Genomic DNA, 130,128 nt, shown 5'->3' with positions numbered 1-130,128 from the left:
TCAGTACCTGAACCAATACTCCACTTGTACCCTTCGCTAACAACTCTTTTGCCCCCCCCCCCCCCCCCCAAATGCTGAGCCAAACGTAGCTTGGACTGTGACCAATCTTTGAGTCCAAGAAATCACATTTGTTAAAATATTTTGCTTTGAACGATCTGGTGACAATGTCGTGGTTCCGTCATGAACTTCCAAGCTTACTTTCCAAGCATACCCTCATTAAAAGCGCGAAGATTTTTAAAACCAAGAGCCCCTTCCTTTTTGTGAATGCTAAGCCATTTCAATGACATCCAGTTGATTCCTTTGGTGTTCCTTTTGTTTTGACCCCACCAGAATGAATTAAGCATTTTTTTCTATATCAACAATAATGAATTTAGGGATAGCAAAGATACTCATGATGTACGAAGGTATTGACTGCAAGACCGATTTGATTAGCGTTTTTCGTCCAGCTTGTGACAAGCATTTGCTGCTCCAAGAGTTAATCTTCTTCCACACTCTTTCCTTCACAAATTTGAAAGTCGAGGTGCAACTTCTTCCGACCATAGAAGGGACACCAAGGTATTTACCTGTTCCCATAACCTGTTGAACTCCTAAGATTTGAGAGATAGAAGCTTTGACTGCATCATCTACATTCCTGCTATAAAAAACTTCGGACTTCTGAAAATTTATAGACTGGCTAGAAGCACTTTCATACCCCGAGCTTGACCACTTTTAGCTTTAAAGAAAAGAAAGAAGTCGTCCGCGAACAGAAGATGGGATATGATCGATGCATTCTTACAAATCTTTGCTCCACTTATGGTACCGCTTCCTTCCGCTTGACGAATAAGTGATGAAAGCCCTTCAGCACAAATGATGAACAGGTACGGTGACAACGGGTCTCCTTGCCTGAGGCCACGACCTGGAATAATTGGACCAATTTTCTCACCGTTTAATATAACAGAGTAGTCGACCGACTCTACGCACATCATAATCCACTCTGACCATTTCGAACAGAAACCCATCTTCCCCATTATGCTCCTCAGATAATCCCAATCGATTCTATCATAAGCCTTGTTGATGTCTAATTTCAAAGCCACATCCCCTTCATTACCTTTAGTCTTGCATTGCGTATAGTGAACTATCTCAATAGCAGCTAAAGCATTATCCAAAATCGACCTTCCGGACACAAAGGCAGACTAATTCTCAGATATACATTTTGAGAGCACTACCTTTAACCTGTTAGCAAGAACCTTTGCCACTATATTGTAAAGCACATTACACAAAGCAATCAGTCTCCAATCTTTCATAGATGACTGGTATCTCCTTTCGGAATAAGATTGATGTTGGTAGAGTTTAAGCACGGAGGAAAAGAACCATTATCTAGCCAAAAACATGCAGCCTCAAAAATATTTGTACCACAACTGCTCCAAAAACTTTTAAAGAAACCTGGATTGAAGCCATCCGATCCTGGACACTTATCATTTACCATAGAGAAAGCAGCCTCTCTAAACTCATCAACAGAAAACGGCCGAGTGAGAAGATCATTATCTTGAGTTGAAATAGACTGTGGAACCGCATTAATAACTCTGACCCGATCTCCATCCTTGCGTTGAAATAACTCAAGAAAATAATCCTTAGTTATACCTTTCATACCGTCTATAGAGGTGCACTTAACACCATTTGCATCCTCGAGATGGGTAATTTTGTTAACTGCTCGCCGAGAGGTTGTTGAAGCGTGGAAAATTTTGGTATTAAGATCTCCTTCTCGGTACCAGTGTGTCTCCGCCCGTTGTTTCCAGAAGACATCATCTTTAACAAGCAAAGTGTCAAGTCTTCGTCTCAAAGCATTAAAATAATTGATGTTTGAGGAGCACACCTGAGTTCGAACTCTTTCAAGTTTCTTCCTGCACTTTTCAATTTCTTTCCTTATTGGTAGACAGTTATCCTTGCTCCACTGTTGAGGGTCGACAGTGCAATTCTCCAACTTATGCATGACCGGCGTATGGACATACCCCTCCCATTTCTGAATCACATAAGGACCAAATTCAGGTTGAATTAACCAAGCATTTTCAAAACGGAATTGCCTGTTTCGATTGGTACTAGACGCTTTAGGCATGGTTTCTAGCAGAAGCGGGTAGTGGTCCGAAGCTGTAGTAGTAAGACATTCTGACCTGCCTGTTGAGAAGAAATCAAACCACTTATCGGTAGCAAGAGACCTATCCAGTTTTTCCTCCACTGCCCTTACTGTGCCTGTAATACCCCGTTTTTCCAACATATAAATAATATAAAATAAATCAGAGTTCATCGCAAACAGGATGTCACATTTCGTTCTACATATATTACTTAACACAAATAGAGTTAAAATCCACTATTTATTCAAATCATCTGCTTCCAATATTTTTCAACAACGTTGCAACGGAAAATATTTATTCTTTCAACAATATTGGCACTAAGGCCTCAACATAAACAACGTCATTAAAATCAACCAAAATTGGTCCAACAATAAATTCATAAGGAAAAATATGTGACAAAGGAAATAAACATCAAAGTCCCCATTCTGTTACGTATCAGAGCGACTCCTAAGACGACACGAGGAATCAAATACATCAGCGGTTACTCCTGGTAATCTGCACGTTACCCACGTAGAGGCAACATTCAAACAGAAGGGTTAGATTTCACATTCAATAATAATAAGCAATAATTCTATAAAAGAATTTAACAACATGAACAACAACAATTTACCATCAACAATGCTAATAAATAATGAGTCAAGTAAGAGAATTTAACAACAGTAATTCACCATCAACAATACTAATAAATAATGAGTCAATTAAAACAATACTAATAAATAATGAGTCAAGTAAGAGAATTTAACAACATAAAACAACAGTAATTCATCATCAACAATACTTCACATAATTCTAACTACAAATCATCAATTAATTTTGCTCAACAATGTAACAACAACGACCCAACAATGCACAACGACAAACTCAAGGATCCAACGACAACAACAACTCAACGATGCAACAACAACGACAACTCAACAACTACAATATGCATGTGGTACCATCAGAGCATCAAGCTCTCTTCGTTAATGTCGTAATTCGACTTGACAGGCTACACCCCCCCTTCGCTTAAAATGAACAGAGCATCAAGCCATCTTCACTTAGAATTAACAGAGCATCAAGCCTCTTCGTTTAAAATGATTATGCATTGACACTACCATCATATTCATCAACATATACATTCATATAATAATTCATCAATCATGAACAACATCTTATAACATCATATTCATCAACATATACATTCATATAATAACTCATCAATCATGAACAACATCATATTCAACACCTAGCAATCATTCAAATATCTCCATATAATCATATCAAATTATCCACAAAAGATTTTCATGTCAAACCAAGGCTACTGGAAAGATAACACAATTATCAATAACTTTCATATTTACACTAAAGGTCAACTCAAAACAGAAACGTGCGAAACACACGCAAGAACACGAAACAGGGCAGACTGCCACTGAACAACTCGCGAGGCGAGCCAATCTACTTGTTATGGCGAGTTCAACATATGGACTACTCGCCATGGCGACCAAGGTACTCGCCGTGGGGAGCTAAAACTGATAGCTCTCGGGAACTTGACATTTTTCACCCAAAAATCTCATTTTTAACTTCCCTATGCCCAAATTTGATTCCAAAACTTGTCTAAACATTTCTAAACATGAAAAGCACTCAAAACCATACAAACATGACCCAAAACATTATTTTAGAAAATCATCATTTTTACTACTGATCAGTCGCAAGGCGAGTAGAACACTCGTCGTTGCGAGTTGACATCGAAGTCACTCGTGAGGTGAACAAGATCACTCGCCGTAGCGAGCAATGACAGACAGTTCTACGGGAAGAAACTTGTTTTCAGCCAAAAACCCAATTTTCAATCACCCAAATCCTAAATTCAAAAGGAAACTCAACCTATGTTTATTCTACAATTCTGAACCTCACTCCTTACGTTAATTCAATGGATTACCTACTCTTTCAACAGTTAATTTTGCAATTTAACCCTAATTCCTATATCATCAAAACTAACAAAATAACATGTTAAACCCCTTTTTAGAATCATACAACCCATTATTAGAGAAAGCTAGTCTCACCTTTACCTTAGATTGATTGAATTCGGATTCTACAAGTTTGCTCCTCTTCTCTTCTCTGACTTCTCACTTTCTCACTTTCTCCACCAAAAGCAGTTTCTACGTATTATGTATCTCTATTTTGTTGTAACCCTAATTCTCTAATGGTCTCATCTATTTATAATCACTAACTGAGTTTGTTTCTCACTTAATCTCTCCTAAGACATTCTCCCTTATTTTAATTCTGCCCTTATGCCTCATTAATTTATTTTAATTATATTTCCTCACTAAAATGTTCAATAATAACTACTAATAACTGCCAACACATAATATATCACAATTATTCAAATAAATTATATTAAAAGGCACTAAACTCGATAAAATAAATAATAAAATAGGGCGTTACAGTGCCCAAACTTTTGAACCACGTGAACTCATAGCCTTCCATATGGATATCAATCAAATCTGCATCAGAAACAGCTTCACGAAAACCATTGATTAACCAAGTAGGTCTATTTGTTCTTCCTTTCTTTTCTGAAATATGGAGGATGTCGTTAAAATCTCCTATAACACACCACGGCAGCGATGATAAACTTGCTAAATTTCTTAGGAAATTCCAAGAAGCTCTGCGCCTACCTCCCTCCGGAAAGCCGTAGAAACCAGTTAATCTCCACATTCATTTTTGATTATCTTTAAATGTGATTTATTGCTTGAAACTTTTAATGCATCATGACTACTTTCTCTTTGGAAGTCTTGTGCTTTGAAAGTGATTGTATTTTTGGATTCTTTAAAAAAATTGTTATTTATTGACTATCTTTTACTTACTATTAATAGTTTTTGACTACTTTTTACTTACTATTAACATTGTTTTGGGTAAAATGAATAAGAGCCTAATGAAAGCATATGGGTTGACACGTCTTACAGATTTTAACTTCCTATTACATATTGATGTTACTATTATATATTTCAAATGTTTCATGGTAAAACGACAAACATTAAATTTGAAAATACATATTCGAACTCTACTAGAGTCTTTATAGAGATTTAAATGTAAATATATTAATAAGAACTTTTTAAATCTAAAAATGTTTTCTACCTTAAACTGAACATTAAATTCGAAAAATAAATATTCGAACTCTATTGGAGTCTTTACGGAGATTTAAATGCAAATATATTTATAAGAACTCTTTAAATCTGAAAATGTTTTCTGCCTTAAACTGAAACATTATCTATTCAACTTAAATTTATTCTATCAAAAAATAATAACATTCTATTCGATATATATGTAAAATTACTTTACCAATAATACATAAAAGTTGATCATCATACAAACAAGTCTTCCATTCATTATTTTTGTTTTATTTTAAGGAAGTCTTCCATTCATGGGAAGCCTACCAAATAGGATGGCAAAAAAATCTGCATCCGTGGATATTCGCGGATAAAATCTGCCACGGACACGGAGCGGATATCTTAATGGATATCCATGGATAAAATAAATGAATATTTTAACTACCCGCTAATTAATGGATACAAATGTTGATTTAATGGTATCCGCACCCACGGATATTCATACCCGCTATTAAACCAATAAATTACATAAATAACCTTAATACATTTCAAATTCCTAAGCAAAAAACCTCAGTAGTACTGTGAGTTGTTATTAATTATTACACGACCGTTCAAGTTTGTATTACATTCCTTTAAAAGATAGTGAAAGTGGTCGGGATTGTTGAAGCAATAAGCTTTGTTTTTGTTGAATATGATGAGCTTTATTTATACTTTTGTCAAATCAAAGAACTTTATTTGTATTAAATATAAAGTACTTTATTTATGTTTTTGTTGAGTCAATGATCTTTGTTGTTATTGTAATATATGGATATTATGGTTTGCTAAAAAGAAAATAAAATGCACGTGATAAACTTTGGTTTTTAAATTTCAGCTAAAAAAATTAACAATTTTTTTTAATTTTTTTATAAGTGTTATCCATGGATATCTGTATAAATTCACGGATACCTCAAAATTCGTAGATTACCCGCTAAATGGATATTTGCGCGGATATGAATAGGCACAAATTTCATATTTGCCCAACGGAGTGAACACGGATGTGACACTATTCGCATCCATGGATATCCATTTATATCTCTACTACCAAACACAGATTGATATTAGCCAAACGAATAAACCACATAAGAAAATTAGGAAAGTGTGCATCACCATCTAACTCAAAGTCAGTTTCATTCTTCCTCAATTTCTTTTTAAGTGTCTCTTTTGAAGAATTTTTTTGTTTCTATTTAACTGTCACTTTCAATGTTCAATGCAACATTAAATGATGTTTTATCAGTATTACCCTTAATTATTTATTTCGGAGAGAGAAATATATGAAATAAGATATTAAATGAATAAAGTCATTATAGTAAAAATATAACTTATTGCATCAAAAGTAGTAACAATTATTGATTGTTTTGATTTGTGTAAAATGTCAAAATGTGACAATTAAAAAAGAAGAGAGGTGGAGTTAGTATTTTTATGGATGAATATTACCTGCAGTCAAGAGAATAATCCAGTCAAAATGATCTTGCCGTTAAATGCATCTAAGGGTATAAATCTTCTCTCTTTCTACTACCCCCTTTCAATTTTCATTTTAAGCTTTAACTACAATCTTTAACTTCAACTATTTACCGAACCAATTCATTTACCTGTCTCAGTTGCACCAAAACGACATTCTCATCCTCCGTTTCCGTCGCGGCGGCGGCGACATACTCCGGTACCAAAACGACGACGACTCTTTCGTGCTCGAAATGGTTGTAGACGAAGAGCTCTTCCTCGAGATCGGCGTGGTGGTGATGAATGATGTAAGAGAAGAAGCTTATGAGAGAGAGAAAGGGAAATTAAAGGGAGAAGTTCCGGACCCTTAGATGCATCCAACGGACGAGATCTTTCTGACTATGTGGCTACGTCATTCTCTTGACTACAGACAGAATCTGCATCCATTTATTGAATTCTGGTATGATTTTTCGTCTATTTCTTTATTCTGGTAAGATTTTGCGTTTACACTGTCACCAAACATCAGCATTGTACTCTATGAAAACGGCAAGAAAATTGTGGTTTAGCAAATGTACATTTTCCTAGTTAAATTTTTTGAGTGATAACTAGGATAAAATATTAATTAAACTGTGTATCACAATTTCACAAAATAAACATTTTGTAAAATCATTTTTATACTATGAAGCGCACACAAGGACACCGGACACGACACGGACATTGACACTCGACACGGCTAATAATTTAAGAAAATCACATAATTCATTGGAACGATATGTGTCGGTTTCGTGTTCTGTCTTGTCCAATGTCAGGACACGCCTAATCCAAATCCAAAGAGTGTCAGTGTTTCATAGTTTTTATATTGTTCATTGTTTGACTTCATATAAAACCATTCTTGAGTAATACCTAAGATAAGCTATAAATTTAATTCTGTTGACGCCACTAGGGAGATAAAGACAAACATTAAATACATAGTTGCGTAATCACAATTTCACAAGTTTAACATTTTGCAAAATCATATTTACATCTTTCATGGTTTGACTTGATATAATATAATATTGTTATGAGAAGTATAAAAGAATGATATTTTCATTCTTGAAGATAGAAAAAAAAGAAAAAAAAACCATTTTTTCCTTTGAATCTATCTGAGAAAGGGGAATACATAAAATGGCAGGAGGGTCTTTAACAACAGGTGTTGTAGACCAGGAAAGGGCAGAGCTTTATAAAGGGAAAGTTACTTGGTATGTTATCATTGCTTGCATTGTTGCAGCTACAGGGGGATCACTTTTTGGCTATGATGTTGGAATTTCAGGTTCTTCCTTAATTCAATATTTGAATCATAAGTTTTTGTTTTTCTGTTTTCAATGTTTTTCAGGCTATTTCATTTCATTATATATTTTTCTTATAAATCTTGCATGAGTTGAATATTCCACAAGAGATTCTGGTTAATGAATTTTTAAACACAATTGGTTGATAAGGCTCCTTTTCCTGATTCTAGAAGCTATCATTCTTAATTATTTTCTCAAACTGTAAAATTTTAAACTATTTTGGCTTTGTCTTCCAAACATCTAAAAATCTTTGCTGCAATGGTAAACAACAAGTTTGTACCTCTTCTTTCAATTTTTTGGTGTAAACCGGCTATTATCACCACACAACACAGAGATTGAGCCGGATAGAATCAAAATGGACAGCAAATCTCTCCCTCTAGAGTTTTAACGCCATTTTATTATCAATTTGCTACCGATGGAAATGCAATCACATCCTCTAAGTCAATCATTCATCATGATAGACTGTCTTATTGAATGCCATGTTTCCAATTGTCATCCCCCAAAGTTTAATTCACAACATTTTTAATCTCAATTCGGGACATGAGGGTCAAGTATTGGGTAATAACGAGGGGAGGGACTCCATTGTCAATTATTGGCAACATGGGATGTGATTATATTTCCATCAGCAGCAAATCGATAATGAAACAGCATTTACTCTTGAGGGAAATATTTACTGTCCATTTTGGTTCACTCGAGGGATTAGTCTATGTAGTAGCATGTAGATGATAGCCGGTTTACTCCAAAAACTGAGGTAAAAATTTGCTGTTCCCTAGTTGACCTTCAAAACCCGAATGTTGCCTATGATGATGGATACCTTTACACTTACTGATAGAGCTTATTTTCTTTATCCATTACATCTTTTTGCAGTTTCTATTATCAAATGTCTGGTGATCTAATTACTCAGTTTTTCTAAGTAAAATTTCAAATTTGGGCTTTGCGAAAAGGGAAGAGCTTATTCCCCTTAGTCAATCATCCATCATGATAGGCAGGGATTCCTTCAAATCATATATATTAACCACTTTATTATCTATGTTGAACCATCACCTTAGCATTCTGAATCACAAATATTTACGAAAACGTAGTATCACATAAATGTGCACTCTATCAGCAGGAAAAGGCATGTAAATATAGGAATGCTGCATCGTCCTACGCAACATTCATCCCAAATTCTTAGTAGTAAACAAGCTTGGTAACTCATATTGTGATGAACTGAGGAAGGAGAAAACTGTTTCCTTGTAGATTTAGTAATAGAAATATTAAAGATATATTTAGGTTACCTTAGAATATCTTTCTTGATTTGTTTCTTTATTTCAATAACTTTTAGTCTTAACATAGTTGGTTGAGATGTTGACCTTGCATCCATTTCATTATTTGTTAGTCTTTTTTTGTGTTCATATTTTTTCTGATGCATGTTACATGGTTAACAGGCGGGGTGACTTCCATGGATGACTTCCTTGAAGAATTCTTCCCTGCTGTATACAGACAAAAACAGCATGCACATGAAAACAATTACTGCAAGTATGACAACCAGGGCCTTGCGGCATTTACCTCTTCTCTATACATTGCCGGTTTAGTTGCATCCCTGATTGCATCTCCCATTACAAGGAAGTATGGACGTCGGGCAAGTATCATCATTGGTGGTAGTACCTTTCTGATTGGATCAGCTCTGAATGCTTCAGCTGTTAACCTCACAATGCTGATCTTCGGCCGTGTTATGCTCGGCATTGGTATTGGATTTGGAAATCAGGTAATAGCATATTTCTCTAATCTATCTATGATAAATCCTTGAAAGTGTTGTTGGGCTATTGTGTCAAGTATCACCTACCTATGATGAATTCATGATCAATACTTAGCAGATAAAAACATATTTTTTTACTTTACTGGTTAAGAACAATGGTAAAAAAATTCTATGAAAGGAGGAAACTAACGTTGTTTACTTCTTAAAACCCGTCTCTAGATTATCCAAACAAGTATCAAACAGTTTCAAGGGTGTTAAGTGTTAATTGTTAATAATAATAGCATAAATGTTAATGTTAGTTCATAAAAATTACGGGGAAGAAAAGATAGTAATGTGATGGAAACAATCTATGTTTCAGTTGGAAGATAAATCGAGTTATACCTCAAAAGTTGACAAATTATTTGAGCTATTTCCCTCATGCTTCTTTTGAAGGCGATTCCACTTTATTTGTCAGAGATGGCACCAACCCACATGCGAGGAGGATTGAACATGATGTTTCAAGTGGCAACAACTTTTGGGATTTTCATTGCCAATATGGTGAATTTTGGAACACAGAAGATTAAACCATGGGGATGGAGGCTGTCCCTAGGCTTGGCTGCAGTACCGGCTCTTTTGATGACAATAGGAGGAATATTTCTTCCTGAGACTCCGAACAGCTTAATAGAACGAGGATTAGAAGAAAGAGGAAGGAAGCTCCTAGAGAAAATTAGAGGAACTGGCGATGTTGATGCAGAGTTTGAAGATATGGTTGATGCAAGCAAGTTGGCAAACTCAATAAAGCACCCGTTTCGTAACATACTTCAAAGAAGGTATAGGCCAGAGTTGGTGATGGCAATTGTCATGCCAACTTCACAGATCTTGACTGGCATTAATTCCATTCTCTTCTATGCTCCGGTGCTGTTTCAAAGCATGGGATTTGGTGGAGATGCTTCACTCTACTCCTCGGCTTTAACTGGTGGCGTTCTTGCTTGCTCAACATTCATTTCCATCGCAACAGTTGATAAGCTGGGAAGGAGAGTTCTTCTTATCAGTGGTGGAATACAAATGATCATATGTCAGGTATGAAAAAATCTGTCTCAAACAAATTCTAATCATGTTTAAAGATCCGTACCGTTAAGTTGGGAAATAATTCTAATCAACAGCTTAGAATACATACATTAAAATAATAGCAAAAAAGCAATAAGGTTTTCTTATAGTTATTTCATTATTCTTACCCTTTATTTAGTTGTAATAAAGAACTGTGTTCATACATGAATTAGTCTAATGCAGTAATGCTAGAAGCTGAACAAAAATTGCAGGGCAACTTATTTTGTTTCATTTTTCACATGAGCAGGTTATAGTTGCAATAATTCTTGGGGTGAAGTTTGGGGATAACCAAGAACTGTCGAAAGGCTATTCAATATTGGTTGTAGTTGTGGTTTGCCTATTTGTTGTAGCATTTGGATGGTCGTGGGGCCCACTTGGTTGGACAGTTCCAAGTGAGATATTTCCATTAGAAATCCGTTCAGCAGGGCAGAGTATCACAGTATCTGTAAACCTTTTTTTCACTTTCGTAATTGCTCAGGCATTCCTTGCTCTTCTCTGCTCATTCAAGTTTGGAATCTTTCTCTTTTTCGCCGGCTGGATTACCCTCATGACCATATTTGTTGTTCTGTTCTTGCCTGAAACCAAAGGTATTCCCATTGAAGAGATGTCATTTATGTGGAGGAAGCATTGGTTCTGGAAATCGATATTGCCTGTAAACACATCACAGTAATAATGCAATTCCTTCAATCTCAGTTAGATTGCAGTAATAAATTACATAAATAAAAAATACTACTGTGTTTGTACCCAAAAAAAGGCAAATGCTACAGTATCAAATCAATTTGCTTAAGCCCTTTCCAAAAAAAAAAAAAATTGCTTAAGCAGCATTCAGGCTCTGAAATTATGCATCCGAGATGGTGAACACCAGTGGCTTTAGACTTTAAATTGGCACCTCTCAATTTATTTGTAAAGAGAGCGTTGAAGACGAAAATGTAAAGTAGTTTGTATGTGTTAAAAATGAGAATGGCGAGTGTGTTGCAGAAAACATGTTTGAGTTACAGAAATGGATGAGGCCACCCTCGAATGTCACTCTTTGTTGTGGGTTTGTTCTAGGTTTTGTGGTGTTTATGTAGAAAATGTTGAAACAAGGACCATAATTTTGACAAGGAAAAGGATGATTATTATTTTTTAATTATGTTGCTAAGTGTTAGAGACATTAATTCAAAGATCAAAAGGACAATTATTTTTAATTATGATGATAAGTGTTTGATAAATTAATTTAAAGGCAAGTTATTTTTTTCCGCCCTAATTTTGGTCGCTATTACAACTTGGTTCTAGTATTATATGGTACATATGCAGTTGTTTAAATTTTGGATTGTTGTTGGTCTTTAATGGGATGTATGATTAATTTTTGTTTTAACGGTGCGATGTATCATGTTTCTGCATCTAATGTGATTTACATTGTTTCACTAGTATATGTGACTATGACAGTGCTCAATGTGAATTGTGATTTGTGAACAGTAAACACAAATCTCAATTGAATTACTCGAACTATAAGATTTCTTGTTAGAAACTTAGGCGAATATACAGAAGCAAAAAGAGAGTCAATGTTACTTGAGAGCAATGTTTTAAAAACTGAACCTGGACATCGAATCAGTGTAATTTTTGGGTCATGGTTTAACCATCTAAACTGCTCAAACCTAGACAAACTGTCAAAATAAATGAACTGTAGTAAAGACCGGTTCGGTTTTTAAAACACTTTTGAGGAGGCTCTTTGGGAAAAAAAAGGATACTGGCCTGATCTCGTGGCCAAGGATATATGTAGGTTGAGTTTAGTTAAATTCAATAGTCTTGTAGTAAGTCGTTTACTTAGAACAGCTACATATTTTAAACTGTCCTTTATAAAGTAGCAAGTCAGACATAATTTTGTTTTTAATTGTTATATAGACCAAGTATATACTATATATACAACATAACTATAATTTGTATTCTTTAACCTTAAAAAATAGAGGTAATATTCTTCTTGTTTTAAGGCAACGAAAGTTTAGATGTATGTCTAAAAAGTAACATGCATATATCCAGAAGAAGGTACATCATGCATGGACAGACACATCAGATGTATATACTATATAGTCTGCAATCACAACAAAAATAAACTAGAGCTTTCAATTTCAATGGGAACACAAATTGACATCTGAGTTAATGCTCTCCCAAATATATTAAAATACAACATAAAAACTGAGGAATAGATCATACTCAATAAGAACTGATATAACCTGTACCAAGGTCTTTCTTTACATTGCATATATGTTCCCCCAATCTAATAATACACTGTCCAACTCAAATATATTTCATAACTAATCATTTGGACAAACTAGAATGGTGAAGATCTACTGATTCCTATATAACCTTCATTTTACTTTGAAACACCATCTTCACAATGTAATATAATTCTTGATACAAGTCTACTATTTAAAGTCATAACTTGTAATACATCAGTTCCTCAGTATCCATGACAGGTTCACATACTTGAAATCTTGATGGCTTGATTCTGTCGATTTTACTTGATCTCGCGAAGCATTTCTACTACATTCTTCATTTTTGGTCGTTTGGCTGGTGTGCTGTCGGTGCAAAGCAAGGCAACCTTTAGAGCAGCAAGCATTTCTTTCCTCCAACCAAAGGAAACTGTACTAAGCCTTGCATCAAGTATCTGCTCTGGAGTTTCCCCTCTTACAGGAGCACTATGAACCCACTTAACCAAATCTACGCCCTCACCAAAATCTTCCTCAACAGGAAGTCGAGTTGTAAGGATTTCCAACAGAACAACACCGTAGCTGTAAACATTTCCTGGTGCTGTCACTTGCATGGTGTATGCATATTCTGTATTACATGAAAAAAAGTATCATAAAGCATGCAAAACACAGTAATATGAAAATTAAATGGAAGAACTGCATGTCGAAAAATAGTATACCTGGTGGTATGTAACCAAAGGAGCCGGCAACTGCGCTTATACTTCCGGTACCTCTGGTTGGATCGAGAAGTTTTGAAATCTCAATCTCTCCAACCAATGGCTTGAAGTTTGCATCCAAAAGAACATTGCCAGAAGAAATGTCAAGATGGATAATTGCGACATGATGAAGGAAAGCCAAGCCTTCTGCCACACCGATGGCAATGGATAGCCTAGCAGGCCAATCAGGCTGATATTCAGGTTGCCTTGTTGATTCATGAAGAAGCTGATACAATGTTCCATTGGGAAAATAATTATGCAACAGAAGAGCAACATCTTCATAAATGACATAGCCAATAGGTCGTACGAGATTTTCATGACAAACTTTGCTTAGCCTTTCGAGTTCTCTTATCATCTTGTTCTGGTGGTGGATTATTGTCTTGTCCACAGATTTCAGTCTCCTAACCGATAAGACCACACCAGAAGGCATGGTTGCCTTGTAAACTGAGCTGAAAGTTCCACTGCTGAGCTTATTTGAGTCTTTCAATGTCGCGTTAACAACAGCATCAAGGTCTACCGCTTGTTGTAGATTATCGACAAAAACAGTCCCTGCAATTATAGTTGGTTTGTCATTGGTTGGATCATCAACAATACCGGCAGCCTCTATGGCTGCTTTTTCTTGCCTCTCTCTGATCATAAACAACATGACAACTACAATTACCGAAATAAAAACTGTCAAACCGGAACCAATCACAGCCAGTATGATTCTGTAAGAAACCTTGTGATGATAACTACTGCGATCATCATAAATGTCTCCACATGAAAAGTTCAAGGGCTCTCCACAAAGCCCTTTATTGCCTAGAAAACTTGAACTAGGACTCTTCTGGAACGGTACAAATGTTGGTACAGGGCCTCCAAATAGATTATTTGAGAAATTCACCTCTATCAAGCTTAACATTCCCTTAAGTTCAGTTGGGATATTACCTGATAGCCGATTGTTCGAAACATCGAGAGAAACAAGTTTGTCTAGTTTTCCCAATTCTGGTGGCAATGGTCCGTGAAGATGATTGAAGCTCAAATTTAAAGCTATCTGTAAGTTCCTGATGTGACTGATCTCGGGAGGAATAGCTCCAGTTAAATAGTTACTCCCCAACTGTAATTCAAGAAGTTTGGCGCAATTTCCAATTTCATGAGGGATCTCTCCTCTTATGGAATTCAGATTCAATAGCAAGTACTGCAATCGAGAAATATTGCAGATTTCATTTGGTATCGTCCCATTGATTCTGTTGTTGCTAATATCTAGCTTGTTGAGACTTTTGCAACTGAGAATTGGTTTTGGAATATCACCAAATAGGCTATTTCCAGACAAAATTAATTCCTGAAGGTTCATAAGTTGTCCAAACTCTTGTGGAATCGTCCCGGAAAATCCATTTGAAGCTAAATTCAAGAGGGTGAGATTAGAACACTGAGCAAATTCCGAAACTAGTTCACCAGAAAGATGATTATTATCAGCTTCAAAGTATGTTAGGCTACTAAGATTTCCAATGGTATTAGGAATATTACCTACTAGATGGTTGTTTCCAATTCTAATGCTTGAAAGGGCATGACAGTTGCCAATTTCCCCAGGAAGATCACCACTAAAATTATTCTGAGTGAGAACCAGAACTTCTAGTTTTCCTGAAGTGAAAATGCTTGATGGTATTGAACCTTCAAGCTGGTTAGAATGCAGGTTAAGTATTTGAAGCTCGGGAACCAAGCCTAGATTATCAGGAACCCTACCATCTAAACGATTCTCATAAGCCGAAAAAACTCTCAAATTGGTCAAATTCCCCACCCAAGAAGGTATAACACCACTCAATTGATTACTAGAAAGTTGCAACTCCTGCAATTTCTTTAGGCCATGAAGTTCAATTGGTAACTCACCAACAAGCAAATTATTGGAAAGGTTTAATGATTTTAAGCTTCTGAGACCACCAAACTGTGATGGAATTGAACCTTCAAACTTATTAGAAGACAAATCTAGAACTTCAAGCTCAGACAAACTCCCAAAATCAGGCGGAATCAATCCACCAAAGTTATTATTTGAAAGGTCAAGTAACTTCAAACTTTTGAGTTCAGACATTAAAGTCACATTACCTCTAAGATTCTTGTGAGCAAGATTAAGCTTCTCAACCATTGAATGATTTCCACAACTCACCCCTTGCCAAGTGCAGTAATCTGAAATGTTTGCATCACCCCATTCAGGAACCTTAAGCTCTTGATTTATGGCATGTATTATAGCTTGGTCCTGTAACTCAGCACCTACAAACTCAACATTTGAAAGATACCAACCTAACACAATATGCAACAAACACAGAATTTCCATCACTATACAATGTTCCTCTCCCAAAACTCTACTAAACTATGTACCACAACACCAACAATCTTGTTTCTTGTACTTTTCACTCTAAAATTCAAACTTTCCTTCACCCCTTTTCTCTATTTTACAAATGTAAGAATTTGAAACAATTTTGCTGCTTCCATCACTTGCTTCAAAGGGAAAATGTTTAGAATCTTTCAGCCCTGAAATGCAACAACCCATTATCAAAATCAACACTTTGAACAATACCCATTTGAGATTTATATAAAATTATAATAAAAATAACATTTTTATACTCAAAAGTTTACACTTTCAGAAAAAGCAAAAACAAAAGGTATATAAAAAACAAAACGGGTGTGTTAAAAGAGTGAGTTACATACTCTGCAACAGAAGAGGAGATAGAACTCCAGAAGAAGCAACGGAGAAAGTGATTATGCTAATGAAAACGTGTTCCTTCTTCAGTGATGAAATGAGAGAGAAGAGTACAATGATTTTGAGTAGGTTCACGGATCAGGTGTTTTCTTGAGAGAGAGAGAGAGAGAGAGAGAGAGAGAGAGAGTTGTATTGGGAAGGAAAGGAAATAGTGGGCAGGCACTCTCATCCCCTTCACGAGAGAGAAATGGGCAGTGAATGAAAGCTGCATAAAACTCCTGTCTTTCTGACTCATGTGGGGTACACTCCAACACACAAGTGTTTGTATTTGTGTTTATGTTTTGGAGCATAATAATGCTCTATTGGGCGCCATCAATTTTCACTATTTAAAAAGAAAAATTAAGTGCTTAATTTCAAAAGTTGGATCATTTTTTCCTTTGTGGGGTGTTCATGGGTGTGGGTCGATCCACGAATTTGACGATCAAAGTTGAACACGATCGAATATGATATAACCCGCATAAGTTTGGTTCGAACATTAGGTATGGGTTTTTGAACTTATGAATACTTTGACCATTTGAACATGTTTTCCGTGAAGCTGATTAAGCGGCACATTTTTGCCAACGACGATTTTCTTTTGATGTCCTCGTCAAATTTTGACCGTTTCTTTCACCATGTTGGCCGATAAAAACTCTATTGTCTTTCCTAAGGACTTTAAGTTTTTTGTTGATGATGTTGGGGCTTAGACCATGTTTTCTCATGAAAGAAAAAAAGTTTTTACTACCGATCATATAATACAGCCATGTAAATTGTCTGATTAAATGTCTTTTTCATCTCACTGTAATGAGTGAATTTGATAAATGAGTGAATTTGAGTTTAGTCTCTCCAAAATTTGTCATATGTATTTTAAAAATATAATTATTGTTGAGAGTCATATGTAAAATGAGATGTCACGAAAACGTTTTAAGTGATATATATATCACGTTACAAGTTGATTTTGTATAAATCGAACTAGGTTAACTCTAATTTTAATATAATATCGAAGCTTATTCAAGAATCGAGATTTGTTGGGCCAGGCCCCATCGGGATACTCGAGTCATGCATCCGATGTTGGTACTGGGTTGGTGACATGATCTCTCCAATTGATACTCAAATGCTGGAGCAAACCTAAACTCAACTATAATGTGGTGTTATTGTGACTCCAAAAAATTCAGAAGGGTGAAAATTAAAGAATTGAAATTGTTTTATTGGATGAAATTTTTATTTTTTTTTTAAAATAAATAAATAAATAATTATTGGATGAAAATTGAAGTTCATTCATTTCAAACATTTAGAACACTAATTTTATATTTTGAATGGATGTAAGTCATGGAAAAAATTTAAATGAATCACAGCAACAATTTACTTATTTTAAAGGGAAAATTACACTCATCCTCTGAGGTTTACTTAAAAAACACTAACACCCCTCCAGTTTTCAATTAAACACCAACCTCCCTTAAATTTTATCTAAAGTGACAAACACGTCCCTTTTGATTAACACCGTTACTTATCTGTTACAGTTGTTCTACTTTCATTCACATTTACACTGTAATTGTCTCTTATTAAATCCCCTTCATTCTCTTTTGCTTTTGCAATTTGGGAAATATTTGATTTCGTTCTCTTGCATTCCCTTGTTCCTTACCAAATTTTAAGGGGAGATTGTTCATCAACAACTTCAAACTATGAACCTTTATCATCAATTTCAATCTCATCTTTCAAATCCAACATTTTTTAAAGCTCCTCTTCAAGCTAGTTCAAAAGATTTGGATCATCTATTTGATCACACACAAAAAAGTGGACATGATATAATCATTTAAAAATTAATGATATTTAATTATTATTTTTTCTACCTTTTTTTTTATGTGTGTGTGACCAAATAGAAAGTTCAAATCCTTGTGTCCACCCAAGAATTTCCCTCTCATCTCAATATGCAACATTTATATGGTGTCAGTATTTAAAGTAAATCAGCAAAATGGATAGGAGGAGTGATAGTGGATGTCAGTACCTAGTAAATGTTTTGTTGGTCATGGAAGTGGGGAATGACAAAGGCCCTCATAGATGGGGAATCAATTTGCATTGCTCTCTTCTGAAAATTATCATTGATTTGGGAAGGCAATAAAGTTGTCGTGCAAAAGCTTACTCAACTAATCCTAGGATTCCCTCAATAAATATATGGTTTAGTTTTTATAATACTCCCGTCTATAACTCATTTGCGTTAACCTGATGATTTTGGTCTGAAATCTTAAGGTGTATTCCTTTTAAGATATTTGATTTTATTTCTCTCAATATTAATTTTAGTGACTTAGACAATACTGATTGGTGGGTTATTTGGTCGGATACTAGGTTTAAAAAAATATAATTCATTACTATATAATAGTAAGGATTCCAAATATAATTCACTACTATATAATAGTGGATCTTATTAACGAGTGTTCTCGGGATACTCTTTAAAAATTTTAAAAGAAGAAAGCATTTTATAAAAAAAATCAAATATTTTGATTTCCGATACATTGATTACATATTTTTATGATAAGTTACATTTTAAAGGACTTAACTGGTGTCCGATTTCACTAATAGTAATATGCTAATTGGTTATGAGACTTGGTTTCAATTTACTACACAAAAACAAATTTATGCACAAGACAAGAGTTCTAGATTTCTGGGAGATGTCTTTTTTAAAACTCTCCTCACCCAAAAAAAAGCCGTCACATGACCCACATGTTCATATAAATTTTTGTACTTAACTGCAAAATCATACTTATACCTCTTTAAACTGACCAGCTTTTCTAGTATTCATGAATCTAGCTTCTCCAATTAGAAAAGTGAAATATAAAAAGGATTTTAAATGGGAGAATGGTAATTTGTAAAATTCTCTATTGAAATAACATTTTGCGTACACCATATGCCCTTTTCTTTGACTCAGCGTACACCATATACCTTGAATGGAAATATATTGATTCCATCACCAAGTTACAATGTCAATTGTAAGGTACTTTGATGTATTTAAATTGTGAAACTTTCTTCATCCAAAATGTTCAAAAAAAAGAATGTCAATTACAAGGTACTTAAATGAATTTGATACCCACACTCCACCTAAACTTTTATTTGTTGAGAGATCAAGTGCATGATTGAGTTTTGTCCGAGAAAAAAGTACATGATTGAGCTATCAAACTCTTCCCACCCTTCCCTTCGTGCTAAGAGCATATATATACTTATTTTTTTACTTTTATAAAATGTTAATTGGCGTATTGAACTTAATGCAATATTGCCTTAGGGAATGCCAAATTTCTTGAATAGGGTGAATAAAAGGCCGTGCAAAGCAATGCGACCGAATCATCCGCATTCCAACATGTTAAATTATTTTGTTTTGGACCTTACATATTTTATGCATTGTTTTATACCAACTGAGTTAAGCTCATAAGGACCAAATGACATTACTTAATCAAGCTATATAAGTACGTACCTTCTTTGTGAGTCATGCTAACTTATATTGAAAATTTAAATTATTAAACTTTTACAACATTGAATCCACAAGTTAATGAACTATAAAAAGAAATAAGAAATAAATCTTGTATTGAAAATTTAAATTATTAAACTTTTACAACATTGAATCCACAAGTTTCAATAAAACACTTATATCTTTAGCTTTTAAACTTGTGCCTTAAAGACACAAGTTAACATTTTCTTTTTTAAATAAGTTTTTTCACCAACTAACATGGAAGGTTTGAGTTTCAATTGAGAGGTACATATATTTAGTATTTGACATGTTTCGAATAGAATTATCTCTAGTGAAGTAAATCTATGAAGGAAAAAAATATAACGGATTTTTAATCACATATTTTATAATATATTTATGGTACAATTACAAAAATTTGACAAATAATAATATAAATCAGCTTTTTTTTAAAAATAAATAAATAACCGGTGTCAAAAAGCATATTTTGTCCTTTAATTGTTTTCTTTATACCATCATTGCCACCATTAATTATTGCACAAGTTACCGCTAGATACCTTTTGTTGGTTTATTGTATATTGTATCATAGACATAGATATGCGGTGTAAAAGTTTTGTACAAAGTCAATATCAATTAACATGGTTGTGGACCATTTGTGTGCAAAGATAGTGGAAAAGGTGAAATGCTATGTTTTCGTTGCAAAGCATGATGATTGATGGTGAGTGGGGATGAAAAGATAAATATCACACTGAGGATATATTAATCTAAAAAAAAAACGGGGGCATAAACCTCAGTTGCACTGTTTAATAGTTTTATGCATCTATTTATTATTGCAAATTTTGACAATCTACCTCGTATCATTTTGGTTATTTAATTCTCAGAAGCAAAACAAAATATCAAAATCAGAAAAAAGGTGCCAAAATCGATTTATTTCATATGGTGAGTGGGGTCTAGGGAATGGGCAAAGAAGAGAGGCATCTTGTGAGCATGTAGGTCCAAATCTTGTCTGCATAACATTAGGTTGGCCACCACTATATTTATATACATTATCATCGTTAAGAAAATTTAAGACTTATGTTGCAAAATTCACATTCTTCCTTGACAAAGTTTTCCCCATATATTAACTCTGGTTAAGAAAATGCAAAGACATCATTATCTTTGTAAATACTCGTAAACAATTTACTATCATGACACTTTTACAAATGCGTAAAAACAAAAAGGTTAAATTACATTTTTTGTTCTCTAACTATTTAATTGGTATCGGATTTGATCCTCTAACTAAAAATTGATTTATTTCCGTCCCTTAAATTTCTCACTGTTACTACATTTAGTCATTTTTGTTAAATTTAATTAAAAAAACGTTAAGTTTTATACAATCATCATCTTCATTCAACTTCTTCATCATCTTCCTCATTCACCTTCATCAAAAAACAGCAAAACAAAAATCTGAAAAATAAAATAAAATTCTTCATACAACTTGAAATCACTACTCTATAAACACTTAATTTTTCTGCATCTTTTCCCCTTCTTCAACATCATCTTTATCACATCATTATCATCTTCATCAAATCACAGCAACCAAATCAACCAAAATCTCAAACCCCCAAACTCATAATCAAATTCAAGAAGAAACCCCATATCAATTTTGAATTTAATTTGTCTTTCAAGAAGGAATCATAATCGAAAAAAGGTTAGCAATTGAGTATAAAATTTGTTTTATGTAATTCAAGCAAAGCATATTTATGAGATTCAATTTTATCCCTTTTTGTTTTCCCCCTTTCAGAACCCTAATTTTATGTTGGTAGTGCTCGATTTTGATGTTGTAGTTAATGGATTGTTGTGATTGTTTGTTGTAGGGTTTTGTTGTTGTTGTTTGTTCATGTTGCTGAGTTTTGTTCTTGCTGTTGTTGATGGTGTTCTTCCTATTTTTTAGAAATTGATGAACCCTGACGTTTTTTAATTAAATTTAACGGAAAAGACCAAATGTAGTAACGGTGAGAAACTTAAGGGACCGAAATAAATCAATTTTTAGTTAAAGGACCAATCTGATACCAATTAAATAGTTAGAGGACTAAAAATGTAATTTAGCCAAACAAAAATTATATGTGCGAATCCTGTACATATCAATCCAATTGAACAAGCTAGTTTTTGACAATCTACAGCTAAATATATATGAACTCGACAATCACATCTTTTTTTTTCCTAGCTTCATCTTGCGCACCAAGATTTTGGTACTGGCTCCTTAGTCACTCATATTGACACGCTAAGGATGCTGAGTTGGCAACATGAGAACAAGGATACCACGATTCTCAATGTTAATGGAAGACAGGGGGCGGAGCCAACACACGGTGACTCCAGACATTTACCTGGGCTCAATCGATACTTTCTTCATATTTGGCCCAATCCAATAGCCCATTAACCCACTTAATTTTTTTTTAGCCAAACTCAATATTTTAACACGCGCACACAAGAATTCCCAACTCTATAATTTTTGCACAGGCTCTATAAAATTTCTGGTTGCGCCATTGATGGAAGTGCTTTGACCAATCTATAAGCACAATGAAATTTTTCTTCCCGATTTCTTTGCCGTGGAGATATCAAATATTCTAATGTTGATATTCAAGCTTTATTTACTGGTGTAAAGTTACTTTAGGAGGCAGGTAAATAAAACTTATGTATTACTCCGACTCTCTTCATGTGGCATAGTTGGCAATGAAGGGATATCAACTATGAAGCCCCAATACCTGACACGATACTGATACGATACGATACTGATACGATGATACGAAATTTTTTTCAAAATTTCCAATACGATACAGCTGGGATACGTTTAAAATATTAAATTTAAAATTAATTATATATATGCACAATATATAAACATTACCGAAATTGATGATAAATTAACATTCAAATTACTCAAAATGAGTAAACAAGTGACAATTACATATCTTAAGTTAAGTACTATCATGAAAGGACATCATTAGTACTGAGGAGAATACTATCGTTGATGGTGAGAAACTGGGTTCCGTTCCATCTGTTTTTGCGATTGAGAGATAGTGTTTCCACTTCCAATCCAGCTTTATATATTTATATTATATGTATTTCATGAAGTGGGTTAACTAAAAGCTATAAAAAATAAAATAAAAAAATCTTGCCTACGTATCGAATGAAGTATTGGTTTATTTAGCCGTATCGGGGTATAAGTTATCCGTATCCGACATGTATCGATAATTTATTTAATTTTTTAAAAAAGTTAATTACCCGATACTTCTCTTATACGCGTATCGGGACGTATCAGTATCAGATACATGTCAGACACGATTCTTCGTCATTTTTGGAGTATCGGGACTTAAGAGGATATCAAGTATACTACATGTTTATTCAAAGCTTTATTGACTAGTGTAAAGTTATGTTGGGAGGAAAGTTATATAAAATTTACGTGTTTCTACAAATCTCTTCATGTGGTACTGTCGGTGATGAGCTCTTTCTATTCATCATTTGGGAGATGAATTCTTGTGTTGATAACCTTGTTAAGTTGGGAGTTAATTGTTCATATCATCTTATTATGTTTAATGAATTCGGCCTTGTCGTGTTCATCATTTGCTTTATTAGGCGAGGCGATGCTTTAAGGGTGTTTTTTTTAATGACTTAATTTTTTTCTCTATTTGTTTTCTTTTTTCATGTAACAAAAATGAAAACATAATACAAATTATAAAATAATTTGACTATATGGAAACAAATTATTAATATGAAATTATTATGTATGTACTACCAAAGAAAAACTTAAGTGTTAGATTGTGTAGTGTGGTTTTTTACAAGAAAAACTTTGAAGTGTTATACATTTATTTGATTGGAGATCATGAATAATCATGAAATTAGTATGTGGAGTTGGTAGTGATTGTTTAAAAGGATTGCTTTTAAGAAGATAGTCATGAAACATAATTAAATTATGGAAAGCAAATTAATGGCATGATTATGAATAAAACGGGTGCCATTAGTAATAATTAGACCCTTAATACAAATCCCAAACAATATGAATACCCTACATGTCAGGCACCGCCATTGACATCAAGCCATGAAAATGTTATGATGCATAAAGTACAACTTAAAATTGTAATGTAAATCCGACCATAGCCCAAAATCCATATCCTTTTACACTTTTCCAAAGACAAGACTCCACCTTCTACCAATTGCATGTGCATGGATGATGGGTGTGAGAGAAAGTGATTTGAGTGATTGTCACCCATATGACCCCAAACATATAAAAGCAATGAAAAAAGCATATAAGATTTCACTGTGGAATCTCTACTGATTGAGATTGGGCACTCTCTTTAGTAGACATGCATCATGAGCCTTGTATCATTTCTTGTCTCACCTCTTTGATGCATAAAACCTCTTTCTCTGTCTCTCTTATTTGGAATTTTCTTAGATTGCCCCCACCAGTCATTAGTAGTTTTGGTTAATTTTATTTTATCATTTTACTAATGTATGACTTTTTGACACCTTTTATAATTAATAAAATATTTATGACAATTGAAAATCACAAGCAAACGAGTAATATTTATGACATTTTTTTCTTTTTTCATCTTTTAGGACAAAATAATATATAGAAAGAGTAAGAGAGAATAAGAATATAATATGAATATAAATGAGAAAAATTGTCCAAAAAATTATTTGAAAATAGTTGTATAAATATCATTTTTCACTGACAAATATAAGAAGACTTTCTTTGCCCAAAAATCACAAGCAGGGTTGGCGGGTCAATATTTTAAAAGAATGAAATAAGCTCTATATATAATGCACATAAAAAGGGAATGTTATATCTAGAAGTCCTAGCTCAACTGGCAAAATGCCGAAATTGTTAAATATGTTTCCTTTGACTGCAGTTATAGTCTAGGAACGTTTTATGACTATAAATAGTCTTGCATCCATCAACATTTTCATTCAATTTTTATTACTTCTAAAGTTTTCTTTCTTAAATATAGTTTTGGGTGTGGGTTATGATGTCATAATTATGTGGGAATACTATGGGTACGACAGACATTCATATCAATTACACACCATTTCTAGGTTTCTGGAGGTTTCAAATGTCCGAAAATCCTTATATAGGAGTTCATATTATATATTCCGAGTAAAGAGTACTTTAAAAAAAATAGAGCGCGCAAGAAACGCGTAAAAAAATAATAGTCATAAAATAAATATATTGAAAGAAAAAGGCTAAGGCTCAAAAGATCAAAATTCAGAATATTACAAATGGGCCAGAAGGGAGGAGTGAAATTCTTTTCCCACACCCCATAATTCTCACCCGCCCCAAATTTATTTATTTTTGCAATTATCCCTTTCAGATTTTAAAATCTTGATAGTAAAAATATAAATTTTACACATCCGAATTTTAGAATTCGAATGCTCTTTCCTTATACATGGTTTGAACTTTAACCCCCTCTAATTGCAATTCACGTTTTCAAAAAATTTAACACAACGGATTTCAAAAATTGAATCTATAATATGCACTTTTCAATGCATGAACTTTTTATCCATTCATATATGTAACATGTAACATGCAATCTGAGATACATGCTTAGTCTTTATAATATGACACTCACAAGAGAAAGTATATAAGTAAAGGAGAATGCTAACCATTACTCTTGGGGCATTGGATAATAGGATAAAAATATAAATATAGCATTGGAAAATGGTGAAAAGTGATAAATTTAACTTTTTAAAAATCAAAATGTTGAAATTAATGCAAACATGCTACTTTTGCCTTTCTTAACCATTGCCCGGGCAATGGTTAACAAGACCCATAAGTAAACCTAATGGACAATTTCTTTTCCTACCTATGCTCATCTCGCGCGTCCTGCGTTTTTTCTTTTAAAAATACCCTTTGCTCGGATTATATAATCCAAACGTCTATTTCTAATAATTATATAATCTGAAATGTGACTTTTTTCATTTTGGAACCCTTATTGGGACTGACACTTGAAAAAAATTTCAATTCGGATTAATATAATCTAAAACTTTTCGAGAAACTTTTAGATAATATAATCTGAAACCTCTATATATATAATTTTGCCCATAACTTGACATAAGTTCAACACTTTTTTCCCCTAACACTCTACAAACTTCCAAGAACACCCCATTTTTGGCGAGAACATGATTTAAAGTAGCTATGTATCCTATGCCCCAAATAATTCAATAGATAACTTCCGGAGAACGTTTCTTAATCTTAACACATTCGAAAGATAGCTTTATGGGGGGACATTTTTCAGTACAAAGAGATATTGAGAGGACCTAAAAAGAAATCCTCAAATTTTTTTAATCGTCTAAATATAAATATTCACTTGAAATTTCAATATAAACAATAGAAATCACAAGTTTGGTAGCCCAAAATATAAGCAAAATTCAATTAATGATACCCTTCAAAATGTTAAAAAAAAAATGATACCCTTCAATGAATTTAGATTCTATTTTTCAATAGGGATATTTTGGAGAAAACAATTGTTTTTTAGATTACTGGTAAATCTGAAAGAGAATACCTATCTAATAAGCGTAAATTTTATTCACTTTGATCCTATTTATAAAAAACATTTGACTTGACCAGAGCTCCAAATTGAAGAACTCCAAAATCAGATGCCAAAGCAATATAGTATATAATAGAAGGCCGTTAACCTATCCAGTTCACCACATATAATTGGTCTCATGGTCTGCCTCACCAATAGCAGATGCAAAATAGTACATTGGAGCATGAGGTAATTTTCAAGCCACCAAAATGTTTACCTCTAATGAACACCTAATATTAATAATCCAATTCTTAGAAAATGTAAAACTTCTAAAAATAAGTATAAAGGAGCAAAAACATAATCAACTAGAAGAAGCAACATGTGAAACAAAACTCCATATATAAGTTCAAGCATCAAACTGCATCTCGTTGTCCTGCAAAGGCAATATACAGTCGAATTGCGTAAGCTACAAATGAAGAAGAAAAAAAAGTAAAAGATATAAACCAAACATGCATATACATATGAATATAATTGAGGAAAAAATTCCCAGAAACATAAATATACTTAATGGAGTAAATGGTAAGAATTGTTTACAATAACTCAAGTTTTAAAAATAAAAACATAAATATTCGACTGTATATGCATGTTTTCTTTTAGAAATAAAAAGCTAACTTACAATCTTCGTCAGAAAACAATGTTGGTTCTTCAAAAGAAACTTAATCCCTAATTGAACGTGAACTGATTTTCAATTTTTGTTATAAGTTTATTTGGTTCCTCAATTAGTCGTTCCTCCAACCCGAATTGATTAGCAATTTCCTTTATAAGTTTGTTTCGTTCCTCGACTAGTGACTTCTGAACAAACAACGATATTATCTGTAATTGAAACCGTATAAGATGTTTTATTTAAAAATAAAAATAAAAACATAAAGGAAGCTTAAATATTTAAAGAACCTCCTCTATGACGCCATCTTCCATTAACATGTTGACTTTAGATATATAATTTCCGTATTTTAAAGAAAATTGCGACACAAGTGTTAAGAGTCTCACATCGGACAAGACATGGCCTGACAATGTGTTTATAAGTGGGGGCAATCCTCACCTCACAAGTCGATTTTGTGGGGTTGTGTTAGTCCCAACCACGATTTCTAAGATGTTATCAGAGCCTCTCCAAGATCCATTGGGCCACCTACTATCAGGTTTCCGCTATCGGACCACCCACCATTTATGTCCACGAACCAAGCCCAATAGTGCTGGTCGTGAGGGGGTGTGTTAAGAGTCTCACATCAGACATGGCATAGTCTGACAATGTGTTTATAAGTGGGGACAATTCTCACCTCACAAGCAGGTTTTATGGGATTGTGTTAGGCCTAACCACGATTTCTAAGATTTCTAAGAACAAGAAGCTTCAATTCTGGAACTTGACTACACCTTGATCCAATATAAAAGCTATATATTCTTTCACTTCTGGGAGAACTTTCCTGAAAAACATTGAGACCAAACAAGTGTAAAGATAATTGAACATAATTTTGAGTTATCAAGGTAAAGATATTTAAATAAAAATTGACTTTCTCCAAAATGAATTTTTCTACCCACAAGGTCGAATATTTCTTGGAGCATCGTGTGCACACCTAGCACCAGTAAACTACCCCATTTTTTCCACACAACAACACTTGGATGGATCTAAGAGAGCAATTCTTAACCCTAGGCGACAGCCACATAACTACCATTCGTGCAGAGTACTAAAATGCCAAACAGGCCCTAGTTCTACGGAGGCAGTACATTCAAACTTTTCGGGTGCCCCCCCTACCTCCTCACAGGAAGCCTATTGGCTGCGAATAGGTGTTATTAGTGTTTGAATCCAAGTGTTTAATCTTATGATTAATAAGATGCTTTGTAATTTTATGATTGGAAACTTTTCAGCTAAGTGTATGATTTAGCTTCCAAATTCAAAATTGGTCAGTTCTTTTCTAATTACAGACAATAAATTAATATTTTTCTCTTATTGATTTTGTGTTTTTCTTTTTCTACGAGGACATGCCAAAATAGTATTTCTTTCTTATTAATTTTGAATTTTGTATGTATTATTTGTAAAGTCAATAGTAAGATGCATTAGAATCAGTTTATGAAGGTCACTGCTTGAGTTTGCAAAATCTTATACACGATCATTAATCAAGAGTCCGAATGTGTTCACTGTTCAGAATACAAGTATTCGTCTTTTCTAAGGCTTCTTAGGCATTTTTTATTCAGCATGAAGGAGGGGATAATAGTTAAGTTACTGTTCCACTTCCAGGACACAAGTCACACAGTCCTTGGAAATCAGGATCAAAGGGTAATTTATAAACAATGCTGACACTTTTCAGTCCAATGAGACATATTTATAAAGGACAAAACGATGAAGTACTTACGCCCTACTCATTCATCTCATTTTCTTTGGTGTAAGTGGAAACCTGTTAAAATTTGTGACAATAGAGATAACGAGGTTTGAATCTTCGATCTAGTGGATATTATATTGAGCTCCTCACCATTACACCAACCTAATGACTTGGATCATTTCGTACTCCTATGGATCATCTTAATATGAGTAAAAAAAAAGGACCATCTTATCATTTATGAATAAACAGAATAATATTGAAAACTTACTGACTACCAATATCAATTATCAAGAATTCATGATGAAATTAACATCCAAGTAATTTTTAAATGAAATATTTTCATAAAAACATGTAATTTTAAAATTGGTTTTTTATTTGTTTTGGCAAAATGTAATTTTAAAATTGTTAAACAATATAGAAATGTTAGACTGGAGATACTCTAATTGCTCAATCCGCTTGCCGAATCAATGCCTTATTGTCGAACCCCATGCGACACCAAATGAGAAAATGCCTAAGAGAAGCCTTTTTCATTCAATTCAATAGTTGTGGTTTACTAAAAAAATAGTGTTGAGAAGAAAACCAAATCACCAAGAGGTGACACGTGTTCCATGAGATAAAATTTTTATGGGTCATGCTAACTTGTGCCCCAAGAATATATAAAATGATAGATAGGTAAGATAGATTTCTTCTTCATAACTAAAACAATATACTTCAAACTCCTCTTCATCTACTAGATTTGTTCTTTCTCTATCCTGCTACAATTTGAGAAGATCCAAACTCAATTTGGAGTGACGACTTTTATAAATCTTACTATTGACTCTACAAACAATAGGCACTAATGAGAGGAGGACCAGCAACATAAGACATGCATCGGTTTGGCACTGTCCTGTTACCATCACAAAGATCACTGGAAATCTGAAAACGATATATAATAATTGCATGGATGCTCATTACCTCAAAGAAAAAGAAAATCCACCAAATTACCAAGAGCAGCAAATGTTAATTTATTGTTTGTATTTTGTAACTAATAGAAAGCAACTGAACAATTTTAAAAGTGGAAACTAAATCACATATTTAGCCGAAAAGTTTATAATCAAAACACAAAAAAAAAAAAATCAAGTTTGAGAAACAGCCATTAAATATGGTACAAGGGCCTAAGAAGTGCTTATTATGCTAATCCTTGAGTCTTGTTCTGCACGCCTTTAATTTAATTGTCCCCTGGTTTCCTTCCTTGGTCCAGTGGTACACTATAAAACATAAAGAATAGTAAATAAAATAAAAAATGTCCTCAAGAACTGTCAACATTTATCTGTTATTATAAATCTTACCTTACACCTTCCTTGAACTAATACTCCAGTTCTTCCTCCACTTCATTTGGCTCGTCAATGTTATTGTGTGTGCGCGAAGACTCTCCGACTTCCTGCTGAGATTTTCTAAATATTTCTATTATTCGCAAGACTTAGATATCTTAAGTGTTTCAGCTTGCCAATGGACTGAGGCAAGGTCTCATATGTAGAATCACTTAAATCCAAAAACCTCAAGTGTGTGCACTTTGATATGCATGCATTCAAGAAAACATCACTGTTGGCTCCAATTCCACCATTTGGAAACAATATGCTTCTCACATTTTTTGATCTCTTAATGGGAAATTTGTCGAGTTCTTTGTTTTCAGGGAAAGTTAAATGTCGAACAAAGACTGGAAACCTATCTTCAGAGGAGTATGGTGCACGTTTGCATTCTTCCCATGCAACTATCTCAGCACAAGTATGAACAGAATCATGTATTTTAAAAGTGAAGCCAATGCCATAGTCGATAAAATCTTGAAGAAAAGATATCGACAATAGTTCAAGTAGTAATTGGATAGCACTATATTTCAATGTTTGATTTCTGATAGGTGGTGGAAGGAGACCAAGTGCTCTCCAGAGGTATGTTACCTCAAAACTATCAAATACACGATCATTTGGATAAAGGGAGAACAAGGCAAAACAGTCCTTCAAATAGTATGGCATTTGAGTACAACTTAACTCAAGTGCAGGTAAAATGAAACCTCTGTCTTGTGTATTCCAAATTTCATTGTCTCTTATGTACTTCCACTCATATGTCTCATATTTTGAAAATAGTAAACTGCCTAATGTTCTCAATACCAAAGGAATTCCTCTTCATTTTTTCACTATTTCTCTCCCAATATCCACCAAATGTGGATACTTTTTCTCTTCTCCTTCTTTAAATGCCCATTTGATAAAACAAAGACAGGGAATTCTCCATAGAAATGCATTCTAAAATGTGTGATGAAATGGTGCCCATCATGGAAGCAACCGAGTGACTAGAAGTAGTCACTAAAATTTTACTTCCTGCAGCACCTACTCTTACTAAATCTCTCACCTTAGCCCATTGATCATAGTGTTCATTCCACATGCCGTCCAAGACGAGTAGGAACTTTTTACCTTTAAGTTTATCTTTTACACGATTTTTTAGTTCCTCAATATCTAAATCTCTATAATTTTGTCTATAAGCGGCAGTAGCAGCATGAGTTGAATCGTTAACAGAACTGATGATTTTAATTACGAGTTGCCTAACGTCAAAGCTTTCTGAAACACACCCACATCTTGGATAAAAAATACTCATTTATTCTCTCATCATTGAACACAAGCTTTGCAAGTGTAGTCTTTCCCACGCTCCGAAACCCCACAATAGGGACAACAGAGAGATTTTGATAATTATCATGTTGAATCAAATGCTTTATGATCTTTTCTTTATCATGTTCCCTTCCTATCACATCTGAATTAATCACACGTGAGTAATTCATCTCTCTCCTATTCACAACACGTTTATCAACATCAATTATCTTAAGACCAAAGTTATTACTACCAGCTGCAATTTTGTCTAATCTCTTGTTGATTTGTTTAATTTTTCCAGTCATCCTACAACTTGAGAAGAAGTGGTTTACCTTGGTTATGATCATATTGCTGCAGCTGCGACACACTTTGATTACTTTCTTTTGTAAGTTTTCCAGCTCAACTTCATCCAGAAGGTTTTCAGCATCAGAAAAGACATGTCTGATCCGCCATAGCCAATTATACAACTTATGGTCAGAATATCCATGCATCTGCTTTAGTTCAGCATCTAATAATATTCCTTTGATGTATGAAACTGACTTTGTTAAATGTTGAAGATCGTTGTATACACCGAGCATCTTACAAGCTTCTACATATACTGGAGAAGCAAGCTGTGATACGAGTGACTCCGCCATGCTAAAGAGGAATGATGCAACCATAGCCACCGTTAAACAAAACAATTGGTAGCAAAGAGCCCAAGATTTATTGGTTTGGTTATTATGCATACAATTGATATTGTAAATCATTGGTCTACTTTTTCTATTATTCTATATTATTACTACTTTTAGGACCCAAGGAGGCTGATACGAAGAAAACTTGCAGTAGAAGTAAAGAATAAAAACGAATAAATAAATCAATTAGAGGGAAGGTTCGTTTGTAGTTGTTTGATTGAATTTTTCCAGTCACTCCGCGTAGTGTCAATTGTTTCAAAATTTGTCTACAACTTGACTCAATCTCTTTCATGGAAAAAAACTTAGATTAGAAGCGAAGAGCTTATACAACAAGGTCAGAGAAAATCATTCAAAATTTACAATTAACATAAAGAAAAAATAACTTGTCAAAAATTCACTAAAATAAACTATGATGTATAAATTAAATAAGCATATCTTAATGTATAAAAAAAATTAAGTTGTTATAAACACAACATTGATCATCGAAAAATTAAACCGCTCCTTCCATTCTAAATTATATGTTATTTTACAATAATTAATACTTATTTTTTTTAAGGAATAATACTATTTCCCTATTACGTCTTTTACTATAACTTAATCTTTTTTCAATTCTTTTAATTTATATTTTTCATACAATGAATTATATTCTTGTAAAATAACTCATATACAATGAAAAAGAATTAAGATGAGAAATATGATTATTTAATTCGTAGAAGGGGGGCTAAAACAAGAACACTGGCGTCTGGTGCTATTACCACTTTTTCACTTCGTAGTTGAAGTGATCTTTCTTGTAACATCAACAATGGCGTACTTGAGCATGGGTGAAGCTCACAGAAGAATCACCGAATACCTCAACCGTTTCTCCGACGCTGTTTCATACCAAAACGGCATCTCTCTCAAATCTCTCTTCTCTCTCTCTTCCAACTCCCACTTCCTTCTCTCTCTCTCCGACGCTCTCATCCTCGTCAACGATTTCAATCGACTCATCAACCAAAACGATAACTACTCTCACTTCTCAGATATCATCTCTCCTCTTTTTCGATCACTTCAACACTATAAACAGTCCAATTTCGTTGAAGCCTATAACGCTTTCGAAAAAACCGCTAAGTATAATTCATTCTTTCATTCATTGATTTTATTTGTTTTTTAATTGGATTTGATTGAAATTGAAGTGTTGGATTTTAATGTTGTGGAAATTTTCAGTGCGTTTGTTCAGGAGTTTCGTAATTGGGAATCCGCGTGGGCTCTTGAAGCTGTATACGTTGTTGTTTATGAAATTAGGGTTCTTGCTGAAAAGGTATGTTGTGCTGTGCCTGTTTGGTTCAGATTATATAGTGTTATGAATTGATTCTAATTTGAAACTAGGATTTCTAGCTTTTGACTACAAACAAATTTAGTGTATTGTATGTTTCGTTCCACTTCCAGAGGGGTTAAAATTGAGTCTGACAAGTTTAGTTGCTTTGCTTTTGTCTCTAGAATGGATTCTACTTGACACTTAAGGTTCAACTCACTTTTGCGGATATGTACCCAAATATAAATCGTGTTACATAGTGCATGTTTGGTTTTTCGACGACAAAAATTGATTTTTAATATTGATTTTTAATGAATTGATTTTGCTTAAAAGTAAGTTGAATGTTAAGTGGTTTACGTTTGAATACATTTATGTAGAACAATAAATTAAAGTGTAAAAATCATCTTTAGACTCAAAGCTACAAATCCCAACTTCAAGTAGAATAAATTCTAGAGGCAAAATCAATTCTACTAGAGAGAAACCAAACATCACAAAATCAATTTCACACCTCTAGAATCAATTAGACTGCTCTAGACGTGAAACCAATCATAGGCTCAACTCACTTTTAATTAAAATCAATTCATTCAAAATCAATATTTAGCACTGTTAGCGGCCAACACTCGGGTGGGATTTTGTCCCACATTGGATAGATAGGATTCTTGACAGGAGTTTATAAAGAGGAGGCACTCCTCACTGTACAAGCCGGTTTTGTAAGGATGAGTTAGGCCTCGATATTTGTTACATGGTATCAAAGCCTATCGGGTCCATCGTTGGGCTTCAAGCATCGTCCACGCTTCAGGCCCATTGGGCCGGGCTGAAGCGTGAGGGTGTGTGTTAGCGGTCAACACTCGGTGGGATTTAGTCCCACATCGGATAGATAGGATTCTTGAGACGAGTTTATAAAGAGGAGACACTCCTCACCGTACAAGCCGGCTTTGTAAGGATGAGTTAGGCCTCGATATTCGTTACAAGCACTCTAGAACTGAACATTTGTATATATGTTTATATTTTGCTTCTGAGTTTGGTTGAATTTTATATTACCTTCTTTTATTTGAGTGTGAATTTCGTTTTCTTTTATCATTTTCGGTTTTAGGCTGACAGACAATTGGCTGCAATTGGAAAATCTCCTGAGAAGTTGAAAGGTGCTGGTTCTTTACTCATGAAAGTTTTTGGCATCCTTGCGGTATGTAAACATTTTCATATACCTATTTTAATTTGAAACCCAAGTGGTTTCGCTCGAAGGAGTTTGAGAAGGAATTCTAAAATTCAAATCCTTGCTACTAACATAACATACTAACAACTAATATTTGCCTTTTAACAAAGTTGATTCCCAATTAGGTCTCTTTTCAAAATTTACCAATTTAGTTTCGTACCATTGTTGATTGGTTTAGGGTCATTAACCATATTGCTTAGCATTGCAAAGTGAATAAGCCTGATGCCATTAGTTTCTAATGCATCCCTCCCCCCACAGACACACACAGAGTCACATAGCACGGTGAAGTACGAAATAAATATATTTGACTTGTTGAGATCCCAGATGGACCTGAGATATGGCAAAAGTAGTTCTAACAATTTATAAAACTTGAAAAATCCACCTGTTGAGCTTGTTGTTAAAGTTGAGCTAGACTTTAACCCAAATTTTCAGTCAATGATTTGGCCAATTTTAGCCTATTCATGCATGTACTACTTGTGGAAAAAAATTGACTTCTGCGTCTGCATAGTCTTCTGCATACTTTTGTTAAGGCAGATATTGTAATCACATCATACTATGAAAAACAATCTCCATAGCTTTGTGTTGTTTTGTGAAACATATACTTCCATGATTCATTAAGTGGATGTGTGAAATTTCACTTTCAGAGGTACTCTTCTAACTATTTTATAGCTTGATTGTATTCCAGGTAAAAGGTGCTAAGCGTGTTGGAGCATTGTATGTAACTTGTCAGTTATTCAAGATTTACTTTAAGGTATTGTTCCGTTTGCTTTCCTATCGGGGGTTTATAGCACTCTTGTTGACATGTGCTGGCACTAATCTGAACTTGTAGCATCTCAGGTTGATCAAATATACATCTTAATTTTTGCTGAAGATAGAATTTTGACTTTTATTCCATCAACAAATGTTTTGCAGCTTGGTACAGTTAACCTTTGCCGCAGTATAATAAGAAGTATTGAAACTGCAACAACCATATTTGATTTTGAGGAATTTCCTAATAGAGACAAGGTTAGAATTTGAATATGCATACATGACATATGAACACATGCATGTATTTGTGTCTGTATGTGCATGTTTTGTTTTCCATATTATTTATCTGTATGATATGTTTCAGGTCACTTACATGTACTATACTGGTCGTCTCGAAGTTTTCAATGAAAATTTTCCTTCTGTAAGTAATCTAAATTTATTTTAAAATAATTTATGACCTGATTGTGTTCTGAGTTCTGACACTTTCTGTATGCTTCCTGCTGGCTTCGTAGTTTTCTATGTATTTTTTCTTTTTTGAGAGGAGTTTTCTATAATGTTACCTTCTGGTTTAAATTATTTGCAGTTGATGCTACTTTCAAACGAAAACTGTATTCATATACAATTGCAATCTCAAATGAATTGAAATTTTGCTTTATTCTTATGATTATTATTGATGCTGCTGTAGTCGTTATAAACCATTTATAGAGTTTACATTTGTGACTTGACAGGCTGACTATAAATTATCCTATGCCTTGAAGCATTGCAACCAACAGCATGAAGCCAATATAAGGTTTAATTCTGGTGTATCAACTGTGTGCATTGCATTTTCATGAAGTGAGCTTTCTCTTAGGTTGCATTAAATTTGCCTGCAAATTAAACGTGCATTTGTGGATGGGGCAAAACATAGCTTTAGAATGTGATTGCTTAGTCCATGTTCTTAGAAATTGTTTCTTAAATCAAACTTCTGCAGATATTGCTTAGTGAATATTCTCTTTGGTGCTAAGCCAAAATGGAAGTATTTATTAGTAGGAATGTTTTTTACTAGTGGGCGCCAACCCCCATATAAACTGCAAAATCCAAATCTTCCTACCCTAGTAAAGAGGAGTGGGAGCATGAATTGTTCATCTCATTGTTCATCTATGAAGGGTTCTACCAATTGTTTATCTCATCAATGAAAGACAGAAAAGAAAGCCATATTTAACTCTGTCCTTCTATATGACGATCTGTAACCAGTTTTTGTTTGACATAGGATGATTCTTAAGTATCTGATTCCAGTGAAGCTTTCAATAGGCATATTGCCCAATCACAGGCTCTTGGAGAAGTACAATCTACTTGAGGTATGTTGGGTGCTTATGGGATACAACCTTCGCCCCTTTTGTTTAAAATCTTACAATGACCACTCTTTGTGATATAATATTTTCTCTACAAAATGTGATCCTCTCGTTACTGATAATGTTCATCATGTTTATGTTACCAATTAACGCTCAATTAACTAGTTACCTTTTAAAGTTTAACAAAACCTTTTTTATTGTGGTGCCTTGGCGCAACGGTAAAGTTGTTGTCATTAGGCTGCGTACAATACACCAAATGGTTGGACCCATTTCCCGAACCCTGTGTATGCGGGAGCTTTAGTGCACCGGACCTCCCTTTTTTTTTAATTTGCTAAGGGAGGGTGTGTTTGGATTGAGGGTTTAGGAGGGGAAGGGAGGGGAGGGCTCATTTTTATTTTTTAAATTACAACCAATGTAAAATGTTTTTTCAAAATATAGTAAGTGTTTTTGAAGTATTATATGATCATTTATCATATTGTTGATTCAATTTTCTAAAAATCATTTTATAATATCCGTAATTTAAAAAAGAAAACTAAGCCCTCCCCTCCCTTCCCCTCCTAAACCCTCCATCCAAACACACCCTAAGAAGTTTGGTTATTCAAAGGGAATTTTTCAAAAATCAAGCACTTGGAGTTGGAGGGAATAGCCGTTTCTGTTTATACTGCTAATAGTTTTCTCAAATATACACATAACAACCTGATTACATTTGGTTGTTGATGTTTACAGTATTTACAAATTACAACCATGTGTGCCTCAGAAATGTCTCTATAAGTAATTATTTTTTCTTTTGGACAGTACGGTAATATTGTACAAGCTCTAAAAAGGGGCGATCCTCGACTTCTTCGGTCTGCACTCCAATATCACGAGGACTGGTAAATTTTCCCATCGTTGTTTCATTATGAGGATTGTTGTTCCAAAAGTTGCTCTAGAGAGCATAATTGAATTCATATTTTTGTAGGTTCTTGAGATCAGGTGTATATCTTGTCCTAGAGAAAGTAGAACTTCAAGTATACCAGAGATTAGTAAAGAAGATGTAAGTATCTAGTATCACCTTGCCCCCCCCCCCCCCTTTCGATGTGTATTAGCTGTTCACTAAAATCACTAATTTGTTATTGCTTGATTGTAACATGACAGTTACATCATTCAAAAGCAGAGAGACCCAAGCAGAGCTCACCAGGTGAAGTTGGAGGTTATTGTTAAAGCACTGAAATGGCTTGAAATTGACATGGATGTGGATGAGGTAATTTCTTTAGTTTCCTCCTCATTCTTTCCTACTTTCAATTTGTTTATATCTTTCAAAAAACAAATAAAGGAAGATGTTTCTGTTTTTGATGAATTAATATTTGATGCATTTGCAGGTAGAGTGTATAATGGCCATACTGATATACAAGAATCTTGTGAAAGGTTACTTTGCCCACAAAAGCAAAGTGGCTGTATTGAGCAAGCAAGACCCTTTCCCCAAGTTAAATGGAAAACCTGTCAATTCATAAGGACTGGAATATCACCCATGATTCTAAATTTCGATGTGCAAGAAAGCCTGGCAATAGCAGGGTAATTTTGTGAAAGGGTTCTTCGGCCATAGGTTTGTTGTATTGAATGTTCAAGAACCCCTGAATGTGTTCTTGTTGTTAAAATATCTTAGTACTGTTTCAGTTTCAAAGCAAGCTACTGTCTAGTTAAGATGACACTTATTCTTGCAATTTAGATTGTGGTTTAGTTTCCACTTGTATGTATGGTTGTATGTTTTATAAGGGATACCAGTGGAAGTGGAAATCACTGATCTAGTTGCATTAACCTGTATTTTTAGCTCGGATATTATTATTGTTGACATAGTTACTACTGAGAACCTAACATGTGGTTAACTTAGTGAGAACCTGTAATTTGTTTTAAGTTATTATTTTTGAGCCATCATAATGTTTAATCAGCTTAGTATTATGAAATTTCTCATGATTGCAAAAGGGGCCTATTGTTGCTGACTGTACGTTTGCTTGTTTAAATTTTTTGAAGGTTTAAAAAAAATCGCCCCTACTTGAAAGATAAAGATGAGTGTGACCAAACTTGAAACACACCGTTTCTTTATTAAATAAATAAATAAATAAAACAAAACAAATAAAAAATAATAATAATATAGACTTAAGAAAACCCAACCCCACATCAGTTTCTCTCACTCTCTCTGGAACTTTCCTTTTATTTCTTCCAACTTCTATTTCCATTTCCAATTCCTTTTCTTTCTTCCCACACCGTAACCCATTATTTTCTCTCTCAATCACCAAATACCTTCCATATGCCATGAACTCTTGAGGTCAATAGCACATCCAAGCAACACAATCTCATAATGCAAGTGCTTTTGAGTAGAATTTTGGAATTGGGGTTAATGCTCTAAAGGAAGAGAGGATTACCCATCTCTTGAAAGTTGCTTATCGATACTCCTTAAGATGTGGTGAAAATTGCTTCGGCGGTCATTTCGGAAGAAATTGCTAGGAATGGAGTTGACTCGTCATAGTTGTGAGTTGATGAGGATCATTATCACTTATTTTCCTTATCGTTATTATTGATATTTTTATGATTTTATATGTTAAAGTATTTACAAAAATGGGGGACACATCTTTCGAATATTTTTCTCGTCTTTGATGCATGTTTAAAGTCATTAATATTATTATGGTCTCTATTTGAATTTTTATCTATGACTCATAAGCAAAGAATTGTAGGTTGGGATTTGATTGTGTGCATTTGACACAAGTTTGATATTTTACAAATCATGGTTTTGAGAAATATGTTTTTGTTTGAAAATTATTTTGATACTATTATACGCTCAATTTGCATATGGGTTTTGGTTTGGCATATGATTTATGGTTTATAGAGTAGTGGATTTAAGAATTGAAATTTGATTTCATGTATCTTGACATTAGTTTTCATACATTGTAAAGCATGATTTGAAATGTGTTTTTGAAAGGATTTGATATGATTATGTACACGATTTGGATTTGGATTTGGATTTACTAATGATGATAAGTAGTAGGTTTCAATTGAGTTTTGATGAACATATGTTGATATAAGTTTTGTAATGTTACGAAATATGGTTTTAGACATGTGTTTTAAAAATGAGGTTTTGAAAATTACAATTATAATGACGACGACCTAGGTTCACCTAGTATGTGATTTCAATTAGGTAGAGTTACCCCGTTAGATAGAGCCGCCCCTATGGAAAGGCCGCCATTAGGAGGAGAGTGCTATCAATGAGAGGTAAACTTTCTAATTGAAAATGTTTTACACTTTGTTTTGAGTCGAGAGAAAAGAGTTATCCATTAGATGGAGCCGCCCCTATGGAAGGTCACCATTAGGAGGAGAGGGCTATCAACGAGATGGAGTTAGTTCTCGATTCACCCATTTGATTATTTTGACTAAACGGAGTTTTCTATATTTTATTCACATTGTTTTGAGTCGAGAGAAAAGAGCTATCCGTTAGATGGAGCCGCTCCTATGGAAAGGTCACCATTAGGAGGAGAGGGCTATCAACGAGATGGAGCTAGTTCTCGATTCACCCATTTTGATATTTTCACGAAAATTGAATCTTTATACTTTCTTTGAAGTTGATTATTTTGATTCCACTTCATTAAATCCGATTTTTATATTCTATTTGGATTTTTATTATTTCAATTCCTTTTTATTATGTTGGCTTGTTCAAAAAAAAAAATTCCTTTTTATTATGTGTGATTTCTATATTTTCTTTATGGTTGTGGATTTGGGTTCACCTCTTTACGACATTGGGATTTCGATATAATCTTATTTGGTTTGATAAATTTATAAAGTTTTCTGAATTTTCATGTATACACTTGATTGTGAATTTTCATGCGTATAAACAATTGTGGATTACTTGAATTTTATACGGATACTAGATTTGTAAATCTATATTAGATTTGAGAAAATAAATAATCGTGCTCTTGTGTGTTTCCCTTCTTGTTGGTGGTGGTTGTTGTCTCTCACTAAGTCCCTGTGACTTACTCTTTTATTTTATTTTTATTTTTTTCAGATTTCCAAGCAGTGAAGTAGAAAGATGCTAGTAGATTCAAAGTTCAGTTGTGTCACTCGTTTTGGTAGGCTTTTTTGGTGGATGTCTCTATTGTTTATGCATATATTGAGTCGAAGTATCTGCAGCTATTTGGTAGTCTACGATGTTTTGTTCTGAGTTGTACAAGTATGAAAAAAAAATGTTATTTGAGATACTGGTTGATGAAACAGGATTCATATCTTGAAAATGTTGAATTAACAGAGGAAACTCTGTCGAAATTTCAATAAATATATTTTTCGAAGTGAAAATCGAATTGATTGTTTTTATTTTATATTTGCCAAGTTAAATCAATAGGCTTGCCGGGCTAAAATGTTCTAGTTCGTGCGCCGGTCACGATTAATGTTTTTGGGTCGTGACAAAACTAGCAAGAAATTCTCAAGTAGGAATTCCCTTTGCAACAATGACTGCCACAGAATAAATTAACCATTTCAAACTGACATTTAATTTCACCGTCTAATCAAACATATCGCTTGAATTTGTCAAAGCCGTACATTCCTTCTTCTTAGTCTTCTCGGTGTTTATAATTTTCTCTCGTGATGATATTTTCTCTTCTCCTCCCAAGATAAATTGTTTTGAAACTTTTTTTCATTCTGCCATTTTTCTTAATGTTATGCTCACAATTATTAATTTTTTTAAAAGTATGCGTAGTTTTCCATTGAAAACAACAACTTTAAAACTTTTTAAAATTGAATTCATAATTTTTAACCACTTCAAACTGACATTTAATTTCACCGTCTAATCAAACACACCGGTTGAATTTGTTAAAGCCGTCAACTAAGAATGCAAATGGTCTACACAACTCTGAGGTTGGGTATTCAACAATTCAACCTAATTTAAAAGAATGAGATTGGATTAATTATGAGGCTTAGCTAAATTCAACTCACGTATATTCCTAGAAAGTACCAAGTCAACAGAGCCACGACGTATACTCTGAAGATTTTCATAGCTAACTTTAATGAGTTGAGTCCAAGACTCTTCAACTCCAAATTCTTCCATCTTCCATATAACAAAATCAGTTTTCTTATAGTCATTAGAAAAGCAAAGACAGTCCATCAATATACATATTGATGGCTCAACAGGTGACATTTCATCAAAACCACACGGAGGCATTGGCTGTGTGTATGTCTCTGTTCCTAGATCAAATGAAACAATCACAAAGTCCTTAACATCAGTGTTCTTCCAATCATAAAGATGAGGACGGAATTCACTCCGAAGTGCCAACCAATTAAAAGTGCCATTCAGATAAACACCATCATTCACACCAGGATGTGTATGCCAAAAAGGAAGAAGAACCGCAGGAAAATTTTGAATAGGTTTCCAAACATCATCACGCAAATTTAAAACCTGCGCACTAGTTATATTTTGAACGTTATCCAAACCTAACATCACAACCTTATAAGTCTCTGATGAATTATCATAACCAAATGCAAACTTAAACTTGTACTTTAAACTTATAAGACCTCCCCGAAAATAGCCTAACTTCGGGGACATTTTATGCATGGCAGGGTTCAACAAACGGAACCACATCTTTCCACCACCTGACTTATAACCAAGCAAACAAAGCAACCCATTGCAAGAACCAACAACATATTCATAGTCGTTATCCTTTAAACTATAACGAGGATCACTAGGAAGGGAGATCGACGGGTTCTCTATTATTAAACAACTAACGGGGAACGGTAAAGCACCAAAATCCCTAGAAAGAATGGATCTTTCAAAATACAGTGTCAAGTGAGGGTTTCTTGCGGATCGCTTAAGGTGGAGTTTCACAAAGATAGGATCGGAAATTATAGATTTGCATACACACCTCATTTGCATAAGGAATTTAACATCAGAAAATGAAAGAACTTCAGTGACAAGTTCATCGGGGAGGAACACCGTGTCATCACCTTTGATCGGTAATCTCGTACTGCGATCAGATTTGTGAGATAATATTCTCTTCTTCACCTTTCTGCGGGGACATTTGCCTCTCATTTTGAGTTTCTGATTTGTTAGGGTTTTGGTTTTTGCGGTCTGGTTCCTCTTACTCTTCTACAGCCACTGATTAAGGCTTTCCTTTCTCTCTTGTTAGATTAGGGTTTTGGTTTTATTTTTTTCAACCTAATTGATTCCAAAAAAAATAAAAAATTCATGACAACTTCCATTATCTTTTTTTTATCTTAATGGAAGTTAGTTTGGCGTGGTCTACAATTTTTTCCGGCTAGATTTGATAGTCCTTCTTCCTGGTGCTGTTCTTTACCTTGTTGTGATGCTATTTGGCTTTGTTTACTGTCATATTTTCTGTTGCAGTTTTGCTGGGTAGGCGTTTTGGTTTAGGAGCCTATCTTGTTTAGTGGATCAATATTGATCGGAAAAAAAGCAAGAGCATTTGTATACATTGTCGTGTTATTTTTTAATTATAAGTGGCAATATAGTTACGAACAGTGATTACAACGAAACATTTTAGAGCTTTTAACTTATTTAAATTGTGTTCCAATACACTAAAATAGAGGTTGAGAGAGTAATTTATAATTAACACACACTCTTCAATCTAAGGAGACAAATTTTACAAAGAATATTATTTGATTTGAGAAAAAGGGAAACAAAGAGAAATATAATATGAAGGCGGAATCAAACAACGACAATGGCAACACCGACAACAACATTAACACCAACGATAACAACATCATCATCAGTTTTATTTGTTCAAGATTAGTTGATAATCGCATCCTAAAGCTAAGTCTTGCCCCATCCACAAATGCAGGCAAATTAAATGAATCCTAAAAGAAACGTAAACTTCATGAAAATGTAATGTATGTCCACAGTTGATGCACTATAACCAAACATTATCTGTACTGTTGTAATGTTTTCCATTTTTTCCATGTTTACTTTTGTTGATTGACCAGGCAAGGAAAATTGGAGAGAAAAAAGCCGAGATAACATCATCAACTATAATACAAAAGGTCTATGCACAGCTCTGAAGTTGAGTAATGTATTCAACATTTCAACCTAATTTAAAAGAATTTGATTGGAATAACTACGAGGTTTTGCCAAATACAACTGGCGTACATTCCTAGAAATGAATCAAAATAAGTTTCACACCAAATCATTTGATGATATTGAGACACAATCTGGCAATTAAAACAAATAAAGACAAACAAAGAAGAAGAAAAACATTCAACCATAGATTACTGGAACTTGAACAACTACTACAATATTCCTGATGTACTCAAATGATCATGAAAATGGTGCACTTAAAATAGTTTCTGAAGATTTGAAGACATACCTGCTTCTAAATAAACAGAAGCAGAGTTGTAAAAAAAAAATTATTAAGTAGCAAGTTGCTTCAAATGTTATCCAAAAACCTAAAAGAAAAGAAAACAGGAGGACCACAGTAACTAAAGCAATTGTAGCTCTAATAAGCTCCTTTCCTCCGACCATCCCACAATGTAACGGTAATTAGGGTTGATGTGTCTGAAGTTGGGGTTGGAGATTTTCAAAATGTCGGAGAAACCAAGCTTTCAACATAAGCCTTGACAAAGAACCATTTTATCTTATCGGTAATTCTAGTTTGCACCGCTATATTATCTCTCAAGTTATATAGAATTGCTTGCCGCTCTTCCTTTTCAACCGACATCGGTAGATCTGGATCATGAAGCATTTTAGCCAATATTAGTGTATCACCATGATCAGAAAGGTGCAATGGCAACCATTTAGAAAGTTCCAAGTCAACAAAGCCACGATGTATACTCCGAAGATTTTGATAGCTAATTTTAATAAGTTGAATCCAAGACTCTTCAACTCCAAATTCTTCCATCTTCCATATAACAAAATCAGTTTTCTTGTAATCATTAGAAAAGCAAAGACAATCCAACAATATACATACCGATGGCTCAATAGGTGACATTTCATCAAAACCGCAAGGAGGCATCAACTTTGTGTATGTCTCTGTTTCCAGATCAAGTGAAACAATCACAAATTTTTTAACATTCATTTTCTTCCAAGCATAAAAATTAATGTAACCAAATTCACTTGGATGGGCCAACCAATTAAGACTACCATTCAAATAAACACCACCATCATTCGCACCAGGTTTAGTATCACAAAAATGAAGAAGAACTGCAGGAAAATTTTGAATAGGTTTCCAGACATTATCACACAAATTTAAAACTCGCGCACGAGTTCTGTTTTCAGCTTCATCCAGAAGTAACATCACAACCTTATAAGTATGCGATGAGTTATCATAACCAAACGCAAACTTAAAACTGAAATATAAACCCAAAACACCGTCCCAGAAATAGCCCAGCTTTTGGGACATTTTACGGATTGCAGGATTCCACAAATGGAACCACATCTTTCCATGAAGGGGAGAATAACCAAGCAAACAGAGCAATCCATTACAAGAACCAACAACATATTTACAGTCATTATCCATTAATCCATAATGAGGATCATTGGGAAGGGAGATGACCGCGTTCTCTCTTAAACGAGTAACGGGGAATGGTACAACATTGAAACCTCGATAAATAATCGATTTATTAAAATACAGTGTCAAGTGAGGGTTTCTTGCAGATCGCTTAAGGTGGAGTTTCACAAATTTAGGATCAGAAATTATAGATTTCCAAGACTTGCATACACATCTCATTTGCATAAGGAACTTCACATCGGAAAATGAAAGAACTTCAGTGACAAGTTCATCGGGGAGGAACACCGTCTCATCACCTTTGATCGGGAATCTCGTACTGCAATCAGTCTTGTGAGATAATATTTTCATTTTGCGTGGACACTTGCCTCTCATGTTTTGAGTTTCTGATTTGACAGGGTTTTGGTTTTAGAAGTCTTCCTCTTACTCTTCTGCAGCCAAAGGCTTTTCTTTCTCTCTTGTTATATTAGGGTTTTGGTTTTCTCTTTATTCTTTGAAATCAGTAGCAATTGAACCCTAATTGATTTTAAGATTATTCAGTGCATGACACGCGTGCAACTTCAAAAAACAAATTCCATAACAACTTCAATTATATTTTTATTTTTATTTAATACATAAATAAATCATTCCTTAAAAGAAACTTAATAAATAATCATATATTCTGTATAAAAATATCATATATTATACCCTTTTACATATGAAAACTTATTTTTTAATAAGTCAAAATGAAATATATTAACTATAATAAGCATTCCTTCTAACACGAGATGTACTAGAGAGAAACATCAAAGTATTACCAATAGTAATCAAGCAAACCATAAAGAGAAAAAATAAAAAGAAAAGAGAGTTGTTAGCCAATGCACAAACAAGAGAAGCGGCTAAGCCACCAACCGTGATAACCAAAAGCTAAATTAATGTATTTTGCCTTTAGCAACCAATAGGATGAAATGTTAACTTTATCCAATAAATGATGAATAGAGTCTTCCTTTTGGCTAAATGGTATTTATTCTGCTATATCCATATTATCTACTACCTTCCCTTAAAGCATATACCAGCTAATAAGATTTTTCTTTTTTTTTCCCATTCACGCCTCCTAAGATTTCTCATGAGATTTGAAAGTGTGAATTTGGATATTATTATACCTGGGTTCATTTTTATGTTGTTTACCAAGATGATTGTTTTTTGCTATTGGTGTTTGCAATTTAGGTAAAAGATTACTCATCTTGAGTGTTTTAAAATTAGAACAGTGCCTTTAAAATATTTAAAACAACCATGCTTGGATCCAGAGGTTTTGGATTCAAGCCCCCACTAGTTAGTAACCTTGGAATAAGGTAAATGTAAATTATATTGGAAATGCTATTTGAATTTTAAGGTCTTTTATATCTTAAACTGAAGCACTGTCTCCTCACCATAAATTTTAATTTCCAAAAAAATAATGATTAACTTAGTCTTTTACCATATGAATTGTACATACAAGATCAAAGATTTTCCTAGTCTCTTACAAAAAATATTGCAGGACCTGATTTAGTTTTTCATAAACAAAAAGCGTATTGAACATTTATCTAAACATAGAGTTTTTTTTTATGTTTTATAACGTCTTAATACAGGACCTGTCATATTTTCTGTTGTAGTGTTGCTGGCTTTCTAGCTCTGGCCGTGGTGTAGGGCATTGCCATGGGTAGGATTTTTGTTTTGGAGCCTATCTTGTTTGGTGGATCATTATGAATAGAGTCTTATTGATAAAGAGGAATAATATAAGGTTCCAAAACAAGGTTTCTAACGCTGCAAGAGTGCTAGATCGCATCATTGTTGAGGTGACACTAATTAGTACATTGCAAGGGACATTTTTTATTTTTAGGGAACCTTGCAAGGGACATATGTCCTCTCATATGGCAGATTTTTTTGTGTTGCTGGAAAAACCAGAAATTCATATAAGATCATCGAAGTTCTTTGACAGCCTTCTGCTACTAGTTGGGTTAAAGTGAATACAGATGACTCTTCCGTCGGCTTGCCAGGCATTGCAGCCATTGGAGGAATATTTAGGGATCATAGAGATGAATTCTTGGGAGCTTTCTCTCAGAACATTGGACGTCAAAATGCTCATTCTGCTGAGTTTCATGTGGTTATGTTTACTATAGAAAAACACATGATATAGGTTGGGGAAAATTATGGATTGAATGTGATACCAAGGTGGTTGTTTGAGCATCGAATAATGTTATATGCCGGTTCCTTAGAGGATTTGGAATAGCTTGCGGAACTGTACCTCTTCTAAGAAGTAAATTTGGTCTCATCATAAAGGATAACGTTTTAGGGAACATTTGTACTCATATCATATCTACCGAGAAGTAAATTTGGCATGGATTCTTTAGCCATGCATGGAATCAATCTAGGTTTTGGATAATGGTGGATAACTTTGTTGGTTCGAGACTAAGTTGGTTTGTCCAATTTTCGGTTTTCTTTGATTTTTCTGTGGGTTTTGGTTTGGTCCCCACACTTGATGGTTTGAGACTTAGTCGATTTTATTTTAATTCAATTGTTTAAGCAAACACACGTCTTGAATTGGCAAAGGCGTGAATTATATTCCTTCTTCTTAGTCTTGTAATTGTTTTCGATTTTCTCTTCACCTCCCAATATAAAGTATTCAGTCATTTCTCTTACTTACACTCACTCTCTCCTTCACACAACACACGTATTATCAATTACAACAAGAAGCAGAATCAATACATAAGTTTCATAGCATTCAAAACTTATTTATTTTCATCTTTATGCATATTGTATAGTGAAGGCTGCATCAAACAACAACAATATTAACATCAACAAGATAGACTACAACAACAACATGAGTTTAGTTTTTTGTTCAAGATTAATTGATGATCACATTCCAAAGCTAAGTCTTGCCCTATGTACACATCTGATACACCAGAACCAAACCTTATATTGGCTTCATGCTGTGGTTTGCAATGCTTTCGATGTTTTCTAAAACTATGATTTCCATGTATTCTTTTATTGATTAACCCGTTAACAAAAATTCAGAGAAATTTATAGAGGAAAAAGCCATAACACGAGATAATAACATCAACTAGAAAATGCAAAATTTCTCCACACAGCTGAGGTTGGGTATTCAACATTTCAACCTAAACTAAAAGAGTTTGATTGGATCAATTATGAGATTTTGTAAAATTCAACTCGAGTATCTATTCCAAGACAAGAGTCAAAATTTGTTTCAAATGCAAGACAAAACAATTTTATATAGCAGTGAGTTGCATCAAATGTTTTCATAGAAGGGTCCATCTAGCATGATCTAGTATATCATTTTGACCATTGGGATCTAGTTAGCTACAACCCATATGATCAAGTAGGTTATTTCATATTATCATGGACTCACGGTTCATCGATACTAGATTCCACATCTTGTCTCTCTCATCCTTCTTCATGTTCATATCAACACAAACGCTGCACACTTCTATAATAAATTTTAATTTCAATCAATACGACAGATGACAAATTTATAGTTTTTCATACTGTTAATTATGACAGAAACATTCGTTATTGCTCTACACATCTTATTAATGGCAGCTAGCAAGAAGTAATACAAGAGCATGTAATGATAAACTTCTAACCATGCATAAACATTCAAACACTAGTAAAATGCAGCAATTTATTATTTTTCAGTGGGGATATAAAATAGATATTGATCCCCTCAAAAAAATAAAATGCAGGTCTAGTATGGATATATAGACCATGATAATATTATTAGAGCCTACTTAATCCAATAGTTGTTGTTAAATGGACCACCATAGTCAAAAACTTTTACTTGACATTCCTAAGAAACCTAAACAAAAGACAACAAGAGGACCATAAATATGTCTGTTGCAAAATAAATATTGTAACTAAAGCAGGTGCAGTTCCAATAAGCTCCTTTCTTCTTTTCCTTCAATCACCCCACAATGCACCAGTAATTAGGGTTGATGTGCCTGAAATTGGGGTTGTAGATTTTCAAAATGTCGGAGAAACCAAGCTTTCAACATAAGCCCTGACAGAGAGCCATTGTATTTTATAATCAACTCCAATATGCACTGCTCTGTTATCTCTCAGGTTATATAGAGTTGCTCGCAGAGATTGATTGTCAACCAACATCAGTGTATTACCATTATCCGAAAGGTGCAATGGCAACCATTTAGAAAGTTTCTTTTCACCAAAGCCACGGTACATACTTTGAAGATTTTGATAGCTAACTTTAATGAGTTGAGTCCAAGACTCTTCAACTCCAAATTTTTCCATTTTCCATATAACTAAACCAGTTCTCTGATAATCATTTGAAAAGCAAAGACAATCCATCAATATAGATATTGATGGCTCAGCAGGTGATATTTCATCAAAACCACGCGGAGGCATCAGCTGCGTGTATGTCTCTGTTCCCAGATCAAGCGCAACAATCACAAAGTCCTTAACATTATTGTTATTCCAATCATAACAACCAGGACGAAATTCACGCCGAAGTGCCAACCAATTAAAACTACCATTCAAATACACACCATCATTCACACCAGGACTAGTATCACAAAAGGAAGAAGAACAGCAGGAAAATTTTGAATAGGTTTCCAAACATTATTACACACACATAAAGTTTGCACGTCAGTTCTATTTTTAACATCATCCAAAATTAACATCACAACCTTATAAGTCTCTGATGAATTATAATAACCAAACGCAAACTTAAAATTGAAATATAAACCCGAATAACTGTCCCTAAATTTGGGACATTTTACGCATGGCAGGGTTCCACAAACGGAACCACATATTTCTATAATATGATTGATAACTAAGCAAACAAAGCAATCCATTGCAAGAACCAACAACATATTAACAGTCATAATCCTTTAATCGATAATATGGATCATTGGGAAGGGAGATCACCGCAGGGTTCTCTATTAAACGACTAACAGGAAATGGTACAGCGCAGTAGTCATCACTGAATTTTTCGTAATTGTATCGTTTCAAATAGTGTCAAGTGAGGGTTTCTTGCTGATCGCTTAATGTGGAGTTTCACAAAGTTAGGATCGGAAATTAGAGATTTCCAAGACTTGCAAAGGCACCTCATTTGCATAAGGAATTTCACATCGGAAAATGAAAGAACTTCCATGAAAAGTTCATCGGGGAGGAACAGCGACGATTCTGCGTCGGGATGGAACACCATGTCATCGCCTTTGATTGGGAAACTCGCACGACGATCAGCTTTTTGAGATAATCTCCTCTCCTTCACCTTTCTACGTGGACACTCGTCTCCCATTTTTTGAGTTTCTGATTTTTAGGGTTTTGGTTTTTGAGGTCTGCTTCCTCTTAATCTTCTGCAGCCGCTGATTAGCTTTTCTTTCTCTCTTTATATTAGGGTTTTGGTTTTTTTTTTTTGCAGATATACGAAATGGCAAAGTCATTATAAACTCACACACACAAGTGGAGGTACCGTGGTTCGAACCCTAGTCATGGCATCGGCCTAACAATTTCGGATTTTGGTTTTATTTTTTTCTCTAGGAAATCAGTAATAATTGAACCCTAGTTGATTTTAAATATTTAAATATTCTCGACTACCTCTTAAGATATTCTCTAGGATTCCACCTCCTCTCATAAAACAAACTGACCGGACTTTTAACCTGATCCATCATCCACCTCCAAGACAACACCTTTACTATGATTTTAATTTATCTATGATTTTACTAAAATTACAGATTTTAATTGGTTGTTAGTTAAATGATTAAAAAAATTCAAAATTGCAAGGAGCATTTGGAAATATCTATGTCTCAAAATCAACAGGAAGAAAGATTGTCTTCTGAAACCCATCATCATAATATGTGAGATGACTTGACTATTTGGAAATATCTAGAAATATTTATGTTGTCCTTATGTGTTATGGTTGTTGCCACCGGTTTCTCTTTTTTTTTTTTTTTTTTGAAGAATTATGTGTTTGACTGCTGCTGTCTTGTATTTGGCTTTGTCATGGGTGTTCCTTTTGGTTTGAGTTATGTTTCTGAACCTGTTTACCTTGTTTTTTTGGATATTTACTTTTTGAGGGCAGTTGTTGTCTCCCTTATCCCTCGTAGTGCACTTGATTGTGTTACTTTTATTGTTGAGTACTGACTAATGAACAATTTAGTCTTGTTAGTTTTTGATATATCGTGTTAGAACATTGAGCACTTATATGAATCTAGTTTATATAATTTTGTTTAAGACAATGAGCATTTGTTTACTCTTGAATTATTTTTTTTGACAAAAATAAACGATACTCATTCATTCAAATTGATAGAGTACATCGATACAATACAAATCCAAATTTGCTAAAAACAAAAAGGAAGAATCTGTGAACAAACTCACAACATCCGTGTTAATAGCATAAAACGACAAAATATCTATGCCTACAAATATGACTAATATGACTATATTCATGTCTCCGAAATTCCCATGTCTCCGGATCTACAACGTTGACGACGCCAAAGTCATTGTCATTGATCGGATCTGCACTTGCTCAAAGCTAATTTTTCAACCTGAATCAAATAAACACCGTCCTAAGATGGGAAATCAAAAACACACCGCACAAAGACGGGAAATTAAAACAAACAGAGTCGTTCAGAGACGACGAAATCACAAAAAGAAAAAGAAAGAAAGCAGAAAATATATTACTCTTGAATTATTATTTTATTTTATTTGATTTAGTATGTATTATTGAATATAAATTTTACATATTGGAATTTATCCCTAATTCATTAAAAATAATTAATTGTGGTAATTCTGTAAAATAAAAAAAATTATAACCACATCCGAAAAGCGTGGAAAATATTTTAAAGCAAATTAAATCCGTCCGAAAATCGTTGGAAAATTTATCTTGAATTCGTCTGAAAGCGGTAGGAAATTTTAACTCAATTATGTCTGAATCCCGTAGGAATTTAAATTCAATTCCGTCTGAAATCCGTAGGAATGTGAATTCAATTCCGTCTGAAAGCCGTAGGAAATTAAATTAAATTCCGTCCGATATCCATTTGAAGTTAATCAAATATCCCACAAACATGTTTGTGTGAAAACTGTACGAAATCTGTCTGAAATATATTTCAGACAGAATTTGGGACGAAAATACAATTTGCGACGCGGTTTTTTCGGACAACGCCCTATCTATCCGAATTCCGTCCGAAAATGGATTTTCGTCCAAAATCCGTGGAAAATTTCCGTAAATTCCGTCCCAAATCCGTCTGAAAATGACCTTTTTTTAGTAGTGTTAGTGCATGACAGGTGCAACTACAATTTTTATCATAGTAAAAAAAAACTTCCATTTTTATCTTTTTTTTTTTAAGGAACTTCCATTTTTATCTTAATAAATCATTCTTTTGTTTTTTAATAAGTCATATATTTTAACAAAAATAAATAAATCATATATTATATCTTTTTGTTCACGTGAAAACATTTTTATTTTAAACTAGCGTCAAAAAGGATATGTTACCAACGTGTCCATCTCTCTGTTTTTATTGGAAACGATGATAAAATGGTAAAATTTAATTAAATGAAGGATAAATTGAAAGAAAGACAATTTCACTAAATCAAACTTTTTTTATACGTCCTTGCAAAAATTATGAACGGTACTGTTTTTTTAATGAAATTTTGATTTTGATTAAAAGTAAAAATACAAATAGTTTTTGATTTTAAATTATAACAAATCAAACTAACCATGATTATCTTTTTAAATAACATCAATAATATAATAAAAAATATAATCTAAATTGTTATTTTTTTTAATAACACAAACAACAATCTTTATTATAGAAAAAATTGTTTAGAGTATAATTATGATAAGAAAAAGTAAGTATAGATATACCCATATAGTTTGCTACACTTTTTTTGGTAGATAGACGAGATGGCAAAACCATCATAAACTCACACACATAAAGTGGAAATACCGGGGTTCGAACCTCGGCCATGACGTCCGGCCTAACAATTTCAGCATTTTTGTCAGTTGAGTTAAGTTTGTTACACTTTCTAAAGGATAAAGAGAAAAATGACATTTATATGTATACTCATATTGTGTTTGTTACACTTTTATTTTAATATTTGAATTTACTCTTATCTATTTGTTATATGTGTTATTTGTATTGAAAGTTGAAGGTAATTTTAGAAAAATAAAAAGTCAGCTCAAAAAAGCTAAAACAAGTCGTTTTCTTTTATATATAGTATAGATATAGATACTAGCATAAAGATGGGCACTCACGCACCCGTTTTTCCACTTTTTTATTGTGTTAACACGTGTAGATTATCAACGATATTTTATAAAAAAATTGCGTGTAAATTATATATTTTTTTTATCAAGAAAATGATAAAAAATAAATTTTAAATATATATATTTTGTAAAAAAAAAGTAGATATTTGTGACTTTCAATTTTAACAAACTCAACAAATATTTATCTTTTTCAATGACAACAAATAATATAACAAATATAACCATTTAAGAATATATGTCCTTATTATTGGATTTTTGTTAGAAATCCAATTATTATAAGTGTGTGTCGGTTGAGAGACTGAGAGTCTGACTGTATAAGTGAAATGGTTTAGAGTTTTAGTTTTTATTTATATAAAATATGTAATAAATTGATTTTCTACATTCGGGACGGGTTTGGGGTGGATGTCTATATCTCCATTACCTCATCTCATACTCGTGTTTTGAAATTGAAAAAAAAAAAACTCAAACTCATACCCAAACATAGTCAATACGGGAAAACACATCAGACTAAGTTTGGTTCGGACGGGTACTTGTGGATAAGAGTTTTGTTACCAATCTACCATGCCTAATGCACGAGCAAACATTTACCTTTTAGATCTTATTTGATTTTCTAGACTTTAAGACTTTGTTTGGATGGTAAAGGAAAATTTAAGGAAAGAAAGTGAAAAGAATGATTGTTATAGGAAAGAAAGTGAAAAGAAAGTGAGTGGAAAGTGTGATGATTTTTTAGTTGTTTGGTATAAATGATAGTGAAAGGAAAGAAAGATTTAAATTTAATAAAATGACTAAAACATCCCTATAAGAATGTGATTATATGTATATATATATAACTAATTTTAAGTTATAATTTTATTAATAATAAAAAACTACATAACCATACGATTTTTTATTTTGGTAGAACACAACCATAAAAATTTGCTTTCCTTACTTATATTTTTATTTTAATTTAATATATTCTATGGTCAAGTTGAAAAGCATTTAAACTTGTGGGTTTTTATGTAATTTTGCTCAAAATAGTACAATCTCCATACTTTCCAATGAAAACATTTTTTATGTGGGACCCAGCCATCATTACCCTTCCTCCCCCTTTTTAAGGTTATTCCAAACAAAGGAAAGAATGTTATTCCTATTACTTTCTATCTTTATTCAATCTTTCCTTCTACTTTCCCCTAAAACAAACAGGCCCTAAAAGCATAAATTGATTTTAGCACCTAAAATAGTAATTTAATTTAGCACTTCAGGAAAAAAAAAATGGTTTGTAGATCCATTAAAAACATTGTAGATAATTTTTTGGAATGATCAATTTATTTAAGTCCTTTAAGTTTTTTTTTAATATTATTTTTGTCTCTTAAATCCAATTAATACTTTTTTCCTATTTTGATGGTATAAATTACTAACGGTTGTAATTTAAGTGATCAAAATGGCACCAAAAATATTATGAGATGTCAAGTATTTATAAATCAAGGACAAAAATGAAAGAAAAATATCAATGGAGATTTGGTCTAAATAAACTAGACTCTCACAACAGGGTTAGGATCCTCTCCATTTATGTGGTAGGATCTTCACCCCTCACAACATAGCAAATTAATGTTTGAATCCCTACAAAAAGAAGTGCTTGCATTTAGTATCCGAGACATTTCGGATAAAAATTTCTCCACTTAAAGTAAACTTTTTTTTCCTTAAAAAAAAAAAATTACCAAAAAAAAAATATATACCAATAAAAAATGGAGATGATTTGGTCTTAAAAAATAAATTAGACCCACAAGGCCACAACATGATAACCTAATTTTATTTTTTTTGATAAAAATAAACTAATGTTTTAATCTCTACAAAAAGAAGTGCTTACATTTAATGTCGGATATTTGTTGGGACTGGTTTGGTCTTGTCTTGTTGCTCTTTTTGTTAGCTATGTATAGTGACTTTGTGAGCTCTTGGTGTTTGTAGTTATGGGCGTGTTTTTTAGCACTGTAGGTGCTGTTGTTGGTTGTTTTGTGGGGAAGTTGATGCGCTTCCTTGTAACTTTGAGTTTCTCCCACTTTCTTTGTGGGCTGGTCTCTGTTATTAAAATAATTTGTTGATTAAAAAAAATTGTCAGAGGCATGTTGAATGCAATTTCTTCCGATTAAGGTTACCCATAAAAAAAAACAAAACAAAAAAGCATAAAATACAAAGAAAAAGAAAACACAGCAAAAAAAATGTTAAAACACTATTTAAAAAACTACCGCACAGCTACTAGGCTACCCGACAAAAAAAAAAAAACTACCGCATATTTGCAAGTTAGCAAATGGAAATACGTTCGCGCGACAACAAATAGTGTTGTGTGTTTTAGCATTTTTCTTTAAACATCTAGTTAATGTTTGTAAAAAAAAAAAAAAGTAATATTAATTAGAAAATTGCTCTTTAGACATCTAGATTTGTTCACAAACATCTTGAATTTTCAAAATTACCTTCAATGATAGTTAATTATCGTTCATGAATCGTACTTACAAGCCGTTCAACCCTAAACATATACCTAAGCACAAAAATACAAACCCATACACTCTTAAACTCAAGTATTACACAAATCATATACACTTACATCTTCTCTCGCTGCTCCAACATATCAAAATTGTTCAAAGTCAAAAATATATTCACTCAAACAACAAATGTTCAAAGTCTCTTAAAATAATATAATGTGATATTTATATGTTAATTTTTTTTTTTTTAATTTCTCATTATATTGGAGGTTGCTTGAAGTTGTTGCTAAATTAGATTGTTGTATTTATTGTGAATGTAGATTAAACTAATTATTAATGCAATGTGGTAGTTTAGTAGTTGAAATAACACAATGGATATTATATCTATATTTTGTGCTTTAGGTGTTTGATGAAATGTTTCAAATAATTTATTAATTGATTTTTTTTGTTGGTTGTTGTGTATATATGGTTGACGATGTTGATAGACCACCATGACCCACCACCAACACAACCCTGACACATCATCTCACATGGTTTTGGAATGTTGCGGATGCTTCCGGTCTTAGCCGGCTTACAATGACATTTTTCAGTCATATTATTTCAAGCATATGTACGACTTTAACTAAGCATTAACATACGAGACTAATAGATTCCACTGTCAGTTGGTGAAATGACCATCAATGTGTCATGTCTTCTTCACTTATCTATTCATGGTAAGTTGCTAAACCACCGTGCGAAAATATCCCAAGAAGAAAGAGTTGTTCTTTTATCTAAATTGCTTGGTTTAGACCCTGATGATGTTGCTAGCGAGTGCACGGAAGTGAGGGGTCATTATTAGACGGTTGAATCAAGTACGGTTGAAAGATGGTCTATCGCCATTTACCAAAGCAGACGATGAGACGGTGTGATCATTTTTAGACCATTCCAAGACATATTTCCTTCGTAGCTGCTATTAATGTTTTTTCAGGTAGACAAGACTTTCCAAGTTTTTTCTGCTACACAATACATCTGAGGTTGAGCGGGGTTTATTGGTGGAGAAACCTTGACAATTCATAACATGTTACATTTCGTGGTTCTATAGTGTATATGTTCGAAGGTAGTGCCCTCAGCGAGGGAGAACCAGCTAGGCCATCATACCATGATGTCTTGATAGAGTAGGAGCATGCAAGTGAGGTGTTTGATACGTTCGAGATAGTCATGAGGGTTAGAGCCATGCCATTGGATAACCTGGCAAATGACACCACATACGAGGGCTTACATGCTACTCTAGAGTGGACGACAAATGAAACAATGTCGACCACTCAATATTAAGTCCTCAAAAGGTAGAGGGTGTTCCGATGATTTTATTTGCAATTTGATGTTATTTTGTTGGCTTAATTACAATTTTGATAATCCTATTTTTACTCATTCATAAATTGACCCCCTATTTTAAAATCACTCAGTTTTGTTCCCTTTCTCCATTTTTTAGACTAAAAAACTGTAATGTAACATTTTTTAATGACGTGTCATAACATTTGATGATGTAGATTAATTAATACTCATGAAATTACTTGAAAGTTCCTTTAAAATTTAAATTTAAATACGACAAATCATCATTTTTAAGTTAAAAAATCTAAAAATGGATCAAAAAATATATAATTTTTTGAAAATAAAATTAAAGACCGCAAAAATAAAATAAAATAATGAAGACGAACCTAAGCCAAATACAGACTGATGTGGTTTAGATTAGACAGAGCATGCTACACGGCACACAGTGAAGAATTGGAAAAACTAGACTAGACTTCGGAACCAAAACCCACGCAATCTCTAGATTGACAAGATAAAAGCATCATCTTTTTCTCATTTCCAATTTCAATTTAACAAACACTTGGCGTGCGCAGTGAGAGAGCGAAGAAGAACAATGGTGGTTGGAAACGAAAACGCGGAGATCGTGAAGGCACGAATCGACAAAAGAGATTACAGAAGAATCGTTCTCCGTAACTCTCTTCAAGCTCTCATCATCACCGATCCTGATACCGATAAGGTTCTATTTCTCTTCGATCTTCGCCCTTTTTTCCATTTCAATTTAGCGATGATATCTATGCTTTCTCTATCTGATTTCGATTTTGTTGTTGTTGTTGAAGTGTGCTGCTTCCATGAACGTTGGCGTTGGTTACTTCTGTGATCCTGATGGTCTTGAAGGACTCGCTCATTTTCTAGGTCTTTATTGTTTTTCACTTTCATTCTAATTTGATTGATGAGAATTTTCACTGTTTATAAGATTGATAATGATTTGTGCTAATCCATACACTAATTAGAAAAGTTGACAATTATTATTGATGTGGACTTGAAAAATAGGAGATTTTTGTTGAGGCACTCACCACTGTTGATGTTCTTGTTAATACTTAGGCTCTGTTTGGTTAACCCAAAAAGTAGCTTTTAGCTTTTAGCTTATAGCTTATAAGCTCGTTTGACAAAAAAAGCTCTGTTTGGTAACACTTTTTCACCATGAGCTTATAGCTTATTTCACGAGCTTATAAGCTATTTTTCAGAAGCTATTCCAAGTAGCGTTTGAGCTTATAGCTTATAGCTTCTCACTTTTTCTTCCAATTTTACCCTTATTATTTCATTTAAATTGTATTTTTATCCATTATAATTTTTATAATAAGCTACGTAATAAAGACTACTATCCCTTTATTTCAATTTTTGTAAATATATCAGCTGACCTTTTTTTTTTTTTTTTGAAAAAATATATACCTTCATTTTTTTTACGAAACAAAATACTATTGTTCTATTAGTGTTCCTTTTTTTTATTTTTTTTGAGGTAAGTGTTATTTTCTTTATTCTCTGTTATTAGTATTACTCTATTAGTGCTACCTTTTTTTTTGTTTTTGAGGTAAATGTTATTTTTTTTATAAAGTGGAAACACTTAAATGATAATAAATATAAGATAAAATTTTAGTGAATAAAATTTAATTTAATTTATAATACATAGGATATATTAAATTAATAAATTTAAAGTATTTTTTTTAAAGAAAAATTAGTTTACAAAATTACAAATACTTAAATTAATGATATAATTTTTATTATGAATTAAGAATACCCTTTATGTCATTTTACATTTATCAGCTAGTTGAACCGCTGTTTTTACCAAACACTTCAGTTAGCTTATCAGCTAAAAGCTATCAGCTAGCTTATCAGCTATAAGCTATCAGCTAGCTTATCAGCTAAAAGCTATCAGCTAGCTTATCAGCTATCCGCTATTTTTACCAAACAGAGCCTTATTAGTTTTGGGACCTAGACCTTTATGTAATGTAGTGTTGAACAGAAAAATAAAAATGAAAGCGAACTTCTAGTATTTGGACATGGTTATTAGAAAGTTTTATTTTGATAGCTTAAGAGTTTATTAGAGTGGGATGTTGCGTTGGATGTGTGGCAAGATGGAGGGTAGTCACATCACTAGAGACAGAGGAAGACCTATAAAAACTATAAGAGAAACTACTCCCTCCTGTCCTATTTATAAGAAAAAATTGACTTTTTAGATTCATTGAGTAATTGATGTATCTTGTCTAGAATATAGACCAAATACATCATTTATGCAATGAATCAAAAAAGTCAAATGTTTCTTATAAACAGGACCGGAGGGAGTATTAAGAAAGATGTACAGATTAACTAGTTAGATAGAATATGGTATATGATAGAACATTATGACGTCGTTTGATCCACGTAGTCGATCCCACATAGTTGGATAAGGCTTGTTTGTTGTAGTTTTGTTCAATTTTGTTTTGTGGTTGAAATCTGTTAGGACCTCAATTGTGGCCTCATACATCCTAGCCCATGGTGTGGAAATTTATGTTAAGAAAATAAAAGATAGAAAATGGGAAATGCTGATGTGGTAGGGAGTAAGGGAAGTGGTGCTATTCGTGTACAAGAATTCGGTTATATAGGGATTGCATAGAGAGAGAGATGGGGTATGTTTTGGGAGTATTGTGTTATGTTGGTTATGCACTGAGAACATTGTTTGCTGTAGGAGCTTAGCTCTGTCGGCACGAAGATATTCATCCTTTTGCAGTTATTACTTACTCATCAATAATATACTTTTGTTTTTTCAGTACTCATCTAATTTCTTTGTTAATTGATTTTGTGAATCGGGTTCGCATGAAAATTTGTGTTTTTTTGTTGACAGAGCACATGCTGTTTTATGCCAGCGAAAAGTACCCTGTGGAAGATAGCTACTCCAAGTATATTACTGAGGTACCGTAAGTTTTATATGTCCGTCACATTGGCATTTTCTTACCACTTTGCATGGAGGTGTGGTTGCCAGATTTTTAGCTTTTTGTTCTTTATAAAATTCAGCTCTTCGATTATTGATACTTTGGGGTAGGATGTTAGTTACTGTTGAAATTTTCCAGTAAAAATTATTTGAAAAAGGAAGATCAGGTTTCTGATTTACCTGAGTAATTCAGAAATATATCAAAATAATTCAGTGTGCACAACATTTTTACGATCTCTAGTTTCAGGAAACTTGGAAAATAATTCAAAATATATGCAAATCATATTTTAACGGTTTTGACAATAGCATATTTATAAGGAGATATTTCCCTCGATAAGAGAATTTTTTAACATTATCCCTCAAGCCAGAGTGGGTATACAATATTCAGTAATATTTATATTTATTACAAATAAAGGGGCTTTGAGGACCATAAAGTGATTTCATGAGGATATTTGCATGCTGATTACTAGATTTAAATGATTCAGATACACAATAATCATTTTCTTTATAAGAACTTTTTTATAGACTAAGTCACAACTAATTTTTGTATATTTGTTCTTTTCATGAAAGACTGAATTCGAGGCGATTTGAAAAGCTGCTTGATTATCAAAATACAACTTTAATATAATCAACATCTCCAAACCTTAACTCACAGAGTAACTGTGCTAGCCATATAAGCTCCCAAGTAGCCTTGCTTTATATTCAGCCTCTAAGTCAGATAAAGCAACCACATTTTCCCCTTTCATGATGTGAACCACTGCAAAAATAGAGTATCCTGAAACTTACTGTCAACAGGCAAACCAGTTCAATCTACATTAGAGTACCCAACTGCCGAAGTTTTTCCTTCTGGCTTCACACAACATGATAACAATCCTTGGCCCGAACATTCTTAATGTATTCCAAAATTTGTACCATGACATTTTTATTGTATGGGTTTAGTTTCCCAACAAACTAGCTGCACTTGTCAGGATTTGAACAAGGTTCCTCTTGATCCATTAATAACTCTTTGTCCATTTGCATGTCAATAGGTTCAAAGATGTTATATCTTTCGTATCATTGAATGGAGCTTAAAAACTGAAATAGTTACCTTGTTTATTTTTGTTTCATTTTTAAGTTATTCTTACATTTGTTTGCGAATCACTTTTGTTTCTTCCCTCACGCAGCATGGAGGAAGTACCAATGCTTTTACATCTTCTGAGAACACCAATTACTTTTTTGATGTAAACACCGATGGTTTTGAAGAGGCTTTGGACAGGTAGATCCCATTTTCTGATATCCATATTTATTTCTTTGTAACAAAATACTATGGTAGCAATTGTGAGTTTAGAGTACGGTTTGTCTTCCAGATTTGCTCAATTCTTCACTAAACCATTGATGTCTGCTGATGCCACCATGAGGGAAATTAAAGCTGTTGACTCTGGTTAGCTAATCTTTTTACTTATTTGTTGCCTTTAATTTTATTTCTCTCGTCATTTATCTGTATATTTTTATCTGCTTTGTTTGTTACAGAAAACCAGAAAAATTTATTATCTGATGGGTGGAGAATGAACCAGGTATTTCTTATTGCATTTACAGTGGGTTTTTGAGTATTGTTTGGTAAATTTGGTTGTTGGCCAAGAGCATTAAAATTTGCTGTTACGAAAAATAATTTCCTATAGTAGTACTGTGGAGCAAATGATTTGTATTTTGTTTAGGATGGATATGGCATATAGTTTTAATATTCAAGATCTTTTCTGTATCCATCAAACTTCTTTTAATATTGCAATCAGATGCAGAACATAATAAGTGCATGGTTTAGAAGGCTGTAGATCATGTTTCAGATATGTAAATAACTCATCTGTTGCAATCAGATGCAGGACATAGTTAGTCAAGGCCAGTGTGTGAATGCACTTATTATGTTCTTTTAACCATGCTGCATTAATTAGACAGTTTTTATCCTATTAAAATGTGATGCAGTCTTTCATTCGATACAAATTTATTTTTCTTATATTGCTTTAAATATCCATTTTCTTGAAATGGACTTGTGCTTGTTTTTGATTGTGGATGGGCTGTATAGCTTTTACTAATGCTGCTTCATCTTTGAATGTGACAAAACTCGTTTAAACTCAAATTTTCAATTTCTGATGCTTGAATTTGAGGCCAGGGTCTCTAAAATTATTTGGACTGAGGATTCCTACAAGGATAAGAAATTAGAAGAATTTTTAGACTTCCAGCTGGGTCACTGGACCAGGCGTTTACCAAACTTGAGGGAAGGTCAATGGATTGCCTGTTTTGTTTCTCAACATAGGATTAACTACTTAATTGGTGAAATGTGTGTTCATTTGAGCGTTTGGCAAACCTTGTTTTGAATGAACTTGATTATAAATAAACCGGTTTAGTTAAAAATGGGTTTGAAGTGAAGTGGTTTATGTTTGGATATTATCCACTTGAATGTAAAAGCTAGATTGAGTCTTGAAAACACAGTTTGGGTACTGCAAAGTGCAAACGCGACCCAAAACACGGTCAAAGTGGATTTTGTGTGTTTTCGGTTGTTCAAGGAAATTGGACTGATTTGTTGCATTTCCAGTTCTCTTAGTTTATCCTCCTCTAGTAGTTTCGTTTTCTTTAATTTGTACTTTGCTATGCATGTTATGTTTTATGGCTTTTCTCGGATAAATACTTATGATCTCTATGCATGTTATGTTTTATGGCCCTTCTTGGAGAAATACTTATGATCTCTTTCTATCCTCTTGTGGAACATTACAATCTGTTCAGCTTCAGAAACACCTCACTGCTGAAGATCACCCGTATCATAAATTTAGCACAGGTCAGTGATTAACTTATTTATATTTATAAATTCTAAAACTGCTGAACTTTGAATATTTGCACAATGCTGGTTGCAATATTAAATTTTGACCATTAATTCTCTCAATGGGTATGTTTGCAGAAAAAAGTGATTGTCTTTTTTTTTTTTGAAAAAAAATGCTTGTTCTCATCAACACAACATTAACTTTCTTAACTTCCCCCCCCCCTCCCTATTTTAGTTGAACAAAGAACTAATACCGAGCTCTGCTTTTTCTTTCTAATCTTTTTTTTTAAAAATATTGTGAAATTATATTAATTCCCAAGGGTGCGTTTGGAAGAGCTTAGTTACAATTTATTTAAGCATATTTATGACATAAACACTTGTTTAATTGTTTGGATTTCAGTTTATTTCAACAAGCTTTCTGAGATAGCCTATGAAAACATCTTAACTTTATAAGAAAACAGTTTATTCTTATTCCCTTTTTAATTATATAAATAGCTTATACATAAGTGCTTATATGATGAGTACTTATATAATAAGTAGTTTACCCAAACACTTCCTAATAAGAATTTATTTTTTGAAAATATTTGGCTGATTGAAAAATATGACAGGGAATGTCTAGTGCTAGATTTTGCACTTTTTCAGACTTGTATTTATTTTAGGTTTTGTAATTTAATATTAGACAAAGTACTTGCATACTGTTACATTTTAATGCTTCTCTTAACCTACGTTATTCCTAGTCCGTGTTCATCAGTTCCTCAATTTAGTCTCTGTTCGTGATGCATTTTTTCACAATGCATTGGTATATTTTTAAAGAAATGGTGCCTACCATTTTGTGCGTCTAAATGAATATTTATTTTCATATGTTTGTGCATGAGTCCTATGTTGTTAATATCATTTTGCATGTATCTACCATTTTACCTTTGTTATAGTTTACTCAATATTTTCTAATTAAGCTGAAATATTTGTCATTACTATCATGGTTCTAATGTCCTTCACATCATAACCACTACTTTTAGTGCTCTAAAATATCTGTTCTATTAGGGAACTGGGACACTTTGGAAGTTAAACCAAAAGCTAAGGGAATAGACACAAGGAACGAGCTTATCAAATTCCATGAAGAAAACTACTCTGCTAATCTAATGCAGTTAGTTGTATATACAAATGGTAACAGATATTTTATTCAGAAAATACATGTTCAACATATTATTTCTAAATTCTCACAATATCATTATTGTGCATGGATATTTTCAGAAAGCCTTGATAAAATTCAAAACCTTGTTGAAGAAAAGTTCCAGGATATTAGAAACACCAATAGAGGTTGCTTTCGCACCTCTGCTCAGCCATGCAAATCAGAGCATTTACAGGTATTAGTTTTGTACTTGTTACTCAATAATAAATTCTAAACAAATCCTTCAATATTGATTCTAATGCATATTCCATTTTGCTTTTCTGCTTTAGATTATTGTCAGGACTGTCCCGATAAAACAAGGTCATAAATTGAGAGTTGTATGGCCGGTGACCCCTGAAATTCTTCATTACATAGAAGGACCATGCAGATATCTTGGTCATCTTATTGGCCATGAAGGGGAAGGGTCTTTATATTACATTCTGAAAAAATTGGGTGGGTACTGTACCTCTGTTGCATATTTCATTATCAATTTTCTCAGAAATGTCGCCTCTTTTGAAATGATCCTAGCTAAACAACATCCAGATTTCAGAATACTACATTCTCTCCAGGCCTCTATTACCTCAGATGTCAAAATGGCTGTGAATATAAATAAAGGAGGACAGACATAATTAGTTTTATGGAAATAATTTTAGTGGGCCTGGGCCATTTTAATTTTGCAGTTATGCAATTTCTTAGCATAAGCATCCTCTTTGTCCTTTCCTAATTTTCTTTTTCAGTAATCCCTTTTTCCTCTCTAATTTAATTTCAGTATTGATTTTGAATTGAGTAGTAACAGTGTTAGCTAAAAAAAACAATTAACTAAAAGAAGTAATAACAGTATTAGTTTCTTTTAATTGTAGAAAAACTATAAGAGAAACTATTAGGAAAAATTTAGAGATTAACGAGTTGGATCCAAATATGCTTTATGATAGAACATTATGGCGTAATTTGATCCATGTAGCCTGGGATAAGGCTTGGTTGTTGTTTTTGCAAATTCGTTTATGAAAAAAGAAAAACAAGTAATGTATCATACTATATTATTATTATTAATTGAAACTTAATTTGTGGTTTATATTTATATAATTGCATGAACTGAATAGTTGAGTTAGTGCTTCCAAAAGAATCTTCTCTCTCTCTCTCTCTCTGTGCATGAAATTAATCAGAGCCATTGAAAGACCCTCAATTATTTACATAATGATAGCAAGTCCTTTATGCTGCGTCTGCCATCATCATGAATATGAATATGTATACTCATTTTACTCAATTAAAATTAAATTTGCAGGATGGGCTACAAGCTTGTCTGCGGGTGAATCAGATCTGAGTTTGGACTATTCCTTTTTTAAAGTTGTAATTGATCTTACTGATGCTGGTCATGGTAGATTTCTCTTCCCCTTCATCCTCTCTCCGTTTTTGTTGTATGTCGCTCTTCGCTTTCAAAAAGTTGAACTATGTTAACCCTTAAGCATGGACCGTGCTCTTCATGCAAAGCATTTCATAACCATTAATGCTCTTTCCCCCCACCCCCGACTAAATTCAAGCCATATTATGTGTTGTTTATTGATTCAATGAAATCATTGGTACTTTTGGCTTGGATTTGTAGAACACATGCAAGATATCGTTGGGTTGTTGTTCAAGTACATTAAGCTTCTACAACAGTCTGGTGTTTGCAAATGGATATTTGAAGAGGTATGGATATAGCTATGTATTATGGTTTAATATCGTAAACAATTGTTCTTTTCTTTCTTGCTTTGCTTTATTTTTTACCAAGAAAGTCTATTACTATTATATTATTATTATTATTATTATTATTATTATTATTATTATTATTATTATTATTATTATACAAAAATAATATAGTGTATAATATAATATTTATTTATTATATATTATTTCTAAAAATATGTTGTATATTATCAATGGTATTTTCGGTGGTTAAATAGCAGCTACAGCGTAGCAAAATTTAAACAAACTGCTATTGTTTCGCCATACACTATTTACTGCAAAATATTGCCAAATAGAGGCTATAAGGGTGCTATGGTACTGCTGCATAGTGGAATATGATGAAACCACTATATTTTGTGATTTGCGATTGACAACACTGAATATTTTAGTAAAGGGAAATACCATTTGCCACGAATGCTGATTTCACAGGAAACACAAATAACACACAGATGACCGTTGTTTTCCACCAAATAACAATTTTTTTTTGTTTTGTTTTTATATATTTAAATAATAATATTTTCTATAACCACCTATGTATCGTTGTTTTTCGTTTTTGTTTTGGTCGTAGGAAATAGCATCGCTGTTTAGTAAATTTTATACGTTTTTATTTGTCTAGTCTATTGTCTTCCAAACAAGCCACAGTACAAAATGTTGCGCTGAGTGTGACTCAAGAATTTGTCTTGTAGACGTTCTCTTTACCATGTACCTCGATTCATATCAAATGCACCCCAATATATAATTATGGTTTATGAGTGATGAAATCGGGCCTAACTCATCCTTACAAAACCGGCTTGTAAGGCGTGGAGGGCTTCCTCAAAACTCTTACCAAGAGTCTTATGTATCCAATGTGGGACTTGGGTTTTTCACAACACAGCCCTTCATGCCCAACACTGTTGGGCTTAGTGCATGTATATAAATGGCGGGTGACCCGATTGATAGGCCCTGATACCATGTTGAAATCGGGCCTTAGCTCATCCTTACAAAACCGGCTTGTAAGGCGTGGAGGGCTTCCTCTTTATAAACTCTTACCAAGAGTCTTATGTATCCAATGTGGGACTTGGGTTTTTCACAACACAACCCTTCATGCCCAACACTGTTGGGCTTGGTGCATGTATATAAATGGTGGGTGTCCCAATTGATAGGCCCTGATACCATGTTGAAATCGGGCCTTAGCTCATCCTTGCAAAACCGGCTTGTAAGGTGAGGAGTGCCTCCTCTTTATAAACTCTTATCAAGAGTCCTATGTATCCAATGTGGGACTTGGGTGTTTCCGAATAATGTGATGTTTTCTTGATGTTTGTTTAAAATCTCGGTACTTGAATATCTCGAGTTTCTTTTCTCTTCAATTTTTAAGATTTCTTTTTCAATTCAAAAAAGCTCAGAAAATAATAACTTCAAAGTAATGATTATAAACATTCATTAAGATTTTTATATGGTTTGAGTGTTGAGTTGACATATAGCTCACTGTACAATCACTGAACTACATTAAATTTGGTATCAATTTCTCTTGTTTACTTTTCTGTTTGGCACCTGGTTTTAACGGATTCTAATGCATTTTCCCCTGTTCACAAAGCTTTCAGCGGTTTGCGAGACTAAGTTTCACTATCAGGACAAAAGTCCTCCTAGTGATTATGTCGTTAATATTGCATCAAATATGCAGGTATGCCATCTTTTTCTTTAGATCAATGACTTCTCAATAGAGATGTATGCTGTTTACATGAAAATTTTGTGATGGAAACCATTTTCTTAATGAACCTTTGTTATTTTACAGTACTATCCTCCAAAAGATTGGTTGGCAGGATCATCCCTTCCTTCTAAGTTTAGCTCTAGTGTTATCCAAATGGTGCTAGATCAGCTTTCTCAAAACAATGTTCGGTAAGTATACTAAAATAAAAGCTGTAAATTTATCTACATGAAAAATGTGAAGCACCCACCGTCCTAAAAGCTCAAGGAGTTATTTCATCCATTGGAAATAAAAAAAAATTGAAGTGTTAGTAGAGGTTCACAATATATTTATATAAAAAGTATATTGCGCAAGACTATTGCTTCATGTGGTTTGCAAGACTGTGATTGTAACCTACCTGTACAGAGTACACATGCTCACAAATTTCATTTGATGGAATCTTGTCTTCGATTACAATAAGGCTAACACATTTTTTTCTCCGAATTCACTCAAATGTTGGAAAGATAAGTAAATAGTATGTTTATTTGGTGAAGAAATAAAAATTTAATAATCAATTGCTGAATGCGTATTGATCTTTTAGGTTCTCTGTCATAGTTTCTTTTTTTTAATAAATAAAAAAAAATTAAGGAAAGGTGTTTAAGGTTGATCCATTTTGCCAATATTGAGTTCCACGGAACATTATTGAACTTGGTTGTGTTAGAAGCTATAATAAATGCTGATGTAATAGACTAATTTATGGAATTGATAAATTGAATATACAATGTTCTTAGTTTTCAATGTAAAAATTGGTATCATTGTGGTAGTATGCTTTTGATGGTTGCAGATTGTGCATATCATATGTGCAACACCTCTCATTTGCAAGCTGCTAAATCCTGGCCGCACTTCTTGAATTCATTGAGAAATTTATCTTGTATGCGTCGTATTAGAAACCTATCCACTAGTACATGGAGTTCAAATTTCAGCTTCATTATCTAGTATTTAAGCTATCTGCAAAATGATAAATTTTTATATATTTGTTTGTTATTCTGAAAAGTGGGGGTTTGAGCCTTTGACTTTGTCTTGATTAAAATTAAGCCAACCCATTCTGTTATGCAGAATCTTTTGGGAATCAAAAAGTTTTGAAGGACATACTGATAAGGTGGAGCCATGGTATGGAACTGCATATTCCATTGAAAAGATTACTGCCTCAACAATTGAGGTCTGTGTTTTCTGGTAAAATTGTTGAATTTTGGACTGGATTATAATTTGAACCGTTTTCTCTTTGCACTTTGGAGTTAGTTATGACCACTTGTATTGTGAAATTTCCTGGAAAGAGGAACTTAATGGTCCTATGTATGTTTGTATTTGCAGGGGTGGGTGCTTTCTGCTCCTGATGAAAATATGCATCTTCCAGCTCCAAACAAATTCATTCCAACTGATTTGTCACTTAAAGTTGTGCCAGAGAAAGTATTGCATATTTTCCACTTTTATGTAGTTATCTATAATTTTCTCTATGGTGTTATCTGGGCTAATTTATTGATACTTTGAAGCAGGTGAAATTTCCAGTTTTGTTAAGCAGGTCATCTTATTCAGCATTATGGTACAAGCCAGATACATTGTTTTCCACACCAAAGGCTTACGTTAAGATTAATTTCAATTGCCCACATGCTGGAAACTCTCCCGAGGCTGAAATTTTGACACATATATTCACTCAGTTATTGATGGATTACTTGAACGATAATGGTAGGTTGTAGTTTTAAGCTTACTTTACTTTATTCAAAGTGATTGCTAAATTCAGGTTGAAGACGTACTTACTGTATTTCATTTTCAGCTTATTACGCTCAAGTTGCTGGTTTGCATTATAACATAAGCCACACAGATGCCGGTTTCCAGGTATTTGGGTTTAGTATAATTTAGTTTAATCTGCATTTTTACAATTGATTTAGACAGCAGACATCATTTAGAACTTCCCTGTAGAGTTATTGATTCATAGATTTCTGGTTTAACTCATCTCTACAAAACCAGCTTCTAAGGAAATGATGACCCAAGCTTTTTAAACTCTAGGCCATATCTCTAGCCAATGTGGGACTTGAGTTCAACTCCAACCAAGACACCCACTCACTCCCAGGGAGATTGCCCAAATATTTTTAACTCAGGCCAATCTCTAGTTAATGTGAGACTAAATAATACTGATAATCATGAATTTAAAAGCAAAATAGCCTCTGGTTAAATCTATTATTTTATCAAGGAGGGATGATGGACTCCTCCACTCATTATAATGAACTTGAGTTTTATTTATGTATCAGCTCTTCTGTATCTGAATAAAACATTCTACCAGCTGTTATTTTTCAGCTGCTATGCATATGATAAATTTTGTGTAGCAATATAAATGAAAATAGAAAACAGACGAAGTCTCCATTCACGTGTCTTTGAATGAGATCGTATTAATTGAGAATTGTCATCTTTTTTCAGGTGAACCTCCTTGGTTATAATCACAAGTTAAGGGTTCTACTTGAAACTATATTTGAAGAGATTGCAACATTCAGAGTGAAAACGGACAGGTTCTCAGTTATCAAGGTACTGCTCAAGGCTCTTCTCACATGAGATTTAGTTAATTCTTCGTTGCCCTTTTAGCCCTTGGCTCATGGAGTTTCAAGTATAAATTATTGCATAATTGTCTCTACTCCTTCACATTTTACTCATGCTTTAGGCCACCTGGCTTGTCTTCCTTTACTATCTTTCAAATAAATTTACACCACTCAACATCAAGTATTCTGACATAAAAATTCAACCCTCTGAAAATCTAAGTTTCTTCAGAAACCTTTCTATTGGTTCCAAATGTAACTGTTTATCAAATAACCCAACCAAGGTGCAGGGTGTGAAAACACTAATTGTGATAAGCCATGCTTATCAGTCAACTTTTTAGTTTAAAAACTGACCTCGTAGTCATTTATCCACATATAATGACACGTGCAATCTGCTGGTTGCCAATTTTTATTCTTTGTCATAAGATAACAATCCCTGCAAATGTAGCTGATTCATTTTTAAACCAATTAATGTATAAAACCATCATATGGTAAAGTTCTACCACATATCTTGAAATGAAGTATCTAATTAGATATATATTTAAAGTAAGCTAACTATTTTTCTATTTTTAAGTGTCTCCGAACCCAATATACCGCGAGATCATTTCTTGTAAAATTTAAGAATATAAACCTGTTTAAACAAGATTACAAATTAATTCAGTCTAATAAATAAAACAACTAATTTCAAAATATGGTGCAGTTCACTATCATACAATTTATTCTAGCCTATATAAATCCATCAAATTGACAAATGCTTATTTTAGTTGTATTTATATGAAAGAATAAGATCAATCCTGTACTTATGTTGGTAACGAAAGAATAAGAGCTCATGATCAATATGTGATTTATGATTTATCCATTTCAGTATATTTTTAAATAAAAAGTTGTCTTGATTTTATATTTAGTTCATTCAAATCTATTTATATGCTTTTTATACCTCTTTATCAGGAGATGGTGACAAAGGAATACCAGAATTTCAAGTACCAACAACCCTATCAGCAGGCTATGTACTATTGCTCTTTGATACTACAAGATCAAACCTGGCCTTGGGTAGAACAGCTAGAAGTACTTCCTGGTCTTCAAGCTGAAGATCTTGCTAAATTTGTGCCAGTAATGCTGTCCAGGACCTTTTTAGAGTGCTATATAGCAGGTTTTTGGGCTTCTCTCTCTCTCTCTCTCTCTCTCTCTCTCTTTATATATATATATATATATATATATATATATATATATATATATATATATCTATCTAGTTGGCTAGTTACTTTTATTTGAGTTGGAGTTAAATTTCCTATACAGGAAACATCGAAAGGCATGAAGCAGAGGCAATAACTGGGCACATAGAAGATGTTCTTTTTAAGTGTTCAAAACCTTTATGCCAACCTTTATTCCCATCTCAGCATTTGACAAATCGGGTTGTTAGGCTTGAAAGTGGCGTAAATTACTTTTACCCTTCACAGTGTCTTAATCCCGATGATGAGAATTCTGCTCTAGTGCACTATATACAGGTAAACTTGCTTGTTTACAGTTCCAAATCAATGCCAACAACTTCTGACTAAATATAGTCAAATCTAGTTTTTGAACAGATGAACTGTTGTTTTTATAAAACTGTGCATTACTTCAGTTGGATTTTTTTATCTAGTCATGGAAATAGAGTCTTGTTAATAATTTTCAAGGGGCAAACCTAACTTCAATATTAAGTTGTTCATTTGAATCAGTGGGAAAAAGTATTGTTCTATATCTTGGACTATATGCTCTTGAATATATTTTGTCCATCTTTATCTGCCTTACTGAATCACAGTTTACATTTTTAGGTTTTTTTGGTACTCTATGTGGATTAGACCATCCATCTTGCTGAATAACTGAAGTTCTGTTGCATGCTTGTTCATTATTTTATAAGCAGTGATCACCAAAATTCTCATTCTTTTCTGTGTGTGTGTGTGTCTATATATATGGATAGATAGATATACAGACTAATTTTTCTTCTAACTTTTGGCCTAATAATTTGTTTGTTCAAATTGTTCATCATTGTATTTTGAAGTTACCGTTGCTTGTAACCCTCACGAGAAATTTGTAGGTTGGTCGAGATGACTTTAAGCTGAATGCCAAACTTCAGCTTTTTGCCCTTGTTGCAAAGCAGCCAACCTTTCACCAGCTTCGATCAGTTGAGCAACTGGGCTACATTACTGTGCTCATGCAGAGGTCTGTCGTTATGTAGCAGCCTTTTTTTCTTCTTCTTTTGAATAACACTAGTTTTTAACTCCGGTTTTTGAATTTGTCTAGGAATGATTGTGGTGTACGTGGACTACAGTTTATCATTCAGTCCACAGCAAAGGTATTTACCTATTTGGAGTATAGATATTTTGTAATTTACATTCTACTGCCTTGTTGCTTAATCTTATTACTCACTTTTTAGGCTCCTGGAAGCATCGAACAGAGAGTTGAGGCTTTTCTCAAGATGTTTGAGACTAAACTTAATGAGATGACAATTGAAGAATTCAAGGTTTGATTGGCAGTTTTAATGATGTTTTAGTTGGTTGTTTTCTAGATCTGTTGCACTTCAATCATGATTGAATACTTTTTCGCCATATTTTTGGTAGATGAGCCAGAGCTGCTCCCCGTGTTTGTGTTTTGAATTAACTTCTCACTTTTACATATTTGGTCCATGTCATAGATTCGACAAAGTTTTATGTTGGCTGTCGAGGCCTAACACAACCATTACCATGAATTTATTTGTGCCTGTTCATGTACTTATAATTTAGGTATTCATACAGATGTGTTCATTAAGTCTTAGAGTTTAGGAATTCAGACACATTATCCTGTATAAGGGACAACAACATTATCACATCATTTAGTTCACTAATGTTTTACACTAATACAAGACTCTAAATTGTAATCAAATATGGAAACTAATATGACAATCATCCTAATCCTTGTCAAATAAGGGGTTCATAATTTTTTTGGACACCAATCCTGACAATAATCGAAGATACTTATAAGATAATTTCAGGACATTATATGATATTCTTCGTATATTTTATTACTCCCCATCAAGTTATAGCTTTACCAAGGTTAAAAGCTTGTTACAAATACACCTTTTAGGAAAAAGAAATGTAATAAAAAATTATAGTTGAAGACTTCAAACCTGCGAGTCCACAATGATTCTTTGGGATGGTGGTGTCAAACAATTCTTTGGGAGGATTCTATCATTCCTAAGATTAAAGATACAAATCTAAGCCAAACAGAAAGTGTACATTGGGGCGACTCAGAGTGTCTTTAAGTCATCAGAAAAAGCTACGAAACTCACTGAATAGGCGCTGTTGTAGGATGATAGCTTGTCATCAAAGACGAAAAACATTGAACAAGTCCAAATCAGTATAAGGGAGGAAGGTAACCACACCAGTGCAAGTTGCAGCATGTAAAGAGGCTTAACGGGCCTTGATGCACGTCTTGAAGCGTGCATGAAAACCGTATGTATGACAGTTGTACAATAGCATGCGAGTGAGCTTGCAATGTCCGGTGAGGGTCAAACTTCACTAGTTAGTAGATTGACAGGTGCTTTGTTTGAAAACTTGTCAGAAAATTTTCTGTTGGTGGTAGCAGTTTGGTTCATAATGTGCTGCAATGACTACACACGACAAGGCAGACCTGAGACTTGCCGTGACGGATGGAATTTTTGAGGTAGCGGAAAAAGTGCATGGCCGGGGAGTTTTAAAGTTAAATATAAAGAGAGAATTTGGGAAAAATAGGACGACCAAAATTTAGACAGAATTATAGATGTCATTGTTTCTAGTATTCCAGAGGTTAGGAGCTCGACAACGGAATAGTGACAATACAAGTCATGGAGGATGCTGAAGTATGAACAAAATACAAGTGTTTATGTTAAATAAGCAAGAAGATAAAAGAATGAACAAAATAGTTAAATAAGCTGGGAAGCATGTCACTTTATTTGTTTAAGTTTATGTAATGAGATAACCAAATATGTTTCTACAAACATTACTTTAGTCTGTGTTGATAATTGTGTTCTAAATATCAGCTATTCATCTGACTTCTGATTTGATTGTATGCAGAGTAACGTAAATGCTTTGATTGATATGAAATTAGAGAAGCACAAGAACTTGAGGGAAGAATCAACCTTTTTCTGGCGAGAGATTAGTGATGGTACTTTGAGATTTGATAGGAGAGACTTTGAGGTATGACTGCAAACTTCTAGTTCTTATTTTCATATATCAATTTGGGCGGGTGATTTGGCTTGAAATGAATACTGAAACTCAGAATATGAGTTAATAATGAGTTTTTAGCTATAGCATATACTTGAGCAGGATTAGTGATTATATTCTGTGGCTTTGGAACAGATTGAAGAATTAAGGAAGCTCACTCTTCAAGAGTTGATAGATTTCTTCAATGAATATGTCAAAGTTGGTGCTCCTCAGAAGAGGACTTTAAGTGTTCGAGTTCATGGAAACCTCCATTCTTCTGAATACAAATCAGAAGCCTCAGAACCACAATTGGCTAGAATTGATGATATTTTCAGTTTTAGAAAATCACAGTCTCTTTATGGTTCATTTAAAGGTCTTACTGGGCAGATGAAATTGTAGCTGGTGGATCCTTTAGGTTTGTAAACTTCTTCAGCTTATATAGAAACATTTGAATGAAAGAGTACCCGTAATATCAGTCAGTTTGAACGAAACATTTCCTTTTAAGTTCTCCGAAATGATAAGTTCGATATATTTGGATTTGAATGATTGGGGCAGTTATTTTTTATGAGCATAAAATGTGAATCTCATTTTAACTACCTTTATGATGAGGGAGGATCAAAGTCTTGGAGCATATTCTCCAATGCGAAAACATGATCTAAAAAAGTAAACAGAAATTACAAAAAGGCATCTAACATGGGAATAATCTCCAAGCAATTGAACTCTCACTCCCAACATTGATCCATCATACCGAATCAATTGCGTGTAATAAATTATAGAATAACTAAATCATAGAACAGAATCAGATACAAATCTTGTGGACCGATTTTGTCCTCAATGTGTTTGGTTCACTACAGAAGTTTAACCTATATTACACATTGAAGCTGAAATTGCAGCTCTTGTAAACTTGAAGTTCTTCCTAAATGGCTATCACTGTTCTCACAGCTTATGTAAATTACCACTCTGATTGTTCAAATCCAAACAAACAGCTGTTATCACTTAGGTGAACTGAAAACATTTGTTCTTTCAAACAAGCCAATGCCACCGGTGTACATTCAATCAAGTATCAAGTGTTTCTTTAAGGAGTGAAAGTTTATAAACTCGAAAGATTCACAGGCTACAATTCCATTAGAACAGAATGTCCTTTAAATGAACCATGGGATTCTAAAGCTTTTGCCCTTTCATTTAATTTTTTTTTATAGGAATAAATTAGTGGTTAGTTTGTTAGGGGGAGATAAAATTTGTTAACGGCAAAGATCAAACCCTCACAGCTTATGTAAATTTGTTAGCAAGGAATTTGTTTTCATGAAAATGGAGCTAGGTTCCCAATTTCATCATTTCACAGAAAGTGTTGTTTTGAAGTGCACCATATTTTATATATTCATTGAAGATTTTAATCAATTCATGAATCGTGAGTGCCTTAAGATTTCATCAGTATACAATCACTAATTCAGCCCAAATGTAGTTTTATAGCTAAAAAAAACCAATTAATCAGTTTATACAATCTGAGTTTCTGAACTAACTTCAAATCAATCTCAACTATATACCATAGCCAAGTTGAAATAAAATAAGGCAAATGCTAACATGTGCCAAACTCAATATAAAAATATTCTGCTTAAAAGTATAAAAATTCTTCTTTTCAATACAAACTGCCATTTTTGTTTCCGTAACATGTGTTCTTAGGGCATAAGTTAGCAAGACCGGTTTTATGGGTTAAGTTTTTTTTTTTTTTTGGATTAAATGTTTTTGTTTTTATCTCAGAACCGAACATTCCATTGTAAATAACTATAATTGTCAAAAGATTTTTTTTTTTTTTTGGAGAAGCTAAAATGGAATTATATAACCAAACCAAAAGGCGATTTCCAAGCACAAGGTGTGCCTAAGAAACCACTACAGAGTCTGTCTAAACAAAAAGCAGGAAACAAAAGTTAGCCAATGCCCAGACGAGCTAAGGGGCATGACCACCACTGCTGGGTACCATACATAAACATGACATTTTTTGCCTTAAGCCACCCTAGAGATAAAAATTTGACCTTATCTAACAGACGGGAAATCGGGGTTACAATATTATTGAACAGACGGTTGTTACGATCGTTCCAGACAACCCAGGTACACAATAACCAAATAAGTTGCATAAACGAGCGTTTAGCTATGCCACCCCCTGTCATATGAATAAACTGTACCAGATGATCGAAAATATTATTAGAATCCACCCCAGCAAAACCAATCCATTCACGCACCTGTTGCCAAAGAGAAGCAAACACAGTACACGTAAGGAAAAGATGCTCTGTTGTCTCCAAGTGACCGCAACCTGAAACACACCCAGAATCTTCCGCTGAAATCATACCATGCATAACCAGATTAGCCTTTGTAGGTAGGCGGTCTCTAATGAGTCTCCAAGCAAATATTGTGACCTTCAACGGAACCTGTTTATGCCACACTAACTCCAGAGACTTGTCCATCTGAGGAGTATCACAGTTACGAAGCAAATCACAAGCACCTTGCACCGAATATCCTCCAGCAGTGTCTGGAAGCCAAACTCATTTATCTGAAACATTTTGAAAAAGAACAACATCAAATAGTAACGCCCTACACTCCTTTAACACATCTTCCTCCCACGCCCACAGTCTACGACGCCAACTCCACCCCACCCCGTCCCTTGCTAGACCCAATGAAAACAAGTTAGCCACCGTAATGTCCTTGTTTTCAGCCAAGTCAAACAAGCGATGAAATCTCACACAAAGAGGAACACCACCAATCCACCTATGCAACCAAAAAAAAGTATCAGCCCCATCGCCCACCCTCCGCATAACACTTTTGCCGAACCACCCACCTCCATACTCACCATCACCATCACGAATCCTACCTAAATCACGCCACCAAGAAGAATCACTCCGGCCCCCCACCTCCAACCTCCCACCTACTTCGCCATACCGCGCGACTAGAACATTGTACCATAAACCTTCTCTATCAACTAACATCCTCCAATACCACTTACCTAGTAAAGCAACATTAAACTCCTTCAATTTCCTAAACCCCAACCCTCCATGCTCCTTTTTAGAACACAGGTATTCCAACCTATCCAAGAAATTTTGCGACAATCCTCACTCCCACCCCAAAAAAAATTATTCATTAAAGATTCAATGGAAGAAATTATACCTGATGGAGCTTTGAAGAAAGAAAGGGCATAGACAGGTAGAGAAGTCAAAACTGCTTTAAGAAGGATCAAGCGGCCACCGAACGAGAGAAACTTGCTATTCCAACCCGACAGTCTAGACTTAATGCGATTCACAATAGGGTCCCAAAACGATAGCCTCCGCGAATTACCACCAATAGGCAGACCTAGGTACATAAAAGGAATTTTTCCCACCTTACAGCTCAACACCGCTGCAGCCTCAGACATCCAGGAATCAGAGATATTAACACCCACTAACAAGCTTTTGTGAAAATTAATCTTCAAATCCGACAAAGATTCAAAAATAATAAGCGCCGCTCGAAGAGCCCACACATTTGTCTTCGAGCGGCGCTTATTATTTTTGAATCTTTGTCGGGTTTGAAGGTTAATTTTCACAAAAGCTTGTTAGTGGGTGTTAATATCTCTGATTCCTAGATGTCTGAGGCTGCAGCGGTGTTGAGCTGTAAGGTGGGAAAAATTCCTTTTATGTACCTAGGTCTGCCTATTTGTCAAAAGAAAATTGTATATAACTAGTGCCTAGTATTATTGCCTTGAATTGGTCGTTCACTTGTTCTTGTCCCCCTATTAATAAAATAAGTTGGTGTAAACTAGGCAATCTTTGTTTAACTTTGATGTATGCAATACAAGTACGAAGCTGAAATTTAGCCACAAATTACTACCACTACCATAAACTCACATCACAACCCCACTTCTTCTTTTTCTTGATTAGCTTTGTTATCATGGCCGAATCATTTGTGTTTGATATTGCTGATTCGCTGCTTGGAAAGCTTAGTTCTTATGTTTGTGAAGAAGCTTCTCGAGCCTATGGTGTGTATGAAGATCTCCAACGGATCAAAGACACTTTGGCAATTGTTAGAGGTCTTCTATTGGATGCTGAGCACAAGAAGGACCAGAGGCATGGGCAGTGTGAATGGCTGAGGCAGATTCAATACATTTGCTCTGATGCTGAATATGTACTGGATGGATTTGAATTTCAAGACAAACGAAAGCAAGTTGTGGAAGCTTCATGCAGCACTAGGATGAAGGTACGCCAATTTTTTTCTTCCTCTAGTCCACTTGCTTTCCGTTTTAAGATGGCATGTCGAATCAAAGAGATTAGGGATAGATTGAATAAGGTGGCAGCTGATGGGACTAGGTTTGGACTTGCAGCAATTAGTGTTGATTTAGGACTTGCTGTGCAGAAGAGAGAAATGACTCATTCCCACGTTGATGCTTCAGATGTGATAGGAAGGGAGAATGAGAGGAATGATATTATCAAGCTTTTGATGCAGCCACATCCTCAAGGTGATGCTGATGGTGATAAAAGTTTGTGTGTTATTCCCATAGTGGGAATTGGTGGCTTGGGGAAGACCACACTTGCAAAATTGGTGTTCAACGATAAGAGGGTTGATGATCTTTTCCAATTGAAGATGTGGGTGTGTATCTCTGATGATTTTGATATTAGGCAAACCCATTTTCATGCCCATATTTATGTGGTAATTTGGAAAATAAGAGGACAAGAAAGACAAAGGAAGACAAAAATAAGAACAAGGTTCATGCATCTATAGATTGATGCTACTTGCAAAGGTTTGACAGTTAGATTATGCTGCCAACTTCCAGCTTGTTTGGCTACCTACCTAAATCACGGTCAGCCTTTGTTTATATTATGGCAGACTAGCTAGTGTCAATACTCCACCAATTCTCAATCTCACGCTCATACCTGAAAATGAAAAACATGTATCTCAAAAAAATATTCTATTGTACTATTTGATTTGAAACACGTAGGCGTCCACATTATCCATACCATTTCTGATTTTTTTTTATATATTTGGAAATGCTTCAATGCATTAATATTTTTTGTACTATTTTGGCGAGGGCTTCAAATTGCAACATCAACTAAAAAATATCTAACGAAGGCCGTCAAATGATGTATGTATCTCTTGAAATAAATTGAATCTCAGGAAAACATACTATTTTGTGTAGATTGATGCTACTTGCAAAGATTTGTCAGTTTGAGTATGCAAGTAGAAAAGGTTATACTACCAACTCCAAACTTGTTTAGCTACTTAAATCGTTACCTACTATTAAGGGAAGGATTGAATATGTTTATAGTCCATTAAATGTTTAAGAGAATATTAATATATTATAATTTACAAGTCTAACCATTCTTGTAAGAGTAATGGCATGTTAAAACAACTTTTTAAAAACCAAAGTATAGTCACTTTTGAGAAAATACAGAGGAGATTCACCATTGCTTCAGTTGGAAAGAACATGTTTGTCTATCACTGATTAGACTAATAAAATCCATATCCCATTAAATCACCTTCAAATTCAACAAATGACAAGATTTCATACAAATATTTTTCAATACTGGAAATATAGGATGGAAGAAAATAACCCTTCTCAATTATTTGGCTACATCGAACTTGCTAATGGAAACATCCGAAGAATCTTGTTGAATAATGGACCGGATCAACCCATGAATATTCTTATACTGCATATGTCCCTTCAAATTTGCTCATCCCTTTTCAATTCCAGCTTCAACGTAACTTCTTGTCCACTAAATAAATCAAACATCACTCTCAGATAAACTAAATCATTTTGTAAATTAATAGTTGATAGTCAATTCCAGTCAAGTGATGTTAAAAATATACAACATAATGATTACATTATATATAAATTTCCATTTTAAGCTCTAACTTTAAATTTTGAAGTTGAAAAAAGTTGTGGAGATGCAATCAACATTTTTAATTTTTGACCAGTACAGTCAACACTTATTTAATACGAAATGATATGTTTACCTTCATTCATCCTCCTATCTACTTGGTTCTCCAATGAAAACACTTTTGATGTGGGCAATCATGGGCCAGTACTCACCAGATTGCGGCTTACATTTTCTGCACAATTCAGGGCAAGTCTTCAAAGGGCAGTGAGGTGATGTACGTTACGTCACTTGGAAGGTTCAATAGTTTTGCGCAACCACCAATGTCGAGCCTTTTAAGATGAGTCATTGTTGTCAGACACTCAGGAAGCGTCTGAAGATTAGGAAGTTCATAAATTAGCAAGATCTCTAAAGTTTCTGCAACACCTTCAATCCATCCAGGCAATGACAAAAGCCCTGGAAAATCTTGAATAAACAAATGTCTCATCCACAATTTTGGAATTGGGCTTTTGTTGTTCAACGACATGTTTAACATCTTGCAGTCTACAATTATTAGAGACTCTAAGTTTGGAAAAATATGAAGAGGAAAGGATTCCAAGCTCCAACACGAATGAAAAGACAACGTTTCAATTGAGGTGAGTTGTTCTTCCCCGCTGAATAAAAAACTTCATATTTTTACAATCACAAAAAGTCAGAACCTGAAGATGGTTCAAGTTAACAAAATCAGTCAATGACAGAACAGACTGTTTGGTGGTTCTAAACAAATGTCGAGGGCTGACCATCTTCTCTAATCCTCTTGGCAATGTTTCAAGATTTGTGCAACCATTGAGTGTTACTTACAAATTATGGAGTTTGAAAAAAGAACGAGGAAGTCTTTTGATTTTGATGTTTTCATTAAGATAGAGAACACCCAGATGCTCCAATTTAACAATTGAATTAGGCAGAGTGTCAAAGGAAGAACCACTTAAATTTAAATATCGCAAGTATTTATATCTTGATACCCACGTATCCAACAATGTCTCGTTGTCAAGATTGGGAAATATAATTGTTCTTACACTTTTGGACTTGGGGAACAAATCATGGCCAAGTGAACCATTTTCAACAATTGATATATGCCTTGCTTGTTCCGGTATGATCTGAGTATGTGAGACTACCATTACAAACTCCTCCTTCGCAACATACAATGCAAGATCGTGTATCAAATCATGCACTTTGAAATCACAATCGTACCCAATGTCATCGAAATCCTGAAGCAAAGATCTTGATCGTAACTCACGTTGATGACAGCCAATCATACACTATTTTTAGAGTCCTTTTAATTAATTTTTTTAGTCAATTTCTATTAATTTATCATTTAATTTAAAGTCAATTTGAATAAATTCTTATCTTTGATTTACTGAGTGAAGTGATACATTATAGTGACATGATTTGAAAGAAATCAAAGAATGCTTGGCCATAGGAAATAAGGTGATGGCCACGTGAGCAACTATTTAAGTTGGTGGGAGTAAAAATAATGAGACACAAGATGATTTGGTGTATTGGTCTATGGATAGTGAGAGAATGAGCTGCTGACCCGAACCAAGCAAATAGAAGCGCCAGAGCCATATAAAAAGAGGGGCGCTACACAACAGCAGGACATTCACGCTTTGGGAACAGAGGAGCACGAGAGAGACAGAAGAGCTACGGCATGCAAACAACAACAATGATTTGAAACAAAATTCAGGAGCAACGTCGGCAACAATGAAATTCTTGGGTTTATTTTCTTTTCTTATGTTTATTTTTATGAACATGAGTAGCTAAATTTCTTTGTGGTTATTCCTGAGGTGAATCTGATGTAACCTATGGGAATCCTAATTTGTTGAACTCTTTGAATATCATATTCAATGAAAGTTTAGTCTTTAATTCATATTACCTTGTGTTTAATGCTTTTTGTATGTTTATCATCGACTACTAGCCCTAGCTTTATGAACATGCATATTGATCATGGAAATTGAATGACCACTAACCCTCGCTTTTAACTCTGAACTAGCTAATAGATTTAACCTAAGTAATCAAGTTAGAGATAGATCATTATTAGGTTATGACATAGAGATTAACGTTCTTAAATACTTCCAACGGTTTCGAATTCACTTAAGAGATTAAGGGGTTGTCACTGGAGAATTCTAGGTCAAGAGATTAGGTAAAATTACTAAGTTAATTTGTAGTGAAACTAAATAATCATTGATTGAACTAGGAGTGCAAATTACCATAGGAGAACTTCGGAGGATTCGAAGGACTTAACCATACTTCTCTCAATCTTCTAAAAACCAATCTTTCTTTGTTTTTAATCAGTTTATGTTAGAAAATCAACTCAACTGCCTAGGGCACCAATATAAATTTTATACATCCTTTTTAATAATGAAATTGCTACGTAGAAATTAAATACAATCCTCGTGGTAACGAATTTTTATTACTTCAATTGAATTTGGTTCATTTGCCAAATATCCATCACACGAATATATTCTATTGCAATATTCTCTAGCTTTTCACTTCCATTCAAGGATTGAACCAATCCAAGAGCTATCCACAGACAAGTAATTTCAACAATAGAAAATGAATAATCTTTGGGATACAAGGAAAAATAAGCAAAACAATGCCTCAAATAGGATGGCATTTCATCATAGCTTAATTTTAATGCAGGTAAAATATCACCTTTCTTTTGTTCTAAGTTCCAAATCTCATGGTCTCTTACGAATATCCACTTATTTAAATCAAATTTTGATAACAGAGAACTTCCTAATGTTTTGACAGCCAGCGGAACTCCAGCACATTTTTTCACAATTTCTTTTCCAATCTCCACTAGATTTGAATATTTTTCTTCTTCTCCGTCTTTAAATGCCCATTTCACAAACAAATACAAACAGCTCTCTTGCGAAAGACCTTCCAAAATATACGAAGGAACAGTACTCATCATGGAAGCAATTGAGTTACTACATGTCGTCACTATGACTTTACTTTCTTCTCCACCAACTTTGATCAAATTTAACAACTCAATCCATTTTGCACGGTCATCATTCCATATATCATCTAGGATGAGGATAAACTTTTGACCAGAAAGTTTATGTCTTAGACGAATTTGTAGTTGCTCAATATCAAAATGGTTAATGTCTTCTTGGTTAGCCATAGCAACACTTGGTGGAGTTGATGCTGAAGCAAAAGCAGAGTTGATAATTTTGATAATAATGCGCCTAATATCAAAATCATTGGAGACACACACCCAAATCTTCAATTGGAAAATATCATCTATCCTCTTATCATTGAACACCAACCTTGCAAGTGTGGTCTTCCCCAAGCCACCAATTCCAACTATGGGAATAACACACAAATTTTTGTCACCATCTCCATCTCCATGAGGATGCGGTTGCATCAAAAGTTTGATAATTTCTTCCCTGTCATTCTCCCTCCCAATAACACTTGAAGCATCAACGTATGAATGAGTGAATTCTCTCCTCTGCACAACAGGATCAGGTGCAACATCGATTCTCACAAGTCCAAACCTTGTCCCGTCAGCTGCCACCTTATTCAATCTATCTCTAATCTCTTTGATTTTATGTGACATCCTAAAACGGAAAGCTAGTGGATTTGAGGAAGAAAACAAGTGGCATACCTTCATTCGAGTGCTGCCAGAAGCTTTCACAATTTTATTTTTTCTTGTCTTGCAACTCAAATCCATCTTCAGCATCATAGCAGATGTTTTGTACCTGCCTCAACCATTCACGCAGAGCATGTTGTTGGTTCTTCTTCTCCTCGGCATCCAATAGTAGACCTCTGACAATTGACAAAGTGTCTTTGATCCCTTGGAGATCATCATACACACGGTAGGCACGAGAAGCTTGCTCAAAAGCATAAGCAAGCTTTCCAAGCAGTGAATCAGCAATATCAAACACAAACAAATGATTCAGCCATGTCAATGTTAATCAGGAAATAGTAGAAATTAATGGAGTTGGGATGTAAATTATGTTTGTAGTTGCCAGAAGGATACAATCATATATAAGTTTGTAGTTGTGGATACTTTTAACAGAAGGATATAAAGTTGTGTCTGTGGTCAACTTTAGACTTGGTAAGTGAAGCAAATAATGGAGAGTCAAGAAAATAGACTTGACTTTTAGAGCAACTTCAATCATGATCTCACAATTCACTCATTATTTACTCCAATGGTGCAAATCTAAAAAGAACTCATATTGAGTCTCACAATTTTACCTCACAAATATTTTATTCATATTTAATTCTTGTGAATATTCAGAATGGTAATTACCCATAAAAAAAAAAAAAAAATCAAAACAGTAACAATTTAATCGTTATTATATTCTCACGTCAATCTCGCAATCTTTACTTCAGAAAAGGACCGAAATTACAAGTTGGCGGACTCCAGTGGTAATTTTTCAGCAAAACACTGTTCTTCCCTTGACAGTCTGGTAAACAATGCATGTATATGTCTATGGTTCATTGAATGTCTAAGAGAATACTAATATTATAGTTTACAAGTCTAACCATTCTTGTAAAAGTAGCGGTATGTTTAAACAATTTTTCAAAAAACGAAAGTAGTTGTCAGTGGGAAAGAATGCGTTTATCTATCACTGATTGAAACAAATAAAATGCATGGTCCATTAAATCACCTTCAAATTCAACAAATGGCAAATGATAGGTTTTCATACAAGTATATCTTTCAATTGGAAAAATAGGATGAAAGAAAATAATAATTTTCAATTATTTGGCTACCACAAATGTGCTGATGGAAACATCTTGAGAATCTTGTTGAATACTGGACCTTCTCAACCCACAAATCTTATACTGCTAATGTCCATTCAAATTTGCTTATCCTTTTTCAACTCCAGCTTCATCATACCTAATCCAGTAAATGGAGCAAACATGACTCAAAAAAACTTGTCTTATTGATATACCAAACATATATATACTCAATTGCTTTTTATGAAACTACATTTTGAAAATTCACATAATGTTACTTTTAGAATTCTGTGATCTCATTCTATTGGTAAAAAAGACACTTTTAAATAGAAGGTGTAGTGTTGCATGAAGCTTTAATGTAACAAACATTACTACCAACGACTCACGGAAATAACTAATGCATCTTACTTAGAAAACCTTGTAGAGCTCATTAAACTAGGTGATGCCAGGCAGGTTGATAGTCAATTCTAGTTATGTGTTGCTAAATTCATACATCATGGTAACATCATTTATATACAAAATTCTAATTTCAGCCTTAAATTTTCAAATGGAAAACAGTTATTTGATACAAAATGATATGTTTACCTTCAAGGTCGATGTCTTCATTCCTCTTCCTGCTCTCTTTATTTTCCAATAAAAACACTTTTGATGTGAGAAATCATGGGCCAGTACTCACCTGATTGTGGCTTAAATTTTCGGCACAACTCAGGACAATCTTCTATGACCAAATCTTCAAGGGCGGTGAGGTGATACATGTCACTTGGAAGACTAATTAGTTGAGGACAACCAACAATATGTAGCCTTTTAAGATGAGTCAATGTTGTCAGACGCTGAGAAAGCGTCTTTAGATTAGGAAGTTCATAAATCAACAAGGTCTCTAAAGTTTCTGCAGCACCTTCAATCCAACCAGGCAATGTCAAAAGCCCTGGAAAATCCCTAATAAACAAATGTTTCAACCTCAATTTTTGGATTGGGCTTTCGTTGTTCAACGACAAATCTAACATCTTGCAGTCTATAATTATTAAAGTTTGTAAATTTGGAAAAATATAAAGAGGTAAGGTTTCTAGGCTCCCACATTTATACAAAGACAATGTTTCCAGTGAAATGAGTTGGTGTGCCCTACTGAATAAAAACTTCATATTTTTACAATGATTAAATGCCAAAACCTGAAGATGCTTCAAGTTAATAAATTCAGTTAATGACAGAACTGATTGTTTGGTGGTTATAAACAAATGTTGAAGGCTGACCATCTTTCCTAATCCTCTTGGCAATGTTTCAAGCTCTGTGCATCCACTGAGTATCAAGACTTGCAAATTATAGAGTTTAAAAATAGAATGAGGAAGTTTTTTGATTTTGCTGTTATTCTTGAGACCGAGAACACGCAGGTGCTCCACCTTTGCAATTGACTTAGGCAGAGTCTCAAACAAAGAATCGTTAAAATCTACATATCGCAAGTATTTATATTTTGATACCCACGTATGCACCAATGTTTCATTGTCAAGGCCCACTCCTTCGACAGGAAATAAAATAGTTCTTACACTTTTGGACTTGGGAAACAAAACTTTGTCAAGAGAATCCTTTTCAACAATTGATAAATGCTTTGCTTGTTCAGATATATTTCGTGTACGAGATACTACCATTACAAACTCCTCTTTTGCAACATACATTGCAAGATCATGTATCAAATCATGCACTCTGAACTCACAAATGTACCCAAAGTCCTTGAAATCCTGAAGCAATGATCGTGAATGTAACTCATGTACATATTCTCTGGCAATATGCTCTAGCTTTTCACTTCCATTTATGGGTTGAACTAATCCAAGGGGTATCCACAAAATAGTCATTTCAACGATATTAAAGGTATAGTCTTTGGGATACAAGGAAAAACAAGCAAAACATTGTCTCAGATATGATGGCATTTGATCATAGCTTAATTTTAAAGCAGGTAAAATATCATCTTTCTTCTGTTCTAAATTCCATATCTCATGGTCTCTTACAAATAACCACTTATCTAAATCAAATTTTGAGAACAGAGAACTTCCTACCGTTCTCACAGCCAGCGGAACTCCAGCACATTTTTTCACAATTTCTTTTCCAATCTCCACTAGATTTGGATATTTTTCTTCTTCTCCATCCTTGAATGCCCATTTCACAAACAGAGACAAACAATCCTCTAACGAAAGACCTTCCAAAACATACGAAGGAACAGTACCCATCATGGAAGCAACTGAGTTGCTACGTGTGGTCACTATAATTTTACTTCCTACTGCACCAACTTTGATCAAATCTTCCAACTCAATCCATTTTGCACGATCATCATTCCATACATCATCTAGCACGAGGATAAACTTTTGGCCAGATAGTTTACGTCTTAGATGAATTTGTAGTTGCTCAATGTCACAGTGGTTACTATCTTCTTGGGGAGCAATAGGAACACTTGGTGCAGCTGAAGCAAAAACGGAGTTGATAATTTTGATAACGATCTGTCTTATATCAAAATCAACAGAGACACATGCCCACATCTTCAATTGAAAAACTTCATCTATCCTCTTATCATTGTACACCAATTTTGCAAGTGTGGTCTTCCCCAATCCTCCAATTCCCACTATGGGAATAACACATAAACTTCTATGACCATTTCCATAACCTTGAGGATCGGAATCCATCAAAAGCTCGATAATTGCTTCCTTGTCATTCTCCCTTCCTATAACACTTGAAACATCAATATGGGAATAGGTGATTTCTCTATTGTGCACAGAAAGTCCGGGCTCAACATGAATTCTCACAAGTCCAAACTTGGTCCCATCAGCTGCCACTTTATCCAATCTATCTCTAATCTCTTTGATTTGACGTGACATCCTAAAACGGAAAGCAAGCGGATTAGAGGAAGAAAAGAAGTGGCATACCTTCAACCGTGTGCTTCCAGAAGCTTCAACAAATTGCTTTCTCCTGTCTTGCAACTCAAATCCATCCAATACATCTTCAGCATCATAGCAGATGTTTTGAATCTGCCTTAACCATTCACACAAGGCATGTTGCCGGTTCTTCTTCTCCTCAGCATCTAGCAGTAGACCTCTGACAATTGATAGAGTATCTTTGATCCGTTGGAGATCTTCATATACACCGTAGGCACGAGAGGCTTCTTCATAAGCATAAGAAGCAAGTTTCCCTAACAGTGAATTAGCAACATCAAACACAAATGATTCGACCATCTCCATGTTAACTAGGAAATAGCAGAAATGAAGTTATGGTCGTAAATTAGCTATTGTGCCTTCAGATCAAGTAACAAGAATAGCCAATATTCAACCAAATTATTCTATTCATGGGGGAAGGGAACAAATACATTATTAAAAGCTGTGTTTATTTGTTTATATTATCATTGTTAAAAGAATCAAATAAGGTGGTTTACACAATATAATATTTTTTTTTCTAAAAAAAAGAGAAGCACAAGCTCACCTATGTAAAATAAGAATTAAGCAGCCCAACATGTCTGAATAATTTAGAATGCCAACCTCAATCAGCATATATATAATAATAGCAACAGGAAGGGCCACCAGCATATATAATATCGTTAAGGTTGGTGTGGCATTTGGCTTTTGTTGCGTCTGCATGCTATCTATCATGTGTTGGACTACATTGTTTTTTCCATTATCATGTGGAAATAGGTTTTTTAGCTAGCCAAAAAAATTTCCTGGACACCCAATTTTCCCTGCACATGCTCTATACTTGGTTAATTCAACTAATAGTTGTTAGTTAATCACATTTTCACAATTTTGAATGCGATGTAATCATCTACTCAACTGAATTACCTATATCTTTAAACGTAGTAAACCAAGTGTCAGAAAATATGAGTGTTTGAATATCATTACAGTTTGCTTGCTGAGTTAGAATTGAAAAGTAAAGTATAGCATGCTGAACAATATTAAGGATTAAATTTGACATATGGTATAGATTTATTTTTAGGCATTATCTTACCTTTTTGAAAGTTTGGTAGGACTTGTCAACTTAAGTCTAAAATATTATATTAATATCAAATCGATATGTAAGGTGATGATTGCTCAAACTTTATAAGCACTATACATTCTTTAAAACAAAAACACTATACATGTGATGACGTGACAATAAAAAATACTAGGGAGGTTTGGGAGAAAAATGTTGGACAAGTGTCTTTACAACAACAACTTCTCTTTGATATTTGCAAAGAAACGACAACCAAAATACAAAGTATTGAGGCAGGAAAAATTATATTAAAAGATAGACTATGTGGTAAAAGAGTACTTCTTGTACTTGATGACGTGAGTACATTGGATCAATTTAATGCTTTGTGTGGAAGTCGTCAATGGTTTGGTGTGGGGAGTAGAATAATCATCACAACTAGAGATAGGCATATACTTAGAGGGAATAGAGTTGACCAAGTATACGCAATGAAAGAAATGGATGAAAGTGAATCAATTGAGCTTTTTAGTTGGCATGCATTCAAGCAAGTGAGGCCCAAAGAAGATTTTGCTGGAATTTCCAGCAATGTAGTTGAGTATTCTGGGCAACTACCGTTAGCTCTGGAAGTCCTTGGGTCATATTTGTTTGATAGGGGGATAATAGAGTGGAAGTGTGTATTGGACAAACTCAAAAGAATTCCCAATGACCAAGTACAAAAGAAGTTAAAAATGAGCTATGAAGGTCTAAATGATGACACGGAGAAAGAAATATTCCTTGACATAGCTTGTTTCTTTATTGGGATGGACAGAAATGATGTTATACATATATTAAATGGAAGTGAACTTTTTGCAGAAATTGGAGTAAGTGTTCTTGTAGAGCGAAGCCTTGTAACTGTTGATGATAGGAACAGGCTTGGAATGCATGATTTGCTGCGAGATATGGGAAGAGAGATCATTCGTGAGAAATCACCAAAGGAGCTTGAGGAGCGTAGCAGGTTGTGGTTTAATAAGGACGTGGCTGATGTATTATCAGAACAAACTGTAAGAAAACATATGCTTATTTTATGTTCTGGTTTTAAGCTATCTAAAGCTTAGGGAACTAAAACAAACATTTGAGTCAATTGTTAACATTTAAGTGTTGTTGATTATCACAAGACCTTCAAAAATTAGTTCGGTTGCAATTTGAAAATTAGTTTGGCTTATGAATTATTTTATGCTTTTTGGCTTCTACTGACATAATCAGTTTTATCACAAGTTTTCTTATCTGTTTTGTATCTTCAGTCCATGCATATTTTACTTTTTTCTTCATTATATTTAATAGGGAACAAAAGCTGTTGAGGGTTTGGCTTTGAAATTGCCAAGAACAAATGGAAAACGCTTTAGTACTAAAGCATTTAAGAAGATGAAAAGACTCAGATTGCTTCAACTTGCTGGTGTACAACTTGATGGGGACTTTGAGTATCTTTCAAAAAATTTGAGATGGCTTTCTTGGAATGGTTTTCCTTTAACATGCATTCCTTCAAGCTTTTATCAAGAAAATTTAGTTTCCATTGAGTTAGAAAACAGCAATGTCAAACATGTGTGGGAAGAGCCCCAGGTATTAATTACCACCTAAATCTTGGGCAAAAACTTTGATATAGTTAAAAGGGTAACGAAGGGTCCCACTCTTGATTATTAGATTAAATAGGATTTAAATTTAAATTTCAAACATATCATGTCAAATTTTTGAACTCTTTGCAGAATGCTCAGACATGGCTTTCAATAATTTCTGCAACATGGTACACATAAACGTAGTCTTATTTCAATTTTTCGCAAAAGTAAATCCAAACCAATGTATATCGGTGTTAAAAACAACCGATGATGCAATAAAGTAAATATTTTAGTTTCCATTCTCAAGGTTACTGATACATTGTAATTTCTTCCATTTATTTTTTATGTTTCTTCTCTAAGTTTTCTTTATAACATTTCTGTTCTTGCAGAGGCTGGAAAAGCTGAAAATTCTCAATCTTAGTCATTCTCATTATCTGACAAAGACTCCAGATTTTTCAAACATGCCTAACCTTGAAAAACTAGTACTCACAGATTGTCCAAGATTGTCTGAGGTTTCCCACAGTATTGGACATCTCAATAAAGTTCTTCTAATAAATTTGGAAGATTGTATTAGCCTTCAAAGCCTTCCTAAAGGTATCTATAAGTTAAAATTACTTAAAACTCTCATTCTTTCTGGATGTTCAAAGATTGACAAATTGGAAGAGGACATGGAACAGATGGAATCTTTAACCACCTTGATTGCAAATAACACTGCAATAACAAGAGTGCCATTTTCAGTAGTAAGATCTAAAAGCATCGCTTATATATCTTTGTGCGGCTATGAAGGATTCTCACATGATGTGTTTCCATCTATCATTTGGTCTTGGATGTCACCAACAAATGTTCTCCCGTTCCGATTTCAAACATCTACTATCATGTCATCTCTTGTTCCTCTAGATGTATCACACAGCAATTCCCATGCACTGTCATCAATTTCGACGTACCTTCCGAGTCTACGAAGTCTTTGGGTGCAGTGCAGCTCAGAGTCTCAACTTTCTCATGATGCAGAAATAATTTTGGATGCCTTATATGCCACTAATTATAAGGAATTGGAACTAGCTCCACATACATCGCAAGTATCAAGAAATTCCTTGAAATCTTTTTTCATTCAAATGGGAATGAATTGCCAACTTTCCAATATTTTGAAAGAGAAAATTGTACAGGTTTCACTCATTCTCCATTGTATGTACTCTAATGTTAATTTTAATATACTATTCATTTAAATTTTGATTCTATCTTCCCTTGTACAGAATATGACCGTCAATGAGTTTGGTGGTTGTTTGCTCCCTGGTGATCATTATCCTGATTGGTTAACCTTCAATTGCAAAGGTTCTTCTGTAATTTTTGATGTCCCTCGAGTGGATGGACGTAACTTAAAGACAATAATGTGTATTGTCTATTCTTCAACTCCAGAAAACATAGCATCAGATGGACTTAAAAACGTGATGGTAAAAAATCACACAAAGGCTACCATTCAGATCTATAAGAGAGAGGCATTAGTCTCATTTGAAGATGAGGAGGGGCAGAGATTAGTATCAAGTATAGAACCTGGTGATAAAATGGAGGTTGTTGTTGTTTTTGAGAACAATTTCATTGTGAAGAAGACAGCGATTTATCTCATTTATGATGAACCAATTAGCGAAACCATGGAGCAAAATCATGAACGAACAGATAAGAATGTTGCTGTTTGTTGTGATGGTGAAAATGAATGCGCTTTGGTGGATTGATCAATTTTAGTGTCGGACAGAATTGCAGGTTTTATGTGCGTAGATTGGATGCTACTTTAATTGGTGTTGGATTTCATTCTGAAGCCCTGATCTAAATGCTTTAAGGGGGAAAAAGATACTCAACACCATCTCAATATTTATCAAGAAGATTTTATCTATATTGTTTGCTATGTCTAAGATATGTGTCCATCCTATTCTCCAAATGAAGATTGTGGCCTGCTGTTTAATCTTGTTATTTGGTGCTGCTGAAGCTCTTAGTGGTTGCTTCCAGTTTAGTTTTTCTTTTGTTGGGCATTACAAGTAGTGTTATCCCACAAAAGATGTATTTATTGGTTATCTCATTGTAAAATCATCTCTTGATTAAATTTGAACATTTATTGTTTAGAACACTCCTCATAAAGTACACATAGTATATATTTTCTGAACAAATGGTATGAAGTGATAATGTTTAGTGTGTTTTCTCCATTTAACAATGAGCTGCTGCAATGAAAGGGAAAACAGTATTGCATTGAGGAATTGTTGGGATGAGATGCATGGGAGAAGATAAAAATAAGATAAGTTCAATAGGAAAATGAAGCTTGGCTCCTCGGTGACAAATGCTATCAATGAATCATTAGCCTACTCAAAGAAAGTAGTTGAAGACATGGTTGAAAAGTGTACAAGGTCATCTTTAAGGTGGAATTTATTGTTATTGACATCGGCGAAGGTAAAGGTTCTCCTTTGATCTTGGGAAAACCATATTCTGTCACAGCTAGTGCCCTGTTTGAAGTATTTGCAGTCTGTTCATGTTTATTCATTAATTTCTGAATCGAATATACCAGTTTCTATCACGTGCATGGTTATAAGCGAATGTTTGGTGTTGGTTGTGGGAAGAGGACTATAAGGAATTGGCTAGGAGAATAACTGGATGAGTTTGTATGGACTAAGGAGTGATCGATATTGGTTGCTCTTCACTGCCTTGATGTAATTAGAGGCAATAGACGGTGGATTTATTGGTGTAATGGAGGAATGGAAAGGGCATGTTTGACGTACATAGACGTTTAGAAAAAACAGATATTTTACTGTCATGGTTTTAAGACAATGGTTGATACAATGGTGTGAAGATGATTAAGACTGGTGTTATTAAAAGAGGATGGAAAGACTAACATTGGATGCAAGGTCAATGAGGTGTAGTGATCAAAACAATCAATTCATTAGTTATCTGACATGCAGATACTCCAATTTGACAATTGAATTAGGTAGAGTCACAAACAGAGTATCACTTAAATCTAAACTTGATAAGTATTTGTATCTTAATATCCATGCATCTAACATTGATTCACTGCCAATACCCACTCCTTTGATGGAAAATAGTATAGTTCTCACACTTTTGGACTTAGGGATAAAGCAATATCGAGTAAACCATTTTCAACAATTGAGAAATGTCTTATTTGCCGAGATATATTCCCAGTATGGGAGTCTACTACTACTACACACACTCATCTTTTGCAAAATAGAGTGCGAGATCATGCACGAAATCGTGTACTTTGAAATATTAGAAATGGCCAAAATCCTAAAAATCTTGAAGAAATGACCTCGACTGTTAGTAGTTCTTCGACATAATCTCTTGCAATATTCTCCGGACTTTAATTTCCATCTTTGTTTAATGAGTTGAACAGTAGTGACGCCAAAATCCTTTGGATAAGTGAAACAATGTGAGAGTCAGAGCTTAACTTAAGGGCAGGTAAAATGTTGTCTTTGTTTTGTTTTAAATTCCAAATTTCAGAGTCAGAGCAAATAAGAAATTATGTTGCAACTCAAATCCATACAATACATCATCTTCAGCATCATAGGCTCAAGCCATTCACGCAAACCATGCTTTTGGTCCCTTCTTCTTCTCATCAGCATCCACCATAGGATCGTGAAGCATCTTCATAAATAGTGAATCAGCAATATTAAACACAAATGATTCAGCCATGTCAATGTTAGCAGAAATAGTGGTAGCAGATTAGTAACTGTGCCTTCTGATCAAGTAACAAGAATAGCCAATATTTTAAAAAAGAAAAGAAGACACAGCAGCACAAGCTCACTTATGTAAAATAAGTATTGAGCAGCTCACCAAGTTTTCATAATATCATGCATGATGTGGCATTTGACTATTGTTGACTCTGCATGGTTTCACATTATGACGTGGCAATGTGCTTGGGCCGGGTTGTAACCATAGAAGGCCCAACTCTGTTATCCTAAAGTATCCCACTGGTATCAACTATCAATGTAACATGTGTCTTTTTAGGTGTATGCCAGCGAAGGTTCTTCTCCTATCATATCACAAATGAATAAATTGTGCAAGAATGATCTCAATGTTATTATATTAGATTATTAACTTTAGCTTAATTAAGGAGAGAATAGAAATGGCAGAGCATTTTGCGAAACAGGGAAAGGAATATGCAGATTCAAGGCCAAGTTATCCACCACAACTCTTCCAATTCATAGCTTCTAAAACTCCCTCTCACGACCTTGCTTGGGACGTGGCCACAGGAACCGGCCAAGCTGCCAAATCTGTGCGTATCTTCTTTTTCTTTTTTTCTTATCCTTCTACATCATATATCTTTCTTTTTTTCGGTGATAAATAAATACTAGCATATATCTCTTCTTTTGCTATTTTCTTATGTACCTAAGTTGTTGTGATTTTTATCAATAGTAATTTGTAATAGTCACTAGACTATTGGTAGTTGCAAGTTTATCATTGTTATTGTATAACTAAGAGACCAAACTCACCCTACATATTTAAGAAAACCTTGTGGGGTCCGACCTACTTCTATGCAAAGTAGGTTGACCCTCCTCGTTTAGGAATGTCCTGTTTTTAACCCGTCAAAAATGGGTGGGGCAAAGCTAACCAACTTAGATGGTCAGGTTCAAACCGTCACTCTGCCTCTTGGCAGCCTGACGAATTGGTGGATCGCTTCGTCAAACAAATTAGATAGTACTTCCATTCACACGAGTCGTTATTACCAAAAAAAATGTTGAGTTATTCACATGATTTGTTGTTCTTATTATTAAAAAAAAAAAAAAAAATCTTCATGAACATAGCAAACGCGGGACAAATAGCTTTGTGGTGTAATTCAAATGATTTCTTAGTAAAAACAATACATAAATGATATTTTTTTGAAAACTAACTTGTGGGCCAATCCGCTCCACTTCACTTTTTCAATGGGTTAAATGGAACGAGTCAACTTAAGTGGTCGAGTTCAAAACCTCAACTCAATCCATAAAAAATAGTGGATTAAACGTGTCGGCCCCAGTGGCCTAACCCCGTTTTGCAACCCCTACCTCTACCCCTAATAGTATGATATGTTGTGAAAAATATTTTTTATTTCATAATTTCATTTTTTGTAATCACCAGATCTTTGGTCGCAACTATTTCAACTCTTTGAGCCAATCAGTGAAAACTAACATTGAATTTGCATTTGTATGTTTTTATGTTATACTAACTTCTCCCCAGCTACTAGGAATGCTTCTAAATTTGTCAATTTCCACAGACATGATACCATTTTTGTTTTTACTTTGACAAAAATAGTTTGTGATTTCAGTTAAGTACACTGTACAAGAATGTCATAGCCACAGATGCTAGTGAGAAACAACTTGAATTTGCAACCAAGCTTCCTAATGTACGATACCAACACACCCCATCAACCATGTCCATGACTGAGCTTGAACAAATGGTGTCACCTCAAGGAACCATAGACCTTGTGACCATTGCTCAAGCCCTTCACTGGCTTGACCTCTCAACCTTCTACAAACAAGTTAATTGGGTTCTCAAGAAACCTAATGGTGTCTTAGCTATCTGGTGTTACACTTCACCAAGAGTTAATGATGCAGTTGGTGCTTTACATGATAAGTTGTATTCGTTTGATGCAAAACCTTATTGGGACTCAAGACGTGAATTACTTGAGGATAATTATAGAAACATTGATTTTCCATTTGATCCTGTGGAAGGGGTTGATCATACAGGACCGTTTGAGTTTGAGGCCGAGACTGTGATGGATTTGGATGACTTCTTGAATTATATAAGATCAAGGTCAGCTTATCAGTCATCAAAGAATAAAGGGGTTGAGCTTCTTACTGATGATGTTATTGAAAAATTCAAACTTGCTTGGGGAGAAGATGGAAAAAAGATTGCCAAGTTTCAAGTATATCTGAGAATTGGAAGAGTAAGGGATGCTTGAAAATATGCAAATGATTGTACTTTTTCTTATCCCTTTGAGGGTGGTGTGACAAGGAACATCTTTTCTTTGATACTACTTAAATAATTAAGCTAGCTTTTGAGAATGATTGAAAGCAGATATTCCAGAGGAGAAAAACTAGTTTGAAACCCCTGGTGTGTACTTGTAGATAATTGATTGAGCCTTTCTATTGTAACTTGGTATGACGAATTTAAGTATTTTATGTTTCAATGTTTCAACAAATTTCTCATAAAAATGCTACAAAATTAAACAGTTATGCGATGGAAAATGTTACATAGACACCCTTTATTTTCATGCACTAGGAAGAGAGAAGAGGAGAGGAAAGAGAAAATGTGCTTGTGCAGGGTCCACGTGACCACATGTCAGCTTTTTGTGTGGGTGTCAATGAATGTATTACCACCTAAGGGTGTCTATGTATCATAACTCTTATGCGATACTGTCAATCTGAAAGTTTTTTTTAAGTACTTAGCCACAACATATTCTATAAGAATCAGGAAGAAAAGAATTGTATAATGTAGTTGATAATTAGAGATACTAAATAGTAGAGCTAACGCTAGCTATAGCAAAACCCACTAACTATTGGTGCAAGAAATACTAACACACTTTTATTTATATGATGGAAATCCTTCGTGCACGTTCTTCTTGGAATCAAATCTCTAGGATATGTTTAAGGATTTACAAAAATTTCTAAACTCATTTCCAATAACATTTCATTGAGACTTGAAGAAAACGGCCTGGAGAACATCTGTCTCAGGAGCTTTGTAATTTCCAAATCTCTCTTCACCGTGAAATGAATTTCTTCCCGGAGTGACTTGCTTAATGAGCAACTCCATCGTTTCATCATCTATAGGAGGAAAATCCCCATTAATTCCAAGAATAGGAAGACTTTACCCACCTTCAAAAATGATTAAATAATGGTTGGTGACTAATTTTTCAATATGTTGAGGATCAATAATCCAATTTTCATCTTCATCTTGTAAAGAGTCATAGCAATTCCTTCTTCTCCTAACTACCGTAAAGAAATATGTATTACCTCCAAAAAAATGAGTTTAATGGTGATACTTTTGTACCGGCAACCAATCAAAAATTCATAATTGTCAAATAAATTAAAAACATTAATTGATGTGGCAATTTTAAATATTTTGATTTATTGTATATACAAAAGTCGTTTTGGACTGTCGACCACCACCGTTAACCTCAAAAAAAAATTGTATAATATTAATTTTTTTTATGGACTTGTATAATTTTTTTTTTTTTTGGTAGAAACTTGTATAATATTAATATCTGCACCTTAACCATGTGCTCAACCATAATTTTATCATCAAGCTTCAAATATTTAATTTTTATAATCCACCCTCTCGACTATTTTTATCAGAAGCAAAATAGATAATCAAACTGTTGTATATTTGAACAATTTTTGGGACAACAAAAAATTTACAAAGAAAATAAGATATTGGCAGAAAAACCAAAACAATAGAGAGAAACTAAAAACGTAATGTAAGTATGAAAGAAAAAATTATCATAATATTTTCAAAAAATAATTGTATAAATACCATTTCTCATAATCAAAATACTTTCCACACTTTTTCCACGGTTAGCAAGTTTTTACCTTAACCATGTTCGGATTCAACTAAACTAAAATAGATTTTTTTTAAGTAACTAAATAAAAATAGATATTCATCGGTATATACGATACGATAGAATATCATATACTAGTATCTGCGGTACCCATGCATAACGTTAAACAACAATCATGTGCAGATATGTTATCATTTGTCGTCTTTCTTTTTTATGCGTATTCAAACTAAGGTCCGATCGTCATGAATTACTATATATATATAGTGCAAATGCAATGGGCAATCAAAGATGCAAATTTGAGTCTGATCTAAAAATTATTAGGAAATTAGTTATAGCGAATTAAGAAGAGAATAGAGATGGCAGAACTTTATGTGAATCAGGCAAGGGAATATTCAAATGCAAGGCCAAGTTATCCACCACAACTCTTCCAATTCATAGCTTCTAAAACTCCCTCTCACAACCTCGTTTGGGACGTTGCCACCGGAAGTGGACAAGCTCCCAAATCTGTGCGTTTCTCTTGTCAAAGAACTCTATCCTTTAGGACACTTCTACCATATATTTTCTTTTGCTTCTTTTTCTTTTTGAGGAATAGTATTTCTTTTAATATACTTTTGTTGCAGTTATACATATTTGCAGACATTAAAAGCATATATATATTTGTGATTTCGTACTATACAACTTTTGTTCTTTCAATTGTTTTTACTAACAAAAAACTAATCTGTGATTTCAGTTAGCTACATTGTACAACAATGTAGTAGCTACCGATGCTAGTGAGAAACAACTTGAATTTGCAACCTTGCTTCATAATGTGCGATACCAACACACCCCATCAACCATGTCTGTTAAGAGTTCCACATCGGTTAGGAGTTGGCCTAACAATTTGTTTATAAGTGGAGGCAATCTTCACCTCACAAGCCGGTTTTATGGGGTTGTATTAGGCTCAACCACGATTTCTAATAATGTCCATGGCTGAGCTTGAACAAATGGTGTCATCTCAAGGAACCATAGACCTTGTCACCATTGCTCAAGCTCTTCACTGGTTTGACCTCTCAACCTTCTACAAGCAAGTCAATTGGGTCCTCAAGAAACCTCATGGTATCATTGCTACTTGGTGTTACAATTCACCAAGAGTTAATGATGCAGTTGATGCTTTGCATGATAAGGTATATTCTTTTGATGCAAAACCTCATTGGGACCCAAAGACGTGAATTAGTTGAGGAAAATTATGAAACCGTTGATTTTCCATTTGGGCCCGTTGAAGGAGTTGATCATACAGGACCATTTGAGTTTGTGGCAGAGACTGTGATGGATTTTGATGATTTCTTGACTTATATAAGATCAAGGTCATCATATCAGACATCAAAGAATAACGGGGTTGAACTGCTTAAGGAGGATGTTATTGAAAATTTTAAACTTGCTCGTGGTGAAGATGGCCAAAAGACTGTCAAGTTTCAAGTATATTTGAGAATTGGAAGAGTAATGGATGCTTGAAATTATGCAAATGATTGTACTTCTTCTTATCCCTTTGAGGGTGGTGTGATAAGAAACATCTTTTCTTTATTGATTGAATAAGTTTACTTCATGGATACTACTTAATAATTAAACTAGCTACAGAGAATGATTGAAAACGTAAATTCTCTGGAGGAGAAAAAGTAGTTTGAAATCCCTGGTGTGTACTTGAAAATAATTGATTGAGACTTTATGTTATTTATGTTTCAATATTTCCACAATTTATAATAAAAGATGCTACCTAATTAATTAAACGGGTTATTTGATATTATGTTAATTTGATAAAGAGAATATAGAGCAAAAAAACGCATTAATATTTGTTTACTCAATTTGATTTAAGAGTGACGTAATTATCAAAAAGTTAAAAGAAATTAGCTTCAAAATGCTCTACAAATATAAACCTAATTTTTACTGTTTTTCCTCGTTATTTCCTTGATCAAGAGAGATACAAAAGCAATCAAAATATTTAGCTTCCAACATTCTCCAAAACATCCCCCAACTTATCTCCTTTTTTCACTCTCAAGGTGTTTTTCATGTGTTTTCCACCATAGAAGAATCTATGATCTCAAAAGTCACCAACACTTTATCAAGAGTCTGTTCTTTTAATGGAAGCTTGAAATACATATACTTGGTAATGTATAATTGGTTGTTACCGGGAAAATGTTACTAAATATCATATATATAACGGTTTGTTTATGAGTAAATTACACTCCCCTCCCCTAACCGAAACTTGAAATACAATCTCGTTCCCTCTTATATAGATTCCTCTCCCTTGAAAATAAAAACCTAAAATAAAGTATACTTCTTCTCCTTAATTGATGCTTAAATTACAACCATCTCCTCTGTGAATTATTTAGGTACTGCATTTTAATCCATTTTTACATAAATATATTTTTTCCATCGCTCAAGCAAAAATAATTCATTTCTTTTTATTTTAATTTCAATGACAATGATAAAAATACTGATTATTTTATTATTTACTTGATGGTATAGAATATAAAATACATTTTTAAATAGGTTTAATTGCACTTTTGGCCCCCTATCTTTTCAAAAGTTGCGATTTTGACCCCTAACTAATTAAATACAAAACAACCCCCTATGTATTAGATCTTTGGCAGTTTTGGCCCCTAAGACCAATTTTGACTCGGTCAATGCACACATGTATTTTTTTTATTTTTAAATTATTTAAAAATTAATTTTTTTTTATTTTTGTAATTAAAAAAATATTTTTTTATTTTATTGTACTATTTTTTTAATTAAAAAAGTAAAAAAAGATTTAAAAAATTAATTCTTTATTTTTTAATTATTTAGAAAATATTTTTTATTAAAAAAATAAAAAGTATTTTTTTTATTTTAAAAAAATTAAGTGACGTGGGTGCCACGTCAGCGAAGACCAAGTCAAAATTAGCTTTGGGGCCAAAGATCAAATACATAGGGGGTTGTTTTGTATTTTAATTAGTTAGGGACCCAAAATTGCAACTTTTAGAAAGATAGGGGTCAAAAGTGCAATTAAGCCTTTTAAATATCCATATTTTATTGGTTTTAGTACTTTTCAATGCCATATGTTCCTTAGATTTTTGTTGCCAAACTATTTGAAATTAAAAAGGAAATTATTAAAGGAGAAAAGTGTAGATTAAAAATAGTGTATTTAACACCTTAAAATTTTATCTTTGGAATAATGTATAACACTTTGAAACTTTAAAAATTAATTTTTTCTGTATTATCTTTGGAGTACTTTATTTCAATTTTTAACTAATGCTTTAAGCCTTGTCAAAGAAAAAAATATATTAATGCTTTAAGCATTTGTGAGCAAAAACCTTTAAATAATTGGAGCAAAAATTGCAGGATTGTAAAAGTTAGAGGAGAAAAGCGCAATTTAAACTAAAATAAAGTAATTCAAACAAATTAAAATTTAGAAAACCCTGAAACCCTAACCAGAGCAACTATAATCAAATCACCAATCGTTGTTGATGGCGTGCAACGGCGTCGGTGGCTGCCAATCCGGTTGCTACAAAGACGAAGAACAGACACACGACCAACCAACTGAATCTTCAGAAACCGAATCAAAGACCTCTACCAATATCTGCATCAAGTGCAAGCTAAACGACGTCATTTCCGGCTACGGCGGAATCGACGATGGCCGTTTCTGTGCAGATTGCTTCAGGAGCAACTTGTTTGGGAAGTTTCGACTCGCTGTTACGTCGAACGCAATGATCTCTCCCACCGATAAGGTCCTGGTTGCCTTCTCTGGTGGCCCTTCTTCCAGGTTAACAACAAAAATCCAAACCCTTTTTGAATTGACTTATTTGAGTTTACATAAGCACTTGTGAGAATGTTTGGGATAACTTATCAAAACAGCTTATTAAATGTCTAACGGTTTTATTTTCAGCTTATTTTTATAAGCTCTCCGTGATTGCTCATGAAAACAGCTTATAACTTATGGTGAAAACCATTTGACTTTATTTTATCTTAAGTTATACATAAACACTTAACTTCTACCTAAACACTTATATGACAAGCAATATGCTAAGCACCGAGCCCGTCACTGATTATAACTAAGAGAGAAAAAAAAAAAAGTGATTTTGGTATTCAAAAAGTTTAGTTTTTACCTGTGAAGCCCCCCGATACTTCAAAATGGATGACGTACCGTATCCCCTGCGTATCCTGCACCGATGCCTGCCCGATACGTATCCGGAGAGTATCCAAATATTAAATTTTATTTTTTTAAAAAATAATTATCTGATACTTTCCGATACGCACAGATACTTGTGTTCTTTATATTATTTTGATTTCTTTTTTTTTTTTTTTTTTTTGTAAAAAATCAGAATAAAAACATTATATTACTATAATATATATACATTTCCTTTATCTTTTTTTGGTGCTAGTACGACCCACACCACACCACACTTTGGCCACCGTCGAGAAATTAGGGTTTAAAGCTTCTTGTGCAACCTTGTTCTTCCTCATGTTGTGAGAGAAATTGGGGTACTTTCTCTTTTATCCATTCTTTGAAAAGAAACAAAATTGATCCAAAAAGGGTAGAAGATTTGGTTTATGTGCATACTAATCTTCGACTCTTGTCAAGGAAAGAAGATGGATATAAGAAAGGACAATCGAGAATGTGGGACATTGGTGGAGATGCGCATGAACCGCTTGATGGTGTTGGAATTGAGTTAGCAGAGTTGTCTTTGAATGAACCGGATTAGGAAGCTGATTTGTATCTTGTTAATATATTTGCATATTAAAAAAATGGTTATAATTATATTGTACATTTAATTATATAATTTTTTTTATTAACGTATCTCAGCCGTATCGTATCTTGATTTTTGAAATTTTTCCGTATCGGTGCAGTATCGTATCTCGTATCCGGGCTTCACAGGTTTTTACCGATTTTTAGAAAAAAGCAGAAACTGTTTTGTGTTTTTTTACCGTAACAAAATAGCTTTTGAAAAAAAAAAAAAATATATATATATATATATATATATATATATATATATATATATATATAGCTTTTGAAAAAAATATATATATATTTTCTGAGAGGCTGATCAAACAACTTCAAAAAGTAATTATTTTGTTTAAAAAAAGATGGTTTTTTCACGAATGAAAGTGGACCAAACGGGCTCTAAACTGTTTATCCAAACTGAGCTTAAATGCATTATTTGGAATGTGTGATAAATTTAAACTTAGTTTTATATTTTATTTTGTAGATGATCATAAAAATGTGTTTTTTTAGGGTAGCTTTGCAGTTTGTGCATGATTTGCAAGAGAGGGCTCATAAGAACTTTGAAGCTAGTAGAGATAGGTCACTGCCTGTGTTTGGTGTTGGAGTGGTTTTTATTGATGAGAGTGCTGTTTTACCGATTCCAGCTCATGAAATGGAAGAGGCGGTTGAAGTTATTAGTTTGATTGTGTCGAGTTTAGCCCCACCAAGGAAAGAGTTGCATTTTGTTCCTATTGAAACTGTTTATTCATCGGATTCTAGTGATGGAAAAGATAGGTTAATTGAGCTGATGAATGTAGTGAGTGATACCACTGGTAGGGAGGATATGTTGCTTTCTCTGCGCATGTTGGCCTTGCAAAAGGTTTGCTTCTGGATTTTTCTGATACTAGCTTATAGGCATATACATATGTATATGTTTGGAAACGTGTTCAATTTGAAATTGGTAATCATTTTTCAGGTGGCTTCTGAATTTGGGTATAACAGGATTCTTCTGGGCTCGTGCATTTCAAGGATTGCTGCTCATGTCCTTTCAGCCACCGTGAAGGTTTGTAGTTCTTTTATAGGCAAATGTTAGTTGTTCTAAGTAGGTTATGTTAGTAGCTAGAATTTGAACCCTTGACCTCCTCCTCTAATTCCTTCGGGTGTCCGAGGTCAACCACTTGAGCTACGCCATGGGGACACTGAAAGTTTAGCAATTGAATTTAACTGAATTGAAGTTGTTACTAGGAGTAAATTAAGAATTTTCTGTCATGAGTCTTGACTTGTGAGGTACCGTACCAAATTGAATTTTTTGTGGTCAATCAAATTGCTTGTTTGTCAATTTTCGTATGCTCTCTGTCTAGTTTTTCTCAAGACATTATGCTAGGACAGTTACCTGTTGAGATTATAATACTTGTGTGCATCTCGTTTGTTGTATCAACTGCCCAGATATACACTTTGTTGAAGTTTAAGCAACTTTGAACATTACCTTAAATAAATTTTCGTACAAAGGGTAAAATAATGATGCTTTGTGTCTACTGAGCTTAAATTATTTTTGTCACGAGTTTCACTGGTGGAACTTTTGAATTCATTAGTACAATTCAATTTTTAGATTGTATTTATCTGAAGAATATAATATATGCCTAAGTTGCAAATCAAAAGCTTTTTTTTTTTTCATAGGGATCTCAATATGATTAAAGTGAATATGTATGCAAACTACTTGCACCGAGTAACCCTTTCCTACTATATGATAATATGTGTGCTACTGTGCTAAGCAAATGTTTTAGCTCCCTATTCTTTTTACTTAAAAATTATGTAATTATATGGATTTTATGATCCATCTCTACATTTATCTCGTATAAATTAAAATCTTGTAACATGCATTGTACTAAGAATCAACCTTATGTTATGGGTGCTCATTTCCATATATTATAACAGGGTCAAGGATATTCATTACCTGCTGATATACAGTATGTTGACGCTAGGTGGGAAATTCCAGCTGTGCTTCCTCTGCGTGATTGTTTTGCCCAAGAGATCAACATGTTTTGCAATCTTGACAGGTTTGTACTCCTCCGGATATGCATAAACATTTTCAAAGAAATATGTCGGTGCTTTTTGTTTGTTCTGCTTCTTGTTTTGGAAAATCTGGAATTCTTTTGCAGGCTGTCATCCATGTTTGTCAGATAGCATTTTGTAATTGTTACTGACTGGATTTGTCTCATCTATTTGGCAGGGCAGTCTAAAGACCATTAAACTGTCTACAAGTCCGAGTTCTAGCATCAATAGCTTGGTCTCATCTTTTGTGGCTCTACTGCAGGTATAATTTGTTTTGCCTGACCCATTCGATATATAAGTGTGGTTGGGAGTGAAGACATTTCAGTGATGGGTTTTAACTTCGGAAAGTTGGCTGTGACCTGTTTTATGAGTGTTACATAGTGAGATTTTTTAAGACTCTTCTCATCTTTTGCGTCAAGTTCTCTTTGCTTGTTATGCCCCATATATACAGCTAGTCCACTGATTTTGCATATATGTGGACTTAATTTTTTGCCTTTTATGGCATTAGATGTGCCGCAGCCTGATGCATATTCGAAATAGAATTTTAAATGCTCACTGGTAGGGTTTAGGGAGAACATGCTTTTGTTGATTAGTATTTAGTTTTTCCCTTTAGTAGAAGCCTGAATTGAATTAGCAACTAGCAAGTCATTGATTAATTACCTGATTTGCAGGAAGAGAATCCGTCTCGAGAGAGCACAATTGTAAGAACAGCTGGGAAACTTATTCCTTTTCAATTCAACAGGATTCCCGAGATCGTTGATGGTAATGTTCCATTGGCAACTCGAAGACGCCAAAAGAGATATAATCTCAAAACCAATGAATCTGTTTCCTCAGAATCTTTCTGTCCTCTCTGCAATAGCCCACTTGCCAAAAGTGAGATTGTTGATTGGAGCAATCACAATAACTGCAAAAGTAGTGACACTTTTTATACTTCGTGCTGCTCAAGTTGTCAGTTTCAGATACTTCCACCAGATACCACATCAATGGAGAAATTTTATACGGATTTACCTCATTCAATGGTTGCACGGGCAAACCGAGTCAACAATGGCAATTTGAATGCGTTAAGGTGGGTATTTGTTTGTCGTTGTGATCAATCAATTAAATACATATCAAATTTAGTAATAACTCGGTCTAAGCCAATTGGCAACTGGGTCCTTCATGGAATCTTTTATTATAGTATCAATTCAATCTGTTTTCTTTTAGGTAACTTTGCTGTTGAGTGATAGTAAGAAACTAGGAATATGAGAAATTTGAATTATCCGTTTTGGCTCTGCTAATATTTGTGAAATCAAATAGATCATTTTGATAGGCCTTGAGACCGTGGCCATTTCCTGTAGTAAAACTTCATTAAGATCTTCTAGCTGGGTCCTTGCATTTTTTCCACGGTAAAGGTGTTTTTTCATGTGTTTAGGTTTTTGTTTATACACTTATACCGCTAGACCATGATGTTCTTTTGCCCTTCTTTAGTAGGAGCACAATTGCTTGGATTATGATCAATTTATTATGACTTGGGTTCTCTATCTATGATATAAACATGAAAGAGTCTACCCATTTTTTGGTAGGACACATTTCTTCATGACATCAAATTTTACGTGTTGATATTCTTGTTTTCAGGGAACAAATACAAGATTGCTTGCTTTCAGATGGTGAAAATGAAACTTAAGTATACTGGCCGTACACTGAGATTCTCAGTTAAAGGGGCGAATCCTGGTTGTGGTAAATTTACGGTTTGACTGACTTATGAGAAGGCGTTACTTTTGGCCTCATGCAATATCGAGTTATGGAGTTAACCACTTAGATATGGTGGTGTTGATTCTCTGGTTTAACATTTGTGAGAGCATTTAAAGTATAATGTTTTTGTGTTCTGCATTGGTTGTATTTTATGAAAAGTGTTGAACCTAGACAATGAAGAGAGTAGTTATTTGCAATTTAGGAGTAGTATGAAATTTTTATTTTTCCTTGCCGTTGTTTTATGTCGCAGATGAAGCATGTATTCTAAGATTGGCAGTTTATCTGTTTATGTAGTCCTTATAATTGTTTTCAACAGAAGCCATTGTCAGTTGAATGCTCAAATATCAGAAGGGAGAATTTGCAAAAAAAAAATTAAACAAAGGTCAAATGGAATATGATAAATCTCGGTATTTGGTAAAAAAAAGTTATCTACGGTATTTAAGGATCAACGTAGGTTGAGTTAGCTGGTATGGATTCAGCTCATCTCACAAAGAAACCCGGATTAAATTGTGATGCTTATGTAAATATCTTATTAGTGGATAATATACAAGTAACTGTAAATGCTCGTAAACTTTTTTCTTATAAAAACTATTTAAGTAGAACACTTTTGTGATAGGATTATGAGGATAAAAGGATTTACAGATTACAATGAAGGAAAATCTATACATTGCTACGAAAAAAGATGCAGAACATTGTATTTTTTATCTAGAAAATAACGATTACACTGATGTAAAATTGTCTTTTAAATTTGAAAGTGATTTTCAAAAATTTCAACAATACTTATTAAAAAAAAAATCAATAATATTAAAATTCCATAATTTTTTTTTAAATAAAGTGATTTTTTAACCGAGAGAATCGCCGTTGGCTTGTGCTACATGGACCCCGAAAGAGAAGAAGGCGAAACTCATCACCTCCCAATCCCAACCTCGCCGGAGACTCACCGTCGTTCCATCTGCTCCAACTGCCGGCGACCAAATTCAGTATGTCTCTGTCACGCGCTTCCCGCAAAACCCATCCCAACCACCACCCGAATCCTCATCCTTCACCACCCTCAAGAAGCCAAACACAAACTCTCCACCACTCCAATCCTCACCAAATCCCTCCTCAATGCCACCTCCATCACCGGCCGCCGTCTCCGCCGCGGCAAATCCCCTCTCCTCGACCATTCTCCTCCCGCCATCTACCTCTTTCCATCCACCACTTCCTCACCGGCAATCAACATCTCCGACTTCAAACTATCGGAGCTGAAACGCAACGGCGACGACGGCCTGGTGTTGATCGCATTCGACGCCACGTGGAAGCATGCAAAGGAGATGGTGAAGGCAAGCGAGGGGTATTTGTCGAAATTTGCGGTTAGGGTATGTTTAGGAATGGAAGATGAGAGAGTGAGTGGGGGAAGTATTTATGATTCTGAATTGATTTTGAGGAAGGAACCTTTTGGTGGCTGTGTGAGTACTATGGAGGCTGTGGCTAGAGCATTAAGGGTTCTTGAGCCTAATGGGATTGAGATTGAGGCCAGTTTGATTGGGATTTTGAAGGAAATGGTGAGGTTGCAGGCTGGTTTTTTAAAGCCTATGAATCCCAGACCCAAATTGTTGAAGATGAAGAAGCTTAAGGAAGTAGAAGAGTGTGAGAGTTCTGAAAATGGTTAGTCTTGTGTGTGCACGGACACTTCTGATTGATGACGTGTCGTGGTGTTTGACACCAACACTTGTGATTATGTTGAATTATGTTGTTTTCTCAAAATTTTATGTGTCAACGCGTCCGTGTCAGGGTCGTGTTTGTGTTCGTGCTTTTGTGTTTTCTACTAAATTTTATTGTTGTTTCAAATGAGTAGTAAGATAAAAAATGAGCAAGTTGCATTTCCATTTGCTGCCATGTATTAAGAAAATGCAGAGAATTTGAATTCCCTTTATGATCCGTGTTGCAAAATGCGGATCGTGGAAAATAGCATTTGTTCAAATTTTGTTAAGCTACACAGTTATAGCACTGTTTTAGCCGTTATTTGACAACATTTGGAACTAAATCGCGAATTATGAAAAATAGTGGTTTGTTATAATGTCATTACTCTATAACGCTATAACTAATAATGTGATATGTCCGCCACAATGTTTATAACTATGCATGCTAATGTTGTAGTTTATCTTGTTTAAAAGTGGTAAATATATTTATAACACAATATATGATTTGTGTTTCAGAAAAGCTGTGATTCAAGGTTGGTAGTGAAACTCAAGATCTCACATGGTTTTCAGTTTCTGCATAATGCTGGGATTTTACATGGATAAATTGATGTTGTGACAATCCAAGCTTCAGGACTGGGTTGATTTGACTTGTAGTGTTCCAAACTATTTGGGGGCATGAATGCTTGGTTGTATAAGATTCTGAAGTTCAGAATTCACATTTGACTGAAGGAGCACAAAGAGAGCTTTGGTAAATTATGTTATGGGATGGAGAATTTGGATGCTCTTTGACACACAAAAAAATCTTTTACAATTTGTGTGCTTTCCTTGAATACTTGTATCATTCTCTTCATGAATGTATGCCTTTATCACTGCTCAAGAATAAGATTGGAAGAGAACAAATTTTATTGGTCCAAATTGATATGTTGACACTTGACAAGGACATGGCAATGAGATATGAAGAGAATAAGATATGTCTTTATTTTGGCGTGTTCGCCTGTGGTTATTATGGGCAACATAGGAAAGAATATCTGATGTCTTAACGTTGTCGATATTCTTGTGCATCAATGAATGTTCCTCTTGAATGCTATTGCTATCATAAATGGGAATTGCTATTTAAGCCTCTGAAATTGCCCTCATGCATCCAAGATTATCTTCAATACCCTCAACGGAATCTCGTTGGAGGTATTAAGGTAAAAAAAAAATCGGTGTGTAAGAGCAAATTTTGAAGCTTAGAGAGCAATTCCCATCATATACGTCTTAGATAAGTTTGTTTGTCCCTGAATATAAGCCTTTTTACAAATTATTAATGTTTTATTTATTTTTTCATGAAATACCCCTAATTAACACTAATATATTTTTTATAAAATATGAAAAGTCAAATTTAATATACATTCAAATAAAGGAGTAATATTTATACACAAAATAGACACATTAATTATACTAACAATTTTTCTAAAGAAATGTAACAATGTTCAATATTCCAAAGACTAAAAGTTGAAGGGAAATTTTAGAGGGACTAAAACGAAAAGTTGATATATTTATAGAGACAAAATATATTTAACCTTTTTTTTAAGAAGAATACTTTGGTCTATGCTCTTTCTTTTTTGTCTTTTCATAATTATAATTTATCAATTTATTTACTATTAATCAATTAATGAAACAGTAACAAAAAAAAATCAATTAATGAAGTTACTAGTCTAATATGTTTTTGTCGGAAAGCAGTTATGTGATATTGTGGTTTGTGATATTGACCAACAACAATATCACAAATGACTTATTTCTTTCTCTCTTTCACAAAATTTTAGTCATTTTATACACTTGTGATATTGTAGTTGGTCAATATTACTAATGTCACCTCAAGTGCTACCCGAGTTTGTCTCATGTGCCTATTGATTAATGGGATATTGTTAATATTTAGTTATTTTACAAAATTATTCTTATCAATGTATAAAAAATATCAAAATTAAAAGAATTTTAAAAAGATAAAAAGTATTAAAGGGTATTCCCTCCGTCCCATAATAACTGATCCATTTACCAAAAAATATCATCTCAAAAAAAATTGACTTATTTCACTTTTCAATATAATTTTAATTACTTTTTCTCAATTATTAATACTACTTTCACCCGTCCCAATTCGATATACTATTATATTTTACATTTATGATAATGCATCAATAATTAATAAAGGCATTTAAAACCATTTTTCTTTCTCGCTCATTTATACATTTCTTTCTTAACAAATGTGAAATGAGTAAAAGCTTATGGGACGGAGGGAGTTTATAATAAGAAAATGACATTAACTTAACAATCAAGAGCTTCCACCATCACTTCACTGCCACAGTTCCAGTTACAGTTTCAGAATCAATAATCAGACATTAGCGAGAGCACTTGCAAGTGCATCGCCGCACAAACAACCATGACCACGGTGGTTCCTACTTCTGAAGAAGACGCTGCTCTTTCCGTCGTCCGATTCGCCTCCGAGCTTGCCTGGGCTGATGCTGGTCCCGAGGTAACGTAAGTTTCGTGATTTTGGGGATTTGGCTGGTTTTGGGGTTATATTGAATGTGTCTGTGTTCAATGTGTTGTATAAAAGTGAAATTGGAAAATGTGTTAGATTCAATGGGTCTGTAATCAATTTGAGTTGTGTATGACTGGAAATGAAAATTGTGTTTGTGATATGGTGAAATGATGCTGTGTTGTTTGTGGCTTAGGGAATGTGAAAGTTGAGGAAACAGATCAAATTTTAGATTAGTATTTTTTTTCTATCTTTCTTTTGTATTTCTGCTGAATGTGTGGTAAGACTCAGGATTAGAAAGAAATGACACTTCTTTTGTATTTTCGCTGAATGTGTGTTAAGAATTGAAGTGATAGGATAGGATTAGAAATGACAACATTATAGAGAGAGTTCGAGTAGTACCTATAGTAAGACTAGATGGTGGGAACTGAGCTTAGGTTGTTTCGGCATATAAAGAGAGGACCCGTGGATTATGTAGGAAGGAGAGTACTTAACACGGAGGTTAGTCAAATCACTAGAGGCAAAAAAACACCTAGAAAATTATAAGAGAGACTATTAACAAAGATTCAGAGATTAATGAGTTGGACAGGAATATGGTATATGATAAAGCATTGTTGCATCGTTTGATCAATATAGCTGACCCCACTTAGTAGGACAAGACTTGGTTGTTGTTGATAGACTCAATTCAAGGTTGGATGACAGAAGTGAGGAATGATGCAACAGTGGTTGGGTTGGAATTTTTTGGAACGGGCTTTAAATTTTTTTGGCCGTTGATGCTAGAGAGGGCATGGAAAAAGCTGAAGGAAACCAAGCACATGTTAGAGTAGTTTTTGTATGTATGCTATGTAGAACCATTTATCATGAATTGATGGTATTTGTGAGCGGATGATTATGTTTTTGCTTTGTCATTTGTGAATTTATTAGTATTATCTTGGTTTGTTAGGTTGCTGAGCCTCAAGTTAGCAGACTTTGCTTGGAGGGTGAAGAATTCATTGCTATGGGAAAGTGGTTGGAGCTGGCATCATTGATGATTACTTCTGCTGAATTGATTTTCTCAAAAGTTTCTGAAAAAGGTAGGATGCTCTTTTTGCTTGATACATGTACTACTTTGCCATAGTAAATTGGTGTAAAGTAAACATGTCTTATGATCATCTGATTTTAGCCATAATTTATTATCCAGTTATGATAGGTCGGTTAAATTTAGCATTTGTGATAACATGCTGTGTGATATTTCCTCAGTTGTTTTACTGCTTAATGATGTTGTATCTGTGGCTTTTATTCTGTAGAGCGTTTTTCAGTTTCCAGTGAGGAACCCAATTTGATGTTTCACAGATAATTCATTGGCATGATATTATGAGTGATGAATTTTTGGGCAGACTGTGACTGTGTTTACAATGTCTGTTATTTGTTATACCAGATGTAGAGTCCATCTTCACTATTATCTGCAATCTTGTTACGAAGACTGAGAATCCAGATGAAGTCATGGAGATTGTGAAAGTTATAACTGCAAAATTAGTTCAGCAGCCAAATGAAAAGCCTGCGGTGCGATTGAAAATGTAATATTACATCCTACTTGGTTTTGAAATTTTGAAAATGCTTGCCACTGTGACTACTTATTTTATTAATAAATCTTCTTTCTTTGCAGTTTGATCAATTTTTATAATCTTTTGGAGACTCCATACTGCCAGTTTTATGTCTACATGAAGGCATTGAATTTGGCTGTTGATGGAAAAGTCACACAATACATTATACCTTCATTCAAAAAGATCGATAGCTTCTTGAAAGAGTGGAAAATTGGGACACCGGAACAGAGAGAGCTGTTTCTCACCATCTCTAATGTTTTGAAGGAAAACAAAAGGTATAGCACATAGTTCAATCCTTGTACAGTTAATTTAGAATATTTTGTTTTTACTTCTCTTTGGAGTAGGAATTAGAATATAACATAAGTTTATTGTCATCAGTCTCACTACCCATTCGGTCAGTAATCATATATCCACACCTCAATCTCTGTTCTTCGTAGTAAAAAAATATTAATTACTGTTCTTTTTTTTTTTTATCTCAGCATGTCAAAGGATTCTTTTAAGTTCCTCACCAATTATCTTGCTACTTTTTCTGGAGAAGAGGCGCATGTTTTGAGTGAAGCCAAGGAGGAAGCTGTGCGTGCAATTGTTGATTTTGTCAAGGCACCTGACGTATTTCAGGTAACTTGTGTAATAATGAGGTTTAAACTATTGCATGAAATTATTGTTTCCGTCCCCTACATTCAATCATAGTTATTAGTCGCAGCTGGAAAACATAATATCTTCTCAAAAGGTGATAAGGCCACTTTTATGTTGTTATCTGCAACTTAGTTTAGAATTTTTGTTTGCCTTTTGGACTGTGTATCATCTTGTAGTGTCCATTTTTCTCTTATAGGCAAGGCAGTTAAACTTGTGTTTTATATACTTTGGAATTGCCATTTTTATGATTTTTTTGCTGAGAGATTCCGAACCAGTGGAATCGCTGTGAAAATTTAAAATCAGAGAATTCTCTCTATTTTTTGTGTGTGTGTGTGTTTTTGGCTTGCAACATCCAAGTTGCAAAATCATTTTCAATGATTACAATTCTCAGACAGCCCCTTCTCCCTGTCGCGTCTCTCCTTTGCGACACATCTTTTCCAATTCTCTCCGTTGCAGCCTCTTCTCTTTCTGGTTTCTCTGTCTCTGCGACTTCAACCTCTTTCTTTTTGTGACTCAACTTCGCGAGAACATTGAAAGCAGTGTGCTTTATTTGCGTTTTCTTTGATGCCTAGAGTGAGGCCATAAGAGAGACTAGGAATGGTCCATTATGTGCCATGAAGCTATGACCTCGCTAGTAATCATAATAGTGCGTTGCATTGCATACCTTGCTGCCTTATTTATGACTCGGGATAAAGCAAATATTGAGAAATGTTCATAATTGCAACATTTGTGAATTATCATTTGTGTTTATCTTAATCTTTACAATCAGCAAGTGGGAAAATATGTTATAAATCAAATATCTAAATAATGTATTTTTTTTTTAATGAACGATATTTAATATTAGTATTATTCAGATTCTGTGGAACATCTCGAGTTAGACTCTTGCTTAGATGGCGAAGTCTGCTATTGTATATAATTTTTGTCTTGCAGCGTTGAATATTCTCTAGAGCATTCATAAATTTGTATTTTGATTTTCATGTTGTAGTGTGATTTACTGGACATGCCTGCTGTTGGGCAACTGGAGAATGATGCCAAATATGCTCTGTTATATCAGCTTCTCAAGATTTTTCTTACTCAGAGGCTTGATGTATACTTAGAGTATCACACTGCAAATTCCACCTTATTGAATGACTATGGTAAATACTGTTCATGCACAATTGGTTATCATTAGCTATATTTGCAGAGCTCTCTTCCGCTGTGTTTCTACCTAAATGTTTTGATGAAATAATGTTGTTTAGGCCTTGTGCATGAAGAATGCATTGCAAAAATGCGATTGATGTCATTGGTTGATCTCAGCTCTGATGGATCTGGCCAAATTCCTTATGAACTTATTAGGGACACACTTCAGGTAAATTTCATTTTACTCTATGTTTTGTATTTGCATATTTCTAGCATAATTCAAACGTTGCAACTCCCTTTCAGATCAATGATGATGAAGTTGAACTATTGGTGTTTAAAGCAATAACTGCAAAGTTAATTGACTGTAAGATGGACCAAATGAATCAAGTTGTCCTTGTTAGGTATGTTGCATCTCAATTTCTAGCCTTTATTCTGGCTATAGGGCATGTAGACATGCACCTTATGGCTGTAGCTATTTTTTTCTTCGTAAATTCGCTTCTAGTTTTAAAGTATTATACACAGTTTAATGCAAGTGTTGATATGTGCAGTCATCACACCGATCGGGTTTTTGGTCAGCATCAATGGCAAACACTGAGAACAAAGCTAGTGACTTGGAGGGTAAATCATTTCTCATCTATAATTTCCGGAATTATAAATTTGATGTTTTATGCATAGAAATGTTTAGTGATGCGATCCCTATAATACAGGTATTTTCGAAAATAAATTTTACCACATGTATAACAGTTAAATTAAATTAGATTTTAAAACCCTGTAAACTTGAATATATTCAGAAGCTAATTACTTAGCTCTGAAACCATTCCTGAATGCGATTTTTATGCCTGTTGACTGTTGTAAACACTTTTTATACTGCTGATTCGAAGTGTATACATTTTTGGTTGTTTTCTCTTTTGCAGTATTTTTCACAACATTATTAGAGGACATGTTCTAGATGATGATAGTTCCTGTGCACTTAATAACAGTTTGATACTGTGTTCAGTCAGATTGAAATTCCATTGTTTCAACTGAGTTACTTATTATTATTTGTTTATTTTTGTTCTATTTATAGGAAAATATTTCAAATGTGATCAGTACCATTCAAGCCAACAAAGTATCAGAAGATGGGTCCCAGGCAGCCCAAGGTTTGGTAGTTCACTGAGGACTTGATCATCTGAAGCATTTTGTCAAGTATCGGGATTATATCCAGGTCGATTTTTTTTAATCTTCAAGAGAGAGAGAGAAGAAGGAAGAGATTGTAATTTGTTTTGTTTACTATATCTACATTTTAGTTTTTTGACTGTAGACTCTAATTGTAGTACTAACTTTAGGAGGGAAGCCATTTTGAATTTTTTACTGGAATTTGCTTCGATTATATTTTTATGGGAAATGTTAACGAGTGTCCCCTAGGGCACTCCTCTTTAAGCACCTGTAATAATAAGTTTTTATGAAAATATGTGTAATCAATATATTGGAATTTGCAATATTTGGCTTTTTTTATAGAATATTTTCTAAATTTGGGATCCTTAAAAAGTGTTCGTGAGCATTTTTATAAGTGCGGACCGTGAAACCATTTGATTGCTTTCATTGGATTTATAATTAATCTAACAAACCAACAAGAAGAAATTTCTACACTTTGCATCATTTATATGTTGTTGGGATATTTGAATTTAACATGAATAAAAAACTAAATTTGATGTAAGCCTAAGTAAAGAATAAAAGGATAGTGTGAACGACTAACGCAACTTAAACAGTAAGATATACAACTTATTGATTGATTTTTGATAGTGCATACAATACAATACTCTCGTGAATTCGTGCTGATTAAATTTAAAACATGCATCATACAATTCTTTCCTTACATCGTGTGGATTAAATTTAAAACATGCATTAAACGACCATCATTCATTTTTATGGAATGTGCTAAAACAAGACACTAGATATAAAATTGTCCTCTTGATGTTGAATTGAGCTCAGTCGAAATAAGTTATCGGTGGCCAGACCATAACAAATTTTTTGAGCGACTAAATTTATTATTTTTTTTAAGAAACTAAATTAGCCCACTCAAATTAGCACTAGAGAAAACCGAACACCTCAAGGAGGAGCACACTCCCAAGTCCCAATCCAATTATCATTAGGCCAACCTAAGTGGGTTACTAAACTGTAATTAATCTAAACTTTTAATAATCTCTCCCTTTTCAACCAATCATACTTTAACCAACTATTCACAATACTTGAAAATCTCGTTAGATTTAAAAAAAAATGAATATTGCAAAGAAACTATGATAGACATAATTAAAACATAATCAAAATAGTCTCGATGAACTTAACTTAGTCGAAATATATACACAATAGATAATCATACTTTTATTGGAATGACCACTCTATTAGTGCTTCATAACTTCCAATATATATACACAATAGACGTCGCACGGGTAAGTTTTATTGAATTATTATTGGTAATTACTGTAGTTTGAAAAATCATTATACAATATATTGATATGTAATGTCTATCACACTCTCAAGTGAAAAGATAATAAAAATAAAACTTTCCAATTGTAGAAGGTAAATCATAGAAATTTGTAGTGCTCGTTTGAATAGTTATTGACATGAATAAGAAAATTTTCTAATAAAAAATATGCAACATTTTAATAGTTTATATCTTACGAGGAAATAAGAATATACTATTTGTATCGCATAGTAAATCATAAATTATAATAATCTTTTAATATATCATAACTTTAATGAAAAAAATGACACATACAACTAAATAGTACATCAAGCCAAATAATTTTCTATTTATAGAAGAATTTGTCGGATAAAACAAAACAAAAAACGTGGGAAATTGAACTGCTTTCTCTTCATTATTTTTTTCTTTCTATTTTCTTAATTTAATTCCTAATTTTAATTTATATGTTTCATTTAATTAATAAAAAGTGGGAAATAGAGTTGTGGCGGGTGGGTGGATAGTTATAAGATTATAGTAATAAATGATTGTTATTAATTTAATAATAAACTGAGAGCTTTGAAGGGAAAAAATTGCCGTAGAACTTTGTAGGATTATAAAAATAGAGTTGTGGAAGCCGTGTAGCTATATGATTATAATTTATAACTATAAATGTTTTTTAATTTAATTAATAAAATGAGAGTAAGAAAGGGAAAAGTTATTGTTGAACTTGTAGGATGTCAATATAATTGGATGGTTTGCCTTCCCCGGCATCCCTAGTTTTTTTTTTTTTTTTTTTTTTGCTTTAGAAAAATGACACATTTGTAAAATCTCATCATAATTAATGTATAGATAGGAAAAAAAAAAACAATTGAAAAAAGTGTTTCATAATTATGCAAAAGAGTAAAATTAAAGATTGTATCAAACAGATTAAAATCAAATCAAAAGGAATATGAAAAAATGAAAATGAAATCCTCAAGAAGAAAAAGATGACTAAGATTGTATCAAACATTGCAAAATAAAAATCAAATATTTACTTCTTTTTATTATTTTTGACATATTATTAGATAAACTAATAACATGCAATAAGAATGAATAAAGAAGTTGTTGAACTTTCCCATCTAATATTGTGCGGATGCATCAAATGTGTTGCCTTGGAATTAGACAAACTATAACATGCAATAAGAATGAATAAAGAAGTTGTTGAACTTTCCCATCCAATATTATGTGGATGCATCAAATGTGTTGCCTTGGAAAAATAAATAAAAAATCAGAATCAACAAACAACAACTCTAATATATGGAAGAGGAAGTGATGAGATGATACACATGAAGAGAAGGAAATAACAACTAAAGAAAAAGAGAAATTACGTGCAATTCTTGTAATAGCTGCATGCAATAGTTGTGGTTTGAATAATTTATCGGTTATGAATTTACTGGTGTATTCCGTGTATTTATGAGTGATATTGTTCATGGACAACTTGATCATGAGAATGGTGAGTTATTAGTGAGATAAGATGAGTGTTTTTTTATGTGTTGTATGTGCGAGTAGTGTGAGTTAGTGAGGATATATAAGTTATTTTTCTCTTTTGTAAGTTAAATTTATATTATTAAAAAAAGAGATAATATTTGTACAACCACTTTATTTAAATTTTTTGACAACTTTCTCTCTCATACTCACATTATATTCTTATTCTCTCTATTGTTTTGTACTAATGAAAAGAGAACAAATAAAAGTTGTCATCAAAGTTATACCAAATGGTTGTACATATATCATTACTCTTAAAAAAATATAGGATTATAATTATAAATGATGAGGATTTAAAGTAAAATAATATATTTATTTTTTAAAATAAAAACAAAATATATACTTATAAATATTTGTTCTTAATCAAAATATATGCTTGGAAATACTTTTTTGGGTTAAATATGCTTTTGGTCCCTATAAAATTGGAAAATTGTTGTTGACACATTGCATAAGGCTGTGTCACACGAGTAAAATACGCTTTTGCCCCCTCGGCAGTTAAATGCCGAGGAATTCGAAACCGGTTGCAGTTAACTGCCGAGGAAAACAATTATACATACAGTGAGTTCTGCATAATTCTAAAGCATTTTCAAGCCATTTTTCGGTCAGTTTTTACCTGTAATTCTCGTGGGCTTGATGTGGGAGGACACCGGAGCCAACATATTTTAAAACTTCAACATGGACGGAAGCTCCATCAATGTTTGGTTTCGGTTCAACCTTAGACGGTTTGACATCTCCAAAAATTTGACAAAATTTAGTTTTGTCTCTCCCAGAACATCTTCCATGTTCTCTACCATTACTATAATTAAACAACACAAAAATATGAATTAACAACTAACTAATGCATAAACATCAATGCCATAATGAATTAAAACAAAAAAAAAAACAAAAAACAAACGAATTTTTTTTAGAAAAAATGGTCGTAGTTGCCGCTTTTTCGTTGTGAAATTTTTTCATAAGTATTCCTCGGTACCTTAAATGCTCAATACCTATTTTTTTTTACGTCAAAAGTGTGTTGATACCTCCTATGCTTGATGCTTGAATGATTTTGGAGCAAAACTTGATGAATTTTTTTTGGATCAAAGTGGTATGGAAGTTGATGATGAAATAGTGTGTAGGGGGATCAGGTGGCTATTTCATCTATCATCTGATGAAACATAATTCTCGGTAGTTAACTACCGAAGTTTTCCTCGGCAGTAACTGCCGAGGGGGCAAAATCGTATTTTACTTGTGTGCCTCAACCCAATTTTATAGGGACCAAAAACATATTTAACCCTATTTTTTTTATCTTATTTTTTATCAACATATATAGTTGCAAATGTTGTTTTTTCTTCACATTATTAAGAGAATTGCTGTTTCCACATTACATAAGGCTGTGCCACACGAGTAAATGACGTTTTTGCCCCTGCGGCAGTTCACTACCGAAATTTGGAACCGGCTGCAGTTAACTACCGAAGCTCCTTCGGCAGTTAACTGCCGACGAAAAAAGTGAAAAAAAAAAAAAAAACCTCGGCACTTTAGTGGCGAGGAACTCATCAATTTTTTTTTGTTTCCTTTTTTATAACAAAGGTACTTCCAACATCACTTTTCAAACCATTAAAGATACCAGCAAACTCCAAGGCAATGTAACCTCCACCAACAATGGCAATCTTCTCAGGTTTTGATGGTAAATCAAGGGCAGCGTCTTTCCAGGAATATCAGGAATGAAAGCAATATCAGCACAATAAAATTGATGAGTTCCTACAATATCAGGAAAAAGGAAAAAAAAAATTGATGAGTTCCTCGGCAGTAAAGTGTCGAGGTTTTTTTTTCGTCGGCAGCAGCCGGTTCCAAACTTCGGTAGTTAACTGCCGCAGGGTAAAAATATCATTTACTCGTGTGGCACAACCTTATGGAATGTGGGAAAAGCAATTCTCCATTATTAATCATACTGCATATATGAACCCATGTTGCCACCGTAAGCTGTCATTGTGAAACTGAATGTATCTAACATCTCTCTCCGCTTCCATAATCACTTCACTTCACTTCCAGTTCAAAACGCGAGAGCACTTTTGTGTGCTCCGCTCCGAATGTCATCCAAGTCTCCTCTCTTCTTTCTCAAATCCAGATTCAGGATACACCCCCATTACCATTTTCACACCCCCTATTCAACTTCTTCTTCTTCCTCGCCATTTCACTCCGATTATTTAACTCAATTCATACCTAGCCGAACCTCCAATCTCAACACACTCACCCCCCTGGAACGCCGAATCCTCACCGTCCAATTACCCACCATTATCAAAACCCACCAAACCTTCCTCTTCAAATCGTTCTCCCTTCGTTTCTCCCCTCTCTTCCTCGTTCACATCCTCAACCTTCTTCAAACCCGAGAAACCGCTTTCGCTTTCTTCAAACTCACCTTCCTCCATTCCCATTCCAATCAATTTCTCCATTCCTGTTGCATTTCAGCACACGTCCTCGCATCCCTTAATCTTCAACTCCATGCACAAGATCTAATTTCCTGGATTTTTGGTACAATTGAATCCGTTAGAACCAAAGAGATTGTAGAATTTATGTGGAGGAATCATGATTATTACGAATCTGATTTTTCTGTTTTGAATACGCTAATGAGAGGTTTTTTGAATGTAGGTATGAGTTTAGAGGCTTTGGATATTTTGAATAGAATGAGAGATGTTGGTGTTAGGCCTAGTGTTACTGCAATGACCATTCTTTTTAAATTGTTGTTTAGGGTTGGTGATTATGGTACTATATGGAGCTTGTTTAAAGATATGATTCGAAAAGGGCCAGCTCCGAGTAGTATCACTTTTAATACGATGATTTGTGGGTTTTGTAGACGGGGGAAGGTTGTTATAGGCGAGAGTTTGTTTCATTTGATGGGTAAATTTGGCTGTGAACCCGATGTTTTTACGTATAATGTTATTATTAATGGTTGTTGTGTTGGGGGGAATACTTCGGTTGCAGTTGGTTGGTTGCGTTTGATGATGAAGCGAGGTTGTGAGCCGAGTGTTTCCACGTTTAATACCATTTTGCATTCGCTTTGTAGGGAAGGGAATGTGGTTGAGGCGAGGAAGTTGTTTGATAGAGTTTTAGCTTTGGGGGTTGTTCCGAATACTGCAATATATAACACGATGATGGATGGGTATGTGAAAGCGAGGGATATTGGTCGAGCTAGCTTGCTTTATAAAGAAATGAGGATTAAAGGGGTTCCGCCAGATTGTGTGACTTTCAACATTTTTGTCGGAGGGCATTATAAATATGGGAGGCAAGAGGATTGGACCAAATTGTTAACAGATTTAACAGAAATGGGATTTTTTCAGGATTGTTCGCTTTACGATATGACGGTATCGTGGCATTGTTGGGCTGGCAGACTGGATCAGGCTATTAAATTATTAAAGGATTCACTTGCAATGGGACTAACTTTTAGCGTGGCTGCCTTTAACTCATTAATAGCAGCCTATAGCAGGGAAGGTTTAGAAGACAAAGCTTTTGAAATCTATCATATTATGGTGAAATGTGGTTTCACTCCTTCAGCGTCCACATGTAATTCTTTGCTTATGGGTTTGTGTAGGAAAGGGAAGTTGCAAGAAGCTAGGGCACTTTTGCATAGAATGTCAGAGAAGGGGTTTCTCATAAAAAAAGTGGCTTACACTCTGCTTTTTGATGGGTATTTCAAGATGAATGATATGGATGGTGCTCGATTTATGTGGAAAGAAATGAAAGAAAGAGGTATCTATCCAGATGTTGTTGCCTTTTCAGCCTTAATAGATGGACTTTCAAAAGCAGGTAATGTTGACGAGGCGTATGAAGTGTTCTTGGAAATGTTATCTATAGGTTTTGTTCCTAATAATTTTGCCTATAATTCTTTGATTGGCGGGTTTTGCAACTTGGGGAGGATGGCTCAAGCATTAAAGGTGGAGAAAGAGATGAGGCTAAGAGGCCTTCTTCCTGACACCTTTACCTTCAATATCATCATAGATAGATTTTGTAGACAAGGAAACATGAAATCTGCAATTGATGCATTTCTTGATATGCACCGGATTGGTTTGATGCCTGATATATTCACATTTAACATACTAGTTGGTGGATACTGTAAGGCATTTGACATGGTTCGTGCAGATGATATTGTTAATAAAATGTACCCATATGGGCTGTACCCAGATATCACAACCTATAATATACGCATGCATGGTTACTGCAGTGTTCGAAAAATGAATCGAGCAATTGCCATTTTGGATGAGCTTGTCTCTGCTGGTATTGTCCCAAACACAGTGACATACAACACTGTGATGGGTGGTATTTGTAGTGATATTTTGGATCGTGCTATGATTGTTACTGCAAAATTAATTAAGATGGGTTTTATTCCAAATGTGATTACGACCAATATATTGTTGTCTCACTTTTGCAAGCAAGGAATGCCAGAAAGGGCCTTACTATGGGGCCAAAAGTTGAGAGATATTTGCTTTGATTTTGATGAAATCTCCTACATAATACTGGACAGAGCTAATCATTTGGTGCAGAATGAGGTTGAACTTGTGAGAGGAACATATGAAAAGAGCCTCTTTTTGGATTTCCTAATGTACATTACATTTGACCATTTTTCAAGAAATAGACCTCGTAGCATAGAGAATGAGAATTGTTTAAAGCTGATTGAAAGTCAATATGTTGCTTTGTGAACTTGATTTTTTTAATCTTTTTATAATCCTGGACGTTTTCCAAGGTTTTGTGTAATCATGAGATCAATAAGTAGGCACTCATTCGCTACTTGAGCATTGCACCAAACAAGTGGTTACATAATATGTAGCAGTGGCATAAACTGTAAGAAACAAAGGAAAGATTGGTTACCTTTTTCTAAGGGGAATATCATTAGATATTGCTACCAGTCTGGAGTGCTTTTATGTTTATTTCTTCATGAAGGGTAAGAGCAGCTATCCTTTTAGAGGGATGCAGTGGAAGCATAGTTTGCTTCTGAGATTTTGAGGCCTCGGGACCATCATCGGTCTGAACTCTGAAGTGTGATTGAATCTGCTAAAGTTCAGGCAAAGAAGAATGTTATGTAAGTAAATTAAATCCATATACAATAGAAAAGTGTCTGATATCAAATCTTCCTTGTGCCTGCCCACAAACTACTTTTATTGTGTTGCTGAGACTGTATGACTCACTGAGAGGCTGTAAGATTGATTAAGCATGGTTTCAGCTTTCAGTTGAAGTTTGTTGTGGTTGCATTCATTTAGGAAAAAGACCAAATCCCCTAGAATTTTAAGGCATAATGTTTCAAAAAAAAAAAAAAAAAAGATTCTTAAGGTATAAGGTGAATGCCCTACACTGGTTTCATAATTCTAACAAATATCACGGGGAAATTAAGTCTTTGTGACTGATTTATTCCTTGTTATGTTACTGAAAAACCGCAAATAAATATGAAGTTGTTGATTTCCCATATTAATAGTCTTTGATAGGAAATTACTAGTATGAAACTTATTGCTCAGTTACTGTAATCTTTCATCATATGAGAAACTGAATAAAGTTGGGATGTCTCTTTGATTTCCTTGTTTTGAGGGGAAAAAAATTGGGAAATTATTTAACAGAGTTTTTCAGCGTACAAAATTCATTTAGACTCCATCTTAAAAATTTATATAAAATTCTGAGTGTTTCTGCATTTAAAGATTTCTGAGTGACTAATTTTACCAAGTCTTAGAATTTAAGTTTGGCCTAACTCAACCCCTATAAAACTGGTTTGTAGAGTGACAGATGTCTCCCGCTTATAAGCTCTTTTTCAGGCCTTATCTCATCTAGTTTAGGACTCTTAAACACTCCTCTCATTCTGAACATCTAGAGTGTGACCTAAGTGACCAGATAGCGGGTGGTTCTATGGATCTTGGATAGGATTTGATATCATATTAGAATTTGAGTTTGAACTAACTCAATCCCTATAAAACCGCTTGTAGGGTGATAGATGCCTCCCACTTATAAACACATTTTCAGATCTTATCCAATCCAATGTGGGACTCTTAAAAACAAGTTTTACTTTTTCAACACAGAAAGCAAAACAATCTTATTTACCATGTTTTATTTACCTTAAATTTAATGATCATGGAGATTGTGTGAAATAGATTGTTATTTTAATTTTATTTCATTATAATAATAATAATAGTCATCTTTTCCTAACTTCAGGAATGAATATATGTAGAAGTCATGGAATTGTGTCATACACAGATATAATTCAGCAAATGTGGGCAAATTAATCACGCCTTGGGAGCCATCAACGCATTGGTGAGTGTGGGCAACTACACCAAAAGCATGAGTTGGAGAAGGTACTGAAGTTCATTCCAAAACTACAGTAGATGCAGACAAGATTGGTGTTGTAGGAATACTTCAGGTATGTTGTTTTAATATGCTTGTTGACTTAGTTTACTATTCTACTATTCTTATGTTATTGATCATGGAAGAGCAATCAAATTATTTGCAAACATATTGAAAACTGAATAAAATAAACATTTGTTAGATCTGCTTTTCTTTTAAGTAATTTGATATTTAAATTGAGCCCATTAGAAATGGGCAAGCAATAGCAATCAAGAATTGAGTGCCATCCTGATGAAAATTCGACCGTCCATAAGGTTATCAAGAAACCAAGCATTCTATATGGTATTTTTCTCTAATTTAATTTTTCTAGGCCTTTCACTATTTAGAAACTTCAATTTGGTTCATAAATTTGAAAAGGTTGTATTTGAGACACCGAACTTCTTTACATAAATATATTAATTTCATTTAAGTTTAAAACTTATGCTTCTATCTCTTCTGGCTGGGTAATGTGAAATTGGAAGTAAAATATGATATATTTCAGATTTTTATATTATTGATGGGAAACTAAAACCCCAGATGAAAGTTAATCACTAATATGATCGACATGTGCAATGTATGGGTATCCCAATAAACTGTGCATTGACATTACTCAAATGCTATGAATACTTCAGGAAACAGTGCCCATTGTGCAGCCTGAGACCTCAATCACCTAGCAGGCTCAAGAAGTATCAGGAGAGTGGTGTCTTCGGAACTAGATTGAATTTTCCAGCTATAGGAAGAAGCCAGCTATTAAATGGCAAAAGCAAGGGTCATGACTCACGCCCAAATGATGAAAGCTCTAGTATGAATATTTATCTGCAACTTGCACGTAGACATTTTACAGTTTGTTCATACAAGGCTGCTAAAATATGTCAAACGCAAGAATTCAGCAATAATGGGAATTTTTGAAATGGATCATAGAAGTTTTGAACTGTGTAGTAACCAAGAGCATGAATGCATACATAATTCAAGTGCCATCAATCCACTCAATAGTTTGCAGCTTTATCTGAAATTCATATGAGGGTTCAACTGAATCCAATAAAGCAGAGCTTTGGAAGATTTTGATTCAAGAGAATTAGCTAATAAGTATACAAATTAGAATAGTATAATGGAGAGGATATCAAGTGGTGGAGATATTTATTTAATTCATCTACAATGTCATTCTCCAGTTGGTTACCAATTTTTTTTTCTTTTTCTTTTTTCCTTCTACTCTATATTGAACAAGAATGAAATGGTACCGTTACTAGTGTTAACTTCTATTGTTTTTACTGTTAAACAAATGATTGATATAGACACTACCAAAAATATTACATCTTTTGCTTGTTCACATGTGTCCCATGTTAACTTTGGCCTGTTAATTTCTTTCCCACCTGTCTCCCCATTTGTTCCTCTCTGATCACTCCCTCTCCATTTCTCTGTTTGTGCAGCACCAGCCGAGCAAGTTAGTGTTCATTTGATCTCAGAAGATGATGAGGACAGCCAGAGGTGATGTGGTGACGGACATGAGGGGCAATGTAACGTGACAGGAATTCCTTGAAATGCATTGTGAATTTGTGATGATCAACCCGAAATTTGTGAAATCGAACTCCAAAATCAAATGGTGTAAGAGTAGGTTTTTTTCCTTTTTCTTTTTAAATAGAAATTGATGCATCTCTATCTCTATTTGTATACAAGACTATATATTTTGAATGGAAGGGCGGTCCATGAAACTAATTGACATAAATACTGTTATATAATAAAAGAATTCAGAATTTTTCATACAAATTATAGTAGTACCTTTTTTTTACAGGAAAATTATAAAAGTAGTACTTTGCAAAACAAGACAATTGTTTGTATTACATTTATATGTTCTTACTGCAATTCTCTTCTTGCAGAATATATTGAGGACAAACATATTGTATATGCAATATTGCAATATTCTGCACGAGGATAGAGGAAAGTTGTGATCAGTAGGCCATTGTTGCTACTACGAAAAAAAGCATAAAATACCACATTCCACATGTTGGTGGTCTTTAAAGCTGCCATAGTTGTCACTACGAAAATTAACATAATTCATTGACGTTTATTAAACAAAAAGGAAAAGGTTAACGATTTTATTTCGTTTCTTTTGTTTTTGAGAAAACAGATAGTTGTCCATTCTTTTTGTGATATTGCCTTTGTTTATGTTTAATAAACGTTTCTTTTGCCTCTTCAACAAATCTAGATACAAAAATCATACACCTATTATGTCGAGGTAATCCAAAAAGGAAATAGGGCGTGAAAGCTAGGGTATAATATAAGAACATGATCTCTTCCCATAACAAAAAAACAAGCAAGATCTCTTTATCTTTGGACCAACTAAAAAGAACAAAATCTCTTGGAACGTTTTGTAGTAAAACTACTTAAGCATCCCACTAATATCATTTGCAAATCCCAAAAGGACTTCATAAACCCATTTATACTTAAACTTTTATAATCAATACTATTGTCTACAAAATACACAATTTCCACGACCACTGAGGTAAAACTTAAGTGAAGTTTCTATGATAATAGTATTGAAAATGTGTGAAAAAATTGTATCTTGAAAAAAAATGAAACAATAAGAACAATATTACATATAATTTTGGTTTAAAGGTAAAGGTAGTCGAGGAAACAAAACTCCATCAAGATGAGGGACAATTTCTATAATGTCAAGGGTAACTTTTAGAATCGACAAGCGTTCATATAAATAATATGAGCATTTTCACGGTGTTTTATTTTCATTTCTCTACTTTTTAAAAACTTTTTTAAGGTAGTTCGTCTCATAATTTTTTCAAGTCAAGCACGATAGTTAAGCGACAGAGAATTAAATTACAAGCTCTCAAAAAGAATATTCATCTTATAAATAAATTCTTTTAATTTATATTTATTTTTATACTTACCAAGAAATGCATTTTATGATTTTTTAAATTGACTAATTCGTGCATATATTATAATCCTAATTCCTAGTGCCCTACCATGATATCATTGCACTGCTGGGTCTTCTTTTCCCTTTACCACCCCGACCATGATGTGTGCCATACATGTATGCATGCCGACCCACTCAAACTATATATAAACATTAAAAAAATATCATGTACCATAGATGACCTTACACAGTTAATTTACTATATGATGGTCTAATCTAAGGACGATGAGAGAGATATGTCACATGGTAGATAATGCAACTTCATTTAATTTCATGAAATGAGATAAAATAATTATTCTAACACAATAATTTAATTCATAAAGTGCATGCGATTGAGTTAAGTTTCTATTTGCTTTGATCCATTGAAAACATGTATTTAAAACTAATCTGTGGACAATATTATATATTTCATGTTGATAGCATAAAACGGTAAAATAAATACCTACAAAAGTGACAAAATGTAAAAAAAAAACTCTTAATTTTGTATTTAATGAAATTCAACTCCCGATTCACGTGATCACGACAATAAGTTGGCCGGCTTATGATTATTTGAGGCCAATTATTTTCATTAAAGAGAAGCACCTGCACTACAACAACTTGTTGACATTTTGATTTTTGTTTAGTTTTTCTTTTCTTTATACAATATCCTCAATTCAGTTTCAAATGACTCATGCATGCAGTCAGACCAATGAGGATTTATTGCTTTTCATTCAAAAAATAAAACTGTTTAAGTATTCAACGGTTAAGTTAAGAAAGAAAAATAAGTAATAGGAAAGCCATGTTTTCGTTGGGGGATTGTTGCAAAAAAATGCTAGAATTCACTTTAGAATAAGTGAGGTGTCCGGGGTTTGAACCTTAGCCCCTACATATAATAATGCATTGTCCTACCAACTGAGCTATGTTCATGGAACAATTGTACATAAATTTTAAAGCGGTGTGTAAACACTTTAAGTAGTTTAGGTTCGGTTTGTCCCATCAATTTATATCAATCGAATGCATATGAGTAAACTGATGAATTTCCTTCATAATACTTTCAAATTTTGATGTAACTTGCACATTCAAATCAAGCATATTGTTTATGACAAAGTTTTGACTAACAAAAAAAAAAACATGATTTTCATGTTATATTTTCTGCCCATAGAATGACTATTTTTAAAGAAATTTATGTCATTTGATAAAAGAAAAACAATTCTTCAAAATTTTCCACTTTATCAGACACAATAGTTACATTACTTCAATAGTGAAGCAAATATATCATTTCATTGAAATGTCTCTATTTAACCACTAAAAAATTTCAAATTTATATTTTGAATTTCCTCTGGCAACCATTCTTGTAAGTCAATGAGAATTTTTTATTTTTTTCTCATTTCCATTAATTAATTAAAAATGTACCAACAAGCGAAATCTTCTCTTTAAGCCAAAGTGACTTCATACATGATCTTCTGTTAGCATATGTTGGGTGTCTTGGCCCAGCTAATTTGGTGGTTCATTTTGTAGTAAATCATTGAAATTTGATCTACAGATCATGCATGGAAAGGAAAAATGATTCCCCTTTATTTTGACCATGACACAATAACACAATCTTGGTCGTTTGATGTTAATTGAATCAGAATTTTAATTTGCAAAATGGATCCACAACAAGAAGTGGGCATGAATATCCAATAGTTTTTATTTTTTATTTTTAATATAGACAATACCAATAAGATAGTGTTTATATTGGTTTTGAGGGTTTGAACTTTTGTCATTTTTCTTAAAAACTTTCGGTGTTCTTTTTTGGCGGTGGTCGAAGTTTGAACCCCAAATATTATATATATTAGACATTGTCTCTCTCAATTGAGTTAAACTCACAAGGACCTTTCAGTGTTCTTTAATTCACCGATATTGTGTTTGTTACAGAAAAAATAATTAGTTTTTTTTTTGAGGGAATTAATTTTTATTTTATTTTGGTGAACTTAATTAAATAGGAATATGAGATGAACAACAAAAAGTTTCAAGCCAACCTATGTGGTTGTTGACATTGACATTGGTACATTATCTACCTTTGTTTCATTTTATTTCCCTTTCACCAATTTTGCTACTGTTTCAATTTGATGACCAGTGAACAATATTGAGATCCACAATGCTTGCACAATATTTGGAAACTTTTTGAATTTAAATATAAATCATTGTTTAATGAAGCAGTCTTTAGTCAATAAACTTCAAATTACTTTATAACAACTTTATTTGATGTACTCCTTTTATCTAAAATAAAGAGCTACATTCTTTGTATGCTTGGACCCCTTTTGATTTTTGTGGTCTGAGATATCTTTTTCCAAATTCATGGTAGACCCTTTATCTTTTTATTGCCCTTCTTCCTTTTTTCTAGTATCTCTTCTCACATTCACATACATGCCAATGCTTAGTTTTTCTTTTTCTTTTTTTGGGTAAGTTTCCAGTTAAACAAAGTCATACATTACCCAAGGAATGTGGACAGGAGTGTCGTTCAATCACCATAGACACAATTTTAGGAAAAGGCGAAGAGCTGAAGACTTGTAAGATGTGATCTAAACAGTTAAGCAGAGATTAATCTCATAGTTAATCCGTAAATATTAAAGATACTAATTGAGTGACTTCCTATCAAAAAAACAAAATCATACGTTCTTTACTTATTTAATAACAAAAAATTAAACTTAAAATTCTTTATAAAAAAATTCTTAAAAACATATAGGTAATCTATTCTCGCATAAACAATATGTCATTTTGATGAACTATCTTAAAAAGCTTATCAAAATCAGTTATAAACAATTTATAGACATCACATAAACAATTTACATAACTTCACTAAAACATTTAAAGATATGCTTATCCATTATCCTTGTTTTAGATGAGTTTGTTTCAGATGGATAAACTAATTAGAGATATATTGCTTAACTAGTTAATATTTTTCAAAATACAAACAATACAATAGTGGTATTTTTTTTTGAAGAAAACAATAGTGGTAACTTCTCCAGCTATGTATATCAAACTGGTCAGCCATATGGTAACAGAAATTGGTGTGCC

The 130,128-nt window shown here is 33.9% G+C and overlaps 14 protein-coding genes and 2 pseudogenes across 20 annotated transcripts; 11 read left to right on the top strand and 5 right to left on the bottom strand.

The window, feature by feature from the left end:
• The first annotated feature begins 6,802 nt into the window (after positions 1–6,802).
• Positions 6,803–11,957, top strand: LOC25499032 (sugar transport protein 7). Of its 2 annotated transcripts, XM_024771167.2 has the most exons (5): positions 6,803–7,127; positions 7,839–7,976; positions 9,420–9,739; positions 10,163–10,789; positions 11,064–11,957. In XM_024771167.2, exons 3-5 carry the CDS (start codon positions 9,434–9,436, stop codon positions 11,484–11,486), a joined length of 1,356 nt encoding a protein of 451 aa, XP_024626935.1. In that variant the 5' UTR covers positions 6,803–7,127; positions 7,839–7,976; positions 9,420–9,433; the 3' UTR covers positions 11,487–11,957. The 2 variants fall into 2 exon arrangements, with proteins under 2 accessions (XP_024626935.1, XP_013449621.1); XM_013594167.3 differs by lacking the exon at positions 6,803–7,127 and having other exon boundaries at positions 7,605–7,976.
• Positions 11,958–12,893: 936 nt separating this feature from the next.
• On the bottom strand, positions 12,894–16,766 carry LOC25499031 (leucine-rich repeat receptor-like tyrosine-protein kinase PXC3). The gene is made up of 3 exons (XM_013594166.3): positions 16,440–16,766; positions 13,725–16,262; positions 12,894–13,633 (listed from the first exon to the last, which is right to left on the bottom strand). Exons 2-3 carry the CDS (start codon positions 16,063–16,065, stop codon positions 13,314–13,316), a joined length of 2,661 nt encoding a protein of 886 aa, XP_013449620.1. The 5' UTR covers positions 16,066–16,262; positions 16,440–16,766; the 3' UTR covers positions 12,894–13,313.
• A 15,993-nt stretch (positions 16,767–32,759) lies between these two features.
• Positions 32,760–38,596, top strand: LOC25499028 (enhanced ethylene response protein 5). Its single transcript, XM_013594163.3, has 12 exons — positions 32,760–33,186; positions 33,283–33,376; positions 34,464–34,553; positions 35,269–35,334; positions 35,496–35,588; positions 35,695–35,751; positions 36,059–36,120; positions 36,580–36,667; positions 37,457–37,533; positions 37,620–37,694; positions 37,796–37,901; positions 38,020–38,596. The coding sequence occupies exons 1-12, from the start codon at positions 32,882–32,884 to the stop codon at positions 38,149–38,151; spliced, it is 1,245 nt and encodes a 414-aa protein (XP_013449617.1). The 5' UTR covers positions 32,760–32,881; the 3' UTR covers positions 38,152–38,596.
• A 2,986-nt stretch (positions 38,597–41,582) lies between these two features.
• On the bottom strand, positions 41,583–42,704 carry LOC25499027 (F-box/kelch-repeat protein At3g23880). The gene has a single exon (XM_013594162.1). It carries the CDS (start codon positions 42,702–42,704, stop codon positions 41,583–41,585), a length of 1,122 nt encoding a protein of 373 aa, XP_013449616.1.
• A 1,501-nt stretch (positions 42,705–44,205) lies between these two features.
• Positions 44,206–45,483, bottom strand: LOC25499026 (F-box/kelch-repeat protein At3g23880). The gene has a single exon (XM_039828006.1). It carries the CDS (start codon positions 45,481–45,483, stop codon positions 44,206–44,208), a length of 1,278 nt encoding a protein of 425 aa, XP_039683940.1.
• A 12,063-nt stretch (positions 45,484–57,546) lies between these two features.
• Positions 57,547–74,795, top strand: LOC25499023 (insulin-degrading enzyme-like 1, peroxisomal). 2 transcript variants are annotated; one of them, XM_013594157.3, is made up of 26 exons: positions 57,547–57,868; positions 57,969–58,044; positions 60,011–60,078; positions 61,261–61,352; positions 61,444–61,517; positions 61,607–61,650; positions 62,852–62,903; positions 63,927–64,049; positions 64,137–64,249; positions 64,344–64,506; positions 65,336–65,428; positions 65,654–65,739; positions 67,349–67,435; positions 67,547–67,650; positions 68,555–68,657; positions 68,810–68,905; positions 68,992–69,181; positions 69,270–69,331; positions 69,911–70,015; positions 70,972–71,173; positions 71,320–71,528; positions 72,098–72,222; positions 72,304–72,355; positions 72,437–72,523; positions 74,091–74,213; positions 74,376–74,795. In XM_013594157.3, exons 1-26 carry the CDS (start codon positions 57,746–57,748, stop codon positions 74,616–74,618), a joined length of 2,895 nt encoding a protein of 964 aa, XP_013449611.1. In that variant the 5' UTR covers positions 57,547–57,745; the 3' UTR covers positions 74,619–74,795. The 2 variants fall into 2 exon arrangements, with proteins under 2 accessions (XP_013449611.1, XP_024627211.1); XM_024771443.2 differs by having other exon boundaries at positions 68,989–69,181.
• Positions 74,796–77,922: 3,127 nt separating this feature from the next.
• Positions 77,923–79,303, top strand: LOC25499022 (putative disease resistance protein RGA3). The gene has a single exon (XM_013594156.3). The coding sequence runs from the start codon at positions 78,132–78,134 to the stop codon at positions 78,957–78,959; it is 828 nt and encodes a 275-aa protein (XP_013449610.1). The 5' UTR covers positions 77,923–78,131; the 3' UTR covers positions 78,960–79,303.
• Positions 79,304–82,470: 3,167 nt separating this feature from the next.
• Positions 82,471–84,009, bottom strand: LOC112416709 (disease resistance protein RGA2-like; annotated as a pseudogene).
• A 664-nt stretch (positions 84,010–84,673) lies between these two features.
• On the bottom strand, positions 84,674–88,112 carry LOC25499020 (putative disease resistance protein RGA3). Its single transcript, XM_024770156.2, has 2 exons — positions 85,364–88,112; positions 84,674–84,938 (listed from the first exon to the last, which is right to left on the bottom strand). The coding sequence occupies exon 1, from the start codon at positions 87,994–87,996 to the stop codon at positions 85,402–85,404; it is 2,595 nt and encodes an 864-aa protein (XP_024625924.1). The 5' UTR covers positions 87,997–88,112; the 3' UTR covers positions 84,674–84,938; positions 85,364–85,401.
• Positions 88,113–88,906: 794 nt separating this feature from the next.
• Positions 88,907–92,546, top strand: LOC25499019 (disease resistance protein RUN1). The gene is made up of 4 exons (XM_013594153.3): positions 88,907–89,754; positions 90,035–90,310; positions 90,693–91,466; positions 91,554–92,546. The coding sequence occupies exons 1-4, from the start codon at positions 89,203–89,205 to the stop codon at positions 92,028–92,030; spliced, it is 2,079 nt and encodes a 692-aa protein (XP_013449607.1). The 5' UTR covers positions 88,907–89,202; the 3' UTR covers positions 92,031–92,546.
• A 1,739-nt stretch (positions 92,547–94,285) lies between these two features.
• LOC25499018 (putative methyltransferase DDB_G0268948) lies at positions 94,286–96,488 on the top strand. Its single transcript, XM_013594152.3, has 2 exons — positions 94,286–94,570; positions 95,600–96,488. Exons 1-2 carry the CDS (start codon positions 94,421–94,423, stop codon positions 96,233–96,235), a joined length of 786 nt encoding a protein of 261 aa, XP_013449606.1. The 5' UTR covers positions 94,286–94,420; the 3' UTR covers positions 96,236–96,488.
• A 1,604-nt stretch (positions 96,489–98,092) lies between these two features.
• LOC25499017 (putative methyltransferase DDB_G0268948) lies at positions 98,093–99,350 on the top strand (annotated as a pseudogene).
• Positions 99,351–101,204: 1,854 nt separating this feature from the next.
• LOC25499016 (cytoplasmic tRNA 2-thiolation protein 2) lies at positions 101,205–106,670 on the top strand. Its single transcript, XM_013594150.3, has 7 exons — positions 101,205–101,606; positions 103,077–103,425; positions 103,522–103,608; positions 104,481–104,602; positions 104,781–104,859; positions 105,269–105,663; positions 106,212–106,670. Exons 1-7 carry the CDS (start codon positions 101,311–101,313, stop codon positions 106,258–106,260), a joined length of 1,377 nt encoding a protein of 458 aa, XP_013449604.1. The 5' UTR covers positions 101,205–101,310; the 3' UTR covers positions 106,261–106,670.
• Positions 106,671–107,166: 496 nt separating this feature from the next.
• On the top strand, positions 107,167–109,097 carry LOC25499015 (tRNA-uridine aminocarboxypropyltransferase 2). Its single transcript, XM_013594149.3, has 2 exons — positions 107,167–107,975; positions 108,527–109,097. The coding sequence occupies exons 1-2, from the start codon at positions 107,204–107,206 to the stop codon at positions 108,535–108,537; spliced, it is 783 nt and encodes a 260-aa protein (XP_013449603.2). The 5' UTR covers positions 107,167–107,203; the 3' UTR covers positions 108,538–109,097.
• Positions 109,098–110,307: 1,210 nt separating this feature from the next.
• LOC25499014 (eukaryotic translation initiation factor 3 subunit M) lies at positions 110,308–115,328 on the top strand. Of its 2 annotated transcripts, none has more exons than XM_013594148.3 (10): positions 110,308–110,519; positions 111,469–111,598; positions 111,943–112,081; positions 112,171–112,383; positions 112,588–112,726; positions 113,730–113,880; positions 113,983–114,092; positions 114,167–114,264; positions 114,412–114,481; positions 114,930–115,328. In XM_013594148.3, the coding sequence occupies exons 1-10, from the start codon at positions 110,427–110,429 to the stop codon at positions 115,017–115,019; spliced, it is 1,233 nt and encodes a 410-aa protein (XP_013449602.2). In that variant the 5' UTR covers positions 110,308–110,426; the 3' UTR covers positions 115,020–115,328. The 2 variants fall into 2 exon arrangements, with proteins under 2 accessions (XP_013449602.2, XP_024625359.2); XM_024769591.2 differs by having other exon boundaries at positions 110,385–110,524.
• A 4,347-nt stretch (positions 115,329–119,675) lies between these two features.
• On the top strand, positions 119,676–126,262 carry LOC25499013 (pentatricopeptide repeat-containing protein At1g09900). Of its 4 annotated transcripts, XM_024771194.2 has the most exons (5): positions 119,676–122,880; positions 123,996–124,200; positions 124,796–124,965; positions 125,591–125,771; positions 126,038–126,262. In XM_024771194.2, exon 1 carries the CDS (start codon positions 119,897–119,899, stop codon positions 122,498–122,500), a length of 2,604 nt encoding a protein of 867 aa, XP_024626962.1. In that variant the 5' UTR covers positions 119,676–119,896; the 3' UTR covers positions 122,501–122,880; positions 123,996–124,200; positions 124,796–124,965; positions 125,591–125,771; positions 126,038–126,262. The 4 variants fall into 4 exon arrangements, with proteins under 4 accessions (XP_024626962.1, XP_024626965.1, XP_024626959.1 ...); XM_024771197.2 differs by lacking the exon at positions 124,796–124,965; XM_024771191.2 differs by having other exon boundaries at positions 124,796–125,771.
• The last annotated feature ends 3,866 nt before the right edge of the window (positions 126,263–130,128 follow it).

This window comes from Medicago truncatula, chromosome 7 (genome assembly GCF_003473485.1).
Source record: "Medicago truncatula cultivar Jemalong A17 chromosome 7, MtrunA17r5.0-ANR, whole genome shotgun sequence".
Taxonomy (NCBI): domain Eukaryota; kingdom Viridiplantae; phylum Streptophyta; class Magnoliopsida; order Fabales; family Fabaceae; genus Medicago; species Medicago truncatula.
Note: the sequence above shows the minus strand (reverse complement) of the source record. Positions and strands in the feature narration are given on the sequence as shown.

What these genes read in the sequence shown, in the direction of transcription:
- LOC25499032 (XM_013594167.3), top strand. Translation starts at nt 7,832, where the DNA reads ATGGCAGGAGGGTCTTTAACAACAGGTGTTGTAGACCAGGAAAGGGCA. An exon ending in GTATTGGATTTGGAAATCAG is followed by an intron (nt 9,740 to 10,162) that starts GTAATAGCATAT and finishes CTTCTTTTGAAG; the next exon opens with GCGATTCCACTTTATTTGTC. An exon ending in TACAAATGATCATATGTCAG is followed by an intron (nt 10,790 to 11,063) that starts GTATGAAAAAAT and finishes TCACATGAGCAG; the next exon opens with GTTATAGTTGCAATAATTCT.
- LOC25499031 (XM_013594166.3), bottom strand. Translation starts at nt 16,065, where the DNA reads ATGGAAATTCTGTGTTTGTTGCATATTGTGTTAGGTTGGTATCTTTCA. An exon ending in CTTTGGTTACATACCACCAG is followed by an intron (nt 13,634 to 13,724) that starts GTATACTATTTT and finishes CATGTAATACAG; the next exon opens with AATATGCATACACCATGCAA.
- LOC25499028 (XM_013594163.3), top strand. Translation starts at nt 32,882, where the DNA reads ATGGCGTACTTGAGCATGGGTGAAGCTCACAGAAGAATCACCGAATAC. An exon ending in TTAGGGTTCTTGCTGAAAAG is followed by an intron (nt 33,377 to 34,463) that starts GTATGTTGTGCT and finishes TTTCGGTTTTAG; the next exon opens with GCTGACAGACAATTGGCTGC. An exon ending in AGAAGTACAATCTACTTGAG is followed by an intron (nt 36,668 to 37,456) that starts GTATGTTGGGTG and finishes TCTTTTGGACAG; the next exon opens with TACGGTAATATTGTACAAGC.
- LOC25499027 (XM_013594162.1), bottom strand. Translation starts at nt 42,704, where the DNA reads ATGAGAGGCAAATGTCCCCGCAGAAAGGTGAAGAAGAGAATATTATCT.
- LOC25499026 (XM_039828006.1), bottom strand. Translation starts at nt 45,483, where the DNA reads ATGAAAATATTATCTCACAAGACTGATTGCAGTACGAGATTCCCGATC.
- LOC25499023 (XM_024771443.2), top strand. Translation starts at nt 57,746, where the DNA reads ATGGTGGTTGGAAACGAAAACGCGGAGATCGTGAAGGCACGAATCGAC. An exon ending in AGGACTCGCTCATTTTCTAG is followed by an intron (nt 58,045 to 60,010) that starts GTCTTTATTGTT and finishes TTTTGTTGACAG; the next exon opens with AGCACATGCTGTTTTATGCC. An exon ending in TCTTACTGATGCTGGTCATG is followed by an intron (nt 65,429 to 65,653) that starts GTAGATTTCTCT and finishes TTGGATTTGTAG; the next exon opens with AACACATGCAAGATATCGTT.
- LOC25499022 (XM_013594156.3), top strand. Translation starts at nt 78,132, where the DNA reads ATGGCCGAATCATTTGTGTTTGATATTGCTGATTCGCTGCTTGGAAAG.
- LOC25499020 (XM_024770156.2), bottom strand. Translation starts at nt 87,996, where the DNA reads ATGGAGATGGTCGAATCATTTGTGTTTGATGTTGCTAATTCACTGTTA.
- LOC25499019 (XM_013594153.3), top strand. Translation starts at nt 89,203, where the DNA reads ATGAAAGAAATGGATGAAAGTGAATCAATTGAGCTTTTTAGTTGGCAT. An exon ending in ATGTATTATCAGAACAAACT is followed by an intron (nt 89,755 to 90,034) that starts GTAAGAAAACAT and finishes TATATTTAATAG; the next exon opens with GGAACAAAAGCTGTTGAGGG. An exon ending in TGAAAGAGAAAATTGTACAG is followed by an intron (nt 91,467 to 91,553) that starts GTTTCACTCATT and finishes TCCCTTGTACAG; the next exon opens with AATATGACCGTCAATGAGTT.
- LOC25499018 (XM_013594152.3), top strand. Translation starts at nt 94,421, where the DNA reads ATGGCAGAGCATTTTGCGAAACAGGGAAAGGAATATGCAGATTCAAGG. An exon ending in CCGGCCAAGCTGCCAAATCT is followed by an intron (nt 94,571 to 95,599) that starts GTGCGTATCTTC and finishes TTGTGATTTCAG; the next exon opens with TTAAGTACACTGTACAAGAA.
- LOC25499016 (XM_013594150.3), top strand. Translation starts at nt 101,311, where the DNA reads ATGGCGTGCAACGGCGTCGGTGGCTGCCAATCCGGTTGCTACAAAGAC. An exon ending in TCCTTTCAGCCACCGTGAAG is followed by an intron (nt 103,609 to 104,480) that starts GTTTGTAGTTCT and finishes ATATTATAACAG; the next exon opens with GGTCAAGGATATTCATTACC. An exon ending in GGCAATTTGAATGCGTTAAG is followed by an intron (nt 105,664 to 106,211) that starts GTGGGTATTTGT and finishes TCTTGTTTTCAG; the next exon opens with GGAACAAATACAAGATTGCT.
- LOC25499015 (XM_013594149.3), top strand. Translation starts at nt 107,204, where the DNA reads ATGGACCCCGAAAGAGAAGAAGGCGAAACTCATCACCTCCCAATCCCA.
- LOC25499014 (XM_013594148.3), top strand. Translation starts at nt 110,427, where the DNA reads ATGACCACGGTGGTTCCTACTTCTGAAGAAGACGCTGCTCTTTCCGTC. An exon ending in CTCAAAAGTTTCTGAAAAAG is followed by an intron (nt 111,599 to 111,942) that starts GTAGGATGCTCT and finishes TTGTTATACCAG; the next exon opens with ATGTAGAGTCCATCTTCACT. An exon ending in AGGCACCTGACGTATTTCAG is followed by an intron (nt 112,727 to 113,729) that starts GTAACTTGTGTA and finishes TTCATGTTGTAG; the next exon opens with TGTGATTTACTGGACATGCC.
- LOC25499013 (XM_024771197.2), top strand. Translation starts at nt 119,897, where the DNA reads ATGTCATCCAAGTCTCCTCTCTTCTTTCTCAAATCCAGATTCAGGATA.